Source organism: Bufo gargarizans, chromosome 3 (assembly GCF_014858855.1).
Source record: "Bufo gargarizans isolate SCDJY-AF-19 chromosome 3, ASM1485885v1, whole genome shotgun sequence".
Lineage (NCBI taxonomy): Eukaryota > Metazoa > Chordata > Amphibia > Anura > Bufonidae > Bufo > Bufo gargarizans.
This window is the reverse complement of record NC_058082.1, coordinates 563,152,414-563,296,592: the sequence shown is the minus strand read 5'-3', so window position 1 is coordinate 563,296,592 and position 144,179 is coordinate 563,152,414. Positions and strand designations below refer to the sequence as shown.

The following is a 144,179-nucleotide window of genomic DNA, read 5'->3' as shown; positions in this document are numbered from 1 at the left end:
GCTATGAGTTTTCCTTAGCACCAGTATTGATGAATGTCCTCCACCGTCTCTGTAGTTGCACCCAGCTTTCCTAGGAACAGATAGAAAATGTGTGCATTCCGTTTCCGCATGTCCGTATTTCCATTCCGCCAAAAAACAGAACATGTCCTATTATTGTCTGCATTACGGACAAGGATAGGACTGTTCTATTAGGGGCCAACGGTTCCGTTCCGCAAAATACTGAATGCACACGGATGTAATCCGTATTTTTTGCGGATCCGTTTTTTGCGGACTGCAAAATACATACGGCCGTGTGCATGAGGCCTAAGGCTACTTTCACAGTTGTGTTTCTATTCTATACTGGAGAAAAACGCTTCAGATTTGTCCCCATTCATTGTCAATGGGGGCAAAACGTAACTGAACAGAACGGAGAGCTCCGAAATGTATTCCGTTCCGTCCTCATACCGGAGAGCAGCATGTCGCAGTTTACTTTCCGTCCTGGGATGCAGAGCATGACCCCCAATGCAAGTCAATGGGGACGAATCCGTTTTCTCTGACACAATAGAAAACGGATCCATTCCCCACTGACTTTCAGTGGAGTCCATGACGGATCCGTCTTGGCTACGTTACAGATAATACAAACGGATCCGTTCATAACGGATGCAGACGGTTGTATTATAAGTAACGGAAGCGTTTTTGCTGAATCCTGCCGGATCCAGTAAAACCGCTAGTGAGAAAGTAGCCTAAGGCTAGGTCTACACGACGACAATAAGTCGCGCGACAGATAGGGCACAACTACACTGCAACATTTGTCGCGCGAACAATTTTATAATGATAGTCTATGGTGTCGCAATGCCACATGCGACATGCTGCGACTCGAATAGATTTTTTGCGACTGTCGCATCGCAGCATTGACTATCATTATAAAAAAATTTGCGCGACATTGGTGCGACAAATGTCGTTGTGTAGACCTAGCCTAACACAGCAACAAGTCAGCACATGGCGGCCGATATAAGAAGCTACATCTTATGAGGATTAGGCTACGTGCACACGACGTGTTGTTTTTCTCTGCGTCCGTTCCGTTTTTTTTGGCTGATCGGATGGTTACCTATGCATTTCTATGGAGTCGTTAAAATTGCGGTGTAGTCTACCATTTCTTTTCCGCATCCGCAAAAAACGTTTTGCATGTCCTATTCTTGTCCGCAATAAACGTTTTGCGGACCCATTGACGTCATTGGGTCCACAAAAAAATGCGGATGACCAACGGAAGCCATCCGTATCCTTTTTTTTTTTTTTTTTGCGGATGGTTGCTGGGAAACCTGTATATATTAAATTTCAAGAATTACAGCCTTCGTTTTCTTTTGGCGAACCGCAAAAAAAAAACAGGAACACGGATCCGCTATTAGCCTTACGTGCAGATTTTCTGCACGGATCATGGTACCAGCTAAGTACATAGCATTTTCTAAATCTTATCTACACGGTACCGAAATTTTGCGCAGATTCTGAAATCGTTTGGGTTGTACAAGGCAGGGTGACCCCATTCTGGGGGACCTACCTACGATATTCCTCTGGACTCCACCGACGTCAGCATCCAATCACTGGCCGCAGCGGAGACTGGATCCCCTTCTAACCATGTGACAGCCTCCGGCCTGTGATTGGCTGCGGCAATGACATGTCCCGGGCCTGGAGGAGAAGGAGCGGGAAGCTGGTGAAGGTACATCACACGAGGCGACGATCGGTACGACTGAGCAACGTTTCTTGGAGTAGGAGCGTTTCAGTAAGGACCCTTTGGACGCGCCAATTATCGTTTCGATTGCATATTTCATTGTTTGTAAAGCAGACAATTTGCATTTAGGCCTCTTACATCCGAACGTGTGTCCCCCGTGACCGTGCTGCGAACCGCAAATTGCGGTCCGCAAATGCTCGGGCACCGACCAGCCGCATGCAGATCACGACCCCATTCACTTGAATGGGTTCCACGATCCCTCCGTTCCACAAAAAGATAGGACAAGTTCTATCTTTTTGAGGAACGGAACAGAACATCATAGAAGCGTTCCGTTCCGCACCGCATCTCCGGATTTGCGGACCCATTCAAGTGGATGCGGAATGCACACGGCCTGTGCCCCGTGTATTGCGGACCCGCCGTATGCGGGCCGCAATATGGCCACGGGTGGGGCACACGTCGTGTGAAAGAGGCCTTACACAAAGAGAAATGTGAGCGGCGCGCTGTTTACACGTAGGAAATCGATAACGCCCAGCGACGGCTCTTGTGCCCACACAAACGATTGAACCAAGGAGAACTCTACCGACTGTCGCTCTGTCGTTCATTGCTTTTACACTGCTCGATAATCGCGCGGTTCCTCTCGATTTGACTATAATTTACTCGATAATCGGCTCGTGTAAAGTTTTTTTTTCTCACTTCATCAAGTGACATTTATCATGTAGAGAAAGTGAATACAAGCCACTTACTAATGTATTGTGATTCTCCATATTGCCTCCTTTGCTGGCTGGATTCATTTTTCTATCACTTTATACACTGCTCGTTTCCATGGTTACGACCGCCCTGCAATCCATCAGTGGTGGTCGTGCTTACACACTGTAGGAGAAAGTTGCAGCCTCTCTGCTGGCTGTGGGAGCGCACATAGGCTGGTGCTTTTTCCTATAGTGTGCAAGCACGACCACCACTGATGGATTGCAGGGCGGTCGTAACCATGGAAACGAGCAGTGTATAAAGTGAGGGGAAAACTGAATCCAGCCAGCAAAGGAGGCAATATGGAGAATCACAATACATTAGTAAGTGGCTTGTATTAACCGTGTCTACATGATAAATGCCATTCGCTGAAGTGAGACATCCCCTTTAAGACATCTTCTCTTTTAAGGGTATCTTCACGCAGGGTTTTTTTGTTTTTATATTTCGCCGGCGGCTGTGTGGCTTCTGTCGTCCATTCTGCTGTGAATGGTGGAGCGGCAGCCTAAACGGACGGTTCCGTTCTCAGTGCAGCCGCAGCTCCGCAGCCCTCAGCGCCTCCTCCCATCAAGGACGCAGCCGCCATCGGAAAATGTTTGGTGCGGCTGCTTGGTGAAACCTGCCATGTGAACAGCTCCGTAGGGAACCCGGATTACGCGCAGTTTTTCCACACGGATTTTCACGCAGACCTGTGGTGCGGATTCGCGAAGCGTTTCTGCAGTTCTGTGTACGGATTTAGATCTGCAGTGAATTTTTAACAAAAAATTGCAAGTGACACAGGAGGATTTGGTGCGGAAACGGCGAGAAAACGATACGAAGATCCAGAGAGTCCGAAACCACGATGCGCATGAGCCCTAGGGCGCCTGTCACACAGAGAGGGGCCAATAACGTGTCCACCTGTACAGTCACTAATGTACGTCTGCTCCCCCTCCCCCACCACAGGGCTCTCAGCGGGGGGCGCCAGTCCATTCATCAGCCCTTTGTCTTGTATGGGACAAGTAGACGGGGAAGGGGGGATGGGGACAAGGAACGGGGGAGGGGGGTCTCCATTGTGCACGGCCCATAGGACTCAGTGGCATCCGGACACAACCCTCCCCCTGTGCTGACCCAAAATAGGAAAAGATGTGGGGTGACGAGGGTGGGGTCCACTGAGACCCCTGCTGTCAGGAAAGGAGGCCTAGGGTGACTGTGCGGGGCGGGTGAGCTGCGATGCTCTGCAGGAAGGCCGGTGACTGAAGAGGGAGCAAGCAGTCACCACAGAGTCAGCTGCAATGCTCTGCAGAGTAGGTTAGAATACTCTACAGAGCATGCTGTGCGGACTAAGAGTTGGGAACTTTCAGCTGCAATGCTCTGCAGAGGGTACTGAGTAAACATGGTGACATAACCTTTAAGCTGCGATGCTCTGCAAAGGGTACAGTGTGAACAGTGTGACAAACTTTTAGCTGTGATGCTCTGCGGAGGGTACAGAGTAAACAGGGTGACATAACCTTTTAGCTGCGATGCTCTGCAGAGGGTACAGTGTGAACAGGGTGACAAACTTTCAGCTGTGATGTTCTGCAGACGGTACAGTTTGTGAACATTGGGTAATAAACAGCTGCAATGCTCTGCAGAGGTTACAGTCTAATTGTAGCTCTTATCCAGACCAACCCAATAGCCCCCCAAAATACTACAAGGTCTATCACATATAATGTGTGTATAGACAAGATGAAGACACCACAAGGAGGAAGCATGTTCATCATGCATTATGCCATAGTCGCCTTAGCTTAGGATTGCGGACCCCTGTAGCCTATCACACACTATGACATGCGGACCCCTGTAGCCTATCACACACTATGACAGGCGGACCCTGTAGCCTATCACACACTATGACATGCGGACCCCTGTAGCCTATCACACACTATGACAGGCGGCCCCTGTAGCCTATCACACACTATGACAGGCGGACCCCTGTAGCCTATCACACACTATGACATACGGACCCCCGTAGCCTATCACACACTATGACATGCGGACCCCTGTAGCCTATCACGCACAATGACAGGCGGACCCCTGTAGCCTATCACGCACAATGACAGGCGGACCCCTGTAGCCTATCACACACTATGACAGGCGGACCCCTGTAGCCTATCACACACTATGACATGCGGACCCCTGTAGCCTATCACACACTATGACAGGCGGACCCCTGTAGCCTATCACACACTATGACAGGCGGACCCCTGTAGCCTATCACACACTATGACAGGCGGACCCCTGTAGCCTATCACACACTATGACAGGCGGACCCCTGTAGCCTATCACACACTATGACATGCGGACCCCTGTAGCCTATCACACACTATGACAGGCGGACCCCTGTAGCCTATCACACACTATGACATGCGGACCCCTGTAGCCTATCACACACTATGACAAGCGGACCCCTGTAGCCTATCACACACTATGACTGTCGGCCCCCACTCATGGTTGGTCGGTAGCTCTAGTCTTCTCCTCATGGGGGCAAATGACACCCTCTAATACTAACTTAAGCCACTAAATAAATAATTGACACCAACAAAATCTTGTATTGAAAAGCTCCAGCTGATAATGATGAGTCATGAATATTCATGAGCTCCTGACTCTCCCCGCCCACCTGCTGCTGTTTCCATATGAATCAGCAGCAGGTGGCAGGGGAGTGGCTATAGCTCTGAATTAAATATACGCTGGACTCAATGACATCACGCTGGACTCAAATCAGCTCATTAGCATGCGGCATCTTTGTGTGTATATTATGAGGTAACCATCTGTCACACCAGTAAGTGACTACATCTAAGGCACTTTTTAGTAGTTAAAGGGATTCTGTCATCAGATTTTACCCCTATAACCTAAAGATATCCTCATGTCCGGACTAAGAAGAAGAATCCTAAGCTGGCCTTATTAAAAGTCACTGAGGCTCTATTTGTCCAAAAAACAGGTTTTTATAACCTGCCAGTCACTTACTTAAGGTGCCCAAGGGGAGGTCCGTTAATACAGGGTGCCCGTCCGCACCCCTCGCTGTCCGGTGCCCAGCGCCGCCTTCCGTCTTCATCGCTGCCTTCTACAGCTCAGTGCCGCCCCTGCAATCCTCCCATCTCTTTGCCAGATCCCGCGCCTGCGCACTAGGCTCGGCCTGATGCGCCCGTGCGGACTCCTGGCAGCGGCTTCATTGAGCGAAGTGCGCATGCGCCGGTGTGATGCGCACTTCGCTCAACCCTAATATGACCTGCAGATTGGCCGAGCCTAGTGCGCAGGCGCGGGATCTGGCAAAGGGACGGGAGGATTGCAGGGGCGGCGCTGAGCTGTAGAAGGCAGCGATGAAGACGGAAGGCGGCGCTGGGCACCGGACGGCGAGGGGTGAGGACGGGCACCCTGTATTAACGGACCTCCCCTTGGGCACCTTAAGTAAGTGACTGGCAGGTTATAAAAACCTGTTTTTTGGACAAATAGAGCCTCAGTGACTTTTAATAAGGCCAGCTTAGGATTCTTCTTCTTAGTCCGGACATGAGGATATCTTTAGGTTATAGGGGTAAAATCTGATGACAGAATCCCTTTAATGATTGTATATAATTAGTTAGATTATAATCAAATATCCACATGACAGGTTCCCTTTAAATAAATAAATTAATTTAAAAATACCACCATAACCGATACCAAAGACCAATAATAAATTAGCCATATAAAGACCAAGATCCACTCAGCATTAGCTGAGCGACACTACCCCTCTAATAAAGCCCAGCGACAGGTGACACAGTGAAAAAGTAGGGGAAGGGGGGAGGACGCCGGTCAATTCTTCAGGCACTTCTGAGTCAGCTCCGCCGAACCTGCAAATATAAAGGGGAACAGATTCCCGCCACCAGATCAGCAACAAATCAGGGAGCTGGAAATCTCCCCCAGCAACAGGCAGCGACCAATCAGCTGAGCTCTTGACTCGCAGAAGCCGGAATCATCTAGAAGGCAGGTAAACAGCTTTCTGAGGTGATTTTACCTGAAATAGAAAAAGGGCGGGAAAAGAGGGACCGGGAAGAGAAAAAGAACAAGCTCTAAACTACCCCTAACTTTAAATCTACCTAAGGTGCTATCTGGGGGTCCGGCCGTCTCCTCTACCAGGGGGTCCGGCCGTCTCCTCTATCTGGAGGTCCGGCCGTCTCCTCTATCTGGGGGTCCGGCCGTCTCCTCTACCAGGGGGTCCGGCCGTCTCCTCTATCTGGAGGTCCGGCCGTCTCCTCTATCTGGGGGTCCGGCCGTCTCCTCGATCTGGGGGTCCGGCCGTCTCCTCTATCAGGGGGTCCGGCCGTCTCCTCTATCTGGGGGTCCGGCCGTCTCCTCTATCAGGGGGTCCGGCCGTCTCCTCTATCAGGGGGTCCGGCCGTCTTCTCTATCAGGGGGTCCGGCCGTCTCCTCTATCAGGGGGTCCGGCCGTCTCCTCTACCAGGGGGTCCGGCCGTCTCCTCTACCAGGGGGTCCGGCCGTCTCCTCTACCCGGGGGTCCGGCCGTCTCCTCTATCTGGAGGTCCGGCCGTCTCCTCTATCTGGGGGTCCGGCCGTCTCCTCTACCAGGGGGTCCGGCCGTCTCCTCTATCTGGAGGTCCGGCCGTCTCCTCTATCTGGGGGTCCGGCCGTCTCCTCTATCAGGGGGTCCGGCCGTCTCCTCTATCAGGGGGTCCGGCCGTCTCCTCTATCTGGGGGTCCGGCCGTCTCCTCTATCAGGGGGTCCGGCCGTCTCCTCTATCAGGGGGTCCGGCCGTCTCCTCTATCAGGGGGTCCGGCCGTCTCCTCTATCAGGGGGTCCGGCCGTCTCCTCTACCAGGGGGTCCGGCCGTCTCCTCTACCAGGGGGTCCGGCCGTCTCCTCTATCTGGGGGTCCGGCCGTCTCCTCTATCTGGGGGTCCGGCCGTCTCCTCTATCAGGGGGTCCGGCCGTCTCCTCTATCAGGGGGTCCGGCCGTCTCCTCTATCAGGGGGTCCGGCCCTCTCCTCTATCAGGGGGTCCGGCCCTCTCCTCTATCAGGGGGTCCGGCCGTCTCCTCTATCAGGGGGTCCGGCCGTCTCCTCTATCAGGGGGTCCGGCCGTCTCCTCTATCAGGGGGTCCGGCCGTCTCCTCTATCTGGGGGTCCGGCCGTCTCCTCTATCAGGGGGTCCGGCCGTCTCCTCTATCAGGGGGTCCGGCCGTCTCCTCTATCAGGGGACCGGCCGTCTCCTCTATCTGGGGGTCCGGCCGTCTCCTCTATCTGGGGGTCCGGCCGTCTCCTCTATCTGGGGGTCCGGCCGTCTCCTCTATCTGGGGGTCCGGCCGTCTCCTCTATCTGGGGGTCTGGTTGTCTCCTCCTCCTTATCTATACACACATTATATGTAGTATTTTGGGGGCTATTGGGTTGGTCTGGAGCTACAATCAGACTGTCTGGGCCCCTTATTATCTCCTATTGTTATATCTGAGGTCGCAGTCTACACAGTGAGCTATATTGCGCTAGCTGCGATGTTCTGCAGAGGGTACAGTCCAGATATGAAGCAATGATGCGTTAGCTGCGATGCTCTGCAGAGGGTACAGTCCAGATATGAAGCAATGAGGCTTCTGCTGCGACGTTCTGCAGAGGGTACAGTCTACACAGTGAGCTGCGATGTTCTTCAGAGGGTACAGTCTACACAGTGAGCTGCGATGTTCTGCAGAGGGTACAGTCCAGATATGAAGCAATGAGGCTTCTGCATTGTACGGTCGCTCGGGGCGCGATGCTCTGCACACAGCCGTGCCTGTGAATGAGAACAGGTTGAGCAGGGGGCGGGGCCTCGGCCGGGGCGGGGCCACGTGTCACCCGCCGCCTGGATGAGGGGGAGGGGAGCAGGTTTCTGGCTGGCAGGGAAGTTTCGCTCCCGGGTGTCCGGGCCACTGGATCTGTGTGGAGTTCTAATCCCGTGAGACACCTGTAGCCGAGGAGGACTACAAGTCTCAGGAAGCCATGACTCGGCAGGTGCGGCTGCTGCTGCTGCTTTGGCTGTGGTCCAGTCTGTACACAGGTCAGTGCGGGGGTCGCGGCTGGGGGAGGGGGAGGCAGAGCCGGGCGGCGCATGCGCGGCTCCGCACCTCGGGCAGGTGCACAGGGGCTTCCTCCTGAGACACCTGTGAGCGCAGGGGATTGTGGGAGCTCAGGTGTGAGGGAGGCTGCAGTGCGGCACAGCTGCGACATTTGGAAAAAATAACTTTCCCTGCGTTTTTCCCTATTGTTTATAAAAGCCTCTCATGTGAACTGTGTCACAGGTCGCCCCTGACCGTCTGCCTCATGGGTTACGCTGTAACCGTCGTGCCGCAGTCGCCAGCCTTCAAGATCCGCGCTGTGTGAACTATGGCGCAGATCCCCGGTGTGAAATGTGCGCTAAAATCCTCCTAAAAGGCGAAGTTCTTCCTCTGCGGTTTTGTCGCAGTGTGTCGGCCAAGCCTCGGCAAGATTTGCAGGAATTTTTGTAAATTTCCGTAAAAAAAATAATAATAAAATAAAACGTCGAGTGGAGCTCGATCGGCTGATCGGACATAGTGTGCAACTGTGACAGACCCTCCGCTGCGAGAAGAGTCGGGCCAGGTTCTGTTCACTGACAGCAGTGGTCTTAAAAATGCTGAGAATAATTAGTCTGGGGCTTGTAACGTGTTCAGTCAGGGGGTGCTGGGTGTTGTAGTGCGCCGGCGGTGGTCACTGGGGAGGCGCCGCTCCGGTGGATGTTTTTCCAGTTCTCCTTCAGGAAGGAACAAGTTGTTTTTCTTCAGAATGTATATATATTTTCCCCATGAAAGGAGCTTTCATTCAGCGCGTTACATCAGCGGACAGAGCGCGGGCCGCGCCGCCAGGTGACTGGGGGCTGTGAGGATGACTGTGCTGCCACCCAGCTTTCCTACACCCAGAAATGGTGATTTGGCTTTACAGATGAGGGTCGCTGGGAAAGCTGGGTGGTCCCCTCAGGGGGCTGTGACGATGGCTATATTAATAGACACCCAGCTTTCCTAGAACCAGAAAAGCTAAGGAACCGTTATAGGGGAAGGCTGATGTTCAGGACGCTGGGAAAGCTGGGTGGTCACCTCCGGAGGCTGTGTCGATGGCTATATTAATAGACACCCAGCTTTCCTAGAGCCAGATAAGCAGTTTTATGAAAATGATAGCCACTTTACAGACGAGAGAGAATTGGGAAGGCTGACGTTCGGGACCCTGGGAAAGCTGGGTGGCTTCTACAGACGTGTGGAAAGTCAATCAGGAAAGAAAAGTAGAGCCGATCTGTCAGCAGACGCGAGCTGTATCGGTGTCTGACGAGGCCGATTGGGCAGTCAGGATACTGGGAAAGCTGGGTTGTCACCTCTGGAAGCTGTAGTGCTGCATACGTGGTCACCCAGCTTTCCTGGAAACAGAACTATATGGTTGTATGGAAACTTCAGCAGCTGTGTAGAAGAGGGTGACTTGGGAAAGCCGTTATTCAGGCACCCGGGAAAATATAGCCGATCTGAGCCAAAACATAGTGATGGCCGTGAGCGCTGTATTGCGGTATAACGAAGCAGGGCGGTCAGGGCACTGGGAAAGCTGAGTACTAAGCTCGGAGCCCCTTGTGATGACTGTATGGTCAGACTAAGGCTACATTCACACGTCAGTATTTTTCTATATCCCGAATTTCGGTCCGTTTTTTGCGGATCCGTTGTTCCTGAAAATATTTCCGTATGTCATCCGTTTTTTGCGGATCCGCAAAAAACGGAAACATGTATAAATTTCAGTAAGCAAATAAAGTTGTTTGGATTTCTTTGAAAAAAAAAACTTTGTTTGCAGGATTTAATTTCCAGGAACGGAATCCGCATAAAACGGATGACATACGTAATGACATACGAATGTCTTCCGTTTTTTGCGGATCCATTGACTTTGTATTGTACCAGGATCCGATTTTTGCGGACAAGAATAGGACATGTTTTATATTTTTTCGGACATGCGGAACGGAACAACGGAAACGGACAGCACACATTGTGCTGTCCGGTTTTTTTCAGGACCCATTGAAAATGAATGGGTCCAGATCTGTTCCGCAAAAAACGGAACAGATCAGGAAAGAAAAAACGGACGTGTGAATGGACCCTAAGGGCTCATTCACACAAACGTATTTTCTTTCCATGTCCGTTCCGTCTTTTTTTGTGGAACGTATACGGAACCATTCACTTCAATAGGTCCGCAAAAAAAAAAACGGAAGGTGCATTCTGTATTTCTGTTCCACAAATTTTTTTAAAAATGTCCTATTATTGTCCGCATTACGGACAAGAATAGGACTGTTCTATTGGGGGCCAGCTGTTCCGTTCAGCAAAATACGGAATGCACACGGATGTCATCCGTATTTTCTGTGGAACCGTTTTTTGCGGACCGCAAAATATATACGATCGTGTGCATGAGACCCAAGGGCTCATTCACACTAAGGTAAGCCGTCTGTGTCCCACATTGTACGGGCGCCGGCCTTGTGAATCCCGTATTGCGGTGCGGACCTGTTCACTTGAATGAGTCCGTGATCTGCGCTATCCAGCAGAAGACGGGACGCGTCCTGTGTCTTGCGGTGCGGAGGCACGGAAGCTCTTCCATGGGCTTTCGCTCCGTATCTTGAGTATTGCCGACCCATTCAAGTCAGTGACGCTAGGCCGGTTCGCCATTCAGGACACATGGAAAGCTGGGTGACACTCTCTGGGATCGGCGGTGATGACTGGACTGTCGCCCAGCTTTCCTAGGAACCGTTATATGGAAACTTAGTCTACAGAAGAGGATGACTTGGGAAAGCTGGGTGACAACCCCTGGCTCGTGGTGTATTAGTCGTCACCCAGCTTTCTGGGAAACGGATAGACCGAAGACACAGAAGACTGTGATTTAGGAGCTAATAATTACTGGGGATTTCTTTCTTTATTTTTTGTTTTTTTGGGTAGTGATTCCGAAAAAAATGGGAATATTTCCTATTATGGAAACGGGCAAAGATCCTCTTGAAAATCCCGGGTACTGGAGTCGGCCATCTTTCCTTTCTTTCCCGTTGTGTAGCTCTCCCCCCTTCTCCAGATTAGTGACTACGACCGTCTCGGCAGTAACGTGAGGGTCCGCAGTAGTCGCCCGCATACAGCGACACCCTGATTATATAGGGTCAGTGATGGGTAAACGCCATCTATTATCCTTCTGAGGGGGCTCCCTCATGTATAGTCACGACGGGGGGCTCCCTTACTGTCTCTGGAGTTCCCCTTTAAGATGCTGGGGTAATCTCATGTCCTGCACGTGTGTGATTTACACGGCTCGGAGGAATCCTGGCGACATACTTATCTAATGACCCGTTAAACCTGACGACCGGATCGTCTGTGATGAGGGTGAATCATGGCAGCGCCTCAGGAAACTGAGTGATGGCGACACGTGGACCTCGCGTCTATACGGGTGACGAGCCGTGGCTCATATGATGGGGATTGATGCAGATAAATCAACACATGACTAAGAAACACAGCGGCAGCCATATTTGACTCTAGTGCATGCAGTGGGTTGCCCGCGGCAACCAATCGGGATCTTGCTTTCACTTGCAAAATGGCAGCCGATCTTTGGTTACCATGGGCAACCATACTGTTATGTGCTATGGACGTTGTGCCCACTTATGTCAGTGCCACATTTACAGTCCTGGAGCTCGTCAGTATGACTAGTTCTTGTCTATGGGGGTCATATGGCTGTGTGCTGGATTTTATACACCTGGGTGCAGCTAAATAATTGGGGGGGGCACATATTTTTGGCCATGATGTGTACATTTGTATCTGGAAAGCACCACTATAGCTGTCTCATGGGTAAATCTACCCCCAGGCCCTGAGGGGCATCCTCCGTGGCGGCCATATTGGTTGAGACCCGAGCTTTTCCGTCAGTATATGTTATAATCTCCGGCTGCAGAATTGACCTTGGCCGCGGTTCGCGTCGTTATCGGGTAAAGCAAAGTTACTTAGCGATATCCTCCCGGGATAAGCGGCCAAGGATTTATTTGCCTTTTGTATCAGACGATGAAAAAGTAATGAATGTATAAATGCAGAGCTCAGCGCTGGTGGCTGACAGACGTGTATATTACCTATAGCAGAGGTGAATGTGTCAGCTTGAATTTATACTTCAGAGCTGCACTCACTATTCTGCTGGTGCAGTCACTGTGTACATACATTACATTACTTATCCTGTACTGATCCCGAGTTACATCCTGTATTATACTCCAGAGCTGTACTCACTATTCTTCTGGTGGAGTCACTGTGTACATACATTACTTATCCTGTACTGATCCTGAGTTACACCCTGTATTATACTCCAGAGCTGCACTCACTATTCTGCTGGTGCAGTCACTGTGTACATACATTACATTGCTTATCCTGTACTGATCCTGAGTTACATCCTGTATTATACTGCAGAGCTGCACTCACTATTCTGCTGGTGCAGTCACTGTGTACATACATTACATTACTTATCCTGTACTGATCCTGAGTTACACCCTGTATTATACTCCAGAGCTGCACTCTCTATTCTGCTGGTGGAGTCACTGTGTACATACATTACATTACTTATCCTGTACTGATCCTCAGTTACATCCTGTATTATACACCAGAGCTGCACTCACTATTCTGCTGGTGCAGTCACTGTGTACATACATTACTTATACTGTACTGATCCTGAGTTACATCCTCTATTATACTGCAGAGCTGCACTCACTATTCTGCTGGTGCAGTCACTGTGTACATACATTACATTACTTATCCTGTACTGATCCCGAGTTACATCCTGTATTATACTCCAGAGCTGCACTCTCTATTCTGCTGGTGGAGTCACTGTGTACATACATTACTTATCCTGTACTGATCCTGAGTTACATCCTGTATTATCCTCCAGAGCTGCACTCACTATTCTGCTGGTGCAGTCACTGTGTACATACATTACATTACTTATCCTGTACTGATCCTGAGTTACATCCTGTATTATACTCCAGAGCTGCACTCACTATTCTGCTGGTACAGTCACTGTGTACATACATTACATTACTTATCCTGTACTGATCCTCAGTTACATCCTGTATTATACTCCAGAGCTGCACTCACTATTACAATGTGTTCACAATCCAATCTAAGAGGCTAATTTCCTTTCAGTCAGTTGCTGCGCCCCTTTAATCCGTTAGTGAGCCCTCGCTGTAGGGCTGCAGCACACAATTATTTTAGTAATGGAGTATTCTATTGATTATGTTTCCGATTATTTGAGTACTGTAATAAGAAAAAAATGAATAAATAGACTGTTTTCCTTTATAAAAACTCATCAGACCCCCAACACCCTTCATTCCCCCTGTGCCATTAGCCCCTCCATGCCATCTGTCCCCCTCCCCCAATGCCTCCGTGCTTCCATGCCATCCATTGCCATCTGTCCCCCACTCCCCCAGCGCCATCAGATCAGCCCCTCCATGCCATCCATTGCCATCTGCCCCCCTCCCCCAATGCCTCCGTGCTTCCATGCCATCCACCATGTCCCCCACTCCCCCAGCGCCATTAGATCAGCCCCTCCATGCCATGTCTCCCAGCGCCATCAGCCCCATCAAATCACAGGTGCCCCCCCTCATTATCCACACTGGTGCTCTTGCTGTACAGCTGGAAGTGGAGAAAGCTCCGATCCTGGCTGTTAACCCTTTGACCACCTTGGTCTGTGACCTCAGCATAATGATGCGGTTTTCATCGCAGTCTCCATGCACAGTGTGAACAGCAGCGTTTGTGATAGAGAACGTTGTGTCCTGCCGGAGCACGCGCGTACGCTGCCGAGGCTGAGAATTCACTGGTGACACTGATCCGATCGTAACGCAGCGTGCCCCATCACTTGTTAGCCAGACATCCGCCTAGGGGTGCTGCCGAAAAACAATCAAACTGCCTATGGAGGAAGGATCGTAATAATGATCATTCATCCACAATACAGCAGCAGTGATTGCTTTCGTGGGCAATGTTGTGTTCACCCTCATTGCTCTCTGTAACAGCCGTGTAAAAGGACCCCAAATATAAAATCTGGATCCTAGGACTGGGAACTGGTGTCGGCCATTTGCTTTCTCTAGATCTAGAGGTGTGTCATCGATGTATAACCCCTCCCCCTTCTCCAGCAGGATTGGCTACAGTCGGCTGTGTACTAATATGGTAGTCACCCTCAGGCGCGTTTAATTTCTCTGGACTTCCCCTTTAAAGGGGTCGTCTCACTTCAGCAAGTGGCATTTATCATGTAGAGAAAGTTAATACAAGGCACTTACTAATGTATTGTTATTATCCATGTTGCCTCCTTTGCTGGCTGGATTCATTTTTCCATCACATTATACACTGCTCGTTTCCATGGTTACAGACCACCCTGCAATCCGTCAGTGGTGGTCGCGCTTGCACAATATAGGAAAAAGCACCAGCCTATGTGAGCTCCCACGGTCCCGGCCACTAGAGAAACTGACGCTTTTTCCTATAGTGTGCAAGCACGTCTGTAACCATGGAAACGAGCAGTGTATAACGGGATGGAAAAATGAATCCAGCCAGCAAAGGAGGCAATATGGATACTAACAATACGTTAGTAAGTGGCTTGTATTAACTTTCTCTACATGATAAATGTCACCTGCTGAAGTGAGACGACCCCTTTAAGATACTCCTGTTGGCCAGTACAGTAATGTCACGTGTGTTAGTTACACGGCTCGGAGGAATCCTGGTGACATACTTATTTAATGACCCGTTAACCTAATGACCGGATCATGCGGGTGAATCATGGCAGCGCCTCAGGAAACTAAATAATCGTAATAGCCATGGTGACACGTGGACCTCGCATCCACGCGGGTAACGGGCGGTGCCTTCTCTGACAGGAGAGGACGTTTAATGATGGAGGTTGTATCGTCAGATGCTACAAGATGTGAGGAACACAGCGGGAGCCGCAGGGTGGTGCCCATGGCAACCAATCAGGAGCTTGCTTTCATTTTCTGTCTTTCACTTACAAATTGTCTGCCGATCTTTAGCTGGTTGCTATGGGCAACCATACTGTATATAGAGAGGCTGAGCACTCTCCCAATGGACCACACAGAGACTATTCAAAAATTATAATATTTATTACACCGATATAATAAACAAAATACACAATAAATTCTTATAAAAATGTTAAAACTGTTCAGATTAAGAGCATAAATAATTAAATGGCGGTGGTATGCAAAAGAATACTATATGCAACTTGGATGAAGAAGTATGTCCTGATAAGAAGAAAAGAAAATCGATAACACTTCAGTATTTAAATCTTCAACAGTGTGAAAGTGGGTTTTATGAAGATTTATTTTCGAATAATTATCCAGACTGAAATTCGATGTTTGCTTTCGATTATTTTATCGATTTATATTGTATTCAGTCAATGTTCCCTGTATGGCAAAACACACACTTTTGTAAAGATGCCGTCTGACTATAGCACACAGTGGCGTCCCACGTGGCTAATGGAGTCAGATTCGGCGGAAAGCCAGAAGAAGCGCATACACGCGCGAAACGGCTGTCGCTTACTTGCTGCTGTATCTGCAACCCTTGCACCCCCCTCCTGCCATGGAATAAAGTTACCTGCCTATCAACAATATATCTGATATGCATTTTTTACCCTTTATTCCACGTCGGGTTTTATATGCAACTGGTTGAAACAAGTTGTGAGATCCACTCCGGATTTCTCATTTTGCCCAATCATGGAGGATTTTGGGTATAAAAAGGGGTCATTCCCCTCTGCGGGCTACCACTGAGGAAGGGGCTAGGAAAAGACCCCGAAACACGTCTGGTTTCAAGAGACCCGCACATCAGCTGATGGACGTCCTGAATTTGACAACTTAAAATCGATTTTATTACCCTGATGAACTTTTGTGGCACATAGCGAAGATTCCGACCCTTGAACTGATGGTTATAATCAAAATCTTTTCATCAAAGAATCTCTACACGGAGGGCCACTTCGCTCACACCGCTCCTGCTGAACTGCCACTAACAGGTACCGCCGAATCTGACTCCATTAGCCACGTGGGACGCCACTGTGTGCTATAGTCAGACGGCATCTTTACAAAAGTGTGTGTTTTGCCATACAGGGAACATTGACTGAATACAATATAATCGATAAAATAATCGAAAGCAAACATCGAATTTCAGTCTGGATAATTATTCGAAAATTTATCTTCATAAAACCCACTTTCACACTGTTGAAGATTTAAATACTGAAGTGTTATCGATTTTTCTTTTCTTCTTATCAGGACATACTTCTTCATCCAAGTTGCATATAGTATTCTTTTGCATACCACCGCCATTTAATTATTTATGCTCTTAATCTGAACAGTTTTAACATTTTTATAAGAATTTATTGTGTATTTTGTTTATTATATCGGTGTAATAAATATAATAATTTTTGAATAGTCTGTGTGGTCCATTGGGAGAGTGCTCAGCCTCTCTATATACATTATAATTTCCTTTTTGACTGGGTGAGTCATTAGGCTTAGGCTACTTTCACACTAGCGTTCGATCGGATCCGTTCATATTAATGAAAGTCAATGGGGGACGGATCCGCTTGAAGATTGAACTTCCATTATAAGTCTGAACGGATCCGCTCGCCTCCGCACGGCCAGGCGGACACCCGAACGCTGCTTGCACTGAGCGGAGCGGAGGCTGAGCGCTGGCAGGCGGATGCATTCTCAGTGGATCCGCCTCCACTGAGAATGCATTAGGGCCAGACGGCTGCGTTCAGGGCCGCTTGTGAGCCCCTTCAAACGGAGCTCACGAGCGGACACCTGAACGCAGGTGTGAAAGTAGCCTTAGTAGCACCCACTCATAGTCACAGGCGATAGAGAGCCACCATACTCTTTTCATTAACCATACTGTTGTCATGAGAAATGGACGTTATTTACCACCCAGAATATTATATCTGCGGGTAGAACGCGTCTCTCCATGGCCATGAGAAGTATTAGTGGGGGCCAATTATGCGGCATCGGTTAATCCAGAGAATCTGTTCTTGGCTCTTGCATTTTCCTCGTCCTCCACATGGGGGAGATGTGACAAGGGGCAGGCGCAGTAGACTGTTGCCTAGGGCTCCATAATGGGGGAAAGTGTGGAATTACCTAATACATCGATTGACAAAAATAAAGCCCCAAGAAGAAATTATTGGAATCGAAAGAAACTTTGGGGCCCTGATTTTATCAAGACTGTGGTACGCCGGAGGGCCCTGTGCCACCAGAGGAGGCAATTAATTTCTGATGAGGCGTAGGCCGCAGCCTAAAATAGAGAGAACCTGTCACCATGAAATGGATGGATATGTAGTTCTATGGGAAAAGATTCAGTAAAACCTGTAATTTGTCTCGTCTCTGGTGGCATATCGCTAGGATAGGTGCGAGTCCCACCTCTAGGAGCCTCCTGAAGTGAAGGAGAGCGCACGGTGCGGCTGTCCTTTATTGTCCCCTCTGAAAATATCCAAGCTTTGTACGTTGAGATATTAACCTCGCCTTCCATGTCCCATCCTCCACCACTGTTTACAGTATACATCCCAGCAGGTAGCGTTCTCCTCACCTCCACCTTCCTCCATCAGACCACCAGATAGGGAGACACCTTTCCCCTTCTCTGGCGACGACGTGCCAACGGCTGGCATTGAGCATGCCAATCTCGGGCTTCTATCCATTTCTTGAAGTTTCCGATGCCCGATTCTTGAGCCGGTGTCCCTTCCAGAGACAGTTTGGATCTTTTTGATCAGAATGTCGGTGATGTTGGCATTTGGGCCCTCAGCGACTCTGCTCTATGATTTTACGTGGTCAGCCATTTAGTGGCGAAACTGTTGTTCAGTCATTATTTACACCAGTTTTGGCGCGTGCTACACCGGCCTTGATGGGGCCTGCGCTGCAGGCAGCTCATTGTGCCCCGGAGTCAAATCTACGACCGCTCCGAGCCGCTGCAGATGTCAGTCATTATTTACGCCAGTTTCTGGCAAAAGTAAATAAAATTGGCATGAGCCAAGGCCGATGATCACGCCCTCTTTGCCTTCACGAAATCTATGAGAAGAGGGCGTAATGTAGAATGCATATTACGACTAGAGAAGTCTCAATTGCATTAAAAAGTGTCAAATCCACAACCACACCAAAGACGGACGTGAAGGACATGATAAATCGGGGCCTCAGAGTCTATATGTTCCTGGGTGCCAACCAATATGGCTGCCGTTACAGCGACCACAGTGATTTCTATGCAGCTTGGAAAGGAAAATCTACCTACAAATGAAGTGAAGTCTAGATAGATCTGTCATTCAGGACTGTAGGAAAGCTGGGTGGCACGTCCTCGTGGGATCTGTTGGTGGCCATATTGGTCGAGATCCGAGCTTCTCTGTCAGAATATATTCTAATCTCCGGCCGCGGTTCGCGTCGTTATCAGGAAGCCGTATCGTTATCAGGTAAAGTTACATAGCGATATCCTCCCGGGATAAGCGGCCAAGGATTTATTTGCCTTTTCTATCAGACGATGAAGTAGTCGTCATGAATGTGTAAACGCAGAGCTCTGCGCTGGTGACTGACAGACGTGTATTTTGCGTATAGCAGAGCTGACTTTGTCACTTCAGTCTCTGGTGCCGACACCCGAGACATCAGGAATACGAGGAGGGGGAGAGGAGACGGAACAGAGACGAGGGGATAATCTAGGATTCTGGATTCCTGAACTTTCCTAGGCGTAAGGCCTCATGCACACGACCGTGGTTTGGTTACGCATCCGAGCTGCATGTTTTGCGCCTCGGGTGCGGACCCATTCACTTCAATGGGGCCGCAAAAGATGCGGACAGCACTCCATGTGCTGTTTGCATCTGTTGCTTCGCAAAAATTATAGATCAAGTCCTATTTTATTTTTTTCCATCCGTTTTTGCGGACAAGAATAGGCATTTCTATAATGGGCTGTCTGTTCCGTTCCGCAAATTGCGGAAGGCACACGGGCGGCATCCGTGTTTTGCCGGAAAACGCGGCATGTTCCTGTGCAAGAGGCCTAAGGGTCCCAATGAAGACAGACCAGTGCTGATCTGTCCTCAGGATAGCTCATCAGTATCTGATCACTGGGAGTCCGACTCCCGCCACCCCTCCCATTAGCGCGGTCTCGTCATTGTATTCCAAGCGCAGTGCCATACATTATATGTGGCTGTGCTTGGTAATGCAGCTCAGGCTACTTTCACACTTGCGCTTGATCGGATCCGTTCTGAACGGATCCGATCACATTAATGCAGACGGAGGCTCCGTTCAGTACGGATCCGTCTGCATTAATAACTTTAAAAAAATTCGCAAGTGCGCAAGTAGCCTGCGCGGATCCGTTCAGACTTTCAATGTAAAGTCAATGGGGGACGGATCCGCTTGAAGATTGAGCCATATGGTGACATCTTCAAGCGGATCCGTTCCCATTGACTTAGGCTACTTTCACACTAGCGTTCATGGGTCCGTTCGTGAGCTCCGTTTGAAGGAGCTCACGAGCGGACCCAAACGCCTCCGTCCAGCCCTGATGCAGTCTGAATGGACGCGGATCCGCTCAGACTGCATCAGTCTGGCGGCGTTCAGCCTCCGCTCCGCTCGCCTCCGCACGGACAGGCGGACAGCTGAACGCTGCTTGCAGCGTTCGGGTGTCCGCCTGGCCGTGCGGAGGCGTGCGGATCCGTTCAGACTTACAATGTAAGTCAATGGGAACGGATCCGCTTGAAGATGTCACCATATGGCTCAATCTTCAAGCGGATCCGTCCCCCATTGACTTTACATTGAAAGTCTGAACGGATCCGCGCAGGCTACTTGCGCACTTGCGAATTTTTTTAAAGTTATTAATGCAGACGGATCCGTACTGAACGGAGCCTCCGTCTGCATTAATATGATCGCAAGTGTAATCGCATTAATATGATCGCAAGTGTTAATATAAAACGCAAGTGTGAAAGTAGCCTTACATTGTAAGTCTGAACGGATCCGCACGCCTCCGCACGGCCAGGCGGACACCCGAACGCTGCAAGCAGCGTTCAGCTGTCCGCCTGTCCGTGCGGAGGCGAGCGGAGGCTGAACACCGCCAGACTGATGCTGTCTGAGCGGATCCGCTCCATTCAGACTGCATCAGGGCTGGACGGAAGCGTTCGGGTCCGCTCGTGAGCCCCTTCAAACGGAGCTCACGAGCGGACCGACGAACGCTAGTGTGAAAGTAGCCTCAGTCACGAGTTACAAATAGGCCATGTTACCAATGGACGTGATGTTACAGGCCAAGTAAGAGTTAATGGCACTCGCTAGAACATGGTAGACCCTTGGCAGACACAGACCCCACCGATCAGACATTGATGAGCTATCCTGAGGATATGTCCTTCTTAAAGGGCATCTGTCAGCAGTTTTGTACCTATGACACTGGCTGACCTGTTACATGTGCGCTTGGCAGCTGACGGCATCTGTGTTGGCCCCATGTTCATATGTGGCCGCATTGCTGAGATAAATGATGTTTTATTATATGCAAATGAGCCTCTAGGAGCAATGGGGGCGTTGACATTACACCTAGAGGCTCGGCTCTCTCTGCAACTACTGCGCACTCTGCAATTTAATTGACAGGACCAGGCAATCAAAACGTAATTACACCTGGACCTGTCAATCAAAGTTCAGAGGGCACAGCAGATGCAGAGAGAGCTGAGCCTCTAGGTGTAATGGTAACACCCCTGTTGCTCCGAGAGGCTCATTTGCATATATTAAAACATAATTTTTCTCAGCAATGCGGGCACATATGAACATGGGACCAACACAGATGCCTTCAGCTGCCAAGCGAACATGTAACAAGTCAGCCGGTGTCATAGGTAGAAATCTGCTGACAAATTCCCTTTAAGTCCTGGAAAACCCCTTTTAAGAAACATCTATAATGAGTCCCACCAGGTCCTGCATGACGACCCAGCGGCGAGTCACTTGGCCTCTCAGACAATTGGAGACATTCGGCGCCCGTGTAAGACTTGCACATCGTGGACACAAGAATACAGGATCAGACTACACAGGGTTTACTTGTCGTCTGTTACCACGGAGACACATGGGTCTGCATAGGAGCTGTATACATAAAATAGCTGGAGATTTCTAATCATTACTGTTGGCAAAGCTGCATTTTTTTTTATTTTTTTTTTATTTTTTTTTTCATTTTTGGAGCCATAGAAAGAGCCTATCCCATTAAGGGCACTTTCAGCAGTACTAGCGGCAGGGGACTCCGGCAGGTGAACAGCCTGTCGGATCCATCCTGCCGCTAGTTCACGTGTGCCCCCGGACTGCTGCTCCGTCCCCATTGACTATAATGGCAGGGGTGGCGCTCAGGCGGCAGCGCATGCCGACAGGCAGCCAGACTGCATGCAGTACTTCGAGTCTGGCCGCCTCTCGGCGTGCACTGCCGTGCTGCCGCCGGAACTTCGCCCCCGCCATTATAGTCAATGGGGACGGAGCGGCAGTCCGGGGCACACGTGAACTAGCGGCAGGATGGATCCGACAGGCTGTTCACCCGCCAGAACAGCCTGCCGGAGTCCCCTGCCGCTAGTGTGAAAGACAATTGATGATTTTATATATATGTAAAGGGGGGCTATTAATCACCAATATTATGCGAATATCGATAATTTATATTCCTAAATAGGAGGAGCCGTCTAGTGATGACTCCGCCTATTTATGCCTTTATATTACAATAACACAATATCTTCGCTATGCCTTACACTAATCACTATACTAGCTGCATGCGCCTTACTTACTACCGCTAACAAGTACACACTACACAAAGGGTACAAGTAACACAGTATTTATTACAATACACTACGCACGCAATACTGACAACACAACACTAAATACACAGTACTCCACTACACTACACGTTCCCAAATTCCACCCACAAACTAACTATACAATACATACATACAAGTAAGGCTACTTTCACACTAGCGTTTCACGGATCCGTCAATAAACTGACTAAACGGAGCCAAACGGAAGCAATTCAGACGGATCCGTTTGTACGGATCCGTCTGTATTACGGATCCGTTTGTCACGTTGGTTTCCGTTTTGACATCCGTTTAGCGGATCCGTTTTGAAAGGAAAAGCATATCTAGGTTCCATCTTCATGTATTGAGATCTATAGGGTTGTAATGCTCCTATATTTCTCCATGGCTATCTTGTTGAAGTTCCAAAGCTGGTCCGACTTTGATAATGGACCACACCTTTCGGACTCTTGTACACGACTACATGCACTTATAAAGATGTATAGTGTTCGTTAGCGGGCCATATGTCCCTGATCGTCATTGATAATACGTACAGGAGTACAGAGCATCATGATGCTGACCATGTTGTGCCGCAAACTGGGCTATTGTCCTGCACTCATATGATCTATTAGTGCAAGACTATATCCCCGCGGGCAGCTCAACTTGCACAGGATGATTGTATACTATGATGCTGTGTACTCTCGTGTGCACGATCAATGCCACTATGGGACATATGGCCCGCTCACGGACCATATGTCTCTTGTGGCATACAGTCGTGTGCAAGAGGCCTTAAAGGGGTTTTCTTATCTCATACAATGGGGGCATACCACTTTAATGATATACCTACATTGTCTTATAGGCGCGGGTCCCACGGCTGGTACCCTCACATATATTGAGAACGAAGCTAAGAAAGTAGATGAGGTCGCACTGCGCTGCCGCCCTCCATCCATTTCTATAGTTGAGGCGGGGATTAGCGTTTGGCGGTGGACATACCATGGGAAATGTGTCCTACAGCAACTGTGCTCCCCGCTCCGTTCTCAATATAGGTGCGGGTCCTACCAATGTTACCCACACCTATCAGACAATGGGGGCATATTCAAGTGAAATCCCCCCATTGTCTATGTGAATACCCCTTTAAAAACTCTATGTCCCTTGCGTGTCCCTTGTGGTAATCACACTAGTTATTTTAGCGTCATCGGGAAATCATTAAACGTTAAAATCACAATTAATGAAATGATTTCCCATGACCCGTTCTCTACCATGATTTTAAACTGATGTAATTGCTCGGGCGTCATTGAGTCCATCAAACCGATCATGTTTAGCCCATAATGGTAGTTTCCCAGCGGCGAATCAAGTCAGCACCAAACTCCATTTGATGTCGGGCAAAACCTTCTAGAGCGTCGGAAACGACCTCTACAAGGTTCGCATAATCGGCTCGACTTGGCCTACCAGATCTCTGCCCACTCACCAGGGCTCTTAAATTTTGACGGAAACCTAAGGCCTCTTTCACACGGGCGTGAGTTTTTTTGCCCGGATAAGAGCCGGGTGCGTTGCGGGAAAATGCGCGATTTTTTTTTCTGCGCAAGTGCAAAACATTGTCATGCGTTGCACTCGCGTGAGAAAAATCGCGCATGTTTGGTACCCAAACCCGAACTTCTTCATAGAAGTTCGGGCTTGGGATTGATGTTCTGAAGATTGTATTATTTTCCCTTATAACATGGTTATAAGGGAAAATAATAGCATTCTGAATACAGAACGCATAGTAAACCAGCGCTAGAGGGGTTAAAAAAAAATAAATAATAATTTAACTCACCTTAGTCCACTTGATCGCGAAGCCCGGCATCTCCTTGTGTCTCCGCTGCTGATGAACAGGACCTGGGGTGAACTGCTCCATTAAATACAGGTTAAGGACCTTCGATGACGTCACTCCGGTCATCACATGGTACGTCACATGATCTTTTACCATGGTGATTCACCATGGTAAAAGATCATGTGATGACCGGAGTGACGTCATCGAAGGTCCTTAAGCTCTATTTAATGGAGTAGCTCACCCCAGGTCCTGTTCATCAGCAGCGGAGACACAAGGAGATGCCAGCTTCGCGAGCAAGTGGACTAAGGTGAGTTAAATTATTTTTTATTTTTTTTAACCCCTCTAGCGCTGGTTTACTATGCATTCTGTATTCAGAATGCTATTATTTTCCCTTATAACCATGTTATAAGGGAAAATAATAATGATCGGGTCTCCATCCCGATGGTCTCCTAGCAACCATGCGTGCAAATCGCACGGCATCCGTACTTGCTTGCGGATGCCATCCGATTTTCACACACCCCATTCACTTCTATGGGGCCTGCGTCACGTCAAAATCGGAAAATATAGAGCATGCTGCGATTTCAACTGAACGCACAACTGATGCGTTAAAAACATCGCTCATGTGCACAGCCCCATAGAAATGAATGGGTCAGGATTTAGTGCGGGTGCCATACGTTCGCCGCACGGAAAACTCGCCCGTGTGAAAGGGGCCTAAGAGCCTCTGTTGAGCGGAGGGACCCGGTAGGGGACCCGGATTATCCTGAGCCGATGCATCAGGGACAGGAGGGCTGGCGCTGGCGATCTGTACTGGTTCCGCCTCAGGAGGTTGGTCAGGCTCCCGAGTGCTGCTGGCACTTCTGTAGGAAAAAAAAAAAGGAAAGTTAGGAATTGTTCTTTAAATAAAACATCCATGTTCTATGCTATGTCTACCGTATAGCATAGGGGGCTGTCCAAAACAGGGGAGCCAAACGCTCCACTGTCTCAGACAGCCCCTTACACTCAGACGGAGAGAACAGTGGTCCATCTGACTGTGGGGGGCTGTCCAAAACAGGGGAGCCAAACGCTACCCTGTCTCAGACAGCCCCTTACACTCAGACGGAGAGAACAGTTGTCCATCTGACTGTGGGGGGCTGTCCAAAACAGGGGAGCCAAACGCTACCCTGTCTCAGACAGCCCCTTACACTCAGACGGAGAGAACAGTTGTCCATCTGACTGTGGGGGGCTGCCCAAAACAGGGGAGCCAAACGCTCTGCTGTCTCAGACAGCCCCTTACACTCAGACGGAGAGAACAGTGGTCCATCTGACTGGGGGGGGGGGCTGTCCAAAACAGGGGAGCCAAACGCTACCCTGTCTCAGACAGCCCCTTACACTCAGACGGAGAGAACAGTGGTCCATCTGACTGTGGGGGGCTGTCCAAAACAGGGGAGCCAAACGCTACCCTGTCTCGGACAGCCCCTTTACAATTAATTTTTTAAACAGTTGATATAAATATTTACCTTTTTGGTGCCATAGCCTTTCGTAGGAACCCCAGGGCCGCCGTATGGATGTATGTGGCCCCTGAGGTTCCTCCGGAGCCACCCGGGGCCTGACCCTCCTTGTTATAATCCCTCCTGAAGCGGTCCCGGATAGATCGCCAACACGTTATAACCAGTTTGACTATGGAAAAAAACAATAAAAACTAAAATCAGCATGATGAAAGGAAAACAAGAATATTTTAATTTATTAAAATGCATATTGTTTTACTTACCATATTTCTCCTGAGCCGCCGCATCTAGATCCCCCCAGGTCTCTAAAACTTCTGCAGAGATGTCCCTCCAGAGCCGCTGGGTAAGGTGATAATCGGCGTGGTGGCGGTCGGCGTGGTCCCATAACGCTGGACGCGCCTCCACCAGTCGGATGAGGAGCAGGTTATCGATGCTCGGAAATCCGAACTCCTCATCCTCCCTGGTGGAGCCTAGGGAACCCTGAAAAAAAAGGAAATACAAAATTTAATGTAAATCCTAATACAAAATGCTAATTAAAACTACTAAATTCAATACTTACACGTCTACGACCGCCATGATCATTCCCGCGGACTCTGGAGGCGACTGGGGGATCCTCGCTGGCGGCTCTAGGTGCAGATTGCTAATACAAATAAAAAAAAATTTAGAAGACCGTACTTAAACCAATTTTTAAGAAATCTATATATATATATTTACTTCTTGACAGCCCCGGTCCGGGCTTGGTCCACCTCCCCTGGACGCTGGTGAGCTGGCCCCGGCAGCCACTTCTGGAGAGCCCTCCGTTGAAGATGATGAAGAAATCTATAATAAGAGCACATACTGATTAATGCAACGAAACAAACAGTAAAAAGTCCAAGTGTTGATTTTATACTTACGGGCCACTGGATATGGCGGCGCCTTCTGGGTGGGTTACGCCAGTCTATCTTCTTTGATGACATCTGTACGCAACAGAATACCAGACAAAATGCAGATAACGTTAAAGGAACTTGTAGAGCACTATTTCCTCATATATCAACATTTTTTTAGTTTTTTTTAATACTTACTTTTAAAAATATGGATATGGGCTTCCCCACCGCAGATGTCTTTCTTTTTTCTTTTTCGTTTTTGGAACGACCCTAATAATAAAATAATTAAAAAAATTAATCCGACAGAAGCCATAATCCCCCCAAGTTACATAAACACCCCGAGAGACAGCAGCCCCGCATAGTGCCAGCAGCCCCCCACAATGACATCAGGCTCCCAGTTCCAAACAACTCTCCCACAGTGCCCAGAGCCCCCCTAATGCCAGCAGCCCCCACAGTTCCAGCCACAAACACCCCCGCACTGCCAGAAGCACCGCACAGTTCCAGCCACAAAAAACCCTGCAGTTCCATCCAGAAGCACCGCACAGTTCCAGCCACAAACACCCCTGCAATGCCAGCAAACCGCACAGTTCCAGCCACAAACACCCCCGCAGTGCCAGCAGCAAACAAAGTTCTAGCCACAAACACCCCCGCAGTGCCAGCAAACCGCACAGTTCCAGCCACAAACACCCCCGCAGTGCCAGCAAACCGCACAGTTCCAGCCACAAACACCCCCGCAGTGCCAGCAAACCGCACAGTTCCAGCCACAAACACCCCCGCAGTGCCAGCAAACCGCACAGTTCCAGCCACAAACACCCCCGCAGTGCCAGCAAACCGCACAGTTCCAGCCACAAACACCCCCGCAGTGCCAGCAAACCGCACTGTTCCAGCCACAAACACCCCCGCAGTGCCAGCAGCAACCACAGTTCCAGCCACACGCGCCCTCCCCCCCCGGTGCCAGAAGCCCCCCCATAAAGGCAGCCCACACCACCAGTGCCAGCGGCTCCCATTGTTCCAGACACACACACCCCTTCCCAAGTGCCAGCAGCCCCCCCACCCTAGAAATAGAGAGAGAGATAGATAGATAGATAGATAGATGGATAGATAGTAAAAAAAGAGAGATAGACAAACAGACAAAACTTCATACACTTACCAGTCTCAGCAAGTCGATTATCCAAAATGGCCGACGATGAGGGGAGGGACAGATGAGGGGGAGGGACAGGAAGTTACTGGGCATGCGCAGAAACATGAACGGATCCGTGTCAAAGCAGGGACATGACAGACGGATCCGTCCCCATTGACTTCCATTGTAACTATGAACGGATCCGTACGCCTCCGCACGGCCAGGCGGACACCAAAACGCTGCAAGCTGCGTTCGGGTGTCCGCCTGCTGAGCGGAACGGAGGCCAAACGCTGCCAGACTGATGCATTCTGAGCGGATCCGCATCCATTCAGAATGCATTGGGGCCGTATGGATCCGTTTGTGGCCGCTTGGAAGAGCCTTCAAACGGATCCTTCAAGCGGACAACCGAACGCTAGTGTGAAAGTAGCCTAACATTAACAACCCACCCACCTGACTAATATTCTATCCCTAGGGGGCACGACGAGGGTTAACGGTGGTCGTGCTGGGGTAAAGCAGACCACAAACCAATGCAGGAATGGGGGTATGGCAGGGGTAAATCAGGGGAACCAAGGGAATGAGGGTATGGCAGGGGTTACCAGGGGATGAGGGTATGGCAGGGGTTAATCAGGGGAACCAAGGGAATGAGGGTATGGCAGGGGTTAATACCAGGGGAATGAGAGTATGGAAGGGGTTATTATGCGTTAGTGGGATAGTGGAGGGGATAATAGCGTTGGTGGGATAGTGGGGGGGTGAATAGCGTTGGTGGGATATTGGGGGTTAATGGGGTTTCGTTGGTGGAATAGTGGGGGGGGTTAATAGAGATACTTAGGGGTCTTGCTCGTTGTCCAGGGGGGCTCGTCAGTCCAGGGGATGATCCTCCAGGTAAGGTGGGCGGCCGGCTCTCTCCGACTGCTGAGCGGAGCGCCGCCCGTCTATTTAAACTTGGCGGCGCCCGCTCGCAGTTCCCCTTTTGCCGCCGTGCGCATGCGCACGGCTGGCCTGAACATGTGGGCCGGCGCGGTGATGTGACGTCACTGCGCCGGCCCGAGGATCTCGGAACGCGCTTCCAGGGGGGGGGATCCTTTGATCCTCCCGCCTGTGAAGCGGACGCCTACCTCCGGCGCTGTAATTACAGCGCCGGAGGTCAGCCACTCACAGGGGCATGGGAACTCTTTGTTCCCATGTCTCTTTTAGGCGTACCATCTCCGGCGCGATCGGAGATGGTGACAAAGGGCAGAGGATCTCATTGATCCTCTGTCCTTTGTAGAGGCCGACGCTGGACATGATTGTCCAACTGTTGGTCTCCTCCACCCCTCCAGCAGGCAGCATGATTCCGGCATATATGCCTATAGATGCTTGGGGCACATCTATAAGCATATATGAACGGACAGTACATATGGGGGCATATATTTATCAAAGGGGGCAATATCAAGGGGGTACATATCAAGGGGCATATATATATTTTCAGGGGGCACATCAAGGGGGCACATATTTATCAAAGGGGGCAATATCAAGGGGGTACATATCAAGGGGCATATGGCACATCAAGGGGGCACATATTTATCAAAGGGGGCAATATCAAGGGGGTATATATATATATATATATATATATATATATATATCAATCCCCACAGGGGCATGAATGAGCCCCTGGGGAATATCAGAGGCAGATGGGCGCAGGTGCTGGGCACATCTGCGCACATCGCCCTCTGAGGGGATTATGCACCGCAAATATATATATATATATATATATATATATATATATATATATATATATATATATATAATATAATATATATATATATATATATATATATATATATATATATATATATATAATTTGCCCCAGTAGGCATGCATATATACCACCCTTCCTCAACAATATATATATATTTTTTTGTAATTAACCCCAAAGTAATTATCCCGTCAGCATGCTAATGTGCTATGGGTGGGGTTCCTCTGTAGTGATTCCTGGCATTGATTGTGTCTCTTTCTGCCAGGATGCCTGTCTCTACAGGTCACAGTCCAAGACACGGAGCGATACACAATGCTATTCTCCACCATCATCCTCAAGTGTGATTACAGCACGTCTGCGCAGGTCCAGGACGTGACCATCAAGTGGGTCTACAAGTCTTTCTGCAAAGACCCCATCTTTGACTACTACTCTGCAGGTAAGTCTACTGAAAAGTGAAAATTTTAAGGAATTTTTCATTATCCACATACAGCAAGGGATTGTCCCCCACCTTTCCTAGATTCCGAAACAGCAAACGTCTCAAAAATTCTGAACATCCCTGTCTGTCTCCTCAGCGTATCAGGCAGCATTAAGCCTGAGTCAAGATCCGGCCAACGACTGTAACGACAACCAGCGGGAAGTGCGCGTCGTCATCCAGAAACGCGGGCAGAATGAAGCGATACTGGGCATGGACTACAGGCAGCGGAAGATCACCATCCAGAACAGTAAGTACCAACCTGTGCATCAGAGAGTGTCGGAAATATATTCTTCTACATAGGAGGCAGTATTATAGTAGTTATATTCTTGTACATAGGAGCAGTATTATAGTAGTTATATTCTTGTACATAGGAGGCAGTATTATAGTAGTTATATTCTTGTACATAGGAGGCGGTATTATAGCAGTTATATTCTTGTACATAAGAGCAGTATTATAGTAGTTATATTCTTGTATATGGGAGCAGTATTATAGTAGTTATATTCTTGTATATAGGAGTAGTATTATAGTAGTTATATTCTTGTATATAGGAGTAGTATTATAGTAGTTATATTCTTGTACATAGGAGCAGTATTATAGTAGTTATATTCCTGTACATAGGAGGCAGTATTATAGTAGTTATATTCTTGTACATGGAAGCAGTATTATAGTAGTTATATTCTTGTACATAGGAGGCGGTATTATAGTAGTTATATTCTTGTACATAGGAGGCAGTATTATAGTAGTTATATTCTTGTACATAGGAGCAGTATTATAGTAGTTATATTCTTGTACATAGGAGCAGTATTATAGTAGTTATATTCTTGTACATAGGAGGCAGTATTATAGTAGTTATATTCTTGTACATAGGAGCAGTATTATAGTAGTTATATTCTTGTACATAGGAGCAGTATTATAGTAGTTATATTCTTGTACATAGGAGGCGGTATTATAGGAGTTATATTCTTGTACATAGGAGCAGTATTATAGTAGTTATATTCTTGTACATAGGAGCAGTATTATAGGAGTTATGTTCTTGTACATAGGAGGCAGTATTATAGTAGTTATATTCTTGTACATAGGGGCAGTATTATAGGAGTTATGTTCTTGTACATAGGAGCAGTATTATAGTAGTTATGTTCTTGTACATAGGAGCAGTATTATAGCAGTTATATTCTTGTACATAGGAGCAGTATTATAGTAGTTATATTCTTGTACATAGGAGCAGTATTATAGTAGTTATATTCCTGTACATAGGAGCAGTATTATAGTAGTTATATTCTTGTACATAGGAGCAGTATTATAGTAGTAGTTATATTCTTGTACATAGGAGGCGGTATTATAGTAGTTATATTCTTGTACATAGGAGGCGGTATTATAGTAGTTATATTCTTGTACATAGGAGGCGGTATTATAGGAGTTATGTTCTTGTACATAGGAGGCGGTATTATAGGAGTTATGTTCTTGTACATAGGAGGCGGTATTATGACAGACAGATGGTAGCTCTCTGGTTGCACGGTCTTTCTGGATTGCATTACATGGTCATCCACCTTTTTGTTCTCGGTGTAATTTGATGAGTTGTGTTCAGATTTCGCTGTCACTCGGCACAATGTACATCACATTTCTGAGATATCACCAGGTGGATGCCGTTGTACAGGATTTCTCTGCTTCGCCACTTGCAGTCTGGTTACAGTAGTCTCAGAGCAATGTGTCCACACCTCGGAGAAGTGATGAGTCTGTGGTGGTGAAGTAGCTCATCCTCTTCACCCTTCTTATTCCAGGCGCTCTCTCATGTTCTTCAACTTTCTAATTACCATTTTTAAAATCTCTGCTTGCCACTAATAAATAGGAGGAAACTATGCAATTTTACTGAAGATTTCTCACCACTGAGGGTTTCCTCTAGAGTTGTATCTAGCCCTGGTTCTTTGTAGCACAGCCTCAGAGCAGAAGACAGATGTGAGGACCTGATGTATTTCGGTTTCGCATAAACAGAAAGATGGCTAACCCTGACTTTTTCAGCCTCCCTGGTGTCCTGTTGCTAGGGGTCCTATGGGGACCTCCAGCGATCAGCTGACTCCATGGAGAAACCTGGCAGTGAGTGTTATTAGTTTTTTTCTACAGCACTTCCACAGGTGAAATGAAGTATTACACGGTGTCCACTCACTGTGTAATGATGGACGTTATGGGTCCTCCAGAGTGAGAGAAACTCTGTGTAACTGGTGTGGCAAAGAGATGAGGATCCTGTGGAGTGCAAAGTGCTGTATGTATGTTAAATACAGTCTATTGTTTCCTGTATTCGGCCACTTCATAATCTGAATGTGGTGCTCTCCGGTAGGATGACTGACAGGTCGTCCATGAACCTCCATGACTGTATATTATCAGCGCTCTAATGCTCGAACGAGCACTGCGGTCTCTTCACGGTCTACCAAGCACAACGCCATACAATCTGTAGTGGCCGTGCTTGGTATTGCAGTTCAAGTTACGGAACTGAACTGCAGAAAGGTCATGTGACCAGTTGACGCGATGACGCAGGCCGAGGAGGATGACTCTCCGCTTTCCCAAGCGCCGCTATGATCAGTAGGGTGCCAACATCTGACCTCACTGATCAGATATTGGTGACCTTTTCTGAAGATGGGTAATCAATAATTAAAGAGGACCCGTCCCCTCTCCTGACATGTCTGTTTTATTAACTACCTGCATTCCACACGTAATAAGAATTATGGAGCATGTTTACATACAAATGTGTTGTGCCATTCCTCTATTATTCCATTTAGAAATTTATGAATGTTTTTCCAACATTTTGCTATAAAGGTCCATCTGGGTCTTACCAGTTGGGGTGTGTCCCTGCATAGTCTGACATTATCCAACATTGCTGCAAAACAGACATGTCAGGAGAGAGGTCCTGGACAGCTCCTTTAAGCAGTAATTGTACTTTGTGGTTGGTGATGACCACTCGTTGCTGTCAAGTCGTGGATGCGGCAGAGTCATCGCCCGCTGGATCTGGATTTCTCATGAGGATCCATCACCATCACAACACTTGTCTGACTTTTTACTGAGGGTCCTGGCATCACATGGATGTGACACGTACCACCTACAGAAAAAAAAAAAACCTTCATGACAGCAGCACCCCTCTAATGGTAGTGGCCTCTTTTAGCAGGAGAATTCCCCATCTACGCATCAAAAACCTATCCAGGAATGAGTAACAGGACAAAGAGGTCAAGGTGATGACAGATTTCCAGATCTCAACCCAATCTTTCATCTGTGGGATAGGCTAGAAAAACGGGTCCGAACCATCGAGGCCGCATCAGCATCAACCTACAGGACCTACTGGCAGATACCAGTGGAGACCTCACAGGTCTTGTGCAGTCGGTGCCTAGAAGAACCACCTTCACAGTATTGGGAATGACACAAATTTTAGTTTTCTTCAGTGGTTTTGGATCTTTTTGTCAGATTTTTCCATAGTATGCTGAAGTACAATTATAAGTATTTTGTAATTTTTTTTTTTTTTTTTCATTGACAAATCCATCAAGTTTTATGCAAAGACTTAATATTCCAAGTGTTGACCCTTCTTTTTCAAGACTTCTGCAGCTCGCCCTGGCATGCTTGATATCAGCTCCTGGGCCCAATCCTGACTGACAACCCAGTTTTGCCTAATTAGTGCTTGCAGTTTATCACGATTTCTGGGTCTTTGGTTATCCACCTTCTTTTTGAAGATTGACCACTGGTTCTCAATGGGACTGAGATCTGAGGGAATTTCCTGTCCATGGACCAAAAAGTTGAATGTTTTGTTCAGCAAGTCACTTGGTGATCACTCTTGCCTTGTGACATGGTGTCCATCATGCAGGAAAAAGCATTGTTCATCACCAAATTGCTCCCGGATGGTTGGGAGAGGTTGCTCTCGGAGGATGTTTTAAGCCCATATTTTATTAATGGCGGTGTTCCTAGGCAATATTGTGCGTGAACCCACTCCCTTGGATGAGAAGCTCAGGAATGGCAGCAGGCAGGTGTGAGGGCATCTGCGCACACAGTGAGTCAAAGAGTTTTGGATGATGGTCTGGTGTCAAGAAGGACAGTAGGGAAGCCACTTAACTTCAAGAAAAACATCCAAGGACAGACAGGCCTTCTGCAGGAAGCACAGGGATTTGTGGAGGACTGGGTCATTGTTATTTTCTCTGAAGTCCCCTTCAGACTGTTTAAGACATCTGGAAAAATGATTGTCCGGAGAAGAAAAGGTGAGCTCTACCATGAGTCCTGTGTTATGCCAACAGTTAAGCTTCCTGAGACCATTCGTATGTGTGGTGGCTTCTCATCCAAGGGAGTGGGTCCACTCACAAGAACACTGCCATAAATGAAGAATGGGATCAATGCATCCTCCAGGAGCAATTTCTCCTAACCATCCAGAAGCAATGTGGCGATGAAAAAGGCTTCTTCCAGCATGATGGAGACCATGTCACAAGACAGAACGGATAACTAAGGGGCGCGGTGAACAAGACATTGACATTTTTGGTCCATGGGCAGGAAACTCCCTCAGATCTCTGTCCCATTGAGAACCTGTGGTAAATCCTCAAAAAGCAGGTGGACAAACAAAGAAGCAGAAATTGTGATAAACTCCAAGCTCTGATTAGACAGGAACGAGTTGCCATCAGTCAGGATTTCGCCTAGAAGCTGAAATCCATTATCCAGGGCGCATTGGGAAAGTTGTGGAAAAGAAGGGTCACCATTGGAAATATTGAGTCTTTCCATAAACTTAACGGTATAAAACTTATGCTTATAATTGTATACCACAGAAACATCTGAAAAAGGGTCCAAAAACACTAAAGCAGCAAACTGTGAAAACCACAGTTTGTTTCCATCTCAGAACTTTTGGCCACAACTGTAGGTGACAATGGGTGGAAAGTCCCTTTAAGCCTTGTCATGCTCCTGTACATTTGGCTGCAGGCCACAGAGAGTCAATCACAGTTACTTTAATTGCAGACAGACAGGGGTCGTTCATGTTCCGCTTTGTTTCTCCTTCCTAACGAGGTCTTGTTTTTGGCTCATTAGTTACTAAGCTGGTTTCGTTAGTTTTGCACTTTTATTAATCCCTGTCTAGGGAAGGCTTCTCAGTTATGCTTGTTGATATCTTCAGGATAATCTGGGTCAATAAGCAATTAATACATTAAAATCTATAAATCTTTCCCCCTCCCAGAGCCATGGCAACGGGGCTGATTAGTAATTAATTCACCAGCATTAACGACATCTCAGCAGTCGCAGGAAGCAGAGCTGTTAATAGATGGACTGTTCTGCCTCACAGGATCACTGTGTGAGATTAATGAGGTCTCCACCTGGTGGGCAGATGTGGAACTACTCACTGAAAGAAAGAGAGCTCTGCAAGGATAGATTTAAAAAAAATAATATATATTTTATGTATGTACTTCGTACGTTTACTAGCTCTTTAAGAGAAATTTAACATTTGTGCAGTCACTGTGTAAATACATTACTTATCCTGTACTGATCCTGAGTCACATCCTGTATTATACTCCAGAGCTGCACTCACTATTCTGCTGGTGCAGTCACTGTGTACACACATTACTTATCCTGTACTGATCCTGAGTCACATCCTGTATTATACTCCAGAGCTGCACTCACTATTCTGCAGGTTGTAATTAAAAACTATCAGCACGCTCGTCGCTTCGCCAGCAGATGGTGTCCATGTTGATGTGCAGTATTCAGTGCTTGGGACGTTTGTTCACCCGATTTTCTATACCGGTCCCCTGACCCGGAGTCTCTTTTCTTTCCAGAAGCCGACCTGGTGATCAGTGAAGTCATGTGGTGGGATCATGGCGTCTATTACTGCACAGTGGAGGCTCAGGGAGACACGTCCGGAGACCCCGATAAGGAAGTCAAGCTGATCGTCCTACGTATGTTGGCTTTTCTCAGTAATCTATTTAGCGGCGGTCTGAGCGCCATCTTGTGGGCTCTGTACTGCAGAGAGGAGGTGCGGAGGTATCTACACTCACCGCTCTCTCCATTGTAGCTTATGGGAGTTACAAATATGTCTGAGCCATTTAAGACTCCTAAAAACTCATTCCACTGTGCACCATTAGCACTTTCTTGTCTGTGGAATAGCTCTTCAGCCCGCAGGTTGTGACCCCCTCCCCGATATCAGGCCTCAGTAATTAAACACAGCAAAATATACTATATTTCCCAGGGGCCCGTAGGTTGACAGGAGCCCGGCTCCAGAATATACTGTGTATCTGTGATGACCCGAGTTTGACATGGCGTCTTCTCCCGCAGATTGGCTCACCGTTCTGTTCATCGTTCTGGGGGGGTTATTACTTATCCTCTTCCTTGCGATCTGCTGCTGCCAGTGTTGTCCGCAGTGCTGCTGCTGCTACGTCCGCTGCCCGTGTTGTCCAACCAAATGCTGCTGCCCGGAAGAAGGTACTGTACCATGCTGCTGGCAATGCCTTTACTAACCACCTTCTTCTCTCCCAGCTTCTTTCCTTTTGCTCCAGTGACCCTAAAATAAAGTAAAAGTAAGGATCCCTGAATAAAAATCTCATCCAAGGTTTTGTGTGTGCAGCTCCTAAGCAGACCTGTGTATCTCCATGGTTACAGACTACGAACCCTGTGCAGTCTGAGCCTGCAGCCACATCGTACTCCTCCTGAGCACTGTAGACCAGGGTTGGGCAATATACCGGTATGCATGATATACAGCAGCATTAAGAAACGGCAATATGGCGATATCGCCATTTCTTAATTGCTGCTGTATTTTAGTGGCGTCAGGGGCAGTCGCACGTCAAATCGCTGATTGCTTCTAAACGTCCACATTCCACCAGTATGCCCGTCGCCTGGCACAGTGGAGAAAGAGCGTCCCTCTCTCCCTCCCCACCATGACGCAACTGCCACCAATGAAAAGAGGGGACGGGCTGTGAAGCTTCCACCAATGACAATGGCACTGAGGAGGAGGGGAGGGGCTGTGGCCACTGCACCACCAATAAAAATAATTAACCCCTTAATTCGAATGTAGGTGTCGGGCGTATGACACACCCGGCAATGACAGGGCACAGCGATCCCGCAAATCCCGTCAATTAACTCCTCATTATTTTCATTGGTGGTGCAGCGCCCCATCCTTCCCCCTCCCCAAGATTTTAGTCATTGGTGGTGCAGTGGCCACAGGGTCCCCTCCCCTCCTCCTCATTGGTGGCAGTGGCGTCTTCTGATCGGAGCCCCAGCAGTGAAATCGCGGGACTCCGATCGTTACCATGGCAGCCAGGACGCTACTAAAGCCTAATGGATCTCTATTAGGGTGACTAGAACAAGGTTTTTAACTCCCTAAGGGGGCTAATAGTTGATAAATAAAAAGTATTAAAAAAAAAAAGTAAAAAAAAAACACCAAAATATTAAAAGTTTAGTCCACCCCCTTTCCCAATTAAAAAAAATTCCTAACTATTAGAATATTTAAAAAATATCTCTTATGCGGAGAATGCTGTAACAAGGCAATACACGATTTGCCATTTTTTTGTCACCTTGTCCCCCAAAAAATATTGTGTAAATGACACCCAATGCTATATTTGACTAAAAGGCCCGTTTATGATGCCGATGTGCACCTGTGATGGGCACACTCTGAACAACCCATTTATCAGGGTTTTCCACTAGCATGTCCCATTTTATATGGGAGCCCCGAAGATGGCTGATCGCTGCTATCTCCAGCACTCCCATAGAGAATGAATGGAGCAGCAGGGGACACGCCAAACCAGCCGCTCCATCAGATTGGTGGGCAACAAGGAAGCACCTCTTTTGAGTGTTTTTCTTCTAAATGGGTATTTATCGCAATAGATAGCGTTATCACCATACATTTCCCAACCCTACTGTAGACTCATCTCGTGCTTAGAGCAGGTCAGTGTTCTTCCTGTACAGCAGGTTACATACGCCTGATGCTTCTGACCTGCATTGACAGCCATGTCAGTGTAAGGCTGGACTCACACATGCAGTATTTGTGGCGGTACTTAGAACCCGGAGGGAATACAAAAGGAATGGAAAATATGAAGGATAAGCGTACACTTCCCCCTTCCTGCTGGATCTACTTCTGACTTTGGCTTAAAAAAAAAAAACGCATGTTCGTTTCTGGCCTTTTGAGAGCTGTGAGATGGGTGGGGGTGGGGCAAATACCCAGGATGGAGAAGGGATGGGGAGAAAGATTAGCCTCGCAGGAAACTCCAACAGACCTCTGAACCTGCTGGGACCCCAATGCAACTAGGAACCTGCAGCTGAACAAGCAGTGAATGCCCATTAAACTCTGAAGCTGCAGCTCCACAAGCAGGGAACACCCACTGAGCTCTGAAGCTGCAGCTCCACAAGCAGGGAACACCCACTGAGCTCTGAAGCTGCAGCTCCACAATAAGCCCCCTTTCACACAGGCGAGTTTTCCGCGCGGGTGCAATGCGTGAGGTGAACGCATTGCATCCGCACTGAATCCGGACCCATTCACTTCAATGGGGCTGTGCACATGAGCAGTGATTTTCACGCATCACTTGTGCGTTGTGTGAAAACCGCAGCATGCTCTATATTGTGCCGTGTTTTTTTTTTTTTTTTTTTTTACGCAACGCAGGCCCTATAGAAGTGAATGGGGCTTCAATGAAAACGCATTGCATCTGCAAGCGAATGCGGTGCGATTTTTCACGCATGGTTTCTAGGAGATAATCGGGATGAGCAACCCCGGACCCCTTTAAAGTAAATTCACGGTATTATTTTCCCGTATAACATGATTATAAGGGAAAATAATAACATTCTTATTACAGAATGCTTACTAAAATGTGGCTTGAGGGGTTAAAAAATTTAAAATAAAAAAATAACTCCCCTCATCCACTTGTTCTCGCAGCCGGTATCGTCATCTTTCTTCTTTCATGACCTGCAAAAGGACCTTTTGGGGTAATCGCGCTCTCCACGTGGTGACGTCAGCGCAGGTCCTGCTGAATGAAGATAGAAGGACCCTCCCACTTTGATCATCCCATTTATTTCAATGAAGCCTTGTGGGCACATGGATGTCATTATGGATAAACAGTCAGAGGACCCCTTTAAAGAGTTTCTACACTCACTTCTGCCCCTCGTATACTCTTCTCACATCACTGTGCACTCTCTTCCAGCCATTGCTCGACACCAATATATGAAGGAAGCCCAGGCCCTTGTCCCATGGATGATGGAGAAACAGTTCTACGCCGGAGCCGACCGCAACTCTCAGCATTCGTCTTATCAGCTCAACCCTTTACTCCAGAGAGGTGGGTGCGGACTTCAGGATTTTAAGGAACAGTTCAGTCAAAACTTGCACACCTGGTGCATGGCCTGTGGAGGCAGTGACAGACTGGAAAACCGTGTCCAGCTCTGCCTCCGCAGCTCCACCATTAGGCCTAACCCAGTATATTCTGTCTGGAGGGCTCCTTTAATAACAGTATGATAAAGTGCATTATAAAGTTTAATTTCTCTGGTATTGTGTAGCATTGCTGCTGTACTTCCCATAGCCAGCAGAGGCACCATTGTTAAAGGGGTCGTCTCACTTCAGCAAGTGGCATTTATCATGTAGATGAAGTTAATACAAGACCCTTCCTAATGTATTGTGATTCTCCATATTGCTTCCTTTGCTGGCTGGATTCATGTTTCCATCACATTACACACTGCTTGTTTCCATGGTTACAAACACCTTGCAATCCATCACCGGTGGTCGTGCTTGCACAATATAGGAAAAAGCACCAGCCTATGTGAGCTCCCATGGTCCCGGCCACCAGAGAGGCTGACGCTATTTCATGTAGTGTGCAAGCACGACCACCGCTGAAGGATTGCATGGTGGTCTGTAACCATGGAAACCAACAATGTATAATGTGATGGAACAATGAGTCCAGCCAGCAAAGGAGGCAATATGGAGAATCACAATACATTAGTAAGTGGCTTGTATTCACTTTCTCTACATGATAAATGTAATTTGCTGAAGTGAGACGACCCCTTTAAAGGAGGGACTGAACTATTGATGACTAGGTTGTCCCATATCGGACATGTTTGGCATATCGCTAGGATTTGCCCTAAATATCAAATAGGTGCAACCTCTAGGACCCAATCGTATCTCCAGAACACTGCACATGTGCATCGTCCTCTCCATTCACTGCTATGGCACCTCTGAAAATAGCCGTGCCAGCGAGTCCCAGTGAATGAAGGGTGGCGGTGCGTGCAGGATTTGCTCGCCCTTAACTTCAGGGTCCTGTTCAGGAGAGAGCCCTGCAGTCATGTCTACAGGACGGGGCAGCCTTTTTCATTAGTATGTCTTTGTTCATATTTTGCAGACTTCTCCCAGCAAAACAGCCTTCCCATGGCCAGGCAGCCGAGCCATTCTCCCCCCAACAACCACATGCTGGATTTTCTGGAGAGTGAAATAAAAAATTTAAACCCAGCACAACCTCTAACAGGGGGCGGCCATTACAGCGGAGCCAGCCATCACCCCAGCATGCTTTCTTCCCTCAGTGAGATGGGGGTCGGGGTACGAGAAGTAGAACGTAGAATTATTCAGCTCCCTCCCATTGTGGAGCATGTCGTCAACTCTCACAGGAGCAGTAACTCCTCCCAGCATCGAAGGCACCATTCATGGGATCAGCTAGAGGGTGATCGGAGGAGGAACCTGGACAACTCGTACTCTCCCGACAGCGACCGGCGAGACAGGCAGAGAAGCGACAGGTCTCAAGGGTACAGGAGGGATCTCCAAGGTGAGGGAAGGCCAAGGAGAGACCTCTCACCGATTCGTAGACGTGAGCAAACCAACCATGGCGATGACTACGATGACCATCGAGGTCGTACCAACTACAGCTCTGATAGGCAAAGGTCACCTGAGAGATCCAGGAGGAGAGGGAGTCCCGAACGTTTCTCTCGTCGAAGGAGGAGTCATTCTCCACCAAGCGAACGCAACTCATGGAGTTCTGACGACGAAAGTCACTACAGAGACAGAAGAGAAAGACGTCCAAAGTCGTATGAGTGGCCCGAGGACAGACCGCCCAGCTACAAATCACTGGATGTCACCGTAGGGAAGAGCAAAAACCCGCGAAGTGCTGCCGCCAGACAGTCGGTAAGATACCTAGAGCTCAAGAGAATAAAGGGATGTCCCCGCCCCTATATGACAATGCATGTCCATGGGTTATTTTTATGAAACCGCCCCTTTAAAGGGGTATTCCCATCTTCGACAATGGGGGCATATCGCTAGGATATGCTGGGTGCCCCCATTGTCTGATAGGTGCGGCTCCCACCGCTGGGACCCGCACATATATCGAGAACGGAGCGGGGAGCGCTGTGGCTGCAGGACCCCGGGGTCCGTCCACCACCAAGCGCTAATCTCTGCCTCTCCCATAGAAGTGAATGGGAGCGTGCCGCGCATGCGCGGCCCATGCTTCCATTCATTTCTATAGGGCAGATGGCAATTGCCGAGCCAGTGCTCGGCTATATTCGGCGGCCCCATAGAAATGAATTGAGGGTGACTGCACATGCGCAGTGCGCTCTCCTTCACTTTTGGGACTCCGTTCTCAATATAGGTGCGGGTCCCTATCCTAGCGATATGCCCCCATTGTCTGAGATGAGGGGCAAAGATTTGAAAGTAATATCAGGAAGTATTACTTTACTGAGAGAGTAGTGGATGCATGGAATAGCCTTCCTGCAGAAGTGGTAGCTGCAAATACAGTGGAGGAGTTTAAGCATGCATGGGATAGGCATAAGGCCATCCGTCATATAAGATAGGGCCAGGGGCTATCCATAGTATTCAGTATATTGGGCAGACTAGATGGGCCAAATGGTTCTTATCTGCCGACACATTCTATGTTTCTATGAGAAAACCCCTTTAATGGAGAACGAGGGCACAAGATCAGAAACCATCCCTTTTTAAATATTTTTCTCTGGCTGCTGTACCACCTTCATCCTAGGCATCATGGGGTCCCAGAATACAGACCTACACTGATCGCACATTGGTGAGAGAACCTGTGTGGTGGAAATACAGATTTAAGGCCCCACTCCACCAGGGATGCTCTCCTTGCACCTGACTTCATATCAGCAGCAGGAGAGGAGTGTGTTGATCTTGTGGCAGGTAGTGACCTGTCCATTTATCTGGTATTAGTGAGGACATTACTGACGGGATGATAATATGAGGAGGGGAGTGAATGTGCGAGGAGGTCACAGACTGCGTCACTTAGTATAAAAGGAGCAGGGTTCTCAGCAGCACAGAGTGTTTCAGGAGAGGAGTGTTCTGATCTTGTGGCAGACAGTGACCTGTCTATTCATAGGGAAAGGAGGGGGATGCAGCTGCACCTTTTTCCTAAGGGTTATAAGAGAAACGGCATGAGGTGGCGGCGGCAGCTCAGGGAGACGAGATTGTCTCGGAGGACACCGCGCAGCTGTGACATCACAGCAGGAGGAGCATGTCCACTCTGCAGACATGGAGGGAGGGAGAGGACCTGAAATCTGCAGATTACACCCGACACGTCTGACTGCACTCCATCTAATAGCCATCTTCTGTTGGACGGTGCGGGATTTTATTTGTATAAGATGCCCTTTAACCACTTCAGCCCCGCTAGGTGAAACCCCCTTCATGACCAGGCCACTTTTTACACTTCGGCACTACACTCCTTTCACCGTTTATCGCTCGGTCATGCAACTTACCACCCAAATGAATTTTACCTCCTTTTCTTCTCACTAATGGAGCTTTCATTTGGTGGTATTTTATTGCTGCTGACATTTTTACTTTTTTTGTTATTAATCAAAATATAACGATTTTTTTGCAAAAAAATGACATTTTTCACTTTCAGCTGTGAAATTTAGCAAAAAAAACGACATCCATATATAAATTTTTCGCTAAATTTATAGTTCTACATGTCTTTGATAAAAAAAAAATGTTTGGGCAAAAAAAAAATGGTTTGGGTAAAAGTTATAGCATTTACAAACTATGGTACAAAAATGTGAATTTCCGCTTTTTGAAACGGCTCTGATTTTCTGAGCACCTGTCATGTTTCCTGAGGTTCTACAATGCCCAGACAGTAGAAAACCCCCACAAATGACCCCATTTCGGAAAGTAGACACCCTAAGGTATTCGCTGATGGGCATAGTGAGTTCATAGAACTTTTTATTTTTTGTCACAAGTTAGCGGAAAATGATGATTTTTTTTTTTTTTTTTTTTTCTTACAAAGTCTCATTTTCCACTAACTTGCGACAAAAAATAAAAAATTCTAGGAACTCGCCATGCCCCTCACAGAATACCTTGGGGTGTCTTCTTTCCAAAATGGGGTCACTTGTGGCGTCGTTATACTGCCCTGGCAATTTAGGGGCCCAAATGTGTGAGAAGAACTTTGCAATCAAAATGTGTAAAAAATGACCGGTGAAATCCGAAAGGTGCACTTTGGAATATGCGCCCCTTTGCCCACCTTGGCAGCAAAAAAGTGTCACACATGTGGTATCGCCGTACTCAGGAGAAGTTGGGGAATGTGTTTTGGGGTGTCATTTTACATATACCCATGCTGGGTGAGAGAAATATCTTGGCAAAAGACAACTTTTCCCATTTTTTTATACAAAGTTGGCATTTGACCAAGATATTTCTCTCACCCAGCATGGGTATATGTAAAATGACACCCCAAAACACATTCCCCAACTTCTCCTGAGTACGGCGATACCAGATGTGTCACACTTTTTTGCTGCCAAGGTGGGCAAAGGGGCACATATTCCAAAGTGCACCTTTCGGATTTTGCAGGGCATTTTTTACACATTTTGATTGCAAGGTACTTCTCATACATTTGGGCCCCTAAATTGCCAGGGCAGTATAACTACGCCACAAGTGACCCCATTTTGGAAAGAAGACACCCCAAGGTATTCCGTGAGGGGCATGGCGAGTTCCTAGAATTTTTTATTTTTTGTCGCAAGTTAGTGGAATATGAGACTTTGTAAGGAAAAAAGAGAAAAAAAAAAAAATCATCATTTTCCGCTAACTTGTGACAAAAAATAAAAAATTCTAGGAACTCGCCGTGCCCCTCACGGAATACCTTGGGGTGTCTTCTTTCCAAAATGGGGTCACTTGTGGCGTAGTTATACTGCCCTGGCAATTTAGGGGCCCAAATGTGTGAGAAGTACCTTGCAATCAAAATGTGTAAAAAATGCCCTGCAAAATCCGAAAGGTGCACTTTGGAATATGTGCCCCTTTGCCCACCTTGGCAGCAAAAAAGTGTGACACATCTGGTATCGCCGTACTCAGGAGAAGTTGGGGAATGTGTTTTGGGGTGTCATTTTACATATACCCATGCTGGGTGAGAAAAATATCTTGGCAAACGACAACTTTTCCCATTTTTTTATACAAAGTTGGCATTTGACCAAGATATTTATCTCACCCAGCATGGGTATATGTAAAATGACACCCCAAAACACATTCCCCAACTTCTTCTGAGTACGGCGATACCAGATGTGTCACACTTTTTTGCAGCCTAGATGCGCAAAGGGGCCCAAATTCCTTTTAGGAGGGCATTTTTAGACATTTGGATCCCAGACTTCTTCTCACGCTTTAGGGCCCCTAAAAAGCCAGGGCAGTATAAATACCCCACATGTGACCCCACTTTGGAAAGAAGACACCCCAAGGTATCCAATGAGGGGCCTGGCAAGTTCATAGAATTTTTTTTTTTTAGCATAAGTTAGCGGAAATTGATTTTTTTTTGTTTTTTCTCACAAAGTCTCACTTTCCGCTAACTTAGGACAAAAATTTCAATCTTTCATGGACTCAATATGCCCCTCAGCAAATACCTTGGGGTGTCTTCTTTCCAAAATGGGGTCAGTTGTGGGGTGTTTGTACTGCCCTGGCATTTGAGGGTCTCCGCAATCATTACATGTATGGCCAGCATTAGGAGTTTCTGCTATTCTCCTTATATTGAGCATACAGGTAATGAGATTTTTTTTTCCGTTCAGCTTCTGGGCTGAAAGAAAAAAATGAACGGCACAGATTTCTTCATTCGCATCGATCAATGTGGATGAAAAAATCTCTGCCAAAAAAAAAAAATGGAGGGGAAAGGCGTCTGCCAGGACATAGGAGCTCCGCCCTACATCCATACCCACTTAGCTCGTATGCCCTGGCAAACCAGATTTCTCCATTCGCATCAATCGATGTGGATGAATAAATCATTGCCGGGATTTTTTTTTATATATATATATATATATATATATATATATATATATATATATATATATATATATATATATATATATATATATATATATATATATATACAAAATGCTTGCCAAAGCATAGGAACGCCGCCTCCTCCTCAGCTCGTATGCTTCGGCAAACGTATCTGTCACTGCAGAGGAGAAAATCCCGTCTTGCAGCGCCGCATACACCGACTTGCGTGTAATCTGACAGCAGCGCAATGCTTCTGTCAGAATGCACATCGGTGCTGCAGCTAGTTCATCGGTTGGTCCACCTGGAAGGTAAAAAGACAAAAAAAAAAAAAAAGAAAAAACCAGGCCACAACGCAATAATTTTATTAACTTTGGAACAGAACATGTAACTTTAACTTTTGGAACTAAACATTAACCTGTTTGCTTACCTGTTTTTTTTTTTTGTTTTTTTTTTGTTTTTTTACCTTTATAGAACAAACCTCTCCTCCCCCATGGGTCAATGTGCAAAGCGCAAATCGCCCAAAGATGTGGCGAAGTGCGTTATGCACTTTGTCCCAGGTGAAAGGAGACGTTTGCAGCAGCAGTGAGTGAATGGGCCCTAATAGCCCTGTGTGCCTATCCTGGTGAGATGTGATCCCTATGCTAGGTGTACCTGTGTGTGGTACTTTCGGAAACAATCCCCTAAGCATAGGGCAGGGTGGTCAGGACAGTCAGGACAGAAATACCGGGTGTCACGCCTTATTCCACTCCTGCTACAGACACGACATCTTTTTCGGGGTGACGGTTGGGTTGAGGTACCAGCAACGACATTGGGGAAATGTCGCTCGTGTAGACGGCTAACTACACTGGTGGATGGGGCCACGGAACCTTCTGGATACAGGAGGTTCTCAATGATCTCTTCCTGAAATTTGAGGAAGGATCCAGTTCTCCCAGCCTTACTGTAGAGAACAAAACTATTATACAGAGCCAATTGAATCAAATATACAGACACCTTCTTATACCAGCGTCTGGTTCTGCGGGAAACTAAATACGGAGACAACATCTGGTCATTGAAGTCGACCCCTCCCATGTGGAGGTTATAGTCGTGGACTGAGAGGGGCTTTTCAATGACACGGGTTGCTCGCTCAATTTGTATTGTCGTGTCTGCGTGAATGGAGGAGAGCATGTAAACGTCACGCTTGTCTCTCCATTTCACCGCGAGCAGTTCTTCGTTACACAGTGCGGCCCTCTGCCCCCTTGCAAGACGGGTGCTAACGAGCCGTTGGGGGAAGCCCGCGCGACTAGTTCGCGCGGTACCACAGGCGCCAATCCGTTCTAGAAACAAATGCCTAAAGAGGGCCACACTTGTGTAAAAATTGTCCACATAAAGATGGTACCCCTTGCCGAATAAGGGTGACACCAAGTCCCAAACTATCTTCCCACTGCTCCCCAGGTAGTCAGGGCAACCGACCGGCTCCAGGGTCTGATCTTTTCCCTCATAGACACAAAATTTGTGGGTATAGCCTGTGGCCCTTTCACAGAGCTTATACAATTTGACCCCATACCGGGCGCGCTTGCTTGGGATGTATTGTTTGAAGCCAAGGCGCCCGGTAAAATGTATTAGGGACTCGTCTACGCAGATGTTTTGCTCAGGGGTATACAAATCTGCAAATTTCTGGTTGAAATGGTCTATGAGGGGCCGAATTTTGTGGAGCCGGTCAAAAGCAGGGTGGCCTCTGGGACGGGAGGCGGTGTTGTCACTAAAGTGCAAGAAACGCAGGATGGTCTCAAATCGTGTCCTGGACATAGCAGCAGAGAACATGGGCATGTGATGAATTGGGTTCGTGGACCAATATGACCGCAATTCATGTTTTTTTGTCAGGCCCATGTTGAGGAGGAGGCCCAGAAAAGTTTTAAATTCGGAAACTTGGACTGGTTTCCACCGGAAAGGCTGGGCATAAAAGCTTCCCGGGTTAGCGGTTATAAATTGTGTGGCATACCGGTTTGTCTCTGCCACGACTATGTCTAAGAGCTCCGCAGTCAAGAACAGCTCAAAAAATCCCAGGGCCGAACCGATCTGAGCTGTCTCAACCCGAACTCCAGACAGGGCGGTGAAAGGGGGAACTACAGGTGCGGCTGAAGTTGGGGGCTGCCAATCAGGGTTTGCCAGCACCTCTGGGATTCTAGGGGCTCTACGGGCACGTCTTTGCGGTGGCTGCGACGGGGTCACTACTGCTCGTGCCACCGTACCAGCTTCAACTGCCCTTCTGGTGCTCGCTACTTCACCAGGTTGTACGGCAGTGCTGGTACTAGGTCCAGGATGGGCTGGTCTGCTGGTGTATGCCTCACCACGTAATCCGGCAGCACCAGCCCCACTCTGATGCTCTTGAAGCGGATCCTGCGCAACCTGCGGTCTAGCAACACGGGGCCGGGTACGCCTGGTTCTATCAGGGACCTCAGCCTCCTCGTCCGAACTTTGGGTCAGAGAGCCGCTGCTTTCTACAGGTTCGTATTCTGACCCGCTGGATTCATCAGATGAGGGTTCCCACTCCTCATCCGACTGGGTCAGAAGCCTGTAGGCCTCTTCAGAGGAATACCCCCTGTTTGACATGTGGGCAACTAAATTTAGGGGTATTCCCTGAGACTACCCAGGTAAAAAAAGCAAGCCTGTCTTACAAAGGGGAGGCTAGCGAAGTACCGGAGGCCGCTGCGGTTGATAAAAAATATCAAAAGTGATTTTTTTATCGCCGCAGTGCGTGTAAAGTGGATGTGCAGCGATCAAAAAAAAATTTTTTTTTGTCACTGCGGTGGGGCGGGTGTGGGCGAACGCACGTGTGGGCGACCGATCAGGCCTGATCGGGCAAACACTGCGTTTTGGGTGGAGGGCGAACCTAAAGTGACACTAATACAGTTATAGATCTGACCGTGATCAGTTTTGATCACTTCCAGATACTATAAAAGTACAAATGCTGATTAGCGATACGCTAATCAGCGAATAACGGACTGCGGTGCGGTGGGCTGGGCGCTAACTGATCCCTAACTACCTAACCAAGGGACCTAAACTATACCTAAAACCTAACGGTCAATACCAGTGAAAAAAAAAAGTGACAGTTTGCACTGATCACTTTTTTTCCTTTCACTAGTGATTGACAGGGGCTAGAAGGGGTGATCAAAGGGTTAATAGGGGTTCAGGGGGGTGATCTGGGGCTAAGTATGTACTGTTGGTGTACTCACTGTGAAGCCTGCTCCTCTGCTGGATCCAACCGACGAAAAGAACCAGCAGAGGAGCAGGCAGCCATATAACAGATCATATTTACAAATATGATCTGCTATATGGCTCTGTGATTGGCTTTTTTGAAAATCAGCAACCTGCCAGCCAATGATCGCTGGCTGGCAGGTCCTGACGAAATACTCCTCTATGAAATGCCGGCCCGCGATGCGCATGTGCGGGCCGGCTGCGGCGAAATCTCGCGTCTCGCGAGATGACGCGTCCAGGAGGAGAAAAGCAACCACCTTCCGGACGCATCGGCGCGTTAGGCGGTCCGGAGGTGGTTAAAGAGGTTGTCTATCCTCACACATTGATGGCATATCGCTAGGCTTTGCCACCAATGGCAGTATGGTACAGGTCCCACCTCCGTGACCCGCACCCATTTCTAAATCGAAGCTTCCATGTTGCCCTCTGTTTATTTCTATGGGACATCTGAAAATTGCCGAGCACACTGTGCATGTGGTACACTCTCGACCACTGTGGGGGCTGCCTGCTAGAGATAGGTGTGGGTCCCACCTCTGGAACCTGTACAACCCGACATAGGTTAGGATATGCCACCAATGTGGGAGGTTAGACAACCCCTTTAAGATTACAGTATTGAGCTTTGTTCTTCTATCTATATTCATGAATATTATTATTTTTATGTATTGCAGGATCGCGGCAGTTCCAGGAGCGGAAGGAGCATGGTCATCTAACGGAGAAGCCTCATTGTATAGATATAGACTGGGCATGGTGGTGGCATCATTACCCTAATCCCCAGTCAGACCCAAGCAGCATGTAGTGCGGGCACCTCAACTACCAGAGACATTACTTACCTACGGTGCCCTCGGAGGATCCAATGTGAAGGCCGCCTCTGTCTGGCAATAATCAGGACACTTTCCTTTTCTAGTAATATTCACCATTCTCTTGCACGCTGCAGTGGGCAGAGAGGGCACCATATGGACTATATACAGTGCCAGATCCTCGTGTCACCCGCTGCTCTGTAGACAGACATTTAGAGGGTGCGTAAACCGTGCGTCTTCCAGCTTGACATCAAGACTGCAATTGTACTGTCCTTTTACTCTGTGCCTTGTACTGCGTCCTTTCCATGTGCCCCACCATACCATATGTGCACAGTGACTCCACCAGCAGAATAGTGAATGCAGCTCCGGAGTATAATACAGACTGTAACTCAGGACTAGTACAGGATAAGTAATGTATGTACACAGTGACTTCACCAGCAGAATAGTGAGTGCAGCTCTGAAGTATAATACAGACTGTCATTCAGGATCAGTACAGGATAAGTAATTTAATGTATGTACACAGTGACTGCACCAGCAGAATAGTGAGTGCAGCTCTGGAGTATAATACAGGATGTATCTCCGGATAAGTACTTGTAGAGCATTTTATAGCAGGAAATTGACATTTTCTATCAATGCTTGGTTGAAATACCACATGCCATACAGCAGAGCAGAAATCCGCGGTGGCGTGAGATCTCCAACAGCTCCGTCCTTCTATAACCTTGTAGTAAAATAAGCAGAATAGTAAATGGAGTTTAGAACATAATGTAACTCGGGATCAGGAAAGCCTTAGAGCTGCCAAATGACGTAATCCAAGGGGGCAATCTGTGTACATCGGGGGCTGTCGTCTCATCACGCAGGGCTCCTGGGACATCTCTCTTTAGCCAAATTATTTCAGATCTATTTTTAGGGGGGGGGACATATTTTTAATGATATTTTAGGCTACTTTCACACTCTCTCGTTCTGGTTTCCGTTTGTGAGATTCGTGATGAGCTCTCACCAGCGGTCCAAAACGGATCAGTTTTGCCCTAATTCATTCTGAATAGAAAAGGATCTGCTCAGAATGCATCAGTTTGCCTCCGATCAGTCTCCATTCCGCTCTGGTGGCGGACACTGCTTGCAGCGTTTTTCTGTCTGCCATGTGGTGCGGAGCAAAACGGATCCGGCATGACACACAATGTAAGTCAATAAGGATGAGGACTGGTCCGTTTTTTCTGGCACAATAGAAAACTGATCCTTCCTCCATTGACTTTCAGTGGAGTTCATGACGGATCGGTCTTGGCTATGTTACAGATAATAGAAACGTATCCGTTCATGACGGATGCATGCGGTTGTATTATTGTAACGGATACGTTTATGCAGATCCATGACGGATCCGCCCAAAACGCGAGTGTGAAAGTAGCCTTAGATGATGATGATGAGTGTAAATAGTGAGTTGTGACTTACCTTTGTGATACTGAGGCCGATGTACAGATGTAGTGTAAATAATAAAAGCCTTTATACTGTGCTCGCTGCACCATGTGTTCTATCTCATCTACATGTAGCAGAGCCGAGTGTTGTGTGACGTTGTTTATGTTCATACACTTAAAGTGGTATTCCAACTTTTTGATATTATTCATTATCTTATTATCAGATTGGGGTGAAGAGGGGGTCCAGCATATGGCTCCCCCACCGATCAGCTATTTTGGGCAGCCACCGGTGCCAGAAACTAAACAATAGATGGAGCCTGGAAGCAGAAGGCTCTGTCCGTGTAGTGGGCATGACTAGGTACAGCCGTTCCCCTCCCATTCAAATCAATTGGAACGAAGCTGCAATATGTTGGTGCCATAAACGACACAATGAATGGAGCCCTCTGCTTCCAGCTCCGTCTGCTGTTTAGTTTCTGGTACCGATGGCTGCTGGAAACTGCTGATTGGCAGGGGCAATAATAGCCATCTTCTGTGTCAGATTCCCACACATCTGATGTCGATGACCTATCTAGAGGATCGGTCATTAATATCAAACAGCAACCATTGGAGGGCGCTCACTGCACATGGATATATGCAGCTCACATTAAATTCTATAATAAGCCCGTAAAGGCTATGCATACCTTCGGGGGACACATATATATGTGTGGACCCCAGACACCCTTCTTAGGGTGATGCAATAAAACTTTTTTTCACACTAACTTTCCCTTTACTATCCCTGCCTAGCCCAACCTTTCCCTAATTACCTGCTGATCAGATGGGGGGTGCTGGGGCACAGATCGGGTCCTGTGGGCAAGGATGGGTGCTGGGGCACAGATGGGGTGATGCTGGCTCAGATCCACACGTGCACAGCAGCGCTCCTCACTCCGGGCTCCGGACACAAAAGGAGGAGAGGAGCGCTGGCAACATTTGAATCGTCCGCCCACCCACCTACCAATCAGAGGTGATCCTGAGAGGTGATGTCACCATCACCACTCAGGATCTAAGGATGGTGATTGGTGGGGTAAAATCACACCACCGTTTACCATCCTGTTCCGGGTTATCGGGTCCTCAGAGACCCGAATAACCCGGAAATGCAGCAAACCACAGGTCTGAATTGACCTGCGGTTTGCTGCGATCGCCTACACTGGGGGGGGGGGGGCACAGAACCCCCCCCCCCCCCCCCCCCGGTGCATTTGCCCCAAGTGCCTGCTCAATGATTTCAGCAGGCACCGGGTTACCGATCACTGCCCGCCTTGCGGCGGTGATCGAAAATACACAGGGCGTACAGGTACGCCCTGTGTCCTTAAGTACCGGGACATAAGGGCGTACCTGTACACCCTGTGTCCGGAAGAGGCTAAAGGTCTGCGCACATAAGGGCCTGCTGGTCTGACCATCTAAAACATTATGGGCGATGACCTGCTGCCGCTTTGGTGACTGTAGTTAAACTGGGGCCGATGGCACGTCTCCGTGACGGCGACAGGCCAGACATCCGAATGGATCATCAACTTTCGATGTAATTGTCAGCTCAAAACCATTGTAAACTACAGGTAACGGGGAATCAGTGTTTAAATCCGGAGAGGGAGCCTGAGAAACGGCTAACACATCCAAGTAAGGCAAGCGGGTGGCGCGCAAATCACACACTCCCGATTCGTGGAGGTAGTGACGATAAATAACAATACAGGACTCTTAACCATCCCAGGACCGCTGCACGCAGGATTGCGTCCTGGCGGCGGCCCTGTTATTCCTCCTAGACGCGCCAGCGCGTCATCTCGCGAGAGGCGAGATTTCCTGTGAACGCGCGCACACAGGAGCGCACGTTCACAGGAACCGGAGGTAAACCAGTGGATCTACAGCCTGCCAGCGGCGATCGTTCGCTGGCAGGCTGTAGATGCGATTTTTAACCCCTGAAAGGTATATCAGACGCTGTTTTGTTAACAGCGTCTGATATACCTGCTACCTGGTCCTCTGGTGGTCCCTTTTGCTTGGATCGACCACCAGAGGACGCAGGCAGCTCTGTAAAGTAGCACCAAACACCACTACACTACACTACACCCCCCCCCCCGTCACTTATTAACCCCTGATCACCCCCCTCATTGATCACCCCCCCCTGTAAGGCTCCATTCAGACGTCCGTATGTGTTTTGCGGATCCACAAAACACGGACACCGGCAATGTGCTTTCTGCATTTTGCGGATCCGCACATTGCCAGAACTATATAGAAAATGCCTTTTCTTGTCCGCAATTGCGGACAATAAAAGGACATGTTCTATAGGCTCTACAAAAAACGCAGTGTTCGCCCGATCAGGCCTGATCTTGTGCGCACACTTGCGTTCAGTCCGCCCCACCGCAGTGACAGAAATTTAATTTTTTTTGATCACTGCAAAAACACCGTAAAATCGCTGCGGCGCTATAAAAATATCACTTTTGAGGGGCATGGCGAGTTTATAGTAGATTTTTATTTATTTTTTGTCACAAGTTAGCGGAATTTTTTTTGTTTTGTTTTTTCTTACAAAGTCTCATATTCCACTAACTTGTGACAAAAAAATAAAATCTCACATGAACTCGCCATACCCCTCACGGAATCCAAATGCGTAAACATTTTTAGACATTTATATTCCAGACTTCTTTTCACGCTTTAGGACCCCTAAAATGCCAGGGCAGTATAAATACCCCATAAGTGACCCCATTTTGGAAAGAAGACACCCCAAGGTATTCCGTGAGGGGCATGGCGAGTTCCTAGAATAGAATTCTTTTTTTTGGCACGTTAGCGGAAAAAAAAATTATTTAATTTTTTCTCTTACAAAATCATTTTCTGCTGATTTTGTAAGAGAAAAAAAAAAACATTTTCCGCTAACTTGTGCCAAAACAAAAATATTCTAGGAACTCGCCATGCCCCTCACGGAATACCTTGGGGTGTCTTCTTTTCAAAATGGGGTCACTTGTGGGGTATTTATACTGCCCTGGCATTTTAGGGGCCCTAAAGCGTGAGAAGAAGTCTGGAATCAAAATGCCCTCCTAAAAGGTACTCATTGGAATTTGGGCCCCTTTGCGCATCTTGTCTGCAAAAAAGTGTCACACATGTGGTATTGCGTACTCAGAAGAAGTAGGGCAATGTGTTTTGGGGTGTCTTTTTACATATACCCATGCTGGATGAGAGAAATATCTCTCTTAGGCCTCATGCACACGACAGTATTTTTTCACGGGCCGCAAAACGGGGTTCCGTTCCGTGTACGTTTTTTCTTCCGTGTGTCTTCCTTGATTTTTGGAGGATCACCAGACCAGAAAAGTGAAAAAAAAAATCTAAGTCAAGTGTGCCTTCAAAATGATAGGAAAAAAACGGACGCGGATGACAATCTTGTGTGCCTCCGTGTTTTTTCACGGACCCATTGACTTTAATGGGTCCGCGAACCGTTGTCTGTCCAAAAAATAGGACAGGTCATATTTTTTTGACTGACAGGAAACACGGATCACGGACGTGGATGACAAACGGTGCATTTTCCGAGTTTTCAACGGACCCATTGAAAGTCAATGGGTCCTTAGAAAATCACGGAAAATGGAACAACGGACACGGATGCACACAACGGTGGTGTGCATGAGGCCTAAAAGACAACTTTTACAATTCTTTTTTTATACAAAGTTGTCATTTGACAGAGATATTTCTCACCCAGCATGGGTATATGTAAAAATACACCCCAAAACACATTGCCCTACTTCTCCTTAGTACGGCGATACCACATGTGTGACACTTTTTTGCAGCCTAGGTGCGTAAAGGGGCCGAAAGTCCAAGTACCTTTTAGGCTTTACAGGGTTGCTCACAATTTAGCCCCTCCCAAAATGCCAGAACAGTAAACACACCCCACAAATGACCCCATTTCGGAAAGTAGACACCCCAAGGTATTCACTGAGGGGCATATGGAGTCCATGAAAGATTGAACTTTTTGTCACAAGTTAGCGGAAAGGGAGACTTTGTGAGAAAAAAATAAATAAGAAATTTCCGCTAACTTGTGCCAAAAAAAAAAAAAAACTTCTATGAACTCGCCATGCCCCTCACGGAATACCTTGGGGTGTCTTTTTTTCAAAATGGGGTCACATGTGGTGTATTTATACTGTCACATGTGGTGTATTTATACTGCCCTGGCATTTTAGGGGCCCTAAAGCGTGAGAATCCAAATGCCTAAAAATTTGGGAATTAGGCTGCAAAAAAGTGTCACACATGTGGTATCGCCATACTCAGAAGAAGTAGGGCAATGTGTTTTGGCGTGTATTTTTACATATACCAATGCTGGGTGAGAGAAATATCTCTGTCAAATGACAGCTTTGTATAAAAAAAATGGGAAAAGTTGTCTTTTAGAGAGAGATTTATCTCACCCAGCATGGGTATATGTAAAAAGACCCCCAAAACACATTGCCCTACATCTCCTGAGTACGGGGATGCCACATGTGTGACACTTTTATGCAGCCAAGATGCGCAAAGGGGCCCAAATTCCAATAAGTACTTTCAGGATTTCACAGGGCATTTTTACGCATTTGGATTCCAAACTACTTCTCACGCTTTAGGGCCCCTAAAATATCCGGGCAGTATAAATACCCTACAAGTGACCCCATTTTGGATAGAAGACACCCCAAGGTATTCCGTGAGGGGTATGGTGAGTTCATGTAAAATTTTATTTTCTGTCACAAGTTAGTGGAATATGAGACTTTAAGAAGAAAAAAAATCATTCTCCGCTAACTTGTGACAAAAAATAAAAACTTCCATGAACTCACTATGCCCATCAGCGAATACCTTAGGGTGTCTACTTTCCGGAATGGGGTCATTTGTGGGGTGTTTCTACTGTCTGGGCATTGTAGAACCTCAGGAAACATGACAGGTGCTCAGAAAGTCAAAGTGCCTAAAGTCACATTTTTGCACCATAGTTTGTAAACGCTATAACTTTTACCCAAACCAATAAATATACACTTATTGCATTTTTGTCAAAGACAAGTAGAACAATACATTTTGCGAAAAATTTATATAGAAATGTAGTTTTATTTGAAAAATTTTACAACTGAAAGTGAAAAATGTCATTTTTTTGCAAAAAAAAAATCGGTAAATTTCGATTAATAACCAAAAAAGTAAAAATGGCAGCAGCAATGAAATACCACCAAATGAAAGCTCTATTGGTGAGAAGAAAAGGAGGTAAAATTTATTTGGGGGGTAAGTTGTATGACCGAGCAATAAACCGTAAATGTAGTGTAGTGCAGAATTGTAAAAAGTGGTCTGGTCATTAAGGGGGTTTAAGCTAGGGGGCTGAGGTGGTTAAGATGCCCTGTTATTGGAATCAGTAATCAAAATTTACAGGGAATGTCACTGCGGTATTTTGGATGAGGAAACATTATACAGGAGAGGCCGCTTTGTTGACTCTAGATAACTTCTGCCTGTTCGCATGTCTCTGTGATGACCACGATCCAATTGGATAGCTTTCCTATCAACTTTCAATGTTCTTTTATGCACCTAACATGGTGACACCGTTAACGGGGAATCATTGTTCGATTTTGGAGAGGGAGCCTGATAAACGGCTACAGCTACTACTTCAAACCAAGGCAGCATAAGTTGCGGGCCTGCAGGTGAGCTGAACCTGTAAAACATTATATGCGAGTGCCTGCGGGTGAGCTGACCCCCTGTAAAACATTATATGCGAGGGCCTGCATGTGAGCTGACCCTGTAAAAGATTTGAGTTGCGGGCCTGCAGCTGAGCTGACCCAGTAAAAGATTTTAGGTGCGGGCCTGCTGGCGAGCTGAGGTGGAACCGACAAACCCAACTTGATTTTAATGGCTGCATTAATCTTGGCCTTGTTAATTTTTATATGAGTCAACCTGTCAGCATTTTCAGTTGACAGGCGGATACACTTATCTGTTATCATGCCACCAGCAGCACTAAGTACACGCTCAGACAAAATGCTGGCGGCAGGGCAGGACAGCACCTCCAAAGTGTAGAGCACCAGTTCGTTCCACATGTCCAGCTTGGACACCCAGTAGACTTAAGGCACTGAGGGATCATTGAGGATGCTGACACGGTCTGCTATGTACTCCTTCACCATCTTCCAAAATTTTTCTCTCCTTGTGACAGTAGACTGCACATCAGGGTGAGGGTGCTGGCGGGGTGTCATGAAACTGTCCCAGGCTTTGCAGAGTGTTGCCCTGCCTCTGTTGGAACTGCTGTGTGTTCCCCTTGTCTCCCCTCCTCGGATGGCCAAGGAAGTACGGACTCTGCCGCCAGCGTTGTCAGATGGAAAATTTTGGAGCAATTTTCCAACAAGTATCTTCTGGTATTGCACCATTTTGCTCGTCCTCTCCACCAGAGGAATAAGAGATGAGAAGTTGTCTTTGTAGCAGAGGTCGAGAAGGGTGAACAACCAGTAATCCGTGTTGTTTAAAATGCGTATAACGCGTGGGTCGCGGGAAAGGCAGCCTAACATGAAGTTAGCCATGTGTGCCAGAGTACCAACAGACGAGACTTCGCTGTCGTCATCAGGAGGATCACTCCCAATCTCCTCTTCCTCCTCTTCTGCCCACCCACGCAGAACAGATGGAATTAAACTTCCATGGGTACTACCCTCTGTAGCGGAGGCAACAGTCTCCTGCTCCTCCTCTTCAGCATCCAATACACGCTGAGAAGACGAACTGAGGGTGGTCTGGCCATCATCAACCTGTGTAATGTATTCCCCCATTTCCAGCTCTTCCACATGCACAGCGTCGTCCTTAATTGTGAGCAGCGAGTGTTTGAGAAGACACAGAAGTGGGATGGTGACACTGATAATAGCGTTATCGCCGCTCATCATTTGTGTTGATTTCTCAAAGTTGCATAAAACCTCACAGAGGTCAGACATCCATGCCCACTTCTCGCTTGTGAATAGGGGAAGCTGACTGGAAAGGCAACGACCATGTTGGTATTCCAAAACTGCCCTCTGCTGCTCACAAAGCCTGGCCAACATGTGGAACGTGGAGTTTCAGGGCTTACGTCGCACAACAGCTGGTGAGCTGGCAATTTCAAGCGCTGCTGCAGCGTTGATGACGTTGGTGACTTGTGGAAATGTGCATACACGTGGCGCATCTTCATCAGTAGCTCAGGCAAATTGGGGTAGGTTTTTAGAAACCGGTGAATCAAAGGACTTTTAGATCTTTGAAACATTTTTCTATCAAATATATTGCGATCACACTCCCGAAACTTTCTGTCCCTTCCTAAGCACAGCTCTCCCTGACTCACAATGAGCCGAACCCGCATCATCGGGTGCTATATAGTACCCGATGACGCGTTCCGGCCAGCCAATCACTAATGCCAGTAGCCAACATGGCTACTGGCATTACAGTGATGGCAGTACTTATCTGCACGTTTATTGGCTGCGTAGCAGCCGGGAAACGTGCGGGGAGAAGACTCGAGCATGGCGCTCGAGCACATGCAGTAATCGGCTGAGTACCGCCATGTGCATAGCGTAGCGTAGCATAGCGTTGCTCGAGCTGAACAGGTATTCGGCCGAGCATGCTCGCTCAACACTAATCAACATGCTCCAAATTTTTTAGAGGTTTAGAGGGTCACCAGCAGGCCCTTACATATAATGTTTTTGTGAGTCACCAGCAGGCCCTCGCCCACAACATTTTTTAGATGGTCAGCTCTGCAGCAGGCCCTCGCCCACAAAGTTTTTTAGATGGTCAGCTCGGCAGCAGGCCCTCACCCCTAATGTTTTAGATGGTCAGATCAGCAGCAGGCCCTCGCCCCTAATGTTTTAGAGGGTCACCAGCAGGCCCTTGTTTCAAATGTTTTTGAGGGTCACCAGCAGGCCATCAATCATAATTTTTCAAGGGTGAGTATGATGCCCTCCTTTATGTGTAATAAAGGGTGTATTGGAGTGTCGGTTCCTTGTAATTTTTGGCACCCTTTCCCTTAGTGCATAGGCTTTATGAGTGTAGGAGTCCCACTACCTGAACAATTGTACCACAATGTGAATGAGGCCCTCCTTTATGTGATATACAGGTTGTATCGGAGTGCCTCTTCCTTGTAATTTTTGGCAGAACTTGCACTTTATATACAAGTAAATATACAGGAAAGAATGTTTCCTAACAATTTTTCCTGTAAAATCGATTTTTGCCGGCTCACTTCCAGCTCACTTTTCAGAAATAGAGGCTAAATTTGATTTGAATACACAGTGTCCCCAAGCACTGCGGATGTAAAAAATATACCAAAACAGACCCCTCTTAGTGGGTGATGGGCGTATTATACAAATGTATCTTATTTCCACAGTCTTATTAGACTAGATTTCACCCTTCATTTCACTCACTAATTAAGTATAAAACTTCACATTTCTTTCAGCAGGTTTTTTAATATCTTGCTTTAGATGTGGAAGTGATATTTAACCACCTCCCGACCGCTGTACGCACATATGCGTCCGGGAGGTGGTTGCTTTACTCCTCCTGGACGCATATACGCGTCATCTCGCGAGACGCGAGATTTCCTGTGAACGCGCGCGCACAGGCGCGCGCGCTCACAGGAACGGAAGGTAAGCGAGTGGATCTCCAGCCTGCCAGCGGCGATCGTTCGCTGGCAGGCTGGAGATCCAAATTTTTTAACCCCTAACAGGTATATTAGACGCTGTTTTCATAACAGCGTCTAATATACCTCCTACCTGGTCCTCTGGTGGTCCCTTTTGTTAGGATCGACCACCAGAGGACTCAGGTAGGTCAGTACAGTCCCACCAAACACCACACTACACTACACCCCCCCCCCGTCACTTATTAACCCCTTATAAACCCCTGATCACCCATGATCACCCCATATAAACTCCCTGATCACCCCCCTGTCATTGATCACCGCCCTGTCATTGATCACCCCCCTGTCAGGCTCCGTTCAGACGTCCGTATGATTTTTACGGATCCACGGATACATGGATCGGATCCGCAAAAAGCATACGGACGTCTGAATGGAGCCTTACAGGGGGGTGATCAATGACAGGCGGGTGATCACCCATATACACTCCCTGATCACTCCCTGTCATTGATCACCCCCCCTGTAAGGCTCCATTCAGACGTCCGCATGATTTTTACGGATCCGATCCATGTATCCATGGATCCGTAAAAATCATGCGGACGTCTGAATGGAGCCTTACAGGGGGGGTGATCAATGACAGGGGGGTGATCAGGGAGTCTATATGGGTGATCACCCCCCCTGTCATTGATCACCCCCCTGTCATTGATCACCCCCCTGGTAAGGCTCCATTCAGACATTTTTTTTGGCACAAGTTAGCGGAAATTTTTTGTTTGTTTTTGTTTTTTCTTACAAAGTCTCATATTCCACTAACTTGTGTCAAAAAATAAAATCTCACATGAACTCACCATACCCCTCACGGAATCCAAATGCGTAAACATTTTTAGACATTTATATTCCAGACTTCTTCTCACGCTTTAGGGCCCCTAAAAAGCCAGGGCAGTATAAATACCCCACATGTGACCCCATTTCGGAAAGAAGACACCCCAAGGTATTCCGTGAGGGGCATATTGAGTCCATGAAAGATTGAAATTTTTGTCCTAAGTTAGCGGAAAGTGAGACTTTGTGAGAAAAAAAACAAAAAAAAAATCAATATCCGCTAACTTATGCAAAAAAAAAAAAATTCTAGGAACTCGCCAGGCCCCTCATTGAATACCTTGGGGTGTCTTCTTTCCAAAGTGGGGTCACATGTGGGGTATTTATACTGCCCTGGCTTTTTAGGGGCCCGAAAGTGTGAGAAGAAGTCTGGGATCCAAATGTCTAAAAATGCCCTCCTAAAAGGAATTTGGGCACCTTTGCGCATCTAGGCTGCAAAAAAGTGTCACACATGTGGTATCGCCGTACTCAGGAGAAGTTGGGGAATGTGTTTTGGGGTGTCATTTTACATATACCCATGCTGGGTGAGAGAAATATCTTGGTCAAATGCCAACTTTGTATAAAAAAATGGGAAAAGTTGTCTTTTGCCAAGATATTTCTCTCACCCAGCATGGGTATATGTAAAATGACCCCCCAAAACACATTGCCCAACTTCTCCTGAGTACGGCGATACCAGATGTGTGACACTTTTTTGCAGCCAAGGTGGGCAAAGGGGCACCTTTCGGATTTCGCAGGCCATTTTTTACACATTTTGATTGCAAGGTACTTCTTACACATTTGGGCCCCTAAATTGCCAGGGCAGTATAACTACCCCACAAGTGACCCCATTTTGGAAAGAAGACACCCCAAGGTATTCCGTGGGGGGCATGGCGAGTTCCTAGAATTTTTTTTTTTTGTCACAATTTAGCAGAAAATTATGATTTTTCTTTTTTTTTCTTTTTTCCTTACAAAGTCTCATATTCCACTAACTTGCGACAAAAAATAAAAAATTCTAGGAACTCGCCATGCCCCTCACGGAATACCTTGGGGTGTCTTCTTTCCAAAATGGGGTCACTTGTGGGGTAGTTATACTGCCCTGGCAATTTAGGGGCCCATATGTGTGAGAAGTACTTTGCAATCAAAATGTGTAAAAAATGCCCTGCAAAATCCGAAAGGTGCACTTTGGAATATGTGCCCCTTTGCCCACCTTGGCAGCAAAAAAGTGTGACACATCTGGTATCGCCGTACTCAGGAGAAGTTGGGCAATGTGTTTTGGGGTGTCATTTTACATATACCCATGCTGGGTGAGAAAAATATCTTGGTCAAATGCCAACTTTGTATAAAAAAATGGGAAAAGTTGTCTTTTGCCAAGATATTTCTCTCACCCAGCATGGGTATATGTAAAATGACACCCCAAATCACATTCCCCAACTTCTCCTGAGTACGGCGATACCAGATGTGTGACACTTTTTTGATGCCAAGGTGGGCAAAGGGGCACATATTCCAAAGTGCACCTTTCGGATTTCACCGGTCATTTTTTACAGATTTTGATTGCAAAGTACTTCTCACACATATGGGCCCCTAAATTGCCAGGGCAGTATAACTACCCCACAAGTGACCCCATTTTGGAAAGAAGACACCCCAAGGTATTCCGTGAGGGGCATGGCGAGTTCCTAGAATTTTTTATTTTTTGTCGCAAGTTAGTGGAATATGAGACTTTGTAAGGAAAAAAGAGAAAAAAAAAAAAAATCATCATTTTCCGCTAACTTGTGACAAAAAATAAAAAATTCTAGGAACTCGCCGTGCCCCTCACGGAATACCTTGGGTGTCTTCTTTCCAAAATGGGGTCACTTGTGGGGTAGTTATACTGCCCTGGCAATTTAGGGGCCCAAATGTGTGAGAAGTACCTTGCAATCAAAATGTGTAAAAAATGGCCTGCAAAATCTGAAAGGTGCACTTTGGAATATGTGCCCCTTTGCCCACCTTGGCTGCAAAAAAGTGTCACACATCTGGTATCGCCGTACTCAGGAGAAGTTGGGGAATGTGTTTTGGGGGGTCATTTTACATATAACCATGCTGGGTGAGAGAAATATCTTGGCAAAAGACAACTTTTCCCATTTTTTTATACAAAGTTGGCATTTGACCAAGATATTTTTCTCACCCAGCATGGGTATATGTAAAATGACACCCCAAAACACATTCCCCAACTTCTCCTGAGTACGGCGATACCAGATGTGTCACACTTTTTTGCTGCCAAGGTGGGCAAAGGGGCGCATATTCCAAAGTGCACCTTTTGGATTTCACCGCTCATTTTTTACACATTTTGATTGCAAAGTTCTTCTCACACATTTGGGCCCCTAAATTGCCAGGGCAGTATAACTACCCCACAAGTGACCCCATTTTGGAAAGAAGACACCCCAAGGTATTCTGTGAGGGGCATGGTGAGTTCCTAGAATTTTTTATTTTTTGTCGCAAGTTAGTGGAATATGAGACTTTGTAAGAAAAAAAATAAAAAATAAAATCATCATCATTTTCCGCTAACTTGTGACAAAAAATAAAAAGTTCTATGAACTCACTATGCCCATCAGCGAATACCTTAGGGTGTCTACTTTCCGAAATGGGGTCATTTGTGGGGGTTTTCTACTGTTTGGGCATTGTAGAACCTCAGGAATCATGACAGGTGCTCAGAAAGTCAGAGCTGTTTCAAAAAGCGGAAATTCACATTTTTGTACCATAGTTTGTAAATGCTATAACTTTTACCCAAACCATTATTTTTTTGCCCAAACATTTTTTTTTTTATCAAAGACATGTAGAACAATAAATTTGGCGAAAAATTTATATATGGATGTCGTTTTTTTTGCAAAATTTTACAGCTGAAAGTGAAAAATGTCATTTTTTTGCAAAAAAATCGTTACATTTTGATTAATAACAAAAAAAGTAAAAATGCCAGCAGCAATGAAATACCACCAAATGAAAGCTCTATTAGTGAGAAGAAAAGGAGGTAAAATTCATTTGGGTGGTAAGTTGCATGACCGAGCGATAAACGGTGAAAGGAGTGTAGTGCCGAAGTGTAAAAAGTGGCCTGGTCATGAAGGGGGTTTCACCTAGCGGGGCTGAAGTGGTTAAAATACTGCAGTAGGATTCAGAGTATTAGGCCACATGCACACGACCGTATGTGTTTTGCGGTCCGCAAATTGTGGATCTGCAAAAAAAAAACGGATGACGTCCGTATGGCATCACTTGAATGGGTCCGCAAATCCGGAGATGCGGTGCGGAACGGAACCCTACGGAAGCACTACGGAGTGCTTCCGTGGGTTCCGTTCCGTGCCTCCGCACCGCAAAAAGATAGAACTTGCTCTATCTTTTTGCAGACCGCAATTTGCAGTCCACAGCACGGGCACGGAGGGGCAACGGTCGTGTGAACAAGCCCTTAGGCAGGGAAACAACACTACATAGATTATACTAGAGTGGTTAGCGCTGGTGTATGCGCGCAACACACCAGTATAACTAATGGAGAGAGATCAAAAAAGCCACTGCAGCGACTATAGGCAGTAGACATATACACACCTTATATACATAAGGCCTCATGCATAGTGATGAGCGGCAGGGGCACTAATCGAATTCGTGATATTTTGTGAAAATTCCCCATATAGTCGAAAATTCGTTATCTCAGTCATTACTTTCTTGATTGCGTAAATCGGCAATTGAAAAATTTGCGATAAAAAAATCGCAGTACGAAAATTCCCAATCAAGACTACTCCTAAAGTCAAATATATTGCAGCCTTCTCATTGGCCCACAAGCTAGAAGCAGGGAGGCATCATGGGTACTGTTTAAAAAAAAATCTTGAATATTCGAAATGATAAATATATATCACTATATTATAATTATTTGCAAATTTTCCAATATTCGCAATAAAAATGTACAATTCGAATATTCGTGATCAACACTACTTATGCACACGAACGTATTTGGTTTTCATGTCCGTTTTTTTTTTTTTGCTGATAGGATGTGGACCCATTTATTTCAATGGGCCCACAAAAAATGCGGACAGCACACCGTGTGCTATCCTCATCTGTATGTCCGTTCTGTAGCCCCGCAAAAAAAATAGAACATGTCCTAGGGTAGGATTATCTAAATCAGGGTTATTCACTTTAGAAAAAAAGACGACTGAGGAGAGATCTAATTACTATGTATAAATCACTAAGAGGGGTCCGTTTTGGAAATACTTGTGCTGATGTCACCTCCGGAGACAGTCTGGATGTGCAGTGAGCGGCGATACAACAGAGGATGGACCGTGTTTATGTAGGAGCTTGTGTGATCCTCCACTTCTTATTCTAGATGCTTCCACTTCCCAATGATAGGACTTGGAGGTGACTGGGGCAGATCTAGCACATCAGCTCCACCACTGCTGCTGGTCTATGGAGGCTGTCTGGTTGGCTTTTATACACTCTGGTGATGTCATCAGAGGATAATGAGACTCCTCCCCCAGCAGAGCACACTGTCTGAGAGCTTAGTCCAGGAGCTGGTGCTCACTGTGGGGTTGGAAATGTCCATACTGCTCTGTGTGTCCCTCATAATGCACGTCGGGTACTGTCAGGGTGAGTGTGAGCGGACTTATTCTGTATTAACCCTGTAGTTGCTGTCAGCCTCTGCTTTACTATACTGTGGGAGCTCTGACGCCTGCAGTGTGCTGCTGTTCTCCTCTCGACGTGTCCTCTATGTAGCAGAGCTGAATGTGTCATTGATCTGCCTCCTAGTTTCACTTCTATCTCTCTGTACGACCTCTGCTTTACAATGTGACGGTTAGAAGAGATTTTCTTGTGAGGTTTTGGCTTTTTTGTGTTATCCTTGAACTTGTCTTCGGTGATGGTTTTTAACCCCTTCCTGCAGTTGCCAGACTATTATTAATGCGGCTACACCGGCGTCACCGGCGCTGTACATGTGGTTTAGGTCTCTTGCACACGACCGTATGGCTTTTTCAGTATTTTGAGGTCCGCATAAAAAAAGGAAATGCAAAAAATGCAGATGACGTCCCTGTGCATTCCTTTGTTTCCGGAACAGAACATCCGGCCCCTGATAGAACAGTTGTATCCTTGTCCGTTATGCGGACAATATCAGGACATGTTCTATCTTTGAACGGAACGGAAATACGGAAACGGAAAGGATACCTACCTTTTTTTTGCGGATCCATTGAAATGAATAGTTCCATATACGGTCCATATATACGAAACGCAAAAAAACGGAACGTATGAGAAAACATTTGTGTGTCAGAGGCCTTAAGGAGTATCAACACGTAAGGGGGAGTCTTTCAATTAACCCTTTCAGAATACAGTGCCCCAACTGTATGGAACAGCGTAGCAGACCGCAATCGTATGCGGCATGTCAATGGCCGACATACACAACTGTAGGAAAAAGTCTTCAGCCAAAGTGCTCTCCCCTTTTTATATAACAGGGTTTTGCAGCGATCCATCGCAATGTAAAGTAAAACAAATCCGTCAGTGGAGATCTTCTTGATCGGAGCGCGCCACCTGCTGGCTGTAAAATGAACTGCGAGTCTGCAGTCCTACAGTGACTGTGGCAGAAAGGGGTTAATTCACTTTTTTTCATTAAAAAGTAAAAATAAAAATGTATGAAAAATAAAAAGTGAAATAAAATAAAAAGTTATATCTATAGTTATTAGTTTTAGCAACAGTATAGAAGACTGTGTGCACAGACATCCAGACACATTCACACATTTTCCCCCTTTTTGATTTAATAAAAAAATTTAATCTATTTCTTAGTTGTATCAATAGTATAACAGACTTTGTGTAAAATATACAAACGTACACCCATTTTTTTCCCTTTTTCTTTCATAAAAAATTTAAAATATGTCAAAATTTCCCCAAGATGGGAACCTTACGGGGTCAATATAAAAAAGTCGCTTTGAAGGCGTTTGTAAGGTTTTGGCTGCCATCTGTACGGTGCCAGAGAACCAGCAACAGAAAAATCCAAAATGTATTCTAGTCTTTTGAAGTCTTGCAGTGAGCCCAGCCCAGCGGCATACCTACAATATAGGCGGACCGAGCGACTGCACAGAACGTATTCTTTTCACGCAGCTGCCATTAGGGGGAGCTCCATGCAAAGAGATTATTACAGCATTCATTGTAGTTGTATTAATTCCTATTCATTGAGCTCCCCCCAGTGGTGGCTGCAGGCAGTCAGCTAGCTGTATAATAGAACAGAAGCAAGGGATTTATCAATGCATGTTTGTCAGCGCAAATACTTTGAGAAATACTTTGTGTTCAGAATGAGCACCATATTTTTGAAGCACCTGTTCCTCTCAGGTTGGTGAGGCCAAAGGTAAATAGACGCAATGCACCAGAATTCTGCAAACAGAAATAACAAAGTAGATACAGTGGTGCCATACTCACTATAGAAAATGTGAAAGTGCTAATGCTACTTTATAAATGCGAGATTCTTGGGAAATACATTTTGTACAAAATTATTTGTGCCTGTCCGCCAACGACAAGGCGATCTCTTTAGGACAGGAACCTACACTAAATACTACCTCCTCTGGTGCTAGTGGCCTCCATTAAACCCAGGGAATGCAGGTTCCACATGCTGCACCCTCTGTGCTTTGATTGAGACGGCCGGGCAGTGAAAATGACATCACGCCTGGCCCTGTCAATCAAAGTGTAGAGAGCGCAGCACTTACAGAGAGAGCTGAGCTTCTAGATGTAACGGCAATGAGCCCATTGCTCCCAGAGGCTGATTTGCATTCTTTGCAAATACATTTTGTACTAAATTATTTGTGCCTGTCCTCCAACGACCAGGTGATCTGTTTAGCTCAGAGGCCTACACTAAATACTACTTCCTCTGGTGATGTAGTGGCCTCCATTAAACTCAGGGAATGCAGGTTCTATATGCTGCACCCTCTGCACTTTGATTGACATGGCAGGGTAGTGAAAATGTCATCACGCCTGGCCCTGTCAATCAAAGTGGAGAGGGTGAGGCACTTTCAGAGAGAGCTGAGCTTCTAGGTGTAACGGCAATGCCCTTGTTGCTCCTAGAGGCTCATTTGTATATATCTAAACATCATCTGGTTTGTGGGCTGCACTTATACAAGCAGACAAACAACACGAGTTTGTGAGCGTTCACGTATTTGATTTCAAGTGTGTGTTTGTATTAAGTGTGTGACTTTACATTACGTGACTTCAGATTCAGGGACTTTAGGAGGGGACTACAGTAAGTTACATTCTTATCACTGCACTATATTTTATTATTCTCTTTTCTTGCGTAATCCCCATTTAGCATGTGTTCCATTATTGACAACGCAGTCCAGTGCACATCTTGCATGATGTATGCAGTCCTGGAACAGCCGTTTGAGTGTGCATATCTTTGTTCAAAACGTGAGCAAATTGCCCGTTTGGAATCGCACATCGAGTATCTAACCGGGCGAGTTTCAACACTGAGAAGCGTTGATAATTTGGAAAAGAGTTTGCTTCTCACTGAGCAAGCGCTCTATGGGGTAGATGTGGTAGCGAGGAGGCTCAGGAAAGTGAGGCAGCTAGCTGGGTAACAGTTAGAAAGCGGGGTAGAGGGAAGAGTGCCAGGGAGGCTAGCCCTGATCGGACACAAGGTTGGCAGATGAGGGGGATGTCAGTTCAGGGATGGCACTGCTGCAGCCGGACCCTTCCTCTGCCAGTCAGGGGAATGTCAGCTCCATTAAGCAGGGGACCAGGAGAGCAGGGCAGATGGGTGCTGGTAGTGGGAGACTCAATTATTTGGGGTATGGATAGGGTGTGACAGGTGCAGCACTATGAAGTGCCTTTTGCGCTGTGGCATTAGAAGAATTTTGATATCTCTAACCTTTTAGTATAACCAGACTGTCTATTACTCTGTAATTCCTCTAGCGCTGTTCTATGGAAGCTGTAGGTTTAAAGAGCACACCAAATGCTTGAAATAACTTCTTTATTAACTTCAACTTTTCTTCATATATAACACTGCCGTCCATGTGCAAAACACGTGTTGAATAAAGTATCACAAAATGGCGGTATGCATAAGATGGTGGTTCATCTGTTCAATCTTGTCAGTCAACATAAAATGGTGGATATATTTCTCTCTTGAGTATCTGTACTCTCAGTTTAAGTTATTTAAGCACTTTATGATCTCTCTGAGAGGTACATCTGAGGTCTAACTAATAGTTCTACTTGCTCCACTTGGTTTGCAGTTTGTTCTATGCAATTGTTTTGAGCAGTTTGTAATTTGGCTTATTATGATCTGGTCTGAGCAGTTCGTAATTTGGTAAAAACTGTAAGTAAACACATATAACTGGTTCAGTATACTGTTCTAGTCACAATACTAACAATAGGAACATATCATAACTGTTCTAAATATCTATTTTGGCCTCTTTGCTTCCATAAAAATGAATTTTGACTGGAACTGTGTGTCTGTTCAGCTCCTCTCTCTGGTGAATATTGATTCCAGCTAGGGAATTTCCCACACAGGCTCAGTGTGAGGCTGACTGTGATTGGTCAAGACTCTGTCACAACCAGACAGCTGAGAAGCTCTGACAGAGGCCTTTCAGAACCTCCTCCTTGAGTTCTCTTTGTTGTGCTGTTCAGTTCCTCATCTCGTTAGCCTCTCTCAGCTGTCATGGAGTTGGACTGATTGCTTCCCTTTAAATCCCTCCCCATGGTGCATTGCTGGGCGGCTTATACTTCCTCTTGGAGTGTGTGTGCATGCTGATCTTGTTTTCCAGTCTGCTACAAAGTTAAGTGCTGAACATTTATCTGTTATTTTCGGTTTGCTGGATCCCAGGTGACCCTGACTCCCTCCGTGTCTGGAGTAGGGAGCCGGTGGTCGTGTCCCCTCACTATTGTAGGGTGTTCAGGGGTTATATAGTCGAGGTACGTGGATATGCAAACCTCCACCTTTCGGATCTTTGCATAGGCTGAGCAGCCAGGGATAGTCTCAGGTCTTGTGCAGGGGTCTCCCTTTTGGTTCCTTAGCTTTGGATCCACTCAGTCATATATGCATGTTGCTTTGTCTTGTTTCCTGTACACCGTCCGTGACAGACTCCTGCTCAGCAACAACAGTTTAACTCTATGCGTTCTGTTATGTCTGCTGTGTCATTGAGCTTACCTTACATTCACATACTCACAGGACCGCGCGTTCACAGGATCGCGTAGTTCACAAGTTCATCTGCAGCCTGCCGGCCGCGATCATTGGCTGGCAGGCTGTGGATTTTTGAATCGACCAATGAAATGGTTATGTCAGACGCTATTTTGAAAATAGCGTCTGATATAACTGCTGCCTGGTCCTCTGGTGGTCCCTTTTGCTTGGATCGACCACCAGAGGACACAGGCAGCTCTGTAAGTAGCACCAAATCACCACACTACACATTAGACATTACCCTGTCATTTATTAACCCCTTATTTAGCACCTGATCACCCATATTAGACTCCCTGATCACCCTGATCACCCCCTTATCCACCCCCTGTCATTGATCACCCCCTGTCATTGATCACCCCCCCTGTAAGGGTCCCTCATCCCTGCCAGGTAGTTAGCTACTTGCTAGGTAGTTTAGCGCCCAGCCCACCGCACCACAGTCACTGATTTGTCGCTGATCAGCGTCATCGCTGTCGCTAATCAGCACTAGTACTATATAGTATCTGTAAGTGATCAATACTGATCGCAATCAGATCTATATCAGTACATTAGGGTCACCTTAGGTTCTACAAAAAACGCCGTGTTCGCCCGATCAGGCCTGATCTTGTGCGCACACTTGCGTTCAGTCCGCCCCACCGCAGTGACAGAATTTTTTTTTTCTGATCACTGCAAAAACACCGTAAAATCGCTGCGCCGCTATAAAAGATCACTTTTGAGCTTTTTGGATCTTTATTAGCGATCGCAGCTTTACTTCGCAAGCACTCCTTTTTACTAGGTAGGTTTGCTCTTTTTCCCGGGTAGTCTCAGAGGAATACCCCCTAAATTTAGTGAACCCAAAATGTCAAACAAGGGGTATTCCGCTGAAGAGGCCTACAGGATTCTGGCCGTGATGGATGAAAGCGATGGGGACGCCTTATCCGCTGAATCCAGTGGTTCAGAATATAAACCTGTAGACAGCAGTGGCACTCTAACCGCTAGCGAAGATGACGAGGTAGAGGTCCCTGCTACGGTCAGGCGTACCCGATCCCATGTCAGTGTAATGCATACCCCGCATGATGAGCCTCATTTGCAGCAGAGTGGTGCTAGCGCTGATCTTGCTTATGGTGCGGCATACACCAGCAGCGCAGCACATCCTGGACTTTCTACCAGCACTGCCGTATTCCCTGGTGAAGTGGCGAGCACCAGAAGGGCAGGTCCAGCTGGTACGGTGGCACGTGCAATAACTCCCCCGTCGCAGCCACCGCGTTCATAGGCCCGTAGAACCCTTAGTCTGCCAGAGGTGCTGGCAAATCCTAATTGGCAATCCTCTGATTCCGCCGCACCCGTATTGCCCCCTTTAACCGCCCAGTCTGGAGTTCGCGTGGAGACGGCTCATTTAGGATCGGCCCTTCAGTTTTTTTAGCTGTTCTTAACCGCGGATCTCTATGACCTAGTTGTGGCTAAAACCAACCTCTACGCCACACAGTTTATTACCGCCAATCCGGAAAGCTACTATGCCCAGCCTTTCCGGTGGAAACCAGTCACCGTTTCCGAGTTTAAATTTTTTTTGGGCCTTATCCTCAGCATGGGTCTAACTAAAAAAAATGTATTGCAGTCATATTGGTCTAAAGACCCAATACATTACATGCCCATGTTCTCTGCTGCAATGTCCAGGGCACGTTTTGAGGTCATCATGTGCTTTATGCATTTTGCTGACAATAGCACCTGTCATCCAAGAGGCCATCCTGCTTATGACCGGCTCCACAAAATTCGGCCCCTCATAGACCATTTGTCATCCAGATTTGCAGATGCGTATACCCCAATCAAAACGTCTGCATAGACGAGTCCCTAGTACATTTTACCGGGCGCCTTGGCATAAAACAGTACATCCCCAGCAAGCGCGCCCGGTATGGGGTCAAACTGTATAAGCTCTATGAAAGGGCCACAGGCTACACATATCGTTTTAGGGTCTATGAGGGAAAAGACTCAAAACTGGTGCCGGTCGTATGACCTGACTACCTGGGGAGCAGTGGCAAGATTGTCTGGGACTTGGTGTCACCCTTATTCCACAAGGGGTACCACTTATACGTGGATAATTTTTACTTAAGTGTGGCCCTCTTTCGGCACTTACATATAGTCGGAATTCAATGCTGTGGCACCGCGCGACCTAGTCGCCGGGGCTTCCCCCAACGGCTCGTTAGTACCCGACTTGCACGGGGGGAGAGGGCTGCCTTGTGCGACTAAGAACTGCTCGCAGTGAAGTGGAGGGACAAGAGGGACGTTTACCTTCTGTCCACCATTCACGCAGACACGACTGTACAAATTGAAAGGGCAACTGGAGTCATTGTGAAACCCCTCTCTGTCCACGACTATAACCTTCACATGGGAGGGGTGGACTTCAATGACCAGATGTTGGCTCCCTATTTAGTTTCCCGCAGAACCAGACGCTGGTATAAGAAGGTGTCTGTTTATTTGATCCAATTGGCAATGTACAATAGTTTTGTTCTCTACAGTAAGGCTGGGAGAACAGGATCCTTCCTAAAATTCCAGGAAGAGATCATTTCGGAAATCCTGTATCCAGGAGGGTCCGTGCCCCAAGGCCCTGATGTAGTGAGCCAGCTACATGGCAGACACTTCCCGTCTGTCTATCCTGGTACCCCAACTCAACGTTCCCCAAGAAAAAGATGTCGTGTCTGTAGCAGGGGTGGAATAAGGCGTGATACCACCTTTTTTTGTCCTGACTGTCCTGACCAGCCTGCCCTATGCATAGGGGAGTGTTTCCGCAAGTTCCACACTCAGGTACACTATTAGCATAGGGATTGCGTACACAGGACAGGCACACATGGGTCTTAGGGCCCTTTCACACAGAGCTGCCACAAACCTCTCCTTTCACCTGGGACAAAGTGCATAATGTACTTGGCCACATCTCTGGGCGATTTGCGCTTTGCACATTGTCCTAAAGGGAAGGAGAGGTTTGCCCAATAAAGGTAAAAAAAACAAAAAAATAAATAAAAAATCACCGGTAAGCAAAAAAGTTATTGTTCTGTTTCAAAAGTTTATAAAAGTTAATGTTCTCTAAAGTTAATGTTAATAAATTTATTGCGTTGCGGCCTGTTTTTCTTTTACCTTCTAGGTGGACCAAGCGATCAAGCAGCTGAAGCACTGATGTGCATTCTGATAGAAGCATTGCGCTGCTGTCAGATTACACAAAAGTCAGTGTATGCGGCGCTGCAAGACGAGATTTCTCCTCTGCAGTAAAAGATACGTTTGCCGAGGCATATCGGCTGAGGAGGCGGCGGTGTTCATATACTTTGGCAAACTCTTTGTATATATAAAAAAATATAAAAAATCCCGGCAATGATTTATTCATCCACATCGATTGATGTGAATGGAGAAATCGGGTTTGCCAGGGAATACGAGCTAAGTGGGTATGGATGTTGGGCGGAGCTCCTATGTCCTGGCAGACGCCTTTCCCCCTCCTTTTTTTTTTTTTGGCAGAGATTTTTTCATCCACATTGATCGATGCGAATGAAGAAATCTGTGCCGTTAATTTTTTTTCTTTCAGCCCAGAGGCTGAACGGAAAAAAAAATCTCATTACCTGTATGCTCAATATAAGGAGAATAGCAGAAACTCCTAATGCTGGCCATACATGTAATGATTGCGGAGACCCTCAAATGCCAGGGCAGTACAAACACCCCACAAATGACCCCATTTTGGAAAGAAGACACCCCAAGGTATTCGCTGAGGAGCATATTGAGTCCATGAAAGTTTAAAATTTTTGACCCAAGTTAGCGGAAATTGAGACTTTGTGAGAAAAAAAATATATATATCAATTTCCGCTAACTTATGCCAAAAAAAAAATATTTCTATGAACTCGCCATGCCCCTCATTGAATACCTTGGGGTGTCTTCTTTCCAAAATGGGGTCACATGTGGGGTATTTATACTGCCCTGGCTTTTTAGGGGCCCTAAAGCGTGAGAAGAAGTCTGGGATCCAAATGTCTAAAAATGCCCTCCTAAAAGGAATTTGGGCACCTTTGCGCATCTAGGCTGCAAAAAAGTGTCACACATGTGGTATCACCGTACTCAGGAGAAGTTGGGGAATGTGTTTTGGGGTGTCATTTTACATATACCCATGCTGGGTGAGATAAATATCTTGGTCAAATGCCAACTTTGTATAAAACAAATGGGAAATGTTGTCTTTTGCCAAGATATTTCTCTCACCCAGCATGGGTATATGTAAAATGACACTCCAAAACACATTCCCCAACTTCTCCTGAGTACGGCGATACCAGATGTGTGACACTTTTTTGCAGCCTAGGGGGGCAAAGGGGCACACATTCCAAAGAGCACCTTTCGGATTTCACTGGTCATTTTTTACTGATTTTGATTGCAAACTACTTCTCATGCATATGGGCCCCTAAAATGCCAGGGCAGTATAACTACCCCACAAGTGACCCCATTTTGGAAAGAAGACACCCCAAGGTATTCCGTGAGGGGCATGGCGATTTCCTAGAATTTTTTATTTTTTGTCACAAGTTAGCGGAAAATGATGATTTATTATTTTATTTTTTTTCCTTACAAAGTCTCATATTCCACTAACTTGCGACAAAAAATAAAAAATTCTAGGAACTCGCCATTCCCCTCACGGAATACCCTGAGGTGTCTTCTTTCCAAAATGGGGTCACTTGTGGGGTAGTTATACTGCCCTGGCAATTTAGGGGCCCATATGCGTGAGAAGTAGTTTGAAATCAAAATCTGTAAAAAATGGCTGGTGAAATCCTAAAGGTGCTCTTTGGAATGTGTGCCCCTTTGCCCACCTAGGCTGCAAAAAAGTGTCACACATCTGGTATCGCCGTACTCAGGAGAAGTTGGGGAATGTGTTTTGGGGTGTCATTTTACATATACCCATGGGTGAGATAAATATCTTGGTCAAATGCCAACTTTGTATAAAAAAAATTGGAAAAGTTGTCTTTTGCCAAGATATTTCTCTCACCCAGCATAGGTATATGTAAAATGACACCCCAAAACACATTCCCCAACTTCTCCTGAGTACGGCGATACCAGATGTGTGACACTTTTTTGCAGTTAAATTTCGATTAATAACAAAAAAAGTAAAAATGTCAGCAGCAATGAAATACCACCAAATGAAAGCTCTATTAGTGAGAAGAAAAGGAGATAAAATTCATTTGGGTGGTAAGTTGCATGACCGAGCAATAAACCGCTAAAGTTGTGGAGTGCCGATTTGTAAAAAAGGGCCTGGTCACTAGGGGGGTATAAACCTGTGGTCCTTAAGTGGTTAAAGGCATATTTTCTTTTCTGCTTCTGTGAATACAAAATATAACAGTTATATGACATCCAACCATGAAGTCACTGTAAATAACTCTGCTTTTGTCTTTAACACTTAAACATATGAACTGCATTAAGGTTATTGTCATATCTAGCTGTATGCACTTATAAGCCATATTAGCAACCTAGGAAAGGTCTTAGCTGGCCAGCTACATAGGGCGATCTGTCACAAAGACCGGGATCGTCGAACGGTTTGTTGTCTTCCTGGCACTCGAGTTCAACACATCGTGGATTGGGTTGACAGATTACTTGGAGGGGCTGGAGAAGATCCAGCGGTCATGGTCCATATCAGAACCAACGGCAAAGTTAGAGGTAGGTGGAGCATCCTTTAAAATGATTTTAGGGATTTAGGTCACAAGCTTAGGGCAAGGACCTCAAAGGTAGTGTTTTCCAAAATACTACCGGTACCACGAGCCACACAAGAAAAGCAGCAGGAGATTAGGGAGGTTAACAAGTGGCTCAAGAACTGGTGTATGAAAGAGGGCTTTGGGTTCCTGGAGAACTGGGCCAACTTCTCTTTTGGATACAGGCTCTATTGTAGTGATGGGCTGCACCTCAATGGGGAAGGGCCGCTGTGTTGGGGGAGAAGATGGCTAGAAGGTTGGAGGAATGTTTAAACTAGGGACTGGGGGGAGGGTAATTATGTTATAGGATGGGAAGATAGTGCAGGTAGAGCCCGGGGGCGAGGTAGTGCGACTGGGGGAGGAATGGAAGGAGGGACTAGAACAGATCAGAAGGAAAGGTGTAGGGTAAAAAATATACATAAACCTCTTAACTGTATGTCTACTAATGCCAGAAGCATGACTAATAAAACTGGGAAACTGGAATTAGTGATGTGTGAGGAGAAGTATGACATAGTGGGAATAACTGAGACATGGCTGGATGATAGCTATGACAGTGGGAATAACTGAGACATGGCTGGATGATGGCTATGACAGTGGGAATAACTGAGAGATGGCTGGATGATAGCTATGACTGGGAGGTTAATGTACAGGGTTACAGTCTGTTTAGAAAGGATCACCAAAACCGGAGAGGGGGAGGGGTCTGCCTGTATGTAAAGTCCGGTCTAAAGCCCACAGTCCGAGAAGATATAAGTGAGGGACATGAACATGTGGAGTCACTGTGGGTAGAAATACATGGAGGCAAAAACAATAATAAATTACTAATAGGAGTTTACTATAAACCACCTAATATACCAGAGTCCACAGAAAATCTACTACTAAACGAGATAGACGAGGCGGCAAATCATAATGAGGTGGTTATTATGGGAGACTTCAACTACCCAGATATAGACTGGGAAACTGAGAGCTGTACATCTCATAAGGGAAACAGGTTCTTGGCAATAACCAAAGACAATTACCTTTTCCACCTGGTTCAGGACCCGACTAGAGGGACGGCCATACTGGACTTAGTATTAACCAGTAGACCTGACAGAACAACAGACGTGCAGGTTGGGGGACACCTGGGAAATAGTGACCATAAAGTAATAACCTTCCAATTGTCATTCAAAAGAGCGTTTCTACAGGGAGGAACAAAAATACCAAACTTCAAAAAAAGCTAAATTTTGCCAACTAAGAGAGGCCATAAGTGCAACTAACAAAAATAAAAATACAGCCACAAAATGGGATATTTTTAAAAGCATCCTAAACTCTAATTGTGAGAGGTACATACCATATGGGAATAAAAGGTTAAGGAACAAGAAAAAAAACTATGTGGATAAATAGAACCGTAATTAAAGTAATTGTTCCCATTGAAGTCTACTTTGTGGATTTGCTCAACACTAGTGGTGCATCTAACGTAGGGGAAAAAGTGATGTGAGCCCTTTTTTAGATGCAGAGGTCAGAATAGCCTATGGGCGGTGGGTGCCTCTGTATGACGTCCCTCACGAGGCTCCCTTAAACAGTCCCCTCAGGGGGGTCCTCTGACATCACTGCCCATATATGGACACTTGTCAAAGGGAGTCTCCGAGAGAGTGAATAATAGGGCTGGCCTGTCGACTGTATGTGTAGGACTACCAGTCCCAGCAGCACAGTACCGATAAGGGCTCATTCAGATGGCTGTATGCTGTGATCCCTTTTTTTTGCGGATTAGATGCTACCCCATTCACTTCCATAGGGCCCTTTTCTTCCATTGCACGGCTCAGCAAAAAAATGAAACATGTCCTATACTTGTCGGTGAAAATCAGGACATGGCCCTATTGAAGTCTACTGATCAGCAAAAAAATGGAATGCAATACGTTGGTTTTTTTGCGGACATGCTGAACTGTCTGCAAAAAAAAACGGATCCGCATTTTTGCGGACAGCATACGGCCGTCTGAAGGAGCCCTAACCCTGATGCACTCAGGGTCTTCCCTTCCCCTCGCTGGCTGTGTTTGCAGGGGCCAGAGGAAGGGAAGATCCCGAGTACAGAGATGTCTCTTCACAGCAGCAAGGTTTCTCGGCCACTGATTTATTAATTTTTTTGCAAACTTTAACCCCTTACACCTGAGGCTGTGCTGCTTATGGTGGAAATAGTTAAATTATGCAAAATAATTCAGTGTGGGGGGGGGGGCAGAAAAAGAACATGCGGAACCATTCACTTCAATAGGGGAAAAAAAAGGAAATGACTGTGTGCGCATTCCGTGTCCGTATGTCCGTTCTGCAAAAAAGATAGAACATGTCCTATTGTCCATTTTGCGGACAAGCACAGACATTGTTATAATGGATGCGGAAAAAAAAAAACGGATGCAACACGGATGTCATCCTTTTTATTGTGGACCACAAAATACATAGGGTCGTGTGCATGAGCCGTGAGTGTCAGTTTCACACTGACAGTTCCCTATGAGACCCAGCCCGGTCCATGGTCTTTTTCTGTCCCCTCCCACTGAATTCTTTTGCAGAATTTAACTCTTTCCACCATAAGCAGCACAGCCTCAGGTGTAAGGGGTTAAAGTTTGCAAAAAATAAATAAAAAATCAGTGGCCGAGAAACCTTGCTGCTGTGAAGAGACATCTCTGTACTCAGGATCTTCCCTTCCTGTGGCCCCTGCAAACACAGCCGGCAAAGACTGGAGGAGTTCTGTCCTCTGGTCACACGAGCGAGGGAAGACCCTGAGTGCATCAGGGCTATCGGGACTGTGCTGCTGGGACTAGTAGTCCCACACATACAGACTGTCGGAGACTCCCCTTGACAAGTGTCCATATATGGGCAGTGATGTCAGAGGACCTCCCTGAGGGGACTGTTTTAGGGAGGCTAGTGAGGGACGTCATACAGAAGCACCCACCGCCCATAGGCTATTATACCCTCTGCATCTAAAGAAGGGCTCACATCACATTTTCCCCTACGTTAGATGCACCACTAGTGTTGAGCGAATCCACAAAGTAGACTTCGATCCGAATTTTAGGGAAAATTCGATTCCCCGCGAATCCAAATTTCCTCGTGCTTCGTGATACTGATCGATTTTCCCTGAGTGACGGTAAAAAATGTTAAAAAAATAATACTTACAGTACTTCCTCCATTTGAGCGCCAAGAGCCGGCCACCGCCATCACGATTGAAGATCTCGCATGAAATGGCATAAAAAAGGGGCACGCAAGATTTTACTCTAGATCTTTAATCAAGATGGCAGCGGCCAGCTCTTCGCGATCAAACGGATGAGGGCAAGTATGATTTTTTATTTTATTTTACACTGTATTATTGCTGTCAGATGCAGCAATCGGCTACGAACGTGGCATCTGAGGGGTACGGTGATGGGGGGGCAGCACAATCGCCGCTCCCTGTCGTGGCACCCACTACTTACAAAGAAAGGAAATTCATCACAAAGTGAATTTTTTTGTAAAGTTTGGTGCAGCATCCGAATCAAATTTTTCAACACTTTGCTCATCTCTACTCATGACGTATAAGCTAAACGTTCCCATAGGGCGCCTTTAGTCAGATGGAGGCAGTATACTATAGCCCTCCGTCTGGCTGGTACACATCAGTATACTGCATGGAATACAGTAGTAGACTGCACTGTCCCATCCTGTGGTGTCCACTGTCCTGTGGTGGGGCCTCTGTATGGCATCCCTCACTAGCCTCCCTTATACAGGCCCCTCAGGGACGCCCTATGACATCACTGCCCATATCCTGTCTGGTACAGGCTATCCTTCAGGAGGACAGGGGAAATATGAATCCTTATGTCCCTGCAGGTTATGCTTGCCAGGGTGGTGGGTGGCTTGCTGAAAGGAAGGGGGAGTTAGAGCCTGGGGTTACCCAGGGGTGCACCACCAATGAGGCCAGGTGAGGCGACCGCCTCAGGCAGCACCAGGTAGGTGCAAGAGGGGGGCAGCGGAAGGGTCATGGGGAATGAGCGCTTTCATTGTGGCAAAAGGGTTAACTTTCTCTACTTGGTAAATGCCATTTGCTGAAGTGAGACCACCCCTTTAGGCAGCTGGATGTGGGGCGGGGCATTGGTTACATGGGACTTGTTTTTTTATTTTTATTTTTTTTATTTGCAGACACCATCCTGCTATCTAGGGAGATCTACGCGAATACAGTTTTTGTAAGGGAGCTCATTGAATATAGCCCAGCCTGCTACACCACCTAGCTGCTATAGTATAATATTTAATTAAGGTCTGGCTCTGTATATAAAACAAATATCAATTTATTTTTAAAAATGAATATATCATGCATAAAAACACAAATATCCCTGTATCCTTAATAAAAAAAAACATTAAAAAAATTACATTAAAAAAATTATTGCACATGTAATCACTACCATAAGATAATGTACAGTCACGGTCCCTCTGTCTGTTCCTAGTGCGGAGCTCACACGCTGTTAATATTCCATAGCGATATTAACCACTTCACATCCGGGCCATTTCCCCCTTCCTTATAGAGCCTAATTTTGCAAATCTGACATGCGTCACGTTATGCGGTAATAACTTTGGAACACTTTTATTTATCCAAGCCATTCTGAGATTGTCTTCTCGTGACACATTGTACTTCATGACAATGGTAAATTTGAGTCGATATATTTCACCTTTATTTATAAAATAATCCAAAATGTACCCAAAAATTGGAAAAATTAGCAATTTTCAAAATTTCTATTTCATTGCTTTTTAAAACAGAAAGGAATACCTCATAAAATATTTATTACTTAACATTCCCCATATGTCTACTTTATGCTGGCATCATTTTGTTAATGTAATTTTAATTTTTTAGGACGTTACAAGGCTTAGAAGTTTAGAAGCAATTCTTAAAATTTTTAAGGAAATTTCCAAACCCCACTTCTTTAAGGACCAGTTCAGGCCTGAAGTCACTTTGTGGGGCTTACATAGTGGATACCCCCCCCCCCCATAAACGACCCCATTGTAGAAACGACACCCCTCAAGTTACTCAAAACTGATTTTACAAACTTTGTTAACCCTTTAGATGTTCCACAAGAATTAAAGGAAAATGGGGAGGAAATTTCAAAATTTCACTTTATGAATGTTCCAGAACGTCCATTCAGAGATGAACATCCACCCATAGGACGTTTATATCCTAAGGGCGGATGTGAAGTGGTTAAAAGAGCAAACAAGACTTCCTGTTATTGTGATCTTCCTCAATGTGTCGTTCTAAGTTGTTATAATACCGTCTTATTGCCTCCACTTTGTATTACAGTTCCGTATATAACGTGCTTTGCTTTGCACCCAAGTCGGATATGAAGTATTGTCTATCTGCTTACCAGAATCCTGATGTGTTGGTTCGGTATTGCTGACAGCAGTTAATACATACGTGGTTTTCTCATATGCGGCTGTTTATCTTCCAGACCGCTGGTCTCATACCCCTAACCCGCATGCGCTGAGAAGTAAGTGCCGGCACTGGTGCGGGGACTGATTGTGGGAACCAGCTGGCAGCTAACGGGTTAATATCGCTATGGAATATTAAATGTTCTAAAGCAGCGCGTGAGCTCGGCCCTAGGAACAGACAGCGGGACCGTGACTGTGCACTATTTTATGGTAGTGATTACATGTGCAATATTAATATTTTTATTTTTTTATGTTTTTTAAAATTAAGGATACAGGGATATTTGTGTTTTTATGCATGATATATTAATTTTTTAAAATAAAAAATATTATCTAGAGAGATCTTCCACATGGAGAGGCATATCCTGATGCTCCGGGGCCCCAATGCAAAATCTGAAAAGGGCCTCCCACCTATCCTTTGTTATGTATAGCACTGGGGCCCTCACATGGAGCAGAGGGCTCTTTAGGGCCTCCTCAGGATCCTATATTTCACTGCAACATGCAGACCACAGACCCATTGAAGTCAGTAGGTCCACACCGTGATACGGCATGCACGTGCCTGGTATCTGTGTTTTGCGGATTGGCGGTCTGGTCATGGGAACGCACCCACTGAGCTCCCGCTACATGGGATCATGGGTGAGAGCCAAAGGTTGTCTGTTCATCCCTCTGATACTGTAGAATGAGCTGATGCCATGCATCCTCTAGATTTCACTCTGCGTATCTCACGCATGTCGTTGAGTATAATATATATTGTGCCGGTCAAAATGCCCATACATTTCTATTAGTCAATCTTTTCCAAAGTATCCGACATCCCCGTCCTAGACCGTGCCTTCACCACCAGCTCAGTAGTAGATTGCTGCTCTATCCGTCCAGTGAGGTCACAACCGCCTCGCCCGAGGGCGGTGGGCGTAATGTCACCATAGTGACCCCAAATAAAGCTCATATAGGTCATACAATACCGTAATGTGTGTACAAATTCATACATGTCTGAAAATCGGACATTTAGATCAATGGAAAAAATGTGTCTATATCATCCGCACTGGACGAGGATGGCACTATGTATTTTAGAGGCATGGCCTGCCTAACGTGTCCCTCTTTCCGTTCTTTAAAAGTTGAAAGGTGTGCACAGTGTTAGCCCAGCGCTCCGTGCCTGCACTGCTGGCCCCACACGCGGGCATGGGCGCCGGGCTCCCTCGTTCCCTTCTGCTGCCATGCGCCATGCTGGCAAGCGTGGGCAGCAGGTAGCTTAAAGGGCTTCTACCACCAGAATTACTGTTATGTAGCTGACTGACATTAGCGATGCACAGTATGTTTTTTACCTTTCTCCCTGCAGCCATTTTGGTAAAATAAGCACTTTTATAATATGCTAATGAGCCTCTAGGTGCTATGTGGGCATAAAATCAGCACCTAGAGGCTCAGTCCACTCACCCTTTATCCCGCACAGGTCCCCTGTTTTGCCCGCCCCGCTCCTCTTGATTGATGTCACGGTTCGCAGCATCGCTGATGAAATCCCGCGCCTGCGCCGTTCACTTTTGTATTCAGTGAGTGAAGGCCGCTCTCCTGGTGACGGCTTCATCACTGTGACGTAGTCGGCGCAGGGCGCAGTGAGGAATCCGGCACCAGGGACGCATCATTCACTCGCTGCGCTTGCGCCGAACACACACAGAAGTGAACGGCGCAGGCGCGGGATTTGATCAGTGATGCTGCGAACTGTGACATCGGTCAAGAGGATCGGGGGGTCAAAACAGGGGACTTGGGCGGGATAAAGTGTGAGTAGACGGAGCCTCTAGGTGCTGATTCTATGCCCACATAGCACCTAGAGGCTCATTAGCATATTATAAAAGTGTGTATTTTCCCAAACGGCTGCAGGGAGAAAGGTAAAAAACATACTGTTATGTAGTGCTGGCATTAGCGCATCGGTAATGTCAGTCAGCTATATAACGGTATTTCTGGTGGTAGAAACCCTTTAACTGTTGTATCTGTGCTCCATGCCAGAGTTTACTTCCTGCTTTAGTCTTGTACTGTTGTTTGGGCGTGCACGGGCGTGTCTCTCCTCCCTTGTGAGGCAGCACGTACACGCCCTCTATCTCCCCAGCCTATGTCTGACTTCCTGCTCCAGGAAGGTGCCTGAGCAATCTTGGTCACTAGCCAGTCTAGTTCCTTGTGTGAAGGTGTTTTGTAGTTCTGCGTTTCTGTGTACTGGACCCTGTTTCTTGATTCAACGGACTTGATTGCCGTCTGCCTCTGACCTTGGACTTTGTTTTTGGACTTTACTTGTTCGCTGCCTGCCCTGACCCCGGACTTCGTGAATGCGTCATACCCCTCGGTGCTTTGTACCTGTATCTCTAACCCCCTGGTCAGCTGCCACTGACTTGGGGACTGCTCTGGAGAGAGTAGTCGCCAGATGCCAAATAGCCCAAGCCTATCCTCACTATCAGAGGCTCTAGTGAAGACCAGGTATTCACTTAGTCACGCCCCTCCAGGGTATTGCCAGTCAGTGGTGCAGTGGGTCCACACCCACTGGCATAACACAGAGCATATGTGGGAGGTGGTCAAAGCAGGAAATCGGTGAGGTGACATTTCAGCCAATACCTGCAGAGCAGGAAGTGAGGTCACAGCATATGGCTTTCAATTTTTCCTATATAAACCAAAACATGCATTTGAGGCACCTCAGGGAAATAATCAACGACCTTGATAGGTTACATGACCCTAGTAGCTCAACATTGCCTATTATTTTTACCGGAGCTATACTTCAAGGTGTGGCCTAATTGATGGGCGGAGTCTAAGGCACCAGACAGTTAAAGGGGTATTCTGGTAAAGTAACTTAATTTTTGAAAAACTACAATCCCCTCAATCCCTAGCTTTCCTGCTGTGAGTTTTTGCTTGTGATGTTTATTGATTGGCTGCCTGATATACAGCCCAGTCACGCCCCCTCTACTCACCAATCACCAGCACGCTGACACGCCCTTTTGTTTTACAAGACATTTAGCTAGAGGATTGAAAGCAACACACTGAGCATGCTCGACCTAACAAAGGCTCAGAACTACAGGTCGATGCCATGGTAATGTACAAACCGGATTCCAAAAAAGTTGGGACACTATACAAATCGTGAATAAATACTGAATGCAATGATGTGGAGGTGCCAACTGCTAATATTTTATTCAGAATAGAACATAAATTACAGAACAAAAGTTTAAACTGAAAAAATGTACAATTTTAAGGGAAAAATATGTTGAATCAGAATTTCATGGTGTCAACAAATCCCCAAAAAGTTGGGACAAGGCCATTTTCACCACTGTGTGGCATCTCCCCTTCTTCTTACAACACTCAACAGACGTCTGGGGACCGAGGAGACCAGTTTCTCAAGTTTAGAAATAGGAATGCTCTCCCATTCTTGTCTAATACAGGCCTCTAACTGTTCAATTGTCTTGGGCCTTCTTTGTTGCACCTTCCTCTTTATGATGCGCCAAATGTTCTCTATAGGTGAAAGATCTGGACTGCAGACTGGCCATTTCAGTACCCGGATCCTTCTCCTACGCAGCCATGATGTTGTGATTGATGCAGAATGTGGTCTGGCATTATCTTGTTGAAAAATGCAGGGTCTTCCCTGAAAGAGATGACATCTGGATGGGAGCAGATGTTGTTCTAGAACCTGAATATATTTTTCTGCATTGATGGTGCCTTTCCAGACATGCAAGCTGCCCATGCCACACGCACTCATGCAACCCCATACCATCAGAGATGCAGGCTTCTGAACTGAGCGTTGATAACAACTTGGGTTGTCCTTGTCCTCTTTGGTCCGGATGACATGGCGTCCCAGATTTCCAAAAAGAACTTTGAATCGTGACTCGTCTGACCACAGAACAGTCTTCCATTTTGCCACACTCCATTTTAAATGATCCCTGGCCCAGTGAAAACGCCTGAGCTTGTGGATCTTGCTTAGAAATGGCTTCTTTGCACTGTAGAGTTTCAGCTGGCAACGGCGGATGGCACGGTGGATTGTGTTCACTGACAATGGTTTCTGGAAGTATTCCTGAGCTCATTCTGTGATTTCCTTTACAGTAGCATTCCTGTTTGTGGTGCAGTGTCGTTTAAGGGCCCGGAGATCACGGGCATCCAGTATGGTTTTACGGCCTTGACCCTTACGCACAGAGATTGTTCCAGATTCTCTGAATCTTCGGATGATGTTATGCACAGTTGATGTTAATAGATGCAAAGTCTTTGCAATTTTTCGCTGGGTAACACCTTTCTCATATTGCTCCACTATCTTTCTGCGCAACATTGCGGGAATTGGTGATCCTCTACCCATCTTGGCTTCTGAGAGACACTGCCAATCTGAGAAGCTCTTTTTATACCCAATCATGTTGCCAATTGACCTAATTAGTGTTAATTGGTCTTCCAGCTCTTCGTTATGCTCAAATTTACTTTTTCCAGCCTCTTATTGCTACTTGTCCCAACTTTTTGGGGATTTGTTGACACCGTGAAAATTTGAATCAACGTATTTTTCCTTTAAAATGATACATTTACTCAGATTAAACGTTTGATCTGTCATCTACGTTCTATTACAAATAAAATATTGACATTTTCCATCTCCACATCATTGCATTCAGTTTTTATTCACAATTTGTTTAGTGTCCCAACTTTTTTGGAATCCGGTTTGTATGAGTAAACACAGTGGGTAGCAGAGGAAGAAAACTACTTTTATAACTACTGAATGGTAAATATGTGAAATTTACATTATATTAGGTAATTATTGATGATGAATTAGTCTAAAACATAAGTTATACTGTATTTATAGTAACCGGAATACCCCTTTAACTTCAATAGAGAAGCAGGGAGCTGTCAGAGCTCCCCAACAGACACAATGCGGTTACACATAGATCGCACCGCTGGGCTGTGTAGGAGAAGCGGTGCAGGCCCAGGAATTAGCCTCTGCTCCTCCCCTAAACATACTACGCAGCAACGCAGTGTGTCTGCTGGCGAGAAGATCATTGGGGGAATGCTGCCTCAGTATTTAGTGGGTTTTTCTTTTGTTAAATTAACGTAGGTGCCACTACTAAAAGGGAGCATAGGTACTGTGCGGGCAGGATGTGGGCATATCTAATATGTGGACATTTCTACAGTGAGAGTGTACAATGTGGGCAAAAAAAATCACCAAGAAAGCCGCGTGCATTCCGCATTTTATGGAATGTCCGGCACATAATCAAACAGTCCTATCCTATTTCTGGGGGGACAAGGTGACTAAAAAATAGCGAATTGTGCGGTTTTTATTTATTTTTATTTTTTCTGTTACAGCGTTCGCCGCATAGGAGATTTTTTCTATATTTTAATAGTTTGTACTTTTCAGACGCGGCGATATGCAATATGTTTATTTATTTATTGTTTATATATTTTATATGTAAAATTGGGAAAGGGGGTGATTTATACTTAATATTTTGGTGTGTTTTTTTTTACTTTTTATTTAATAACTGATTCCCCCTTAGGGGCTAGAACCTGGGATCTTTTGATCCCTTGTCCTATTCACCCTAATATAGTACACACAGCAGCGAGGAGATTACCATGGCAGCCAGGGCTTCAGTAGCATCCTGGTGGCCATGGTAACCAATCGAAGCCCTGCGATTACACTTCTGGGGCTCCGATTGGAACTGCCACTGCACCACCAATGGAGAGGGGAGAGGGGACACTGTGGCCACTGCCACCAATGATTTAAAGGGTCTCTGTCATGGGAAAAATCGTTATGTAGCTGACTGACATTAGCGATGGGCTAATGTCCGCAGTACATAAAAGTATGTTTGTTAACTCCCTGCCTGCCGCCTTCTCTTAAAAAACAGACTTTTATAATATGCTAATGAAGCCTCTAGGTGCTATGAGGGTGTTTATGCAGCACCTAGAGGCTCGGTCTACTTGCCTTTTGGCACGCCCAGGTCCACTTGATTGAGGTCTCCGGCAGGCCTGTGACATAATCAGCGCAGGCACAGTGAGGAAGCTGGCAGCACCCGAATACTAAACGTGACGGCACAGGCGCAGGATTATGAGGACAATGCAGAGAAGAAGGACGTCAATCAAGTGAGTTGGGGTTCTTCGGTTGTCATCCAGCAGAGTTATGCGGTGCTACTGCTCCAGTGTCTCCTGCCAGTCCAGGTAAGAGGAGGATGCTATGAAGTCATAATCGTGCTATGGGAACATCTAAGGATGTCTCCATAAAGTGCAGAACTTCCTGGAACCTTGCCAGGGATAAAGGAGACCACCTGGTTAAAGCAAGTGGGCGGAAAAGATAAAATGTTTTCTCACTTATACGTCTGGCATGGAGGCCAGATGCCTGACTTCATTTGTATGTAGAGTGAAATTCCTAAATGATGGATCCATCGAGATACCTAATGTCACCCTGGCTGATGAGGGTATCTACAAACAAGTCCTCTCTAAACTCCCATGGATGGTATTAGAGTATAAGGATGATCTCCAAGTGCAAGGTCAGTAAAGAATCAGATGTATAGGTGGCTAAGTGCTGGGACTCATGCGGATGGCTGGAGGAGCTCTTAAACTAGGATCTGGGGGGAGGGTGGGGGTCATACTAATAAGGGGGTAGATAGTGTAGATAGAGAGTGGGATATAGGAGGGGATAGTGGGGATTTAGTGGGGGCTGGGGTTAGTGAGGAAAGTAGGGAGAAGACTGGGCTGAACTATACACCGATAAAAAATAGAACTGCTGGTAAGAAGAACCTGTTACATACAAACAACCAAGGTAACCAAAAATCCTGGATATTCACTTTACAGGTAATTGTAATTTAGTGTTCTTGCATGGCAAGACCACTTACTGTTATCTCACATATATATTATTATTATTATAATAGCCAAATTTACCACCCTAACTCCTCCCACAGTTTTTACACTACATAGACAGTAATATACCGAAACGTGCGGATTGTTACTGATTGGTGTGCTATTACTTTGTGGAAGGTTTCGCCGAATGGTTCACGAAATATCAGCGTTTTTGTAGCGAAATTGGTCCCATAGGAATGAATGGCGGAATGTTCAAAGCTAGAGTGCGAGCTGAAAAATCAGGACATGATATCTAAACTGCCACCACTCCCTCATTTTCAAGCCCAACTACACAAATCTTATATCAAAACGTTCAGCTATCCCTGCTGACACTAAAAATCCTGATAGTTTTCACAATATAACCATTTGTTTGCAACTCTGCCGCCCATTGAAATTCATTGAAACTCCACTCTAGCCACCTCAAATTTGAAGGGCAATTTCTAAACTGCGACTGTGCCTTCATTTTTTATATTTCAGAGACATACTATGCATCAAAATGTAGGTCTGGGTCTTGTGATTCTCCCAATATAAAGCTATTTGCTGTAGGATTTATCATTTTTAAACTACAACCGTTTGAAGGTGGCAACCGCCAGTGAAGTGACCTCTCTTTACTGCTGGGACTGGGGTGTGCTTTCTATTGCTGTGTCTGTGCAGAAGTATGAAGGGCTCTTGTCTCTATAGGAACAGAGGTGGGCGGGGATGTCATGTGACTACTCTTCTGAAGATACTTGCTGCAATGCATGCTGGGATATTTACTTTCACTTTACAGCTGCTCCGCCCACACAGCAGGTCTGAGGAAGCTCCTCAGGGGAACGTCATGGTGAACAGATTAGAAAAATTACATATAGCCATTACATTTAGCATGATATAAATACTTAATGGTTTGGGCTTTTGTCTGGGGCACTTTGGGTCATGGTTCTGCCTCAACCGCAAAGGGGAGAAGATTCCTCAACTTGCTGCAAGACCACTTTATGGGCCAGTTTGTTGTGTCCCTGTTTATAATTTTAAGAGATTCTCTAGGTACTGGTACAGTGCCAAGTGATTGGCGCAAGGCAAACGTGGGGCCCATATTCAAAAAAGGATCTAGGTCCTCCACAGGTAATTATAGACCAGTTAGTTTAACTTCTGTTGTGGGAAAAATGTTTGAAGGACTCTTAAGGGACTATATACAGGAGTATCTGACTATTAATAATATAAGTGATAACCAGCATGGGTTTACCAATCATAGAAGTTGTCAGACTAACCTGATTTGTTTTTATGTGGAGGTGAGTAGTAGCCTGGACAGAGGGGCGGCTGTTGATGTAGTGTTTCTGAATTTTGCAAAGGCTTTTTATACTGTCCCTCATAGACGTTTAATAGGTAAAGTAAGGTCCATAGGCTTGGAAAGTATAGTTTGTAATTGGATTGAAAACTGGCTGAAAGGACCGTGTCCAGAGAGTTGTGGTCACTGATTCCTATTCAGAATGGTCCCAGATTATAAGTGGTGACCCCAAGGTTCAGTGCTGGGCCCTATTTTTGCAGATGACTCAAAGCTACCATACTTTTCGCCCCATAAGATGCATTTCTTTCCCCCGAAAGTGGGGGGAAAATGCTCCTGCATCTTATGGGGTGAATACTAATGAGCGCTTCCATTATGGAAGCACTCATTAGTACCGGAGGACCAGAAAGCAGTGAAGGCTCTGTAATCACCGCTTCCGCGTCCTCGGCTGTCGGCTGTGCAGTGGCTGCGCACAGCGCAAAAGGCGCTGTGGACCTCACGCTGTGTGCGCCAGTTCACAGCACAGCCGACAGCAGGAGGAAAAAGATCACGTGCGGTGAGGAGCGGTGGCATCCAGGAGCAGGAGAGGTAAGTGTTATAAAACATGAGGCTGCTTGGGGCTGATCGGATATGGGAGGCTGCAATAGGGATGATGAGAGGCATAATGGCTGATAATGGGGGATGATGAGAGGCATAAGGATAATAATGGGGGCTAATAAGAGGCATAAGGACTGATATGGGTGCTAATGAGAGGCATAGGGGCTGAGGAGAGGCATAGGGGCTGATATGAGGATGATAAGAGGCATAGGGGCTGATATGGGGCTGATGAAAGGCATGGGGCTCTTATCTAAGGTCTGATTGGGGGTCATTTACATTGGGGTCTGAGCTGACGTATGATTTGGGGTCTGATCTGAGATCTTATTGGGGTCTGATTAACATTGGTGGTCTGACTGGTGGTCTAAACTGAGGTGTATATAATGGAGTGGAGAACCGCACTCGATTCAGTTGGTTCTGGTGCCAATCAAGGGCTGACCTGACCTGAGGTGTAATGAAAAATATATTTTTCTTATTATCCTCCTCTAAAACCAAGCTGCGTCTTATAGGGCGAAAACTACGGTCTGTAGTACTATACAGTCTATTGAAGATATCCATATACTACAAGCTGACTTGAACACTCTGAATGATTGGGCATCAACTTGGCAAATGAGGTTCAATGGGGATAAATGTAAAGTTCTGCATCTTGGTAGGGGATATAACACTGGTATCTAGGGGATGTAACACTGGGAGAGTCACTTATAAAGAAGGATTTGGGGGTCCTTGTATATGGCAGATTAAATTATAGTATACAATGTCAACCAGCTGCTTCTAAGGCCACCAGGATATTGTCATGCATTAAACGAGGCATGGACTCGCGGGGCAGGGATGTAATATTACCACTTTAAAAAGCGTTGGTGCGGCCTCATCTGGAATACGCAGTCCAGTTCTGGGCACCAGTCCATAGAAAGGACGCTCTGCAGCTGGAAAAAGAACAGAGGAGAGCAACTAAACTGATAAGGGGAATGGAGTGTCTTAGTTATGAAGAAAGATTAAAAGAATTGAAATTAATTTAGTCTTGAGAAGAGACGTCTAAGGCTACTTTCACACTAGCGTTCGGGTGTCCGCTTGTGAGCTCTGTTTGAAGGCTCTCACAAGCAGCCCCCGAACGCATCCGTCCAGCCCTAATGCATTCTGAGTGGATGCGGATCCGCTCAGACTGCATCAGTCTGGCACCGTTTGGCCTCCACTCCGCTCAGCAGGCGGACCCCCGGACGCTGCTTGCAGCGTTTTCGTGTCCGCCTGGCCGTGCGAAGGCAAACGGATCCGTCCAGAGTTACAATGTAAGTCAATGGGGACGGATCCGTTTGAAGTTGACACAATATGGCTCAATTTCAAGCGTATCCGTCCCCCATTGACTTTCAATGTAAAGTCTGGACCGATCCGTCTGCAGCTACTTTCACCCTTTGATTTTTTTTTTCCAATATAATGCAGACGGATCCGCTCTGAACGCAAATGTGAACGTAGCCTTAGAGGGGGAACATGATTAAACTATACAAATATATAAATGGACCATACAAAAAATACGGTGAAAAACTGTTCCATGTAAAATGCCCTCAAACATTCACTGTGTTAACCCTTAGGATACCAGAGGTTTTTTCATTTTAATTTTTCCTTTTTCCCTATTTTCCTTGAGCCATAACTTTTTTATATTTCCGGTTACATAGCTGTATGAGGGCTTATTTTTTGCAGGACAGGTTGTACTTTCTAATGCCACCATTAATTATGGCATGAAATGTACTGGGAAGCGGTAAAAAAAATTCCAAATGGGGTGGAATCGGAAAAAATACGCAATTCCTCCACTGTTTATGGGTTTTGTTCCCACAGCGTTTTGTTTATGACAAACCGAACCCATGCCCTTCATTCTCTGGGTCATTACAATTACAACGATACCCCATATGTATAAGTTCTTTATGTCTGAATAGTGTAAAAATAGATGTAAACTTTGCTAAAAAAAAAAAATCTTACATCACCATATTCTGACCCCATAACTTTTTTATACTTATGTGTACTGAGCTGTTTAGGGGCTCATTTCATGTGGAACAATCTTTAGTTTTATTGATACCATTTTGGAGTGTGCGTGTCTTTTTGATCACATTTTATTACATTTTTTGGGGTAAGAGAAGCAATGAAAAAATGGCAAATCGGCTATTTTGACCCTTTTTTCCGTTACTCCATTCGCCATATTGGATTTTTTTTTCTTTTTTAATAGTATGGGCATTTTTGGTTGTGGTGATACCCATAATGTTTATATTTATTTTATATTTATTATTATTCAGGTATTTATTTTTTTAATTCTACGGAAAGGGGGGTGATTTAAACTTTTTTATATATTTTTTTTAACATTTGAAAAAAAAATGTTTGTGATGATTTTGTGCCTCATATATGAGCCTATAAATTATGTTTTTTCATTTTTTATTTTGTTCTATCAGGGATTTTTAAAATGCCATTTAAACTTAATATTGCTCATTTCTTATACTGGCCTGCCATCTGGTGGCCAAAATAATAATTGCAGCATGAACACTTTTATTCAGTGCAAGTACCGATGGCTCAATTGGCCACATGGGGCATTGGTAGGAAGTCCGGAAGCGCAAGCTTCTGGGTTTTTGCGCATTTAGATGCCGTGATCTCACTTGGTCACTGCATCTAAAGCATCTACTGCATCGAAAGTCACGGTAATTAGCCGCAGGTCTCTGCTGTTTGCACGTGCGAGCGGGTGCCATGTTTACACATTGCTCTAGCGCCGCACATGTAAGGTACTGGCAGCGAACGAGTATAAAGGGATTTATAGTTTTCTTATGCTTCAGTTTAAGGAGGTAAAAAAATGGGGACTATGTGGCGGCAATATGTGTTTTGAGACTGTACATGTCGGTGAAGGTCTGATACCTGAGACCCCCACTGATCAGCTGTTTGAAGAGGAGGCGGAGCTCCATGAGAGCGCTACTTCCTCTTCATTACACTGGACGTCTTCTCAGAGGAGCAGTGCAATGACGAGTACTCGCTCCATTCACTTGAATAGAGGAGTTCTTGTAATTACGCTATGCCACTGCTCCCATGGGTGCACTTAGCCTTTCTGCTGCCTGAGGCGAAAACTGAAAGGGCGCCCCCTCTCCCCAATGCTAATTTCTTAACCTAATTCCTTCCATTTAGACCATGGCCCTTCGGCTGCCCCCCTCTTGCCCCTACCTGGTGCTGCCTGAGGCGATCGCCTCACCTTGCCTCATTGGTGGTGGACCCCCGACTGCTCCAGGGGAGGTGACAGGCAGTGTAATGAAGAGGAAACAGCGCTCGCATGGAGCTCCACCTCCTCTTCAAATAGCTGATCAGCGGGGTTGCCAGGTGTCAGACCCGCCAATCAGATAATGATGACCTATCCTCAGCATAGGTCTTCAATATAAACAGGCTGAACAAACGCTTTGAAAAAAAAAATGTTAAAAAGGCAGTAGAAGAGGGGAGGATATGCAAAAAAATATAACGATAGAAACTGAAATAAATGTTGAAAGATCAATAAGAGATACAATGTAACAATCTCTAGTATCCTTAGCCAAAGATTATTTTCTAATTGTTACATTTGTTTCTAGCGGTACTTATAGCCAACTTTGCCTTTAGGTATTGTGCTGATCCCCCTTGTGGCCAGTTTTAGCATTGCAGCTCTTTACTTAATCTAAGTACTAAGGAGAATATCTATATCAGTGAGTATAACTTACTGTGTAACGATATAATGAGATTTTATATTGCACTGTCTTGTCATAACATTCCACTCATTTTCCCACCAGGAAAGCTGGGGAAATCTGGCAAAATGCCATTGTATTACACTAAAAAGGATGAATATTTCAGAATCATTTTCAAAAAATAAAGTGCCTTTTTAAACTTAAACCGGCTGTCTCACTTCAGCAAATAGCATTTATCATGTAGAGAAAGTGAGTACAAGTCGCTTACTAATGTATTGTGATTGTCCATATTGCTACCTTTGCTGGCTGGATTCCTTTTTCCATCACATTATACACTGCTTGTTTCCATGGTTACGTCCACCCTGCAATCCAGCAGCAGTGGTCGTGATTGGACACTGTACGAAAAAAGCACCGGCCTCTCTGGTGACAAGGACCGTGGGAGCGCACATAAGCTAGTGCTTTTCACTATAGCATGCAAGCACGGCCACCACTGATGGATTGCAGAGTGGTCATAACCATGGAATCGAGCAGTGTATAATGGGATGGAAAAATGAATCCAGCAAAGGAAGCAATATGGACAATCACAGTACATTAGTAAGTGCCTGGTATTAACGTTCTCTACATGATAAATGCTATTTGCTGAAGTAAATTTTTTTTTTATTTATTTAACTGTGCCATGTTGTAAAATACCTGAAGAAGGGACCGTTGCAGTCCCCAGATGTGTAGTAAATACATTGTCATAATTAGGGATGAGCGAATCGACTTTGTTCTAATTATTTGTTCTAATACTGTACGGAGCAGGAGCTCCGTACAGTATTAGAATGTATTGGCTCAGATGAGCCAAAGTTATTGCTTTGAGAAGTCTCGCGAAACTTCGTGCACTAACTTAATTAATTAATTTGGACTGTAAAGAACCATTTCCCGAACTCGGGTTCGGTTCAAAGGTACCACATGAAACCAAACCAGAGTTTGGGAAATGTTTTTTTACAGTAGAAATTAATTTATGAAGTTATTGCGCGAAGTCTTGCAAGACTTCGCGAAGCAATAATTTCGGCTTATTGGAGACAATACTATCTAATACTGTACATGGCTCCTGCTCCGTACAGTATTAGAACAAAGTTTTATGCGAATAAAATTTATTCGCTCATCCCTAGTCACAATAAAAGCGGATGGTTGCAAGTTCAACAATGGAGTTTGACATTGAGTTAATGCTGCCAAAAATTCCCTATTTTTTACCTGCATCTTCTGGCCTTGTTTCAGGAGACTGGCGGGGACTGTGTGCTGTAACCAGATGACCTCCCGCCAACCACGTACACGAGCGTGCCCCGTTCCTGTGCTGCGGACTGCAAATAGTGGTCCGCAATGCACAGGCACCGTCCGCGTGCATGCGGACCAATTGACTTGAAAGGGTCTCCGATCCGCAAGAGACTGTCCTCACAGCAAAAAAATAGGACATTCTATATTTTTGCGGTGTGGAGGCACGTACTGAAATCCCACAGAAGTGCTTCGTAGGGCTTCTGTGGGCTTCCATTCCATGACTCTCCTTATCTTGAGGATTGCGGACCTATTCAAGTCAATACGGGCACGGGGCACACTCGCTCATGTGCATGAGCCCTAAGGCTGTTGTGCCCTCAGCACAACTATTTACGGTGAGTGGGACTTGCCCTAAATAGCATTTCAATACAATGTGCTCTTCCCTCTATTATACATCTGTTTCCTCTTCCTCACCCCCTTCTTGTGGCCTGTGTTAACAAAACTCAAATTCTCTGTATGTTATGGAAGCTAAAGTAGATTACTGCATACTGTTATTACTGAGATCTACAGTATGTATACATTTTATAAAGAGAGCTTCCCCTAGTGGTGGCTGCAGGCATCTGGAAATGTAACTCTATAACTGGGTGGAAGATTTAGGATTAAGGGAAATTGGACATACTGTGTGAGTCTAGAGATTTGCATAGGTGCCATGTGACAAATTCGTGTCTAACCTTGGTTTTACTGATCATCACCCTTTTATAGGTTTTCCAGATATCTGGGTGTTTCCTTCCCAGGGTCCGGTTGTGGTTGGTTGTCTGGAGCAAACTGTGGCAACCTGTATTGTCGCTGCAGCCAAGCAAAATGTTACAATTGCCTGGAGGACGGACGATCTGCCCCATAGCGTAGAAGAAACAGAAACAAGACATGATAACGGCACCGCGACCACCCGCAGCGAGCTGAAAATGATTCCGAAGTGGAAAATGTATCGAATGAATGTGAAATGCATTGTCGTACTAGATGGGATGTTCAAGGACGAGCGGACATTCACAATGCAGAACATTCACTGTAAGCAAGAATCGAGTAATACTGGGAAAATCTTATTGCAATTAGGCTCCATTCAGACGTCCGCACTTTGGGTCTGGATCCGTTCCGCAATTATGCGGAATGGGCGGGGACTCATTTATTTTCAATGCAGACGAAAAAGATGCGGACAGCGCACAGTGTGCTATACGCATTTCCGGTCCCGGGATCCAAACTTCCAGTCCGCGGCTCTGCTAAAAAATAGAGCATGTCCTATTCTTGTCCGTAGCTGCGGACAAGAATAGGCATTTCTATTGGGGTGCCGGCCCAGTGTTTTGCAGATCCGAAAAACACTGCGGATGTGTGAATGGACCCTTACTAAAGGGGTTTTCCGGTATTTTTGAACTGATGAGGACCGACACTCCCGCCGCAGCCTTCTTTCTGCTCACCAAGCACAATGACGTACATTGTATAGTGGCTGTCCTTGGTATTGCAGCTCAGCCCTATGCACTTCAATGGGGCTGAGCTGCGCCTAGGCCATGTGAAGTATGAGCACAAAACAAAAATCCCAAAAGAAGGGAGATAAAACTTAACTTTTACTGGTGAATAATACTAAAAGGTACTCTGTACCATGGTATGACATACACAAACACAAAAAACTTGACTCAATAACATGTCCAGACCAGAATACCGGTTATGTACCAATCCTGAAGAGCATCTGCAGGATAGTTCGAATGTGTAGGGACACAGTCCCAGTTGATAAGAAATCCTGGTATCTGGTCAGCTGCTGTATTGGACAGGCATCGGGGAATGCTGGCCTTAGGTATCCCTCAACTTGGGGGCAAGGGGCTAGGAATGCCTTACCTATCTATATAGAGCACCCGCCCCAACATGGGCGACCCCGTCCGGATACCTGGCCCTAAACCCGAGCAGTATCCCTAGTAAAACCCTAATGGAAAATCCCAAGGTGCCACATTTCGTCTGATAACTCGTCAGGGGACACTTGGTAGTTAGGGTATCAAGCAAGATCAATATGCAGGATATATAAGGTGTATAATCCTGAATCAATGCCCAAAATAAGGGGACATGAAAGGGGGAAGAGTGGACTAAGGCTACTTTCACACTTGCGGCAGAGGATCTGTCAAAATATTCAAAAAGATTGCATTTGTCAGACGGATCAGGATCCTGATCCATATGACAAATGCATTGATATGCCAGATCTGTCTCTCCGGTATCAACCTGAAAAACAGATCCGCCATTTATTTTTTTTCTATTTTATTGCGGTCTGAGCATGCGACGAACGCAATGCCGATTCCATTTTGCCGGAACACTCAGGGCCGGATCCGGCATTAATGCATTTCAATGGGAAAACATGCCGAATCTAGCATTTCGGCAAGTGTTCCGGAATTTTGGACAGAGATAGAACCACAGCATGCTGCGGTATTATCTCCGTCCTGAAAAGGCAAAAAGACTGAACTGAAGACATCCTGATGCATCCTGAATGGATTGCTCTCCATTCAGAATGCATTAGGATAAAACTGATCAGCTATTTTACGGTATAGAGTCCCTAGTGTGAAAGTACGGTAAAATATATGAGAGGGAACACCAGGTCAGTGGACCTCAAATCAATTACTGCGGCGTGCCCCTCATTCTATGCATACCCGCCAGTGGGTTCGGGATGCCAGCATGCCCCTCTGATGTCAGAGGGTTCGCCTGTCAGGGAGATTTAGCGTCTGGTGCGGCGGTTTAAATGTCCGTACCGCGTGCCTTCTCGTGAGAGACGCCTGCTCGGTCATGTGACCGGATCATGTGGCCTCCGTGTCACGTAGAACATCAGTTGGGGTGGATTGGAGCTAGTAGGAGGAGGCGCACCTGGTGCATAGCAATCGGGATGCCTCCAAAAGAGGAGTCCATCCCGGTTGTAGCAAATTGACGCAAGAGAAAATGATGCGTCCTTGGTAACTAATGCCCTTCACTCTGAAGGGGGAAAGATGGAAACTTGTTAGATAGGATGTGAATCAAGATAACATGCTGAACAGGCAGTGAGGCAATAATAGTTTAAAATAGATATTATTAAGACAATTATATTAGAGGTGACAATTCTCAGAAAAAAATCTATAGAAATCAACCCCCCGAAACATAAAACCCCAAGCCAAAAACACAAATCCCCCTAAAAGCACAATTTACTAATTGAAGATAGGTTTAATTGGGCAGCAATAAGACAACCCAGCGTAACTGGATAGTAATCAGCTATAAATGTAAACACCCTCTCCCCCCAAGAAAAAACACCGCTATTAGGGGGGATGACGGGGAAGAGGTAACTAGATGTGATGGTCTGGGGAATAGTGATGAGAGGGTACTGCAAATAGGAATGATGGAGACTACTACCCATGTGTCATTTATAGAATGCACTGGCCCAGGGTTAGACTGTAAAAGTCACCCAATGGGTCATAATAAACACTCAAAGAGGGTCAAATAAAACAGCTAAAATTAAGCTGTTCATTAATCCCCTCTGGGGCTGTGGTTTTGAGGTAGAAAATCCATCTGGCTTCTCTTTGGAGCAGTTCCGTGTCCCAATTACCGCCCCTAGTGGGTGGTTTGACAGTGTCAATGCCCAGGAAGGAGACATGAGCTGTGCCATTATGGTAACGATGAACATGCTTGGCTACAGGCGTGTCTCTCCTAATGGCGATATCACTGAGGTGTTCATCTACCCTTCTGCGGAATTCATGTATAGTTTTACCAATGTATTCCATGCCACACTCACAAGTGAGTTGTAGATGACTCCCCGTGTTTTGCAGTTAATGTAATCATGAATGGAATATTCCCTACCAGTTACGTTACTCTTAAAGGTTTTCCCTGTGAGAATGTGACTATGTGCAATACATCCGCCACATTTGTAGCAACCCTTGGTTCTCCTCTAGAGCAAAGAACTGCCACATGGTGTGTGAGGTGCAAATTGACTATGAACTAATCTATCCCGTAGGCTCTTGCCACGACGGTAGGTTATGTGGGGGTAGTCACCCAGAACTTCTTTTAAGTCGGCATCCATTGTAAGAATATCCCAGGGTTTTACTAGGGATACTGCTCGGGTTTAGGGCCAGGTATCCGGACAGGTTCGCCCATGTTGGGGCAGGTGCTCTGTATAGATAGGTAGGGCATTCCTAGCCCCTTGCCCCCATGTTGAGGGATACCTAAGGCCAGCATTCCCCGGTGCCTGTCCAATACAGCAGCTGACCAGATACCAGGATTTCTTATCAACTGGGACAGTGTCTCTACACATTTGAACTATCCTGCAGATGCACTTCAGGATTGGTACATAACTGGTATGCTGGTCTGGACATGTTATAAAGTCAAGTTTTTTGTGTTTGTGTATGTCATACTATGGTACAGCGTACCTTTTAGTATTATTCCCCAGTAAAAGTTACGTTTTTTTCTCCCTACCTCCCCCCTTCTTTTGGGGTTTTTGTTTTGCATTTATTATTTGTTGGGAGCATTATTGTGAATCTTTATAATTTGATTCCTATATCAGTTGCATATACATGTGAAATATGAACATGAGGTCACATGGCCTAAACCAGGGATTTCCAACCTGCGGCCCTCCAGCCGTTGCAAATCTACAACTCCCAGCATGGCCAAACAGCCTACAGCTATCAGGGCATGTTGGGAGTTTTAGTTTTGCAACAGATGGAGGGCCGCAGGTATAACTACTGTAAGACTGCTTCTATGTATAAGAATATAGCTACTATAATACTTATGTTTTTTATGTTTAGTTGCTCCTCACATGGTAATTATTGAAGACTTTAGCCACGGAGATGCCTCGTTGCACTTTCTGTGCCATTGTGAGGCAAACCCACCGGCAGAGTATAGTTGGCGGAGGTAAGCAGGAGGTTGAACCTATGTTCCAATTGCATTTATGCCCTACATTTGACATATGCTCCAGGAAGTCTACAGGGGCCTCATTCACCTGACAGATGCAAAAATAATGCCATCTAGAGACAGACAGCCATGCTCTAAATCACCTGGACATAGACCATTATGTTATGAAACACTTAGAAACAGGCAGCCACGTTATCAATCACTTGGAGACAGGCAGCCATGTTATGAACCACCTAGAGACAAGTAGCCATATTAAGAACCACCTAGAGACAGCCATGTTATGAAACTCTTAGAGATGGGTTGCTGTATCATGAATCACCTAGAGACAGGCAGCTATGTTATTTATCACCTAAGCACAGAAAGCCATGTTGTGAGCCACCTAGAGAATGATAGCAATGTTATGAACAACCTGGAGATGGGTAGCCATCTTATGAGTCAACTAGAGATGGGCATCCATGTTATGAATCAGATGGAGATGGGCAGACATGTTATTGATAACATGTTCTGAGTCACGTAGAGACAGCCAGCCATGTTATGAGTCACATAGAGGCAGACAACCATGTTGCGAACCACCTAGAGAGGGGATGCCCTACTACATCTCAATTAGATTTAAAGTCAAGCTTCAGTGTGACCATTCAAGAGCCTTCTGTTTCATGTTATTTAGCCAGCCTTTGGTGGAGTTATTGATGTGCTCAGGGTCATTGCCATCTTGTAAGGTCTGTCTCTGAGGAGCTTCAAGCTTCTGACAAATGTTATGCTAAAAAATTTAGTGTATTCCATGAAGGTGAGATGTTCAGGCACTGATGGAGCCAAGCAGGCCGTAACTAAAATATTTCCAGCACCATGTTTTACACTGCTGGTATCATGATCTTATGGTGAAATATTGACTTTTGGTACTGTGGCAAAATAACTCCTTTGTCTAGAGTGTAGTGTTCTGGAGGTCCTTGTATTTGGCTGTATTCATGGGGAATCTTTAGTCTTGTTTCTTCTATGACTTCCTCTTTTCCCCCCCCCCCTCTATTTCCACCCCTTTTAGCCTTACCAGCCTCTTCTGCCCTACCTTCCTGAGAGGACCACATCACTCTTTCTTCTGCAGCTTCTAGAAACATGTGCTTTATCTCACCAGTCTTGATGTAGGACATTCCTGGAATGTGAATTGTGAAAGCCAAACGTTTCATCTGGTTTGATGAGACACATACTCATAGTTGGACATGCACATTACATGTATGTTGGTGTATCGGGTCTCCTGAATTTCCATCCAATGGTAGATGGCCATGTCCTCCTTCCTTTCCCACCGTCTGCTGTTTCTTCCTAAATGTCTAGGAAGAATATTTCAAACCTTTTCATGATATCTCTCTTACATTTGACGAATGTATCATTGCTCCTGAGCTCCCTGCATTGTTACGCTTTACCTTCGTCCATCACATCCATAGCATTTTTAGGTCCACTTACCTCCTTCTCCACAAGACCTCTAAATACTGTATATACCCATTACTAATCATAAAGGTGTTTCCAGTTTTATATAAACAAAGTCTAATCACTTTGTAAATGAAAGATTCTCCAAAGTTGTAATATACCTTGTACATGCAATTGTCAGTTTTCAAGACCTCTGCTGGCTGCCAGACCTGTCCATAGCAACTCCTGCTCTCAGCTGGGAAGTGAATACCATTGTATCCAGTCTAGACAATGCTCTGTGAGCTGAACCCATCAGCAGAAGCTGTAGAAATCTATCTGCTAGTTTCATACAATGTATTTTCCCAGAGTCCTGGCTGTTAAGCTCACAGAGCATTGCCAGTGGAACCTGTACAGCAGTACGTGAAGTATGTCTGGTTCCATATTATGCAGCCATAGGCATGTATGTGGTGGTGTATAGTACCTGACTAGAGCAGGATATTTTCCTTCAGCAGAATAGGGGAGAATATCAACATAAGATGACAAACACAATTGTATTACAGCTCAGGACACCTTGTGGATTGTGTAAAACCATGATACAGCACCCATAGACTTCTATACAACGATATTGCACCCATGTAAGCCTCCAACCTCATACAGGAATATGTGATGTTTTTTCTGAGAGGTTCCCTATATCACATGTGCAGTGGTCGTGTTTGGGGTGGTCCCAATGCTATGCTGGGTTTTCCGGACACCTTTGAGGTGTCACCACATCTTGCTAATCTCGAGAAGGGTTGATAATGCGTGGTGCACCCCAATGGGAAATTAGTCCAGAGAGTCAGGACTGCAGTAAACCAGTGTGCTACTGGAAGAATTCAGATGCAAAACAAAACAGTGTCTTCTTCTGGTCACTCTTGCAGACTGGCAGAGTCTTCCCCTCCAGGCATTGGTCCTTAACTGCAGAACACTAGGGGCTCTGACTGCTTTCCTTATATGCCATTTCTAGCTGAAGTAAAACCTTCTAGTGGGAGGGGTGGAGTGGAGAAACGCAGCACAAATGATTACAATATTATAACTCCCATCTGTCATAGACTTACATTACAGCTTCATTTATACTCTATGGGAATGAAAAACCGGAATTAGTCTTACCGGTAATTCTGTTTCCATGAGATCATCACGACGGCACGATATTCCCTCCCTATTGTTTAAAATTTTACTTTAGAAGGTCTCTAGAAGGTATGAAGCAATACCTTTTTTCACTGTTTTTCACCACTGGGTTACTCTGTGTGATTTTGGAAACACTGGTGTTGGTGGTGGGAGGGGGGTATTTAACCTTTCTCTGTTCCTGCCCCTACAGAGGTCAGGGGTCAATCTCCTTGTATGCCGTCGTGATGATCTCATGGAAACAGAATTACCGGTAAGACTAATTCCGGTTTTTCCATAGCATCATCACGACGGCATACAAGGAGATATAAAAAATATATCAGTTAAGCGGGGGGCTACAGCCTGTAGGACTTTCCGTCCGAAGGACAGATCAGAGGATCTGGAAAGATCCAGGCGATAGTGTTTTATAAATGTATGGGTGCTGGACCAAGTGGCAGCACGACAGATTTCTTCCAGGGAAGCCCCAGCTCTCTCTGCCTGAGAGGAAGACATGGCCCTAGTGGAATGGGCCCTAATGTTGACTGGACACGCAAGATTTTGTATTTGGTAACACAGACCAATGGTTTCTTTTAGCCATCTAGCTATAGAGGACCTTAAACCTTCCTCCAAAGAGAACTAGCAAGTTGTCGGATTTTCAAAACTTTTCAGTCACAGCAATATAGTTTAGGACTGACCGTCTAACATCCAGAGAGTGGAAGGAGGATTCTTTGTCATTAGAGGGCTGTTGACAAAAGGAAGGTAGGGTAATTTCCTGGCTCCGATGAAAATTGGATACAACTTTAGGGAGAAAACCGGGGTCCAGTCGAAGAATGATTCTATCATCTAGAACACGGAGGTAGGGTTCCCTGATCGAAAGAGCTTGCAACTCGCCTATTCTGCGGGCCGAAGTTATTGCAATTAGGAAGGCAGTCTTTAGGGACAATAATTTTATTGGACAATCAGACATGGGCTCAAAAGGTGGTAGAGTGAGACCTGTAAGAACGATGTTCAAATCCCAGGAAGGGACACGGGCGGTGATTGTTGGGCGGAGCCTGGTAGCTGCCCTAATGAATCTTTTGATCCAACGATGACCAGCTTTATCTTGGTCAAAAAAAACAACTTAGGGCTGAGATTTGGACCTTCAGGGTAGAGGGTCTAAGCCCCAGGTCTAAACCCTGTTGTAGGAAATCCAGAATTCTTTGGATGTTGGGTCTATGTAAATGTGGAGACTTGTCCCCACTCCAGGAACAGAAGCGTTTCCAGATTTTAAGGTAGATTGCTGAAGTTATATTCTTTCTGGAGGCTTTCAAGGTAGTAATAACTTTGTCAGACAGGCCCTGAAGTTTCAGGGTTTGGGACTCAGGATCCATGCTGCTAATTTCAAAAACTGCGGGTTTGGGTGCAGAACCGGACCCTGCTGGAGTAGATCCCCCCGCACAGGAAGGGGCCTAGGATCCTGGAGGGAGTATTTCTGGAGAGATGAGAACCAACTTCTCTTCGGCCATAGGGGAGCGATCACAATTACCGTGGCCTTGTCCTGGTGAATTTTTTGTATCACCTTCGGAATTAAGGGAAGTGGAGGGAAGGCATAGCACAGTTTCCAATGCCAACGGATGGCGAAGGCGTCCAATGCATGAGGTCTGTCCCTGGGGTTTAAAGAACAGAATGTCTCCACCTTTGAGTTTGCCCTGGTGACGAATAGGTCCACGTCGGGCATCCGCCACTTTCCTACCACTAGCCTGAATGTTTCTGGGTCTAGGGACCATTCCGTATGATCGATCCTGTGGCGGCTGAGAAAATCTGCCTCCCGATTCAGTATTCCTTTCATATGGACTGCAGATATAGAGGCCACCTTCTGCTCTGCCCATGCAAAGATTTTTGTTGTCAGTGCTTGAAGGGTTGTTGACCGTGTTCCCCCTTGATGGGAAAGGTAGGCAATGGCCGTAGTGTTGTCTGATAGCACTTTTATATGATGACGACACAGTATTCTTTCTGCTACCTTTAATGCTTCCCAGACTGCTCTCAGTTCCCTGAAATTTGATGACTGGGATCTGACTGATTGTGGCCAAGTGCCCTGAAATAGATGATCCCCCACCTTTGCGCCCCAGCCGGACAGACTTGCGTCTGTTACTACTTGTAATAGGGGAGCTTTCTGCCAGGGAGTTCCCCGGGATAAGTTTTCGTGGTTTTTCCATCAATTTAGAGACTGCAGTATCCGGGTTGGTGGGATCACTTGACGATCTAGGGAGGATTGGCACCTGTTCCAGACACTCAGGATCCAGGACTGAAGAGGTCTGAAGTGGATTTGACACCAGGGAACCGCCGGAATACAGGATGTTAATAGACCTAGCATACTCATCGCCTCTCTGATAGAGCAAGATCTTATTTTCTGAAAGGATCTGATTTTCTGTTGAAGAACCGTTATTTTGTCTAGGGGTAGGAATACCGCTTGCTTTCGGGAGTCCAGAATCATGCCTAAAAACAAACTTTCCTCGAGGGGGTGAGGACGGACTTTTCTTCGTTTACAATCCACCCGAGGTCGTCTAGGATGGAGAGAAAATACCTCAGATCTGAGTTGATTTGACTGAGGTCTTCGCTGATCAGAAGGAAGTCGTCCAAATAGGGAATTACCATAAGTCCCTTCCTCCGGACGAAGGCAACCATCTCTACCACTACCTTGGTAAATATTCTCGGGGCTGATGAAATCCTGAAGGGAAGGGCTCTGAACTGGTAGTGATGGATCTTCTCTGATATGTCCTGGATTGCAAACTGGAGAAAACTCTGTGAATCGGTGTGTGAATGGGAATGTGGTAGTAAGCGTCTCGCAGGTCTATTGTACACATGAAGACGTTTTTGCTTAGAAGTGGGATTGTAGATGGCAGGGATTCCATCCTGAATTTCTGATAACGAATAAACTTGTTTAATGGTTTCAGGTTTATGATAGTTCGAAACGTGCCTTCTTTTTTCTTTATTAGAAATAATGTTGAAGAGTAGCCCCTGCCCCTTTCTGGAGGTGGAACTGGGGAGATTACATTAATCTGATGAAGTTTCTGGACTCCCTGCCAAAGGTTGGTTTGGAACCGTGTCAGTGAAAATTTGTTTGGGGGTTTTGAAGACCACTCTATTTGATAGCCTGAGCCGACTACTTTGGAGATCCAGGGATTTTGGGAAATAGATTCTGATGTCCCCAGGAATTCTGAGAATCTTCCCCCCCCACTCTGGCGTCATTGCTTATGGGAGGATTTTTGGTGGGAGGAGGATTGGCCTCTTCCTCTTCCCCCTTTTGGATAACTCCAGCGCCCCGATTTCCCTTTCCCCCTGTAGCTTTTCTCTTGATTCGAGGAGGAGCGAAAAGGAAACCGGCGCCTGAAGGGACGATCTTCCGGAAACCCCTTCTTTTTGTCCGCGGCCTTCTCTAGAATTTTATCTATGATCGGGCCAAACACATATTCTCCAGAAAAGGGTATAGAGCAGAGTTTCAATTTAGAAGTCTTCATCCAAAGGGCTCGTCTGGCCAAATTGGAAAGTGCTGCATCTCTGGCGGAGATTCGGACCGACTCGGCCGAGGCATCCGCCAGAAAGGCCGTGGCAGATTTTAAAAGAGGGAGAGAATTGAGGATCTCTTCTCTAGATGTTTTATCCTTTATATGGGCTTCTAATTCTCCCAACCAAAGATACATGGATCTGGCGACTGAGGTAGCCGCAATATTGGTTTTAATATTAAACATGGCAGCTTCCCAAGACTTCCTGAGAAGGCTGTCAGCTTTACGATCCATAGAATCCTTGAGTTGGGAGGCATCCTCAAAAGGAAGGGATGTTTTTTTGTTCACTTTAGCAACTTGAACATCAATTTTGGGGATCTCATTGAAAATTTTGGACTCCTCAGAATCAAATAACAATCTATTTTTAAACGAAGCTGAGACTCCCAGTCGTCTTTCCGGGTCTGCCCATTCATCAAGGACCATATTCTTAATACTCTCGTTTATGGGAAACACACAAGTTTTTTTTTTTTAACTCCCAATCCCCCAAACATTTCCTCATGTACGGAATGGGTTCGTTGTACCTCCTCCACTCCCATGGTAGACCTGACCGCCCTTAATAGGTCGGACATATCCTCAGTAGAAAAATAATATCTACGACCACTATCCACTGAGTCCGAATCAGAGACTCTTTCCCCCTCTTCCCATGATCTGGCGGAGTGGACACTCTAGTCTGCTATAGCCTCCAAGTCAGAAGGGGACGGTGATCTAACCCGCTTTCTCTTAGGTTGCGGCAAATCGGGGGGATTAGTGGACAGGTGGGCCAAAGATGAACGGATCTCTTCCTGTATCATAGATTTCAATTCCTCTTTTAGAGAGGGTGCTTCGTCCCGTACAATATTTGATATACAATGTTTGCACAATTTCTTGGAAAAGTTGTCAGGAAGTCTGCCACTACAGGAGATACATTTGAGGGATTTCTTTAGACACCTAAAAGGAAGGAGAGGCAGCTATAAGGGAATGGACCACTAAAAGAGAGAGAGAGAGGGGGGCGGGGGCTGGGATGAGGCGAGCTCCATGTACCAAGCAGAGAGAAGACCCACAGTTAAACTGGGAGAACAAACTCTCCCCCCCCCCACCTCCCTCCATTTCCTCACAGCAGGAGAGGGGGATCAAAGGAGACTCCCTTACCAACTAATAATACCCCCAAAGGGGACTCACGGATGGAGGCAGCATCAGTTCAGGCTCTCTAGGGGACCGCTCTGTCCCAGACATTGTAGCCGGATGCTTCGTCCTTTTCCCGGAAGGTAAGGGTTCCGTTGCCGATCCTCAGAAGCATCCAGGACAGGGCCGCTTTCCTAGAGTTCAGGCCTCGGCTTTAAGCCGGGCCCCACGCTGAACGCCGTCATAACTATGTGCCGGCGCGCAACCCAGCTGAAGCCTCAGTAGGCCAGGAGGGAGTCGACGCCGAGGGAACAGACCCCGGATTTACCGGGATGAGACAAAACCCCACACCCCCTGCCCAGCGTTAGTACTGGACCATGGGAGCGCAGGGGGACGCCTGCAAGATGCCGGCGATTTTCCCAAGGTAACTGAAAAAAAAAAAAAAAAAAAAGAGGAATCAAGTTTCCTTAGCTTCCTCTCCCTGCATACAGGGAGACCGTTCTCTGCCCTGTCCTCTGTAGGGACAGGAAACACTGGTGTTGGTGGTGGGAGGGGGGTATTTAACCTTTCTCTGTTCAATCTCCTTGTATGCCGTCGTGATGATGCTATGGAAACAGCAGTTTTTCCAGACAAAAACTAGTTTTCAGACATAACAACAGAGCTCAACCAGACATTCAAAAGGTCAGTCTGTCTGGTTTTGCTCGTAAACAAGTCTGGCTTTTGTTCCCTCCAAAACATGCTTTCTTTAAACCATATAGGAGCTATGGAAAGTTACCAGCTTCTCATTCAAAGTCCCAAAAGTCTCTCAGTATTCATTAACCTACAGAGCATTTCAAATACAGTGCAAATGAACAAGATATATATTGCAAAATACATATAAAATGCAGTTACACAGTATTAAACAGTAGTGAAATAAAGTAAGAAGTTGATGTATTTGCATAGTGTGAACAGGGCAAATGTTCACAAACATCCAGACTTTAAAGTACCCCTGCAACAGGGCACTACACATGCTCCATCTGATACTACACAAACACAAGTAGCAATGCTTTTAGGGGAGAAAAACTCCTAATTATGGTGCCTTGTGGAGCACAGTGAATGCATTTGGTTCTTAACTATGGAAGCACTCTGATGGCCACATGTGTCAGTATAACTTTTTCCTCGCTGTACTGTACACTGTTGAATGCACATCTTGCTGTATACTTTATTTAATTGGGTAGCTATTAGGTTGCAGATCTATACATTTGGTATAATGTATATGCCAAATATGCAACGTGGATGTGGTGTGGTATGCCTCCATCTCCAGTAACACCCAAAGCTAAAATCTCAGTTTTCCTGGTTGCTACTAAGAACTTCATAGTCATGTGAACATAGAAACAAAGAATGTGTCGGCAGATAAGAACCATTTGGCCCATCTAGTCTGCCTAATATACTGAATACTATGAATAGCCCTTGGCCCTATCTTATATGAAGGATGGCCTTATGCCTATCCCATGCATGCTTAAACTCCTTCACTGTATTTACAGCTACCACTTCTGCAGGAAGGCTATTCCATGTATCCACTACTCTCAGTAAAGTAATACTTCCTGATATTACTTTTAAACCTTTGCCCCTCTAATTTAAAACTATGTCCTCTTGTAGCAGTTTTTTTTCTTTTAAATATTCTCTCCTCGGGGGCGGAGCTTGGCAGCAGAGCGATACACACATGCCGCTGTGAACTCTGCTCTGGGTCCTGTGAAAACAAGTTTTTATTGAGCGTTTACAAGCCAGAAAATGGGCAAGACGTTGAGAGATAGGTCCAAAGACACTCCGGGACCAAACAAACCCGGCACCGGGCACGGGAAAATGGACAAATTTGTCTGCAAACAAAGCACGGCTGGAGGCAAGCAGGCTTCCAAGATGGCGCTGAGAGCAGAAACCCCAGCAGCGTCGGAGGTTTCAGCAGACTCTGACAGAGAAAGCGACCATGAGCCGGAGCTGGAAGGCGAAAACCTGCCGATATCGAGGAGGTTTATGAAGGAACTCTTGGCAGACACTATTTCCCCCCTCCGTAAAGACCTGCAGGACTTTAAGCGTGATCTCAGGCAAGTGAAGGAGAAAGTGGAAGGGGTGGAAAGTCAGTGGCTGGCAGCCTAGACAGAACACAGGCGCACATTAATCACCTGTATGAAATGGTGGAGGATCAGGACAATCGCGGTCGCCGCAATAATCTAAGGCTGAAGGGCCTGCCGGAAGAAATAGGGCCTGAGGCCTTGCGGGGTGCGGTGACTGAAATGTTCACAGCGCTGGTAGGCCCTGATTCTGTGGGAGATCTCACCATGGATAGAATACATAGGGCCTTGCGCCCCCCTCCGAAACATGGAGAGCCTCCAAGGGATGTGATATGCCGGTTATCCAGCTTATTATCTAAAGACCAGATAATGAGGGCAGCCAAATCCAAGAAATCTATCCCTTTTGGAGATGCAGAGGTGCTGATCTTTCAATGGATATCGAGTGACGAGTCTCGCTACGTTCTTCACCAGATGTGGGACTTTCTTAAGGGCTTGACAGGGCCTATATTTGTATCTGAGATCCCGTGAGTTGTCCGTCACTATGGACAGTTGGGAGTTAATTTTTTATTTATTTTTTCTCTATGCATAATCCTTCTTGGTTGGTTATGTACATGTTCCCTGTGCCACGATAGTAACAGCACTGCCCCCTGGGGGTTTCTTTCAGCTTGCTGCGGGGTGAATTCACTATTGATTCTATTGACATGTTAATTTATAGATTTGTCTTACCATTCACATTTCTATACTCGTTCTTCACATTTAGGACCCGTTCTCTAGTCCTCTCTACCCCCTCTTGATGACCACGGTAGCATTTCAGGTTTTAAAATGCGCTGTTGGAAGCAGGCAGCGGGTCATTGAGGCTTTATCTTTGATAATCTTAATGAGGTTTATATGTTTTGTACCTTTTCCCCCCTTTCTCCTTCCCCTCCTTCCTACTCCTGATGCAATATCCCGACGATATATTGGTAGAATGTATTATGGGCATGTAGCGATCACTATATCTTCAGTATGGCTGAGTTAAAACTGAATGCACCACCCAAGCATACTCAAATTTCCCAGCTTCTTAATGGACAAAAAGTGAGCATCGCTCTCTTGCAGGAGACCCATTTCAAGAGAGAACATGTTCCGCGTCTATCACACATGGTATACAACCAGTGGTTCCATAGTACCTCTTCTTCTGGGGCCTCGAAAGGGGTTTCTATAGCGATTCATAAAAATGTTCCGCTGGTGGTGCATTCAACCCTTCAAGATGAAGAAGGCCGTTACCTGTTTTTGAATGGGACCTTGGGTAACCAGACAATTACAATAGGCAATCTGTATACTCCTAATGTGGCCCAAGCAGTGTGGATTGAAAACACTTTAGCAAAGCTGCAGGATTTTGCTGAAGGTACCGTAGTAGTAGGGGGTGACATCAATGGAGCTTTGAATCAGCATCTGGATACATCAATGGGCTCCTCGTCACTATCCCAGGTCACTATTAGGCGAATTAAGAAAAAACTAGCCGATTTTGGACTAGTGGATGTTTGGAGGTCTATGAACCCAACTTTGAAAGACTACACATACTATTCAGTAGCACATGTTTCAAACCAGAGACTAGATTACCTGTTTGTCCCCCCAAGGTCTCTGGGCGATTGCTCTCATGCTTCGATAGGCAGTATTTTATTGTCAGATCATGCCCCAGTCTCAACGAGACGGAGGATATGTCGCCGGGTCTGGTCTGGGAGGCTCACAAGGCGGTTGTGAGAGGGCATTTTATTGCGCTGAATTCACATATCAAAAAGAAAAGGGAAGCCTCTATTGTGTTGTTGCAGGACCAGATTCAAAAATTTGAATTATTACACAAAAAACTGATTTCGCCAGAAGTATTGGATAGATTAAATAGATTAAGGGTGGAGCTTAAGAACATACTGAATAACCGGGTGGCCAAACTTTATCTGTCAGCGCAATTTAAATACTATGCACATGGGGATAAGGCATCGAAGTTCATGATGTCCAGTCTGAAAAAGCGTAGAGTCAAGTCTTATATACACTCTATTCAGGATGCATCTGCTAGATCACTTATGTCAACTGACCTTATTGCAAAGCAATTTTGTACCTATTGCAGCTCGCTATATAATCTTAGGGAGAGTGGTAGTACGGCGGAAAATAAAATAAGGTCAGGGGATATTAAAAAGTGGCTTTCAGGTTTGAGCCTCCCGGTTATTTCCCAGGATCAAGCTCAGTTCCTTGCTAAGCCTTTCTCGTTACAAGAATTGAACAAGGCGTTAAGCACAGTCCCTAGGCATAAGTGTCCTGGGCCAGATGGATTAACCGCGGGATATTATGCCACCTTTTCCTCAATACTGTTACCCAGAATGCTTAAAGTATATAATGAGGTATATAAGGGTAATCCGCTCCCGACACAAATGTTGTCTGCCCTAATTACTATCCTGCCGAAGGAGGGTAAGGATCCTTCATCCTGTGCCAACTACAGACCTATTTTGCTTTTGAATGCGGATCTGAAATTATATGCCAAAATTCTTGCTCTTAGGTTACAACCCTTTACCCAGACTGATCAATGCGGAACAGGTGGGATTTGTGGCTGGCAGGGAGGGAAGGATGAATACTACTAGGATAGTCAATATTATACATCATGCTAGGGAAAAATCCATTCCTCTAGTCCTCCTAGGGACAGACGCAGAAAAAGCGTTCGACCGCATAGACTGTCTTTTTATGCATTTGGCATTGTCTAAATTCGGGATTCCGCCCCAGTTCATAAGTGCTACAATGGCTATGTATGCTTCCCGCACGGCCAGAGTAATGGTAAATGGCACTCTATCTCCCAGCTTTACTATTGGCAATGGTACAAGGCAGGGTTGCCCCCTGTCCCCCCTGCTCTTTATCCTTGTGGTAGAGTGCTTGTTTCAAGCGATACGTCAGGAGGATAAAGTCCAGGGCCTGAGGGTGGGAAGCACCTATCACCAGTTGGCAGCTTTCGCCGATGATCTTTTGGTTATCATAACCAATCCAGCTGAGGCGTTTCCTGCTATAGAGGACCTGTTCCAGAAGTTTGGGACCATGTCCAACTTCCTTATTAACCCCACGAAATCCCAAGCTTTAAATGTCACAGCAGGTAGGGACTTGCAGTCGTCCTTGGAGACGCAATATGGATATGTCTGGACAACGCGCTCCATTAAGTTTTTAGGGGTAAACATAACCTCAGATCCAAGTGATCTATTTGAGGACAATTTCCGTAACTTATATAAGTCAATATCAGCCACTATCGACTCATGGAGCATCCCCTTCACTTCGTGGTTTGGAAGACGTACATTGATTAAGTCTGTATTAGTCCCTAAAATACTGTACTACATGTCGGTATTGCCTGTCCACCTGCCAAAATCCTTTTTTACCCAACTGAGACAATGTTTTTCTAGATTTCTCTGGAAAAAATCTAGACCCCGTATCGCGCACTCAACAATGATACAGCCAAACAGGCTAGGGGGAATGGGTCTTCCTGATATGGCAGTATTCAGGGGATGAGATGTCTGGAATGGATTAGGAGCACAGAGAACAGACTTGACATTCTGGCAGAATCTGGGGATACGAGGCTCCCTCTGAGATCATTCCTTCTTTCTCCCCCTAGAGATATGCCTCAGCAGATCAGGCCACTTAGCATCATGACGAAAAATACATTGAAGCTATGGCATTCTGATTTATCTAAGGTTCTACTTTCAAGCCACGAGGTGTCGCCTGTGCTTCAGGTGAGGGATATTCTGTGGAGTTCTGGGGGAATCTTTGGCTCTACTTTGCCAGGAGATCTTAAAGAGATGTCCCTTCAGTTAGTTGACCTATTCGATCCATCGGGACATTTAGTAGACGGATGGGATACTCACCCTAAATTGCAAACGTTATCCTTTATCCACAAACTGTACATTAAACAATACTTGGGGAAAAAGAAAATCTCTCCGTCTGCCTCTATGACACAGTTTGAAAAAATTACACTTTCCAAGGTACCCCCTATGAAAAAAGTGGCGCGGCTATACTCTGTGCTTGTTTCCAAGACCAGACCCGGCTCATATAGCTTCATCCGTAGGTGGGAAAAGGATTTAGACGTCCACTTCTCAGACAGGGAGGTCGCGCAGATCTGTTCTAACGCACCCAAGGTATCCAGATGTGTTAAATTGCAGGAAAACCTTTATAAGTTGATCACTAGGTGGTACTACACACCCCAAAAATTACATCTCATTTACCCGGACTGTGATTCCAGGTGCTGGAGGTGCCTTAATGCAGATGGTTCCCTGCTGCACATATGGTGGTCATGCCCTGCTATTTCTGGGTACTGGACACAGATCTGCGCAATATGTTCACAGATCAGTGGGGTAAAGTTTATACCCTCAGCTAAAGGATGCTTACTAGGCTTAATAGGTGAGGCTAAAGGAAATAGACATATCTCCTCCTTGCTAGGCCAACTCTTCGCGGCTGGAAGAGTCGCAGGGCCCCGTCCATCTCCCAGTGGATTGCGAAGTGTGATGCATTGTATAGATTGGAGCAGATTGCAGGGTGGGAGTCCAAAAGAACACAGGTGTTCGAGGCCACGTGGTCCCCATGGAAAAAATACAGAGGTTTCTCCTCCTAAAATAGACAGGGCTTTTAATCAAGGGATATAGGGACAGTAGGAAGCCCCCTAACCCCCCTCCTTTTTTCTTTCCCTTCTTTTCTCTTCTTTCCCCCTTCCCCATTATTGTAGGTACTTAAATATGTTTGCACCTCTGATTGTGTGATATGTGTAACAAGTACCCTATTGTGGGGTCGATGTATCTTTTGTATTTTCTGCTCATGAATCAGAATAAAGTATTTTCAAAACTTAAAAAAAAATATATATATTCTCCTCTTTTGCCTTGTTGATTCCCTTTATGTATTTAAAAGTTTCTATCATATCCCCTCTGTCTCGTCTTTCTTCCAAGCTATACATGTTAAGGTCCTTTAATCTTTCCTGGTAAGTTTTATCCTGCAATCCATGTACTAGTTTAGTAGCTCTTCTCTGAACTCTCTCCAAAATATCAATATCCTTCTGGAGATATGGTCTCCAGTACTGCACACAATACTCCAGATGAGGTCTCACTAGTGCTCTGTAGAGCGGCATGAGCGCCTCCCACTGTCTACTGGTAATGCCTCTCCCTATACACCCAAGCATTCTGCTAGCATTTCCTGCTGCTCTATGACATTGTCTGCCTACCTTTAAGTCTTCTGAAATAATGACCCCTAAATCCCTTTCCTCAGATACTGAGGTTAGGACTGTATCACTGATTTTATATTCTGCTCTTGGGTTTTTACGCCCCATGTGCATTATCTTGCACTTATCAACATTAAAGTTTAGTTGCCAGATTTTTGACCATTCCTCTAGTTTTCCTAAATCCTTTTCCATTTGGTGTATCCCTCCAGGAACATCAACCCTGTTACAAATCTTTGTGTAATCAGCAAAAAGACACACCTTACCATCGAGGCCTTCTTCAATTTCACTGATTAAGATATTAAACAATATTGGTCCCAGAACAGATCCCTGAGGTACCCCACTGGTAACAAGACCATGGTCTGAATATACTCTATTGACTACAACCCTCTGTTGTCTTTTCCCTCAACCACTGCCTAATCCATTCATCAATATGGGAGTCCAAGCTCAAAGACTCCAATTTATTGATAAGCCTTCTATGTGGGACAGTATCAAAAGCCTTACTAAAGTCTAGATAAGCGATGTCTACTGCACCTCCGCCATCTATTATTTTAGTCACCCAATCAAAAAAATCAATAAGATTAGTTTGACATGATCTCCCTGAAGTAAACCCATGCTGTTTTTCATCTTTCAATCCATGGGATTTTAGATGTTCCACAATCCTCTCCTTGAGTATGGTTTCCATTAATTTCCCCACTATTGATGTCAGGCTTACTGGCCTATAGTTGCCCGATTCCTCCCTACTACCTTTCTTGTGAATGGGCACAACATTTGCTAATTTCCAATCTTCTGGGACGACTCCTGTTACCAGTGATTGGTTAAATAAATCTGTTAATGGTTTTGCGAGTTCACCGCTGAGCTCTTTTAAAAGCTTTGGGTGTATCCCATCAGGTCCCTGTGACTTATTTGTATTCATTTTAGACAGTGGACTTAGAACCTATTCCTCTGTAAAGACACATGCATCAACAGATTCACTAGTCTTCCTCCCTAACTCAGGTCCTTTTCATTAATTTTCCTTTGTAAAAACTGAACAGAAGTATTCATTATGGCAGTCAGCTAGTTCTTTATCTTCTTCCATATACCTTCCTTCTTTTGTTTTTAATTTGGTAATTCCTTGTTTTAGTTTCATTTTTTCATTTATGTATCCGAAGAATGCCTTATCGCCTTTTTTCACAGATTGAGCTAATTTCTCTTATGCCTGCACTTTAGAAGCTCTTATAACTTGTTTGGCCTCTCTCTGCCTAATCTTATAAATTTGTCTGTCATTCTCGTTTAGTTATTTTTATAATTACTAAATGTTTTTAATGATTTTGGCCACTTCTGCTGAGTACTACAGTGGTCTCTTCCTTTCCTTTTTTGCTTTTACTGACAAGCCTAATGCAATTTTCTATTGCCTTCAATAGTGCCACTTTTAAGTAGTCCCATTTCTCCTGGACTCAATTGAAACTGTTCCAATCTGATAGGGACTCATATACCACTAATCTAATTTTAGAAAAGTCAGTTTTTCTCAAATCTAAAACTTTTGTTTTTGTGTGGTGTGAATCAGTCACTGTACTTATAGTAAACCACACTGACTGGTGATCACTAGATCCAAAGCTTTCCCCTACAGTAATATCAGATACCAAATTCCCATTTGTGAATACTAAATCTAAAATGGCCTCCTTCCGGGTTGGCTCCTCAACTACTTGCTGTAGAGATAATCCCAGTAGGGAATTTAGAATATCTATACACCTGGCAGAACTAGCTATTTTGGTTTTCCAGTTGACATCTGGAAGATTAAGGTCTTCCATAATGATAACTTCCCCCTTCAATGTCATTTTAGCTATTTCCTCAACTAGTAGATCACCTAATTCTTTGACTTGGCTAGGTGGTCTATATATCACACCTACACGAGTTACCTTATGATTATCAAGCTGCAAGGTAACCCAAACTGACTCTAAATTGGTCTTGCTAACTTGTATTAAATTATATTTTATGCTATCTTTCACATACAGGGCCACCCCTCTCGCCTTCTTGCCTTCTCTGTCTTTCCTATATAGAGAGAACCCTGGTATTGTTATATCCCAGTCATTGCTTCTATTGAACCACGTCTCAGTAACAGCCACTAAATCTATATTCTCAGATGCTATTATAGCCTCAAGTTTATTTATCTTATTCCCTAAACTGCGAGCATTTGTAGACAAGACTCTGAGCTTGTCATTTCTTAACCTATGTGCTACTGGCATCTTCTGGCATTGTTCTGGGGGGGCAGTCGGACTGCTGGATTGTCACTCTTTTGCCCCCCTTTCCTACTTTAAATGCTCCTTAGCAAATACTTTGAAATGTTCACTGAGGACATTCGTTCCCTTGAGAGAAAGATGCAAACCATCTTTCTTGTACAGGTTTTTTCCATTCCAACGAGAGCTAACATGAGACACAAAGCCAAACCCTTGGTTCAGACACCATTCACCAAGCCATACATTGAATTCCTTAATGCGCATCTTTCTGTCATGCTGAAGGTTATGCACAGGCAAAACTGCAGAGAATGAAACAGTTGATGCAACCTCTCGTATATCATTTCCAAGTGTGTGAAAAGCTTCCTTAGCCTTTGAAACCTCATTGCAAGCCAGATCATTTGTCCCAAGATGGACAATGACATCCACCTCCCTTTCCTGCCTTGCTTGCCTAACAATATTAAGGATACGTCGTCTATCCCTGCTAGCGGTACAAAGGATTTTGTTAGTTGTGATTTTTGCTGCTATATTTGCAAAGTCATTGCAAATATCACAACACACGAGATGTGATGTGACTGAACCCTAATAATCATTCATACATAAGCCTCATTCCTACTCATGAAACCCACTAATCGGGAATCAAGGTTCAGATGTAAATAACAGGAAATGGTTTATTATAGGGGAGACCAAGTTATTGCATCATCATCATCCATCATTCTTCCGAGAGATGCAGAACCAGCAGTGTACACATGTGAGGTGAAAAACTACTTAGGAGTAACTACTAAAAACTTGAAGATTGAGGTAAGATCCTGATGTCATTTAAAAATAAAGATATGGATTTAGCATTTCCATAAATTTACCCTTCCATTGCTAAATGTATCCCTGCAGCCTATGTGATACCAGGCATGTATAACCTGGGCATCTCCTGTATATAATTATATATGTACAGCATGTGTTATGGATTCCGTTACCACTGACCATAACGCAATTCTATGCGGGAGTGCATAACGGATTAATTTTGGAGGCATTCCGTTATTCATTCCCTTCATAATAGAAGTCTATGGCCTGCATAACGGATCTTTCCCGTTTCCGTTATGCAGGTGAGGACTCCCCTGCATAACGGAAACGGGACGGATCCGTTTTACAGCCCATAGACTTCTATTATGACGGTATGAATAACGGAATGCTTCTAAAGGCATTCCGTTATGCATTCCCTCATAAAATTGCGTTACGATCCATGGTAACGGAATCCAACGCAACTCTGCTTTTACCAGCAAACGAAGCGTGAACGAATTTCAAAATATGAAATTCGCTCATCTCTAATAATTATATATACAGCTGGTATAAGTTATACATCTTCTTGTACATAGTGATATAGAGCATGCTGGTATAACCTGGGCATCTCCTGTATATAATTATATATGTACAGCTGGTATAAGTTATACATCTTGTATATAGTGATATGGACCATGCTGGTATAACTTGGGTATTTCCTGTATATGTATAATTTTAGATGAACAGCTGGTATAAGTTATATATCTTCTTATATACTGTATATATAGTGATATAGACCATACTGTTATAACCTGGGTATCTCCTGTATATAATTATATACATACAGCTGGTATAAGTTATACATCTTCTTGTATATAGTAAGTGAACCCACTGTGCCACGTGTCCTACCACCTCTAAGGGCGTTGTCTAAGTGAACCCCTCGATCTTCACAGTACCCCTGATGGGGGGTATAAACTTTCCCAAGTTGAACACCAGGTCACTACCTCTTGAGGAAGATTGGCACACCAGGCAACTGGACTAGGAAGTACCTGAGCAAGGTACCAGAGGTACACATGTAGTCAGCAGGCCAAGTCATAACCAGGAGCAACAGTGCAGGACCGAAAGATGAGGCAGAGGCGAAGTCAAACCAAACAAGCAATAGGTCCGGGCAGGCGGCACAGGTACAGGTCAGGCAAGCCGGGTCGGCAACAGGAGAGCCAAATCAAAACAAGCAGGCAGGGATCCAACAGGTAGTGGAGTCCAGAAACAAAAGCACGGATCAGGTACACAAGCAGAGACAACAGCAACCTAGCAGAACACAAAGGACCTTGACACTGAGGCATCTGGGAAGGGGGCTGAGCCACTTATATATGTGCCGGAGGGCTAGGATTGGTCAGTGAGGTCACATGATCTAACCCATAAAGCACAGGAGTGACATGCGTCGGCACTTAAGGAAGTGCTGCAGGGAACAAGCAGCAAGCATACTGTGACCAGGGCTGAAAAGAAACTGTGCAGTGGATCCCAGAACAACAGTACCTACACGGACAGAGCCCAGGACTGCAGTGGAGAATGGGGAAGCACTGGCAGTAGATCACCGCTGAACACTGCGCCCGGGTCCGTGGCAGTAAGCAGGGAAACAGCGGCGCACAGCAGCCGCTGTTGCAGTGATATGGACCATGCTGGTATAACCTGGGTATCTCCTGTATATAATTATAGAGGTACAGCTGGTATAAGTTATACATTTTCTTGTATATAGTGATATGGACCATGCTGGTATAAACTGGGCATCTCCTGTATGTAATTATAAAGGTACAGCTGGTATAAGTTATATATCTTGTATATAGTGATATGGACCATGCTGGTATAACCTGGGTCTCTTCGATGTATACAGTGCCTTGAAAAAATTCATACCCCTTGAACCTTTCCACATTTTTATGTTACACCCACAAACTTAAATGTATTTTTGGGGGGTTTTATGTGATAGACCAACACAAAGTAGCAAAGTATCATGGTTTTCAAAATCTTTCATAAATAAAAATCTCGAAAGTGTGGCATGCTTTTGTATTCAGACCCCCTGAGTAAATACTTTGTAGGACCACCTTTTGCTGCAATTACAGCTGCAAGTCTTTTGGGGTATGTCTCTACCATCTAGAGGCTAAAAATGTTCGACCATTCTTCTTTGCAAAATAGCTCACGCTCAGTCAGATTGAATGGAGAGCATCTGTGACCAGCAATTTTCAAGCCTCACCACAGATTTTAAATGGGATTAAGGTCTGGACTTTGACTGGGCCATTCTAACACATGAACATGCTTTGATCTAAACCATTCTATTGTAGATCTGGCTGGATGTTTAGTGTTGTTGTGCTGCTGGAAGGTGAACCTCTGCCCCAGCCTCAAGTGTTTTGCAGCCTCAACCAGGTTTTCCTCCAGGATTGCCCTGTATTTAGCTCCATCCATCTTTTCAAGAACTCTAACCAGCTTCCCTGTCCCTGCTGAATAAAAGCCTCCCACAGCATGATGATGCCACCTCCATGTGTCGTAGTGGTGATGGTGTGTTCAGGGTGATGTGCAATGTTAGTTTTCTGCCACACATAGCATTTTGCATTTAGGCCAAAAAGTTCAACTTTAGTCTCATCTGACCAGAGCACCTTTTTCCACATTTGCTGTGTCCCCTACATGGCTTGTGGCAAACTGCAAACAGGATTTATTATGGCTTGCCTTCAAAAATGGCTTTCTTCTTGCCACTCTGCCATAGAGGCCCAATTTGTGGGATACATGACTAATAGTTTTCCTGTGGACACATTCTCCCACCTGAGCTGTGGTCCTCTGCAGCTCCTCCAGAGTGACCATGGGCCTCTTGGCTGCTTCTCTAATTAGTTGTCTCCTTGCCTTTTTTTTTTTAATATAATCTAACTCTGCTTTACACTTCTCCACAACTTTATCCCTGACCTGTCTGGCGTGTTCCTTGGTTTTCGTAATGCTATTTGACCAGTAAAGTTTCCTAACAAACTTCTCAGGTCTTCACTGAACAGCTGTAGTTATACTGTAGTAAATTACACACAGGTGGACTCTATTTACTAAGTGGATGACTTTTGAAGACAATTTATCACACTGCTTTTATTGAGGAGTATCAGAGCACAGTGGGCAGAATACGAATGCACGCCACACTTTTCCGATTTTTATTTATTAAAAATTTTGAAAACCATGTATCATTTTCTTTTCACTTCACACATACTTGATACTTTGTGTTGGTCTATTACATAAACCCCCCAAAAATACATTTAAGTTTGTGGTTGTAAAGTGAAGAAATGTGGAAAAGTTTAAGGGGTATGACTACTTATTCGCATCTTCTTTTATATAGTAATATAGATCTTATGACACATTTACATGATACATTCCTTGTATTTTCTTGTTTTTTTTATATTATTATATCTTTCTTTCAGACTCGCCATTAATCTGATCTCCAAGGGAAATCCTATCAGAATTTTTTTTAAATTGGAACGTTCATCCAGAAGCAGTATAAACATGGCGGATACTGTCCCATCTGGAATTGAAAGAGATTTGGATATCATTCTTGATCAGTGTTGAGGATGTCATGATATTAATGTGAAGCCATTACAATATGGTGCTGGCACCTAGATGTTTACATACCAACATTTGTAAAATAATTGCAGATGCCAAGTGTTATCTCTTTTCTTGTTTTTGTATTTATCCAATGAAACAATGGCATGGGCCTCAGTAGAGGAACGCCCTCTCTGATGATATAAAAACTGCTTAAATTCCAGTAATAAATGAAAACTGCTTTGACCCTGCCTGGTGTCACTAACCTTAGCAGTGAGGCAAGCATGCATAGCACAAGACCACTGACTGGATGTATCGGTGGATTAACTCCACGTTCTCAATGCATAAAAGTTAATAAAGACCGTGGGGATGTGTCAGTGATGCACTGGAGAAATGGCAGAAATCAATGCATAAATAATGGTTATGTTTTTAGTTCATCACATTTCCTACTATTTTTTACAATTCCAAATAGCCCCTTACACCTAGCTACTGTCTCTAATAGCTAGCAAATAATGTCATCTGTGTATTCGATTTCAGGTTCTTTTATACTGTGCCTTATGTCACGGATGATCCGCGAGAATTTTGAACCATCCTCACAATATTATCAATATTACTATCCCTTACCGATCAATGGGCCTATTAAACAGTCCTTATTTCCATAGGGGCCCCCAGAGCTTACAATCTGATTACTCAGAGCGTCTCCTTCTATGTCCTTTTGTTCAAGTCAGTCAATAGAGGCCAGCATGCTTCAGACTTCCTACAGACTCTCTATCACAGCTAAAACTGGAAATGGACCGAATGCTAACTTCATTACGGCGTCCTCTACAATTAACTGATCAGACACTGGCTATTCGTCTGCATCCCTGGTAAATAAGAGGTGTGAAGTCAGTTTCCTGAAAAGGAAGTTACCTGGGTGAAACTATAGACAGTCAGGCACCACGATCTGAGATATGATTTTTACCCTTTTTAAGAGAGACCATGCGTCTTACGGACATAAAAATTACGTCATCTTGTCCCTCAGAATTAATTGGACATTTACATATGACAAACATAACTCTAGGAGATGCCCAGGTAAAGTTATGGCGTTACCCCATCATAAAACAGGTTATAATAGTCATATTTGATATCCCTGAACTCCATATTTTGTGGGTAATGTGAATCTGTGCTCTTTACTTATGTACAGCAGAGACATCCCGCGATATGGCACATACCATATTTCAGAACTGGCATTCATCTCAGAAATACAGCCTGCCCCAACAGGCAGACTCTCGATTCCCCGCCTAGAATCTGCTAAAGGAGTTCTCCACTTTTAACAACACCTGAAGATGGCCTCAGCCAGAGAACCCGTGGGCTGTAGGCATATTCGGATTATTACACTCTGGACAAAGGTTTCTTGGACTTTATCCCTGCAACGGACAATTTTACCAACGGACATCTTTTCTGCGGAAAATAAGTATTTTCTTTCTTTTCTCCCTTTTTGTTTATTGGACTATACGTTCCTTAATCACTGCACATATTGAGAACTTGTATTGTATATATATAATAAATGACCTCCAAGTCATTTCTCTAGCCATATGCCTGCTTTCAAACACTTCAAAAACTTACCCTAGCCTCTCCGAAGAGAAAGAGAGCTACTCGGTTCTGTTATCCAGATAGTGGGTTCCTTGCTCCCATAAATTGCAAGGTGGTGGCAGTTAAACTACCCTGTGTGTGGTTCCGGTCCGGTCGCTCACTTGTGGTCAATGTGCGGTCCAATCCCCGCACTTTCAGCCTATCGACTGTACGGACTCAAGTTAGACTGTCGGTGTGCTGAAAGTGTCTGGGAGGCCTGTTTGCGGATTGACCACTAGGGGCGCTGTGACGGTTTTGTGACATATTGTGGCCGCGGAGGTTGCAGTTCGTCACACCTTAATTATATTGCTATGTAACTTATGTATTGTTATTACATGCACTGTGCCTGGTTGAACAGCAGGTGGCAGTGGGCTAGTCCTGCTTCCTACCAAAGGAGGGGTTGCAGAAAGCTATGGTGAGTTGAGAGTTGGAAGGAGAGCAGACACGATGCAGTGAGTGGAGCACCCTCCCCCCTCTCCTGCAGCAGATGTCTTCCAGGGGAAGCAGCTCGCAGAGCACCTTGACTCCAGGCATTTCATAGACTGAGTATTATGAGGGGGTCAACGGCCACAGGCACCCCACTCAAAGCAGAACTGCTAGAAAGTCAGACTAAAACCAGGGATTAGCACAGCAGAGAGAAAGCAAAGTATTCAAGTTCACCTGCCAGTTTATCCTTAGCCTGCTGAAGCCAAGAGAAAGATCAAATATTGTTTGACACAAGTTTATCTCAAATCTATTCAAGTAAAACCATTGAACTTTACTAAGTCTGCACTCTACTTATTCCCCCAACTACAACTCCCTTTGATGCTACAGAGCCTAACCCTGGGGAGCGACAGTATCCAGGTAGGAGCACACAAAACTATCAGGCCACATCACCACTCGGCATTCCTAAACACTGGGACTTGCACCACTCGGCATTCCTAAACACTGGGACTTGATCGGCCGGGGGGGGGGGGGGGCAGCACGTTGCACTTGTTTTAGACTGGGTTCACATGTTGAAGTAGCATGCCACGTGGCCTATTAACATTTGTTGGACAGCAGATTTCAAATTTTGACAGGATAGACACTTTATGGGAATCTATCATTTAAAAGTTACAGCTGTAGGGGTCTCCCCAGCTATCAATAACTGTTTTTTTTACGGTTTGTATTGTACATCAGAGCTACCTATCTCACTCCCAATTGTATAGAATGGGACGTCTCTCCCACACTAATTGTCATTGGTGCTTTGCAGAAAATGCAAACATTTGGCACCTTATCTGGGACTGCTGCTATATTAAGCTGGCAGGATGTCAATGATCTATTATCGACACTGGTGAACTTACCTCTACCAGTCCACTCTACTATATGTTTGTTTGGCATCCTAGATGAGGCGTTATATCCTCACTATACTAGCATATTCCTAAAAGATGCACTATTCTTGGCACAAAAAGCCATTGCACTTCGATAGATGGGGGATAGGTGCCCAAGTCTCAACCAATGGAGAATTTTAGTGAACGCTATTATCCCATATGAACACATTGTATATAAACATAGAGGTTGCGACTCCAAGTGCAACAGTATCTGGGGACCATAGTGCTCCTCATCTTTGACGCAGTACTCTGTACAAACATTCATTAGTACATTTAATGCCTTGTCACATCACTTGCTCTCTGCTGATACTTGGATGTAATATGTGGTTCTCTGAATGATGCAATGTATCGCTACTGTAAATCCCTTTATATATGTCATGCTTTATGAAACAAAGCTATACCTATTCAGAGATGTGAAACAGATAAATGTTGTAATTGTTTTATTTGACCATTTCAACGGCAGAATACTGTGGTGCACGTTTACATGACCAAAACTAAACCAGGTGGACAGTTTCTTTCTTTCAGAGTCTACCTCCGCAATTAATCCCAGCTCCTCTAACTTGCGCTGTCATGTGCTTCAGCTTTCCTAGTGATCTCACTGATCTCCTTCATCCGAATCTCATGCATGAGCAGACTATCATTCAGTATGTACTACTACTACTAACTAGGGATGAGCGAACTCGAACTGTATAGTTCGGGTTCGTACCGAATTTTGGGGTGTCCGTGACACGGACCCGAACCCGGACATTTTCGTAAAAGTCCGGGTTCGGTGTTCGTTGCTTTCTTGGCGCGTTTGTGACGCTTTCTTGGCGCTTTTTGAAAGGCTGCAAAGCAGCCAATCAACAAGCGTCATACTACTTGCCCCAAGAGGCCGTCACAGCCATGCCTACTATTGGCATGGCTGTGATTGGCCAGAGCACCATGTGACCCAGCCTCTATTTAAGCTGGAGTCACATAGCGCCGCCCGTCACTCTGCTCTGATTAGCGTAGGGAGAGGTTGCGGCTGCGACAGTAGGGCGAGATTAGGCAGATTAACTCCTCCAAAGCACTTGATTAACTGATCGATCTGCAGCTGTGGATCATTGAGCTGCTGAAATTCAATTGCTCACTGTTTTTAGGCTGCCCAGACCGTTTGTCAGTCCCTTTTTTCTGGGGTGATCGGCGGCCATTTTGTGTCTTGTGGTGCGCCAGCACAAGCTGCGACCAAGTGCATTTAACCCTCAATGGTGTGGTTGTTTTTTGGCTAAAGCCTACATCAGGGTGAAGCTGTCACACCAAGTGCATTTAACCAGCAATAGTCCGTTTATTTTTTGGCCATATACTACATCAGGGGCAAGCTGCGCCTGTCACCAAGTGCATTTAACCCTCAATGGTGTGGTTGTTTTTTGGCTAAAGCCTACATTAGGGTGAAGCTGTCACACCAAGTGCATTTAACCAGCAATAGTCTGTTAATTTTTTGGCCATATACTAAATCAGGGGCAAGCTGCGCCCGTCACCAAGTGCATTTAACCAGCAATAGTCTGTTCATTTTTTGGCCATATACTACATCAGGGGCAAGCTGCGCCCGTCACCAAGTGCATTTAACCCTCAGTAGTGTGGTTGGTCAAGCTGTCACACCAAGTGCATTTAACCAGCAATAGTGTGGTTATTTTTTGGCCATATCCCAGTCTAATTCTGTCACTAAATCCATACCGGTCACCCAGCGCCTAAATACTAGGCCTCAAATTTATATCCCGCTAAATCTGTCATTACCGCTGTACTGTTGTGGCTGGGCAAGTTATTTAGTGTCCGTCAAAGCACATTTTTTGTTCAGGGTTGAAATACAATTCCCAATTTAGCAATTTCATAATTTAGTGGTTTCTGCTATATCAGAGATATTTGAAATCTATCCCTAAAAGGGTATATAATATTCAAGGTGCACATAGGGTCATTCAGAATAACTTCACACACACGCTACTGTGCATTTCCAAGTCTAATTCTGTTAGTAAATCCATACCGGTCACCCAGCGCCTAAATACTAGGCCTCAAATTTATATCCCGCTAAATCTCTCGTTACCGCTGTACTGTTGTGGCTGGGAAAGTTATTTAGTGTCCGTCAAAGCACATTTTTTGTTCTGGGTTGAAATACAATTCCCAATTTAGCAATTTCATAATTTAGTGGTTTCTGCTATATCAGAGCTATTTGAAATCTATCCCTAAAAGGGTATATAATATTCAAGGTGCACATAGGGTCATTCAGAATAACTTCACACACACGCTACTGTGCATTTCCAAGTCTAATTCTGTCAGTAAATCCATACCGGTCACCCAGCGCCTAAATACTAGGCCTCAAATTTATATCCCGCTAAATCTGTCGTTACCGCTGTACTGTTGTGGCTGGGCAAGTTATTTAGTGTCCGTTAAAGCACATTTTTTGTTCAGGGTTGAAATACAATTCCCAATTTAGCAATTTCATAATTTAGTGGTTTCTGCTATATCAGAGCTATTTGAAATCTATCCCTAAAAGGGTATATAATATTCAAGGTGCACATAGGGTCATTCAGAATAACTTCACACACACGCTACTGTGCATTTCCAAGTCTAATTCTGTCACTAAATCCATACCGGTCACCCAGCGCCTAAATACTAGGCCTCAAATTTATATCCCGCTAAATCTGTCGTTACCGCTGTCCTGTTGTGGATGGGCAAGTTATTTAGTGTCCGTCAAAGCACATTTTTTGTTCTGGGTTGAAATACAATTCCCAATTTAGCAATTTCATAATTTAGTGGTTTCTGCTATATCAGAGCTATTTGAAATCTATCCCTAAAAGGGTATATCATATTCAAGGTGCACATAGGGTCATTCAGAATAACTTCACACACACGCTACTGTGCATTTCCAAGTCTAATTCTGTCAGTAAATCCATACCGGTCACCCAGCGCCTAAATACTAGGCCTCAAATTTATATTCAGCTGAATTTGAATACAATACATTGGGCCAAATAATATTTTTGTTGTTGTGGTGAACCATAACAATGAGGAAAACATCTAGTAAGGGACGCGGACGTGAACATGGTCGTGGTGGTGTTAGTGGACCCTCTGGTGCTGGGAGAGGACGTGGCCGTTCTGCCACATCCACACGTCCTAGTGTACCAACTACCTCAGGTCCCAGTAGCCGCCAGAATTTACAGCGATATATGGTGGGGCCCAATGCCGTTCTAAGGATGGTAAGGCCTGAGCAGGTACAGGCATTAGTCAATTGGGTGGCCGACAGTGGATCCAGCACGTTCACATTATCTCCCACCCAGTCTTCTGCAGAAAGCGCACAGATGGCGCCTGAAAACCAACCCCATCAGTCTGTCACATCACCCCCATGCATATCAGGGAAACTGTCTGAGCCTCAAGTTATGCAGCAGTCTCTTATGCTGTTTGAAGACTCTGCTGGCAGGGTTTCCCAAGGGCATCCACCTAGCCCTTCCCCAGCGGTGGAAGACATAGACTGCACTGACGCACAACCACTTATGTTTCCTGATGATGAGGACATGGGAATACCACCTCAGCATGTCTCTGGTGATGACGAAACACAGGTGCCAACTGCTGCGTCTTTCTGCAGTGTGCAGACTGAACAGGAGGTCAGGGATCAAGACTGGGTGGAAGACGATGCAGGGGACGATGAGGTCCTAGACCCCACATGGAATGAAGGTCGTGCCACTGACTTTCACAGTTCGGAGGAAGAGGCAGTGGTGAGACCGAGCCAACAGCGTAGCAAAAGAGGGAGCAGTGGGCAAAAGCAGAACACCCGCCGCCAAGAGACTCCGCCTGCTACTGACCGCCGCCATCTGGGACCGAGCACCCCAAAGGCAGCTTCAAGGAGTTCCCTGGCATGGCACTTCTTCAAACAATGTGCTGACGACAAGACCCGAGTGGTTTGCACGCTGTGCCATCAGAGCCTGAAGCGAGGCATTAACGTTCTGAACCTGAGCACAACCTGCATGACCAGGCACCTGCATGCAAAGCATGAACTGCAGTGGAGTAAACACCTTAAAACCAAGGAAGTCACTCAGGCTCCCCCTGCTACCTCTTCTGCTGCTGCCGCCTCGGCCTCTTCTGCTGCTGCCGCCTCGGCCTCTTCCTCCGCCTCTGGAGGAACGTTGGCACCTGCCGCCCAGCAAACAGGGGATGTACCACCAACACCACCACCACCACCTCCGTCACCAAGCATCTCAACCATGTCACACGGCAGCGTTCAGCTCTCCATCTCACAAACATTTGAGAGAAAGCGTAAATTCCCACCTAGCCACCCTCGATCCATTGCCCTGAATGCCAGCATTTCTAAACTACTGGCCTATGAAATGCTGTCATTTAGGCTGGTGGACACAGACAGCTTCAAACAGCTCATGTCGCTTGCTGTCCCACAGTATGTTGTTCCCAGCCGCCACTACTTCTCCAAGAGAGCCGTGCCTTCCCTGCACAACCAAGTATCCGATAAAATCAAGTGTGCACTGCGCAACGCCATCTGTAGCAAGGTCCACCTAACCACAGATACGTGGACCAGTAAGCACGGCCAGGGACGCTATATCTCCCTAACTGCACACTGGGTAAATGTAGTGGCAGCTGGGCCCCAGGCGGAGAGCTGTTTGGCGCACGTCCTTCCGCCGCCAAGGATCGCAGGGCAACATTCTTTGCCTCCTGTTGCCACCTCCTCCTTCTCGGCTTCCTCCTCCTCTTCTTCCACCTGCTCATCCAGTCAGCCACACACCTTCACCACCAACTTCAGCACAGCCCGGGGTAAACGTCAGCAGGCCATTCTGAAACTCATATGTTTGGGGGACAGGCCCCACACCGCACAGGAGTTGTGGCGGGGTATAGAACAACAGACCGACGAGTGGTTGCTGCCGGTGAGCCTCAAGCCCGGCCTGGTGGTGTGTGATAATGGGCGAAATCTCGTTGCAGCTCTGGGACTAGCCAATTTGACGCACATCCCTTGCTTGGCGCATGTGCTGAATTTGGTGGTGCAGAAGTTCATTCACAACTACCCAGACATGTCAGAGCTGCTGCATAAAGTGCGGGCCGTCTGTTCGCGCTTCCGGCGTTCACATCCTGCCGCTGCTCGCCTGTCTGCGCTACAGCGTAACTTCGGCCTTCCCGCTCACCGCCTCATATGCGACGTGCCCACCAGGTGGAACTCCACCTTGCACATGCTGGACAGACTGTGCGAGCAGCAGCAGGCCATAGTGGAGTTTCAGCTGCAGCACGCACGGGTCAGTCGCACTACAGAACAGCACCACTTCACCACCAATGACTGGGCCTCCATGCGAGACCTGTGTGCCCTGTTGCGCTGTTTCGAGTACTCCACCAACATGGCCAGTGGCGATGACGCCGTTATCAGCGTTACAATACCACTTCTATGTCTCCTTGAGAAAACACTTAGGGCGATGATGGAAGAGGAGGTGGCCCAGGAGGAGGAGGAGGAAGAGGGGTCATTTTTAGCACTTTCAGGCCAGTCTCTTCGAAGTGACTCAGAGGGAGGTTTTTGGCAACAGCAGAGGCCAGGTACAAATGTGGCCAGCCAGGGCCCACTACTGGAGGACGAGGATGAGGAGGAGGTGGAGGAGGATGAGGATGAAGCATGGTCACAGCGGGGTGGCACCCAACGCAGCTCGGGTCCATCACTGGTGCGTGGCTGGGGGGAAAGGCAGGACGATGACGATACGCCTCCCACAGAGGACAGCTTGTCCTTACCCCTGGGCAGCCTGGCACACATGAGCGACTACATGCTGCAGTGCCTGCGCAACGACAGCAGAGTTGCCCACATTTTAACCTGTGCGGACTACTGGGTTGCCACCCTGCTGGATCCACGCTACAAAGACAATGTGCCCACCTTACTTCCTGCACTGGAGCGTGATAGGAAGATGCGCGAGTACAAGCGCACATTGGTAGACGCGCTACTGAGAGCATTCCCAAATGTCACAGGGGAACAAGTGGAAGCCCAAGGCCAAGGCAGAGGAGAAGCAAGAGGTCGCCAAGGCAGCTGTGTCACGGCCAGCTCCTCTGAGGGCAGGGTTAGCATGGCAGAGATGTGGAAAACTTTTGTCAACACGCCACAGCTAACTGCACCACCACCTGATACGCAACGTGTTAGCAGGAGGCAACATTTCACTAACATGGTGGAACAGTACGTGTGCACACCCCTCCACGTACTGACTGATGGTTCGGCCCCATTCAACTTCTGGGTCTCTAAATTGTCCACGTGGCCAGAGCTAGCCTTTTATGCCTTGGAGGTGCTGGCCTGCCCGGCGGCCGGCGTTTTGTCTGAACGTGTATTGAGCACGGCAGGGGGTGTCATTACAGACAAACGCAGCCGCCTGTCTACAGCCAATGTGGACAAGCTGACGTTCATAAAAATGAACCAGGCATGGATCCCACAGGACCTGTCCGTCCCTTGTCCAGATTAGACATTAACTACCTCCCCTTAACCATATATTATTGGACTCCAGGGCACTTCCTCATTCAATCCTATTTTTATTTTCATTTTACCATTATATTGCGAGGCTACCCAAAGTTGAATGAACCTCTCCTCTGTCTGGGTGACGGGGCCTAAATATATGCCAATGGACTGTTCCAATGTTGGGTGACGTGAAGCCTGATTCTCTGCTATGACATGCAGACTAATTCTCTGCTGACATGAAGCCAGATCCTCTGTTACGGGACCTCTCTCCTCTGCCTGGGTGCTGGGCCAAAATATCTGACAATAGACTGTTGCATTGGTGGCTGATGTGAAGCCTGATTCTCTGCTATGACATGCAGACTAATTCTCTGCTGACATGAAGCCAGATTGTCTGTTACGGGACCTCTCTCCTCTGCCTGGGTGCTGGGCCTAAATTTATGAAAACGGACTGTTGCAGTGGTGGGTGACGTGAAGCCTGATTCTCTGCTATGACATGAAGACTGATTCTCTGCTGACATGAAGCCAGATTGTCTGTTACGGGACCTCTCTCCTCTGCCTGGGTGCTGGGCCTAAATTTATGAAAATGGACTCTTACAGTGGTGGGTGACGTGAAGCCTGATTCTCTGCTATGACATGAAGACTGATTCTCTGCTGACATGAAGCCAGATTGTCTGTTACGGGACCTCTCTCCCCTGCCTGGGTGCTGGGCCTAAATTTATGAAAATGGACTCTTACAGTGGTGGGTGACGTGAAACCTGATTCTCTGCTATGACATGAAGACTGATTCTCTGCTATGACATGCAGACTGATTCTCTGCTGACATGAAGCCAGATCCTCTGTTACGGGACCTCTCTCCTCTGCCTGGGTGCTGGGCCTAAATTTATGAAAATGGACTGTTGCAGTGGTGGGTGACGTGAAGCCTGATTCTCTGCTATGACATGCAGACTAATTCTCTGCTGACATGAAGCCAGATTGTATGTTACGGGACCTCTCTCCTCTGCCTGGGTGCTGGGCCTAAATTTATGAAAATGGACTGTTGCAGTGGTGGGTGACGTGAAGCCTGATTCTCTGCTATGATATGAAGACTGAATCTCTGCTGACATGAAGCCAGATCCTCTGTTACGGGACTTCTCTCCTCTGCCTGGGTGCTGGGCCTAAATATCTGACAATGGACTGTTGCATTGGTGGCTGACGTGAAGCCTGATTCTCTGCTATGACATGCAGACTAATTCTCTGCTGACATGAAGCCAGATTGTCTGTTACGGGACCTCTCTCCTCTGCCTGGGTGCTGGGCCTAAATTTATGAAAATGGACTCTTACAGTGGTGGGTGACGTGAAGCCTGATTCTCTGCTATGACATGAAGACTGATTCTCTGCTGACATGAAGCCAGATTGTCTGTTACGGGACCTCTCTCCTCTGCCTTGGTGCCGGGGCCTAAATATCTGAGAATGGACTGTTCCAGTGGTGGGTGACGGGAAGCCAGATTCTCTGCCATGGGACCTCTCTCCAATTGATTTTGGTTAATTTTTATTTATTTAATTTTTATTTTAATTCATTTCCCTATCCACATTTGTTTGCAGGGGATTTACCTACATGTTGCTGCCCTTTGCAGCCCTCTAGCTCTTTCCTGGGCTGTTTTACAGCCGTTTTAGTGACGAAAAGTTCGGGTCCCCATTGACTTCAATGGGGTTCGGGCTCGGGACGAAGTTCGGATCGGGTTCGGATCCCGAACCCGAACATTTTCGGGAAGTTCGGCCGAACTTCTCGAACCCGAACATCCAGGTGTTCGCTCAACTCTACTACTAACCTGTTGCTGTACAAGAACACCTAAAGAGGAGGTTCGGAGCTCTACAGCACATGAACAGTATATACTGTGAAGCCATTGTCCACAATACGTATCTTAATGTGCAGGTGGAGTGGTAGCCTGCGTAAGATTTGGATGCAGGACATCAGTGACGTTACTGGGAGAGGGGTAGGACATGAGAGCCTCCAATACAGGTGAGAACCAACTCAATCCTCCATCAGTCCAAGCATGCTTGCTTTCCAATTGTCACAGATATGATTTTCTCTTCTAGAAAAGTAGTGAGAGGATGATTGCTTGTTCATCTAATCACCATTTGCATTGAATTATATAATTATCCACTGCCTGTCCAACAAAAAAGTCGCCACCCAAAAAAAAAAATGGCCACACACTAATATTTTGTTGGACTTCCTTTTGCTTTGATTCCGGCACGCATTCGCTGTGGCATTGTTTCGATAAGCTTCTGCAATGTCAGAAGATTTATTTCCATCCAGCGTTGCATTAATTTTTCACCAAGATCTTGCATTGAAGATGGTAGAGTCTGACCGCTGCGCAAAGCCTTCTCCAGCACATCCCAAAGATTCTCAATGGGGTTAAGGTCTGGACTCTGTGGTGGCCAATCCATGTGTGACAATGATGTCTCATGCTCCCTGAACCACTCTTTCACAATTTGAGCCGGATGAATCCTGGCACTGTCATCTTGGAATAGGCCCGTGCCATCAGGGAAGAACAAATCCATTGATGGAATGACCTGGTCATTCAGTATGTTTAGGTAGTCGCTGACCTTCCTCTTGGAGCACATACTGTTGCTGAACCTAGACCTGACCAACTGCAGCAACCCCAGATCATAGCGCTGCCCCCACAGGCTGGTACAGTAGGCACTAGGCATGATGGGTGCATCACTTCATCTGCCTCTCTTCTTACCATGATGCGCCCATCACTCTGGAACAGGGTAAATCTGGACTCATCAGAGCACATGACTTTCTTCCATTGTTCCAGAGTCCAATCTTTATGCTCCCTAGCAAATTGAAGCCTTGTTTTCTGGTTTGCCTCACTGATTAGTGGTTTTCTTACGGCTACACAGCTGTTCAGTCCCAATCCCTTGAGTTCCCTTCACATTGTGCATGTGGAAATGCTCTTACTTTCACTATTAAATATAGCCCTGAGTTCTAATGTTGTCTTTCTTCAATTTGATTTTTACCAGACGTTTAAGTGATCGCCGATCACGATCATTCAGGATTTTTTTCCGGCCACATTTCTTCCTCAAATATGATGGATCCCCACTATCCTTCCAGTTTTTAATAATGCGTTGGACAGTTCTTAACCCAATTTTAGTAGTTTCTGCAATCTCCTTAGATGTTTTCTCTGCTTGATGCATGCCAATGATTTGACCCTTCTCAGACTAACATCTTTTCCACGACCACGAGTTGTGTCTTTCGACATGGTTGTGTGAGAAATGAGAAGCAACTCATTGCACCAGTTGGGGTTAAATAACTTATTGCCAGCTGAAAGATAATCGCCCCTGCAGTAATTATCCAATAGGAGGCTCATAACTATTTGCTTAGTTAAATCCAGGTGTCAGTATGTTTCTTATACATAGTCCAAAGTGTTCAAAAGAACTATGATCTTTTTATACACTGAAAAAGGGACTGAATTTCACTCCAAGGATTTATGGCACGCTAAAAGATCTAAAGAATCTACACCAGAGATAGTAGGGGAACCAGGTCTCTGAGATATTTAGAGACCATAAAACTTTTACACTAATGTCCATTCATTAGACCATGTCTCTGCTCTTTTCTATATATATTGCTGCTTCTTCAGACGCTGTTATATTAGGCCTGAGGAAGAGACCTAAGGCTTGTATTACACTGGCCAAGGGTTGACCAGATCACCGCTAACAAGCATTTGTATAAACGCTCATTAGCGACAATCTGCCTGTGTAAATGTGCAAATCACTTCCGACAATCACATTTTTTATGTAGGCACAAAAATTGTTTGCCAACAGCAGATCATGCTGTCTAATCACGCACTGCTGCCGGCAAATAATGATCCTGTATGGGAACGAGCGATGGCATTAGCCCTAAGTTGTATCAAAAGCTTTGCTACATAAGATAGTTTTTTACTTCTATCCATTAAAAGGTATCAGACCTGCAAGACTCTTATGTTATTTCTCTTAATAAGAGCAATAAACCAATTTGCTGGACACCACACAGCTGATATTTGGACACTGCTACTTCAGGACATACAGGGTGACCAAGAGATACTTGGGCGCTATCTGCTACATGGGTGATAGGTACACAGCTTAGCATCTAAGACCAAAGATAACTGGCTGTTCTATGCTACTGTATATGTATCAACGGGTCCTGTGCGTCTCGCTATTCGCCGTTCCTTCCTTCTCTCCTGCAGTCTACCTATATTTATGTGTTTTAGGGTGGTTAGCCTAATGTTTTAAATGTGTTAATAAAATATCTGTTGTTTTGTTTTTTACCAGTGTATGTTGTCCGTGTTATAGACGGAATACGTGTTTGTCTGTGAGATGTTCTCCCTAAGAAAAGACCAATCAGTAGCTACAACCAGGGGTGCACCTAGTCTTTTTGCTGTCTGAGACAAAAAGTGAAACGGTGACCCCACCCCTCCACCCCTACTAATAAAGGCATACTATGATACACATAGGTAAGTACTCCCACAATGAAAGCACTCATTTATCATAGCCCTGCCACTGCCACCTCTTTTTTCTAGGTCTCGCCGCCTGAGGCAGTGGCCTCACCTGGCCGCATTGGAGGTGCACCCCTGGCAACAACAAGGTGTTTTTACAAAGGACTCTGCCTCCCTGGTATTTCTCAGCAATGCTTGACTTCTCCTCCAGTGTCCCCCGACTCTCACACGGACACCACAGCAGAAGTAAAACTCCAGCAATATGGTTGCCAAATTGTTGGTGTTTATTTAACCACTTCAACCCCACTAGCTGAAACCCCCTTAATGACCAGGCCACTTTTTACACTTCTGCACTACACTACTTTCACCGTTTATTGCTCGGTCATGCAACTTACCACCCAAATGAATTTTACCTCCTTTTCTTCTCACTAATAGAGCTTTCATTTGGTGGTATTTCATTGCTGCTGACATTTTTACTTTTTTTGTTATTAATCGAAATTTAAATATTTTTTTGCAAAAAAGACATTTTTCACTTTCAGCTGTAAAATTTTGCAAAAAAAATGACATCCATATATAAATTTTTCGCTAAATTTATTGTTCTACATGTCTTTGATAAAAAAAAATGTTTGGGTAAAAGTTATAGCGTTTACAAACTATGGTACAAAAATGTGAATTTCCGCTTTTTGAAGCAGCTCTGACTTTCTGAGCACCTGTCATGTTTCCTGAGGTTCTACAATGCCCAGACAGTAGAAAACCCCCACAAATGACCCCATTTCGGAAAGCAGACACCCTAAGGTATTCGCTGATGGGCATAGTGAGTTCATAGAACTTTTTATTTTTTGTCACAAGTTAGCGGAAAATTATGTTTTTTTTTTTTTTTTCTTACAAAGTCTCATATTCCACTAACTTGTGACCAAAAATTAAAACTTCCATTAACTCACTATGCCCATCACAAAATACCTTGGGGTGTCTTCTTTCCAAAATGGGGTCACTTGTGGCGTAGTTATACTGCCCTGGCAATTTAGGGGCCCATATGTGTGAGAAGTAGTTTGCAATCAAAATCTGTAAAAAATGACCGGTGAAATCCAAAAGGTGCACTTTGGAATGTGGGTCCCTTTGCCCACCTAGGCTGCAAAAAAGTGTCACACATGTGGTATCGCCGTACTCAGGAGAAGTTGGGGAATGTGTTTTGGTGTGTCATTTTACATATACCCATGCTGGGTGAGAGAAATATCTTAGCAAAAGACAACTTTTCCAATTTTTTTTATACAAAGTTGGCATTTGACCAAGATATTTATCTCACCCAGCATGGGTATATGTAAAATGACACCCCAAAACACATTCCCCAACTTCTCCTGAGTACGGCGATACCACATGTGTGACACTTTTTTGCAGCCTAGGTGGGCAAAGGGACCCACATTCCAAAGTGCACCTTTTGGATTTCACCGGCCATTTTTTACAGATTTTGATTTCAAACTACTTCGCACACATTTGGGCCCCTAAATTGCCAGGGCAGTATAACTACCCCACAAGTGACCCCATTTTGGAAAGAAGACACCCCAAGGTATTCCGTGAGGGGCATGGCGAGTTCCTAGAATTTTTTATTTTTTGTCACAAGTTAGTGGAATATGAGACTTTGTAAGAAAAAAAAAAAAAACCCATCATTTTCCGCTAACTTGTGACAGAAAATAAAAAATTCTAGGAACTCGCCATGCCCCTCACGGAATACCTTGGGGTGTCTTCTTTCCAAAATGGGGTCACTTGTTGGGTAGTTATACTGCCCTGGCAATTTAGGGGCCCTAATGTGTGCGAAGTAGTTTGAAATCAAAATCTGTAAAAAATGGCTGGTGAAATCCTAAAGGTGCTCTTTGGAATGTGGGCCCCTTTGCCCACCTAGGCTGCAAAAAAGTGTCACACATGTGGTATCGCCATACTCAGGAGAAGTTGGGGAATGTGTTTTGGTGTGTCATTTTACATATACCCATGCTGGGTGAGAGAAATATCTTAGCAAAAGACAACTTTTCCAATTTTTTTTATACAAAGTTGGCATTTGACCAAGATATTTATCTCACCCAGCATGGGTATATGTAAAATGACACCCCAAAACACATTCCCCAACTTCTCCTGAGTACGGCGATACCACATGTGTGACACTTTTTTGCAGCCTAGGTGGGCAAAGGGGCCCACATTCCAAAGAGCACCTTTAGGATTTCACCAGCCATTTTTTACAGATTTTGATTTCAAACTACTTCGCACACATTAGGGCCCCTAAATTGCCAGGGCAGTATAACTACCCAACAAGTGACCCCATTTTGGAAAGAAGACACCCCAAGGTATTCCGTGAGGGGCATGGCGAGTTCCTAGAATTTTTTATTTTTTGTCACAAGTTAGTGGAATATGAGACTTTGTAAGAAAAAAAAAAAAAACCCATCATTTTCCGCTAACTTGTGACAGAAAATAAAAAATTCTAGGAACTCGCCATGCCCCTCACGGAATACCTTGGGGTGTCTTCTTTCCAAAATGGGGTCACTTGTGGGGTAGTTATACTGCCCTGGCAATTTAGGGGCCCAAATGTGTGCGAAGTAGTTTGAAATCAAAATCTGTAAAAAATGGCCGGTGAAATCCTAAAGGTGCTCTTTGGAATATGTGCCCCTTTGCCCACCTAGGCTGAAAAAAAGTGTCACACATGTGGTATCGCCGTACTCAGGAGAAGTTGGGGAATGTGTTTTGGGGTGTCATTTTACATATACCCATGCTGGGTGAGAGAAATATCTTGGCAAAAGACAACTTTTCCCATTTTTTTATACAAAGTTGGCATTTGACCAATATATTATCTCACCCAGCATGGGTATATGTAAAATGACACCCCAAAACACATTGCCCAACTTCTCCTGAGTACGGCGATACCAGATGTGTGACACTTTTTTTGCAGCCTAGATGCGCAAAGCGGCCCAAATTCCTTTTAGGAGGGCATTTTTAGACATTTGGATCCCAGACTTCTTCTCACGCTTTTGGGCCCCTAAAAAGCCAGGGCAGTATAAATACCCCACATGTGACCCCATTTTGGAAAGAAGACACCCCAAGGTATTCAATGAGGGGCATGGCGAGTTCATAGCGGAAATTGATTTTTTTTCTCACAAAGTCTCCCTTTCCGCTAACTTGGGACAAAAATTTCAATCTTTCATGGACTCAATATGCCCCTCACGGAATACCTTGGGGTGTCTTCTTTCCGAAATGGGGTCACATGTGGGGTATTTATACTGCCCTGGCATTTTAGGGGCCCGAAAGCGTGAGAAGAAGTCTGGAATATAAATGTCTAAAAAATTTTACGCATTTGGATTCCGTGAGGGGTATGGTGAGTTCATGTGAGATTTTATTTTTTGACACAAGTTAGTGGAATATGAGACTTAGTAAGAAAAAACAAAAACAAAAAAAAAACTATTTCCGCTAACTTGGGCCAAAAAAAAATGTCTGAATGGAGCCTTACAGGGGGTGATCAATGACAGGGGGGTGATCAGGGAGTCTATATGGGTGATCACCCCCTTGTCATTGATCACCCCCCTGTAAGGCTCCATTCAGACGTCCGTATGCGTTTTGCGGATCCGATCCATGTATCCGTGGATCCGTAAAAATCATACGGACGTCTGAATGGAGCCTTACAGGGGGGTGATCAATGACAGGGGGGTGATCAATGACAGGGGCTGATCAGGGAATCTATATGGGTGATCACCTGCCTGTCATTGACTCTCCCCTGTAAGGCTCCATTCAGACGTCCGTATGTGTTTTGCGGATCTGATCCATGTATCCGTGGATCCGTAAAAATCATACGGACGCCTGAACGGAGCCTGACAGGGGGGTGATCAATGACAGGGGGGTGATCAATGACAGGGGGGTGATCAGGGAGTCTATATGGGGTGATCAGGGGTTCATAAGGGGTTAATAAGTGACAGGGGGGGGGGTGTAGTGTAGTGGTGCTACTTTACAGAGCTGCCTGTGTCCTCTGGTGGTCGATCCAAACAAAAGGGACCACCAGAGGACCAGGTAGCAGGTATATTAGACGCTGTTATCAAAACAGCGTCTAATATACCTGTTAGGGGTTAAAAAAGAACGATCGCCGCTGGCAGGCTGGAGATCCACTCGCTTACCTTCCGATCCTGTGAACGCACGCGCCTGTGTGCGCGCGTTCACAGGAAATCACGGCTCTCGCGAGATGACGCGTATATGCGTGACTCTGCGCAGAGCTGCCGCCTTCGGACCGCAGATCTGCGTTAGGCGGTCCGGAGGCGGTTAAGGATGCGGCTGTACACATCATGTGACGTTTCGGCCACACCTGGCCTTCATCAAACTACAGCGAAAGAAATAAATAACAAAAATAAAGTCAAACAACAGATTGGTAATTGCAAGTATAAAGTCATCTGAGCAACATTTATCACGGTGCTGTACATTTAATTACACTTAGTCCTTGATGCATAGTTCTCGATCAATAGACAAGGTTAGGATCGGTTATGGGATCAGTAAGTTGAATCCATATGTACGAGAATAATAATAAGGAAGATATTCAGGTACATGGTATTGTGTTTATGGTGTGAAAATAAATGAGCCAAGAAAAAACTATTCGCATGCAGTGGACATTATTCAGACTGTATCCTGGGGTGTAGGAAGGTATTGAATCAACAGGTCCCTTAAACACTTCTTACCTGGTGCCGCTATAGAGTGGAGGAAAGCGTGCACTATGGAGATGTGCCTCAGCACTCCGGAATGTGTGCCATGTTTCAAGAATGTAGCGTGCCCTTTAAAAATGCGCGCCGGCCGTCACTGAACTCAGTGCATGCGCGTAGGTGGAGGGAGCGTGGCAAGCCTCATTTTGAGATGGGAAGTTCCTATACTGGTAGTATGCGACTGTGGCGCATGTTTTTATTTTCTCACCATAAACAATACCATGTAACTGAATATCTTCCTTATTATTATTCTCGTACATATGGATTCAACTTACTGATCCCATAACCGATCCTAACCTTGTCTATTGATCGAGAACTATGCATCAGGGACTAAGTGTAATTAAATGTACAGCACCGTGATAAATGTTGCTCTGATGACTTTATACTTGTAATTACCAATCTGTTGCAATTTATTCAGTTTGATTTATTTTTGTTATTCCTTTCTTTCGCTGTAGTTTGATAAAGGCCAGGTGTGGCCGAAACGTCACATGATTTGTACAGCCGCATCCTCAAATAAACACCAACAATTTGGCAACCATATTGCTGGAGTTTTTCTTCTACTGTGAATGCGGTGGGAACCCGACTCCTAGCATCAGAAAAGCGGAGTGCCACGAAGTAATTGTGAAAATGAATATTACACAGACACAACACCACACATTCACCGCTTATAAACAGGACAGCACCCGGCGAGAGACATCAAGCAGACTCCCCGGGAATAGGGGGGCCACTGTGCTGTTTTTCTGGCTGGTTGGTGGGGCCCAGAGCTAGGTATGGCATGGTCAAGCAGCAGGGGTGCTGTTTGGCCACTGGGTCCCGCCGCCGGCCGGGATGGCGCCACAGCGCTGGTGGTCGCCGCGTAGCACCGCGCCAATTTTAGGTTAGGACCCACTCATAGAGGCAACCTTGGCGGGGTGAGTGGGCTTATTGCCTTTTGATCAAAATGTACACAAATGCCTCATTTAGCATGTAGCATGGAGGTGGTACACATGCGCTATTCGGTGCTGTCTCCTGCAGGAATGCAGGGATATTTTCCGGTATTGAGATCCGTCCTAGGGTCTCAATACCGGAAAAAAACGCTTCCATTTTGTCCCCATTCATTGTCAATGGGTACAAAACGTCACAAAATGCATTCCGTTCCGTTCTCATACCGGATGCTGCAGTTTGCTTTCCGTCCTAGGATGTGGAGCATAATGGATCCGTCATGACCCACAATGCAAGTCAATGGGGATGGATCCGTTTTCTCTGACACAATAAAAAACGGATCCATCCCCTATTGACTTTCAATGGAGTTCATGACGGATCCGTCTTGGGTATGTTAAAGATAATACAACCGGATCCGTTCATAACGGATGCAGATGGTTGTGTTATCAGGAACGGAAGCGTTTTTGCTGAACCCTGCCGGATCCAGTAAAAATGCTGGTGTGAAAGGAGGAGGTGTGGTGAGCATGAGATTTGAAGTGCCACCCCCTGGGATGGACCAGGATGCACAAGGCTGTCCTCCAGCCGCACCCCTTTTGATGAGGGGACATAAAAATACATGACTGTGGACCTTTCCTTTGACACACATTGGCAGACCCAATCAGATTGGATGGTGTACACACAATAAAGAAAAAAAATATATATATCTGTGTGATGAGAACTAATGGTTTCTTTTAAAACTTTTTTTTAATTAAAATAAAAAAAACATCAAGTAGTCATATCAGAGAATTTCTCTTCTCTACATACAGTATAAGGAATTATGTCTGGCTGAAAAACAAAAAAGAACAAAACAAAGAACATAAATGAGAAAACAACCAAAATATTACAGTAAAGGAATTCAAGTCTTGATACTTTACTCTCACAAAGGAGACTTTTGGGCCGTAGTCCATTTAGTCCAAACCCAGTAGAATTAGGTTATAGCAGTAAGAGGTTCCTGTTTTGTAGTCATTTGAAAATGCAGGACTTTAAAGCGGTTGCCCTATAAAATATTTTGGGGTACATACAACTTGTTTGATTATTTTTTTTGGAAGGGAAATAAATAAAAAAAACACCAAATTTGTAATTGTTTTTGCTTGTTTTGCATTTCACATTTCCATTGTACCGTGTTGCCTAACTTATATGTTACTTCTATTCGATTGCTTTATCGATAGAGTGTGCAAGTCGTCACTGCTCACAAGTCTTTGTACAAATAGTACTATCATTCTTTACCGTCTTCATTTAGTATATGGCAATTCTTATAAGGACTCGTGCACATGGCCGTTGCCCAGTCAGGCCCGCATTGCAGCCCGCAAACAGTAGGTCCACAATATACGGGCACCGGCTGTGTGCACACCGTAGTACAGATGAGGAGCCACTCACTTAAATCAGGAAGGTGCCGTGCGGAGCGGAGGCACAGAAGCACTACGGACCGCTTCTGTGAGGCTTCTCTCCGTTCCTCAACACCGCCAAAAATAGATTTTTTTTTGCAGTGTGGACAGATCACGGACCCATTCAAATTGAATGGGTCTGGATACATCTGCGGAATCCACACGGATGTTACCCGTGCACTGGGCACTCCCCAATGCACAGACCGGCCGGCACACGTGTGCATAAGCTCTAAATCATCGCAAAGAACACTGAGTTTTTTTCACACTTCAACATCCCATGTCACATTTTAAGGGACATGCCCCCTTAGCCTTGTGGGGCATGTCCCCCAAAACCTTGGACAGGATCGATGAATTACTTTTTATTCCTGCATTTCAAAAGAGATGGTGTTAAAACGGAGCTCTGAAGCTGGATGTGGGGCTATTGATGTGTGGTGAGGCTATATGGATTGACTTCTATTCGATGGGTCATTATGATTATGGAAATAGCAAATGTGTATTATTTATGCTTTCTTACTTTTGCAATAGGATGTCTTATTTTTTGGGTGGAGGGATAGGGAAAAAGTTCAATTATCATGTTAACTTTATTATGCAGATTCTTGAGATTCTGGCAATGTCGCGTTTTATGTTTTTATGTATCACTAGGTATGGTATGATATGTCAACTAAAGGCAGTCTATAATACAAGGCCACTGCGTAAGAACAATATATGGGCCCCTTTATCTCCAATATCTTACGTAAGAAGATAATTTTAAGTAGCAGTGGATCCCTACTTATCTACTGGGGCAGATGCACAGATTGCATCTATAGTATGTTCCCCCCTGGAGTAGAAAAACCTAGCTGCTCACTTTCGGAAACAGCACCACACCTGTCCATAGGTTGTGAGTGGTGTTGCAGCTTTGCGCTATTAGAAAAAATGTAGAAGAACTGCAATACTGAACACAACTGGTGGACAGATGTGGCACTGTTTATGGAGGCAAGCAGCTATGGTCTTCTAATAATGGACAGCACCGTTAACTTATATATTAGAAGGCATCCTGTGGTAACTGGTCCTACACTCGAGCTCCACACCTTTCACATTTCATACAATCTTCTGAACATTAGAACAGCTTCTCACCTGAGTGAGTTTTCAGATGTGAATCAAGACCCGTTTTCCGGCTATAACATTTCCCACATAGTGTACATAAATATGGCTTCTCACCTGTGTGAATTCTTAGATGTGTCACAACAGTTGACTTGTGACTAAAACATTTCCCACATTCAGGACATGAAAATGGCTTCTCCCCTGTATGAGTTCTCTGATGTACCATAAGATTATGTCTCTGAACAAAACACTTCCCGCATTCTGAACATGAAAATGGCTTCTCCCCTGTATGAATTCTCAGATGATCCACAAGATTTGGCCTCATGCGAAAACCTTTCCCACATAAATTACAAGAATATGGCTTCTCTCCTGTGTGAATTCTTAGATGCCTCACAAAGTCTGATTGATGGTTAAAAGACTTCCCACATTCTGAACACAAATTTGGCTTCTCCCCCGTGTGGGTTCTTAGATGCTTTACAAGATCTTGTTCACGGCTAAAACGTTTCCCGCATTCTGAACAGGCATGTGGCTTCTCTCCTGTGTGAGTCATCTGACGAAGAGCCAGTTGTTTTTTTTTCCTAAAACACTTCTCACATTCTGAACATGAATATGGCTTCTCCCCTGTGTGAATTTTCAGATGCACATCAAGACTATATCTCTGTCTAAAACGTTTACCACATTCTGAGCATGAAAATGGCCTCTCTCCAGTGTGAATTCTAAGATGGTTCTTAAGCGTTGATTTACGGTTAAAACTTTTTCCACATTTTAAACATGAGTTTGGCTTCTCTCCTGTGTGAGTTCTCTGATGGTCCACAAAATGTGATTTCTTACAAAAACGCCTCCCACATTCAGAACATGTATATGGACATTTATCACTGTGAGTTCTCTCATGTGCAAGAAGACTATATTTCCTTCTAAAATATTTCCCACATGTAGAACATCCAAAATGTTTACCCAGTCTATACCCAGTTCTCATTTTTCCAATCTGTGATTGATTATCTTCTACAGTAGAAAAGGGAAATAAAGGGAGATATGAATCGAAGCCTTTCATCCAGTCTTCACCTGGGAAAAGAAAATTATGGATATTTTCTAATTTCTATGTGATAAATCAGTGGCTCAAAAAAACTTTCAGTCAAACCTTGCTAAGGGTACTAAATGTCCCTCCTCCACATTCTTTCAAGCTTCATGAATACCACATACTCACTAGCAATTTTTCTTTAAATTCCTTTTTTTGGCATCCATGCCTCAATTCTACTAAAACTGCCTTCAAAAATGTAAAAATGTTTTCATATCCATCTTTTGATATATCCCATGATTTTATCTGCCTTTTCAGCAGGTGTCTGACAATACATAATTGTAAGGGCTCTTTCACACAAGCGAATCCTGTGCGGGTAATCCGCTGCGTGAAAGAGAGCCAAGCCCCGTTCCAGACAGCAGAGACACGGAGCATTAACATGATTGATAACGCTCCGTGCCTCTCTGTGATCTTTTTACTACAAAATCACAGTGAGATAAAGTTGTCACTGTGATTTTGTAGTAAAAATATCCTAGAGAGGCACAGAGCATTATCAATCATGTTAATGCTCCGTGTCTCTGCTGTCCGGAACAGGGCTTGGTACTCTTTCACAGAGCGGATTACCCGCACGGCATCTGCTCGTGTAAAAGAGCCCTAAAACTTGTTTCCTTGGCACAAGTTTTAGAGCCTTACATGTTCTCACACTGAACTTCTTTTGCCAGTTCTCCACCCAAGATTCCAACTTCCCCAAACGCCTCTGTAATATCATGTCATCTGCCGAGTTTACAGAGTTTAGTATCATCTGCGAACATTGAATTTCAACTCTGTAGACCTCTATAATGTCATTGATTAATGTAAAAGAACCCAATACTGACCCCTGTGGTATCCTGTGACCCAATCAGAGGCCACATTTGCTTTGTGCCATTTCGGAAGAAGAGTTCCTGTCACTATAGGGACACTTAGCAATTTGGACCATGCAAAACTGTTGATGGCACAAAGTAGAGAAGGGAGAGAGTCAGACAAACATACCTACACTACGTGCAGAATTATTAGGCAAATGAGTATTTTGACCACAACATCCTCTTTATGCATGTTGTCTTACTCCAAGCTGTATAGGCTCAAAAGCCTACTACCAATTAAGCATATTAGGTGATGTGCATCTCTGTAATGAGAAGGGGTGTGGTCTAATGACATCAACACCCTATATCAGGTGTGCATAATTATTAGGCAACTTCCTTTCCTTTGGCAAAATGGGTCAAAAGAAGGACTTGACAGGCTCAGAAAAGTCAAAAATAGTGAGATATCTTGCAGAGGGATGCAGCACTCTTAAAATTGCAAAGCTTCTGAAGCGTGATCATCGAACAATCAAGCGTTTCATTCAAAATAGTCAACAGGGTCGCAAGAAGCGTGTGGAAAAACCAAGGCGCAAAATAACTGCCCATGAACTGAGAAAAGTCAAGCGTGCAGCTGCCAAGATGCCACTTGCCACCAGTTTGGCCATATTTCAGAGCTGCAACATCACTGGAGTGCCCAAAAGCACAAGGTGTGCAATACTCAGAGACATGGTCAAGGTAAGAAAGGCTGAAAGACGACCACCACTGAACAAGACACACAAGCTGAAACGTCAAGACTGGGCCAATAAATATCTCAAGACTGATTTTTCTAAGGTTTTATGGACTGATGAAATGAGAGTGAGTCTTGATGGGCCAGATGGCTGGATTGGTAAAGGGCAGAGAGCTCCAGTCCGACTCAGACGCCAGCAAGGTGGAGGTGGAGTACTGGTTTGGGCTGGTATCATCAAAG

At 45.6% G+C, this 144,179-nt stretch overlaps 3 protein-coding genes across 3 annotated transcripts; 2 read left to right on the top strand and 1 right to left on the bottom strand.

Moving 5' to 3' along the window:
* The first annotated feature begins 8,277 nt into the window (after nucleotides 1-8,277).
* Nucleotides 8,278-49,285, top strand: ILDR1 (immunoglobulin like domain containing receptor 1). The gene is made up of 8 exons (XM_044287463.1): nucleotides 8,278-8,474; nucleotides 29,473-29,643; nucleotides 29,780-29,929; nucleotides 35,460-35,579; nucleotides 35,956-36,102; nucleotides 38,808-38,939; nucleotides 39,993-40,765; nucleotides 48,733-49,285. The coding sequence occupies exons 1-8, from the start codon at nucleotides 8,417-8,419 to the stop codon at nucleotides 48,772-48,774; spliced, it is 1,593 nt and encodes a 530-aa protein (XP_044143398.1). The 5' UTR covers nucleotides 8,278-8,416; the 3' UTR covers nucleotides 48,775-49,285.
* Nucleotides 49,286-64,174: 14,889 nt separating this feature from the next.
* Nucleotides 64,175-120,957, top strand: LOC122932828 (nectin-3-like protein). Its single transcript, XM_044287460.1, has 5 exons — nucleotides 64,175-64,275; nucleotides 94,258-94,560; nucleotides 98,289-98,394; nucleotides 115,720-115,840; nucleotides 119,257-120,957. Exons 1-5 carry the CDS (start codon nucleotides 64,224-64,226, stop codon nucleotides 119,266-119,268), a joined length of 594 nt encoding a protein of 197 aa, XP_044143395.1. The 5' UTR covers nucleotides 64,175-64,223; the 3' UTR covers nucleotides 119,269-120,957.
* Nucleotides 120,958-139,646: 18,689 nt separating this feature from the next.
* On the bottom strand, nucleotides 139,647-143,300 carry LOC122932827 (gastrula zinc finger protein XlCGF17.1-like). The gene is made up of 2 exons (XM_044287459.1): nucleotides 143,252-143,300; nucleotides 139,647-142,423 (listed from the first exon to the last, which is right to left on the bottom strand). The coding sequence occupies exon 2, from the start codon at nucleotides 142,410-142,412 to the stop codon at nucleotides 141,378-141,380; it is 1,035 nt and encodes a 344-aa protein (XP_044143394.1). The 5' UTR covers nucleotides 142,413-142,423; nucleotides 143,252-143,300; the 3' UTR covers nucleotides 139,647-141,377.
* Between the last annotated feature and the right edge of the window lie 879 nt (nucleotides 143,301-144,179).

Bases quoted from the DNA above. Each gene is read 5' to 3' on its own strand.
- ILDR1 (XM_044287463.1), top strand. From the start codon at position 8,417: ATGACTCGGCAGGTGCGGCTGCTGCTGCTGCTTTGGCTGTGGTCCAGT. The intron at 35,580-35,955 runs GTATGTTGGCTT...CTTCTCCCGCAG, and splicing joins AGTCAAGCTGATCGTCCTAC to ATTGGCTCACCGTTCTGTTC. The intron at 40,766-48,732 runs GTAAGATACCTA...TATGTATTGCAG, and splicing joins GTGCTGCCGCCAGACAGTCG to GATCGCGGCAGTTCCAGGAG.
- LOC122932828 (XM_044287460.1), top strand. From the start codon at position 64,224: ATGTCCATACTGCTCTGTGTGTCCCTCATAATGCACGTCGGGTACTGT. The intron at 64,276-94,257 runs GTGAGTGTGAGC...ACCCTTTTATAG, and splicing joins GCACGTCGGGTACTGTCAGG to GTTTTCCAGATATCTGGGTG. The intron at 98,395-115,719 runs GTAAGCAGGAGG...GGTTTATTATAG, and splicing joins GCAGAGTATAGTTGGCGGAG to GGGAGACCAAGTTATTGCAT.
- LOC122932827 (XM_044287459.1), bottom strand. From the start codon at position 142,412: ATGAAAGGCTTCGATTCATATCTCCCTTTATTTCCCTTTTCTACTGTA.